The following is a 144,179-nucleotide window of genomic DNA, read 5'->3' as shown; positions in this document are numbered from 1 at the left end:
AAAAGAGAATTTTCCTGAAATATGTATTTCGGAACATTCCATTCTTCTTTTTTACGTATTGGACGAGTTTATAAAAAATAGTATTGTAACGACATTTGGAGATATTTTAGAAAGAAAGTAAATTGATTGCCTATTTCAGAACTTTTCGAATTCGATTTAATCTTTTTTTTTATGTTCTTATATATTTTGTCGCGAAAGTCACTGTTAGATATACACAAACATTTTTTTGGGAACATGGAATGCGGCAAATTTTGATGGAAACACATTTAAATCAAAATTAATCGCAATGTCATATATATAGCGAGATTACAAAATCCTATTTTTATTCCTGATATACAACTATTAAAGGATTTGATATCGGGAAAATTGTTTTAAATTATATATTTTTTTTATCTAAAAAGTGTATAATAGTAGGTTATTATTAAATTTCTTTTTCCGCCACTGTTGGTGGCAAATTATGATATTTTTTTTTCCAACATAAAGATTTTATTTCCTGCAAAACCTAGAGTAATAAAATGCACCAATAAAAATCAATTGCGCTTAATTCATCAAAAATTTGATTTATTTTTTTTTCTTTTCATTAAATAATAAACTATAAAAGGCTAAACTAAAGCCGTATTTCAATGAAATGAAATATTTTTTTGCATTTCCATGAATCTATCTTCGCATTTATTTGCATTGATTGTACAAAAACAATATATTTTGAAATTGTCAATGGGAAAAGAGAAGACCCATAAAAATTAGTTAGAAAAATTAAGTCTTGGTCTTAATTAAATAATAATTTATCACTACATTGGAAGTCTTTCTGTTATAGATAGATAAAACATAAAGCGCATTTAAAGCCATCTTAGTTTCAGAAAAGATTTTTAACAAAGGCTTTAAAAGAATATTTCATTTAAGAGCTGTAACACTTATGTTACAATTCTGCATCATGATTGTTGATATCATAAATTTATTTCATTTTAATGATTTTAATGATATTAGACCTCATTATAATGATTAATAGAGTCGACCTCAATATCAGAGAGCATGCGGGAGAGTTTCTAGAAAGGCAGATACTGCTGTTTATTTCTACAAAAATTATTGAAAAAGGTAAAAATATAAAAATATATGTTAGCTAAGCTCAAAGATGAGTATACAATGAGGAAAATCTAACATATAAGAAGACTCTCGCAAGGTATTAATTTCACTGTGAAATGCATTTCTTTGGCAGGCATTATTCATAACCATATGAAGGAAAAAAAAAATAACTCTCCATACAGTTCATTTTAAACAAAACTTATTCATTAATTGATGCATATGTTAAAAAATGAGGATTTAAAGTTTGATTAGGCTAGTAAAATGCAATAGATTGCGCAGCAGAAGTAATATCCTCAAAAAAAAAAAAAAAAAAAAAAAAAAATAGGAAAAGCATTTAGTGGATGGATGTAAAGACGTTCACTTTTGTGTCTACCACCGACAAGTAAAGTTACAGAATAACGATTAAAGTAATTTTTATAATTGTCGATATTACTGTGTATATACTTTGTCATTTCTATCTTGGTGGCAGAAAAGCATATGCTGTCTTCGGTAAATATAAACAATCATAATAGCTAATGAATTCGTTATTTATTCGTTCAACAGAGCAAAATAATATTTTTCTACAAATTTCTTTGGCAATTTTCTTTTGATATTTTAAATTTACTTCGTGCTGGACTGTATCACTCACATTCTAAAACGCCTTAAATAGACAAAATAATATATTGCAGCGTGAATTACAGCCTTTGTGAAATTGACATAATGATTTTAGTTAAAAAAGACCTTATCACTTAAGAAAATGAGAATACTGAAAGATGAAAATTCTTTCTTTTGCATGACCATTTCATCATTTTCTGCAGATATCTAGAAAGCATTTAAGGATTAACTAACTTCGTTTTTCTATTTATTTTCCATTAAAATAACCAAACCCTATTACTTCACAGAAAACGATTTAAAGTCATTTACTCTTCATCCAACATAATGATTAAATGATTGCAGATTAAAAGAAAAGAATAACGAAACACCTAAAAAAATTCCTTAATGTATATTTATTTTTAGTTTCGTTCTCTGTTTGCCAAACCATTAACAACCTCAGAATGTCCTCGTCCAATCATCGACCTTCCTCAATCCTCATGTGACGTCATCAATCCATTCCTCTAATGATCATCAGTGGGGCTCTACGGAAATGGAAAATCCATAAATCCTGCCCTTTTAGTTCTCGCTCTGGCATGGCCTTTTTTCTTTCTTGCCATTTATGTTTTTCTCTTATTCCCCCCTTTTGTTTCACTACTTCTCAGCAAGAGGATGCATTGACCTATTACTCACTTCCGGTTACTACAGTGTGGTTAGGGAACCAACGGACGCTTGTGTTGATTAGCGATTATCACGAGGCTGAAATATCGGCAGTTAGATTGTACTGGCGTTAAGCGCTGGTGCGGAAAGAATGCATAAAAAAGTTTACCTAGATAGAAGTACTTAGGATGGGTAATTACAGAAGTTTCGCAAAGAAACTTGAGAATCGGATTCTCCAAGGTTGACCAAGAAAAATTACGCACTGTCCCATCACCTTTACTTTTGTAAGAGAGTCGAATGAATTATACCTGTAGACCAAGAGAAATTGTGTATCTTATGGATCTACTTACTTTGTTAAAGATGCTCTTGATAAACCAGTAAAAGCGTCACAAATATGTATTAGTAATATTATGAGGTATTTCAGTCTCAATCCTAGTATTTAATTCCGATAAGCATCCTACGAAAATTAATGTTATTGTTATACCTTCTTAATTCTGCTTTTTCCCTGTCAGGAAAACTTTAATTAAATCAGCGAGTTATAGTACTTTTAATTTTATACATTGTTCATACTATTTCCTATTGATGGGTTCAATTCAGTTGTATTAATGCCCCGTTTTAAAACAACACGAGTGCTATTTTGGGACGGATCGCGGTCAGAGGACGAGGACGGTACCTGAGCTGGTAGCCCCCATACGACTTTCCGCGCCGCACCCGTTGGGGAGACGTTTGGCTCCGGCGGATTTAGCGTGCACCAGACTCGCTTACAACATGGTTCTTCAGCGGAATCGAGTTTCGAACCTGAAACCCTTCAGTTCCGAAGTCCAGATCTTTTCACCAAACCACACGGCCCCCTCCTACTGATGAGAAACTCAGATATGGAGACGAGAAGTTGCCGTCTGAAGAAATAAGTTCTTGCTACTTTGATGAATATAGACATGACAGTATTCCTCTCAGGACCCACCATAGATGACGAATTGCATTTCTGTGCTAGCGGAGGGTGTGTCGTTCATGACGAGGGATATGTTGACCATTATGTCCGATCTTATTTACCACTGTGTTTCTGTCTTCTAGTCAAGCTGGATTCACGCCAAAAGTTTCCTTTAGCATTATCCTTTTTAGCATGGGTACTGAATTGTCTAAGATATAATAAATTTTCTTTCTATACATGAAAAATAGAAAGTAATATTGTAATTGTACTTGTAATATTGATCTGATGGTACCGTTATGATTATACAAGGCGTTTTTGATTGGTTGCGCTGCCACGCAGTTCTATTTTACTAAAAATTTTTCTGCGAGTTTCCTCACATTATGTCAGCAGAGAATAACACAAAATTACATAAATTGAAATCTAAGGATTTTAAAAAATTGTGAGCCTTTATTTGCATGCATGCTTATGCATACTAAAATAAATAACGAATTTTCAAACATTATATAAACATTGTATAAATACGACTAACATTTCATGATTAAAATTTTCTCTTACTGTCATATTTTGGAATAAAAATGTAAAACTATATTAATTATTTTTTTCTTTAAATGAGATTGATTCTTAGCAGCAGTACCTTCATTCTACCTAAAAATCCTTTTTCCTTTCTATTATTAAGTTTTTCAATTAGTGCAAATCTAGAGTCGATTGATAAAATATCTTGCTTTTGACGAACGTTTAACTCCAAAAAAACTAAGGCAAAATGGTATTGAATCTTCAGAAGTGGCATTAATATTTCAAATATTGAATAAATTTATTTCTTAATAATGAAATTAGGAAACAATGAAAACCTGAGGGAAATCTGCAAACAGACGAGGGCGTTGTATCAACAAGTTTCCTAACAAAGAGATTTTATTGTTTTGATAATGAAACCTCTTGTACTAGGTAAAATATTTTATTTATACAATAAAATTTTGATTCGTCTGTTTATGAACAATTATTCTTAACAGGAGAACAGTCAGAAATCACCACACCGTTTCTCACTGTCTTTTTCCATAAATGATTTAAATATTTTTTATACCTTTCATATATTTCTTAATATCTTTCATATATATTTCTTAATATCTTTCATATATATTTCTTAATATCTGTCACATGTATTTTATAATGCATTTTATATACATTTTATAACACCTTTCATTACATGTTATATTCGTGAGCTTATTGACCTAGTTGTGGTGTCATCTAGGCTAGAAAGCTGCAGATTCGAATGCCCAGTGCATAAAGATCTATCATAATTGGATGCATGGAAAATCTGCAAAACCCCTACTCAAAGACATAGTGTGGAAGGTTAGAGACGATGCCCAGTATCGTCCTTGCCACCTGATAGATATTTTGGTTTAAGTGATCTATCTCTAAATATCAATAGCACAACTTTCAACTGAAACGTTAATTATAACTAAACTCGAGATCATATACTTTATTTTAAGAACGGTTATTAATTTTCATTTTCCAATTATTTTTAAATGTTCGAGGCGTTAAGTAATTTTAGTTTGTCAGATGTGATTTATAAGATTCTTTTTAAATGCCCACAACATCGTGTAAAAATCGCAAATCCTAAATTTGACATTGACGTTGAATTTGCATTTTTCTAATATTTTTCAAACAGCATTGATCATTCTTGTTACGATGATATTTCGTATGCTATATTTAACAACATAATTAATATTTTATTTCTTAATTATTTCACTTGAAATGACTGAACAACTTAAGATACTTTTTTTATAAATCCAGGATTTTTTATCCACGTTTTAAAATGTATTTGCGTTTTAAGCAAAATTTAGTTTATTTATTTGAATTGAAATGAATCATTTTTAATTTAAAATAAATTTCGTAAGTCACAGATATAAAAAAAAATCCTTTTATAGGTATAGAAAGAAAAAAAAATACAGTATAAGACATAGGAAAAATGTATTCTATTCAAGAAAACTATCAAGATCTTTGATGAGCAAATCATGTATTACTATTATTTCGAGACTCTTAATAATACAACGTTTGAAATTTAAATGAAGTTTTTGAATGAATACGTTAGAAATTTTAAAAATATTTCAGAAAAAAATGTACTGCGTTGAAACTACTGTTATTGAAAATTGCGAAGGTTAAATTTTCTACTGAATTACTTTTCTTATAAAAGCGAGGAAAGACCTATAAACATTTTTATCTGGAAATTTAAAAAGCTATTTTTATGTGGTAGATTTATAAATGCTTTCTATGTATTAACTCTTAAACTCTTACTTAATATTACTGTTATTATATTCTAGAATGATTTTTTTTGTAATTGAATCGGTAATTAGAAGAAACAGAATTCAGACGGTTTAACGTTTAATCGGATTTACTTATGATGGTAATAATAACTTAAAGAATTCTAATAAGCACTTACACATTCAGTATAATATTTTTTCTTATTAATTACTTTAAAAAAATTGAATTTTAAAGTCACATTAATTATTTTTACTATGGGTATTAATCTCTGGTAATGGAAAATCGATAAAAACTTTTTTTTTAAAAAAAAAGTGTTTATTAAGACTTAAATTTTCGATTTTTACCTTAAAAAAATACTTAAAATTTTTAAATAGAAAAAAACTGTTTTTTCATATTCTTTTAAGAGGGACGAAAATCAATTTTTTAAATTAATATTTAAAACAAAGCTAGTGATCGATTTTGATTATAAAATTTTGGATTGTGGAGATGCGAAAAATTTAAAAATTCTTAATATAAATTTAAAATTACTATATTTAAAAGGAAGTATATAAAATACTTTAAATACAAAAACTCTAATAATCATTTATAATTGCAATTTCCGGAAAATAAATACAAACACATCTCAAAATTCAAATTTAAACTTTTTAAATGAATATTATCTGCAGCGTAAGATTGAAAAATGTAAATTATCAAAGGTTTTGCTCAGATTTTTCCAACATGTGGATTTTGGAAGAAAATGTAACGAATGAATAAAAAAATCATACTATGGGCATTTTTATACTGTAAATATTTTCAGCATTCTAATATAATTTATTCGTACACTTTTTATGATATTGGAAACAAAATTGAGCAATATTTCTACGAGAAAAATCTGTTTTCATGAAAAATTTTACATTACGGAATATTTTATTGAAATATGTGATGTTCCGCTGTATAGCTATAAAATAAGGTTTTCATTTTTATCTTGCATTCACAGCAAACGCTGTTATTTATATATGTATGAATGATGTTTCGCCTTTTCTATTTTCTCATACGAAGAACAGAGGACATATTGTGATAGTCAAATAATTCGAACTTGAGATTTTGACAAAATCTTAGTTTGAGACCTCCCTCAGTCAGAAAAAAACACATTTTGGTCTTGGTTTTTGGTTTTGTCTGTTCAACAGTCTGTCTGTAACCCCGATAAATCAAAATTGATTTGAGCTAGAGGGATGGAATTTAATTATTGGAATATGGAGTTTAGCCGAAATATGCCAAATTAATATATTTAAAAAAAATCCATTTTCAGGAAGTCTGCATGATTGACTGTTCCTGTTCTTGCAAACTCAATATCTATAAGACACACAGAAATGGGTAGATATAATTTTTTTTATACAGGCTTAGCGTTAAAAATTTATATTCGCATCAAAATTTGAACCAAATCTGTCAAATAACCGTTTATTTGTCTATAATTTTGCATTATGTAATTGCAATTATTCATAAATGCAGTGATGTAATCAATGAAATTCTATATGTTATCTTGAGATTACAACAAAGTTCCCTATCAAATTTTGATGGCAGTAAATTGGGAAAGGCATCTAAAATGTATATTGTAATGATAGATTCTAAAAAATATTAAATTTACGCAAAAATATGTAACTATAATTACGTTATATATTGTAACTATTGTTCACCAATGAGATGCAAGGTATTCGTAGTCTTAACTAAGGCCAAATTTTTATGCATGCTGAGACAGATAAGAAAAATCACTAAGAGTATGGGCAACTAATTATTTATTACTCTAAGGCGTTTGAATATATCATATTTTAGGTGCACTATTTGGCTATACTTATAGCTTTTCAGAAAAGAGAAGCAGATTTTAATACCTTTGTTTCTAATGAACATCTATTCAATATTCAGTGTATATTGAATAGATGTATAGGAGATTTAGAAAATCTATAGGGATGCATATGATGCATCAATGGATAGGTAAAAGCTCAAAGTTTTATTCTGTGCACTAAGTATGAGTTTCATTTACTCATGACAAACGACAAGTCGAGAATCTTTTTCTTGTCATACATGGTCCATAATTATTGAACTATTTGCAGATCTTGAAGAATAGCAGACATATGTTTTAAGCACACGCGATGCTACTAGATGATAAAACCCAATCTCGCTGATTGCAGACTTCCTATGATTTTGTAATTCAGAAGTAATTCAAGTAATTCAGAAAAGCTTCACATTTTCGTTTGACATAAGAGGAAACACTTTGCATCTAGAATTATATTCGCCTTTGCATCTACAATTGTCTTCTATTGGTTTTTTATGAACTGTAAATTTTCTATTACATATCAGCTTTTTGATGAGCTTACAACGAAATGAACGTTGCAAAGCAAAAATGGTTTTTATTTGTTATTTGTTATGCATACTTTACTTTACTATTACTTATTAATTACTTTATTTGTTATGTATAGAACAATGTTTGCATTTTTCACAAAAAAAAAATGCAAAACTCTGGAATGTAAAACAATTTTAATTTAATATCTCGAAAGTAGGACATAATTATTTAATAAATATACAAACAAATAAAGACAATTACAATAAATTACAATATGTCTGGCATTAGTGAATCATTTTCATGAAAACGATATATTATGCTTTATACATTTCATAGATCATATTTTTCAATATGAAGCTAACGAAACTACTTCAAAAGTTTAGTACATAATTTTTCAAAACATCATCAATTTAAATACAAAGAATTACTTCTACAGCCGATTATAGCTTCAAATGTTAATTAATTCGTCACAAACGATTCTTAAAAATACTTTTGTTTATTTCGCTAATTAATTTCACTAAAACTTCAAGACATTTAAGGAAAAAGAATAATATGTATTAAAGTTCAAAGTTTGTTATGCATTTTTTTTTAAAATGATTAAACATTTTAAATACCATATTATAGTATTACTTTAAATAGATAAATTAAAATTGCAAACTTATTGTTAAACAAATATTCGAAGTATTTTTAACTCAAAACTGATTTCAAACTCTTCTTATATAAAATCTTTCGCTATATAATTAAGAAATTTATAATTAATGTCAGTATCAAAGAATTCGATATTTTCTTCCTGATTGAGGTAGAATGAGGTTTATGAAAAATAAGTAATGTTTTTATTTCTTGAAACGTTTGCTCCAATCTGATGGAAAATTAGTTTGGTTTCACAAGATTTACATTTTTCAATTGCTTGAATCAATATAATAAGTTACAGCTCCTCCATAATTAACACAAATATGTTATACAATACCTCCAAACGTGACAAAAGAAAGATTAACTAATTAAATAATGTTAAAATGAACACTGCCATTCCATTCTTGGGCGCGGAAACGGGTATAAAAATGGCACGCAGAAGAATTATTCTTCACCTTGTGCAAAAGTGTTTCAATTCAAAAAGTAAATACATCAGATCGTTAGGGAAAACAAATGATCTTAAGCCTTTTAATCAAAAATATTTAATTAGATAAATTCAGATCTATCACAGAGCTTTAATTTTTCTTGGAAATGTTTATTTTATTTACGGACTCCTTGGGAATTCTAAAATTAATTTTAGGGAGTAGAGAAAATAATTCATCAGTAGAGAAAAGAGAAGCGGAGGGAGAAAAAAAAATCATGATTTTTATCTTTTATTTTTCTTTACATCGTTCTTGTAAGACACGTTTGTCATTAATTCCGTCTCTGACGAGTAGTCTAATTAAAACGAGCAGATATTTAATTTTAAACAGCCCGTTTGAAGACGAAACTGTGCATTCATTTAATAAAAGAAGCAGTTGCTGAAGGAATAATAATTTATTTCACTTTTTCCATTTTCAAATTTTAATTGAAAAGTTTTCTTTTAGCTATGCCACAATTCTTCTCAAATTAACTTGCAGTTATTAAGTAAACTCAGAAAAAAAAAGAATACATTTGCAATGTTTTTATGTTCCAAAACATTGCAAAAAACCCTTTTATTTTCATTATTTGAATAGAGAAGAAAACAATTAATACAATTCTTAGGAATCGAAACACATTGTGATACATATTAAATTAAAAATGAGTTCTAACCGACGGATATAATTATACAGAATAATTGAAATTGTAAAGCAAAATACATTTAAGATTAATTGGAAAAATAATTTTCTATTTAGAGATAATTACTATACATTTCATTTCTCTTAAAAAGTGATTTCAAATTTTAGAATGAAAAAACAGTTCGAAAAAAATATTTATCACAGACATTTTAATTATATAAATTATAATATTAAAGATATTACGTATTTTCGTGAAATTAATAAAATGTTTCAGTTAAAATATAGACATTTTTATACAAGTTATTCCTTATTTCTAACAAATTAATTTATTTGAAATAAATTCTAATTTTTCTGCTTTAATAATTCATAGCAGTTAAGTAAGAAATGAGCTCTAAATTTTTTCATAGTAGTCTTTTGGAGTATATATTTTTCATCATTCAATTCTACGAAATATGTTTTACAGTCTGTAGATTATGTTCTTTATAAATATTTTTAACAAACATTATTCTCTGCTTTCTACTATGTTAATGAAAACATGTTTTATTAGATTTGAAACATTTTTTGCTTATTTCCTCATGCATGAGAATTCCTACAGAATATCAAGGAAATTACGGGCATTCAATATTTAGAATAATGATAATTAAACTAAAGATGAAGAGAAGAGTACTTGGCAGTAGCACACATTAATAATTTCCGTATTTTTTTTCCGAACCACTGTAATATCATCGTAAAGTCGAGGATGCCTTGTTTACAAAACCTCGAATTTTATCTTACTGAAATTTCCTTTATATAAGAGTCTGCTACTCATTGAAATCACTGAGCGTCCCTCTGTATTGTATTAAAAATTTGGAAAGATAGATTTTTCCTCTGGTATCTTTTTACAGTCAGGTCAATTCAAGGTAACAGATTCCATTTGGTAATAGAATCATGTAGCTTTAAAATATCCCATAATTAGAGCTTTAGAAACTATAAGTAATGTTGCTGCTTAACTACCTATTTATCATGCATGGTGATATGCACACACCATGACACTTTTTATAGACTTGAATGTACTTATATAGACTGTCTACTTATATATGTAAATCCATATATAAGTAGAGTTCCTATTATGAAATAAGCAAGTATTATTTTAAATTTTCAATACTTAGCAACATTTCTACAAACAGAATTATAACTACATCTCGCATTTATGAACGTGGCTGGTTATGATCCTTTGGATCCTATTCTCGTCTTATTGTCTCTTGCCATCTCGATGACGCCTATTTAGATTATTTCGGGTATTTTCGCGGCGCAGGGTAAATTGTTTTTATAATTAACATCAGAGAATAAACTAATGTAAATAAATAAAACTCTTAGACAAAAATACCATTGATACAAAGAAATTACTGACTTACGGTGACAAATACTTCTATCTAAGGCTCAAATTAGAATGGTTATCAAATTTTCAAAAATCTAATAAGCCTCCCGCTGATGAGATATGGGAATTTGGAGAAAGGGTGCCAACTCACATCTGATCGTGGTTCAGAATTACTAGATCCGCCCCAAAATAACCCTAGTGTTGTTTGAAAATGAAAGTTAGAATAATTAAACTCATCTAAACAATCTAAACTAATAAGTCTTCACGTTTTGTAAAAACAACTGTGATTGGTTTTGAAAACCTGTGCAATTAAAACTTCAGATTATCAAAATCAGAAACTATGCCATTTCATATAAAGCCAAATGTATATTACTTTTATTTCTGTCAACTATTAAAGAATTAATTTAAAGACAGAGCAAATCAATAAGTAAATCAAAAATATTTTCATACAGAGCCTTTGAAATATTTTCTTTTTTTGCACTCATCCTGATACTTACCCAAAAGTCTATTATAGTAGCCTATTCTAGTAGTAACTTATTTCTAGCTGCTATGCTGGCACTTAAACTAAGCTGGAACTTTTTTATTTAATACCTTCATTTGCTTTATGAATTTATATATGTTAATTTATAAATATTCCATCTGCTCTTAATATCAAAATATTATAGAAAATGTCTTCATATCTCGAAAAAATGCTGACATTTATGCTTAACGAATAGACAAATTTAATTTATTTGGCAGTAAACTTCCAAGTTTAAAATGAGAGAAGATAATAGACATTTTTTAAGACAATCAGAATGAAATCGCAAGTTGCACTAGACTGAAATAGATATTATCAAAAAAATGTATAAATAAGTAATAAAAATTATTTTTTATTTATTAGATGAATGCATTCAAAGATATCAGAAGTCAAAATACCTAAGATACGACAATTCTCGTACTGTCTTTTGTTTCAAGCAAGTTATCGAAATTCATCGTAAATTCGGAAAAAAAATTTTCATAGTGCTTTTATTTAACTGAAGATGGCTCAACCTTCCTTATGTGCCCAGGATGTTCGACCACCATGAGAACATTGGAACTTTAATACCATAGTAGACATTTTTTCAAATAATGAAAGATAATTTATAAATCCCGTCTTAACCTGTAACTCGCCTGGAAATTAGCCTGAGGTCAAATTTTCAGAAAGAAATCCCTGATACGGGGAAGATTGGTACGGAACAAAGGCTTCTTGACAGCTGTGAAGTATGAAGAAGACATCTTGGCAAAAATGTTCATCTTTTCAAACTACAATTGTCTCTAGTATCAATTTTATTAACAACTAATCTCATTAATATTATCTAAAAATTCCTAGAATTTTAGGAGATATTTGGATTAACAACCAGATTTATAGGATTTAAGACTATATAGCCTGTTTGGGTACTTGGGTAAGTAATTGAAACTCATCTTTTTCATTTACAGAGCCAAATAAAACCTGCAAGCCTTCGGAAAAGTATCGACTGTTAGACTGATAAACTTCATCATGTTCAGTATGAATTTATATTGTGAGAATCTTTCAACTGTAAAAGTAGAACTCGAACTGGGATGAAGATTTTATTGTTTTGATATCATTAAAAGGATAAAATCATCGGAAAAAGGATTTTCCATTCGCAGGTATGTTAAGTGACTTCATTGAATATGTTAAGTCACTTCATTGTTTAAATTCTCATTGAAAATCCTAGAAATTGAGGGATATTTGGATTAATATGACAAATATTTAGATTTTAAGTCTATATATTCTGATGGTACTTGGGTAAGTAATTGTAATTCATCTTCATCACTTACAGAGCCATGCAAAACCAATAAAAGTTTTCAGGAGGAAAAGCAGCAATTCTTACAGAGGCTGATAAACTTTATCATTTACAGTATAAATTCACTTCATGAGAATCTTTCAGCTATAAAATTAGAATTCTAACTGGATCAAGCTATTTTTCTTGTGATGTCATTCATAAGAATTTTCCATTCGCTGGCATGCTTATCAATTAAACTATCAAAGTAAAATATCATATTTTAAAATATGCGATGAAAAACTTTTGTAAGATAAAAAATTTCCTGAATGAACTCTTGTGTATTAATTATGAATGAGTAATTTTTAATAAGACTATAAGGGTAGAAATTTGAAGGTAGAATACTCCATTTTAATAATCGCATATCGGTATCCATTAAAATTTCCAAAATATTGCAATTAAAAACTGTAAACATTAGTTGAAATAAAATAAATTTCCTTTATAAATTAATTTGTAAATGCTGTGCTTTAAATAGCTTTGGCATGCTTTAATCAAAAGCATAGAATATGTTTAGTGACTTCTTTGTTTAAAAGTGCTTTAATATAATTTCCTTTAGAAGCATGAAACATTTTTTGACAGTTTTGAAAGATGGATTTCAGAAGATAAATTTGGACGTTGATACATTATTATAGGTAAGCACTTTTGACAGATTTTCTTAAGAATACTTGATAAAATTTTTCACGGATTTCAATTTAGGAAGAACTCTGCTTATTTTCACGTTCTTTAATGCAACTTCTGAAATATGTCGTGATCAATGAAGGTATAATGCATTGTGCTCGTCTCTTCTCCATCACTAACAAATCCAGAAAAGCATAGAAATTTTAAAGCAGATGTCATTTTCTTTTCATAGCTTCTTTCGGGAGTTGAAAACAGTTTTATTATGCAAGGAATAAATTTTCGAAATCCATCCATGTAAAGATAAATAATCGCAGTTATATATCAAAATAAATATTTTTTAAATTTTCTGTCATTCATCGTAATTTTGTTGTTTATAAATACGAAATCGATTTATATTATATAAAAAGAATACCCTTCAATTGATGCTTTAATAGAAATATTCAAATATTTATAATAAAGTATGAAAATTCACAAAGATTGCATTTTTTTTATTGATTCTCTATAAATTATCATACGCAAATGGAATAGTTGAAATAGTTTTGATATATGTTTTATTTTGAAATGCATATAAATTAGATCTTATAAAATATAGATACGTTTTCAAGTTGTTTTTCCTATTAAAACCATTTGAAAATCCTGTTGCGTAAAACGCAAGATAAAAATTGGGACTGCAAATTGCATTTAAACGTATAAAAGCAATATATATATATATATATATATATATATATATATATATATATATATATATATATATATATAAAGATAAAAGGGATGATTTCAACTTTAAAATAACAAAACTATGTAACTACCATTCCAATCTAAACTCTAAAATTTTCAAAAATCTAATTTTCTCACAAGTTAACCGGATCAAAAATGTTTGCAATAATAAAAATTCCTATATTGAAGCATCAAACAACCTCCTTAAAAATTTAATTAAAAATGAATTTCCTAGAAATTACTGTAATGTCTATTTTTTAATTAAACAAGGTATGGTTTGGGATTAATCATTTGGCTTAAATAAAAATAGAACTTTCCTTGCATATTAGATCACTCAATAGATGGCGCTGGGAGCCTACATTTATTTACATAATTTACCGTTAGTTTTTTAGAAAGCCCGAATCGCAATCGATAGCTTAAAATTTCCTTGACTGTTGATGGTATGTTCTGGCCTTTTCGTTTTTTCCTTTAGTGCTAATTTTTGTTTTTATTGTTATTTTTTTTATTGTATTTTTACTTTGTAATGGTTATTTTCTTCTAATTTGTTGTTTTGTATTTTCCTTTCTGTTAAAATGGTATATCTCTTGGGCATAATTTCAGGGGATTTTCGGGTCACGAGGAATCATTATTAGACAAATGTCTGCATTTCCTCACAGAAAAAATCCCTTTCTTTGAATCCCTGCCTGAGGGTGACCCTTGAAAAAAGTCTTCAGGCCGGATTCTTTTTTATATTTTTTATAATTTTTTTGGTTTAATTTTTGATTTTTTTGATTTTCCTATTAACTTGATTCTAATACTTTTGTATATATATATCTATATATATATAATATGTATTTGATAATAATATATATAAAAGGAAAGTATTATACAAATATATTAAAAAATGAAATTGCCGCTGTCAAACGATATGGTAGAAAAAAATATTTTTTTAGCTTATTATCATTTCTATATAATTTATATTATTTTAGCATTTGTAGTGCAAATATTTTCCTTTATAACTGGAAGATTAATGTATGCATTTTTTTATGTAGCATATTTTTACAGTTTTAGACTATGTGACATGAAACTGCACTTAATAAATTGAATTTATAATATGCTTTAAAGAAGCAAATTTCATATATTATTAAAACATTTATTTTCTACTCTAATATTAATTAAATTGTTCAAGCAGAATAAGGAGATACATTTATTTTAAATTTCAGTTTTAAATAATTTAATAAAATAAATAAATTTAGCTTCTTCGAAAAATTTATATTCCATACAGTGAAGGTAAAGAATTATTTCTCCAATTAGCGACTAAAAATTATGCTTGCACTAAAGAAGTAAACATTTTTTTTTGTCTCGTTAAAAACAACTTTGTTTTCTACTTGTTTATGGAAACATGTTATTATGTTTATTGTGCTGTTAAAGTTGTCAAAAATTAAAAATTTTCTACTAAAGCTACGTCGAAATGTAATCATAAATAAATATTTGTTTGTCAGTTCAAATAATGAATGGTATTTTAAAAATATACTTAAAAATGAATAATTGTTCTCTGTTAACAATAATTGAATGTCATCCAGTGGTTGAACATAAGAAAGTACACTATGCAGTTTTTAGGCGTAGAATATATTCTTTCATTCGCTATTTTAGGGTTTTAGAATTGTAACAAAACAACATAAGAAATGCAGTGATTTTATTTTTGCTTAATGCTCACTAAAAACGTCGTCTATTTAGTTTCAATTTATCCTATAATTTTTGTATCAATTTTCCAGACTCAACTGTTATCTTCTTGAAATCTCAACTCGAATTCAATTAATTCTGCATTATTAAAATCAATTAACATTAAAGTAATTCCATCTTTAAGTTTTCTTAAAATACCACATACCTCAATAAATATCGTTGACGTAAATATTTTGAAAACAATCAACTGAATGAAAGATAAAAATATCTAAAGCAACCAACGTCTACATTTTATTCTGAGAATCGATCAATTACTATGAACCGTTTTTGGATTTTATAAACGAGCCATGCCATTCCAATTTTCTTCCGCACGGAAGCCCTTTTTCCAAGTATTCCGAAAATACATTAAAAGTCAATACCGCCAAACCGAATATCCTATGAGATCTGATATTCATAATTCAATTCTCATCCTCAGAACTACCTGAAGACATAAGTACGTCTCTAAATGCTTGGCAGGGGCTACTTCTTTTATTCATGCGATCAGGAAGCAGATAGAAAGACGAAAGCAAAGATATACTCAAGGTCTTTGCAAGTAAAGCAGCTGAATATTTTCCTTGCATGCGTGACCTGGAGTTGGTGAAAGAGATACGCCCTTTGTTTATTTTTTCAGTCCCCTTTTTCACGAATTTATCCATCCATGGCGGTAGAAGATTAATATTTATTGCCCTGGGTTCTCCTCAACCCTGCGATTTAAGGAGACAGAGTAGTGAAAAGTAACTCGACAGTTTCACATTCCTGGCTCCCATTCTGAGAGCCGGGATTGTTTTTCCAGTTCTTTTGTTCAAACAAATTTACGTTATACTCTATTCCTGCGCCAAGGGCGAGACTAGAAAGAACAATATAAATGTATTCAAGCTAGTTTGCTACAGTAACTTTTCAGCTACTGCTATGCTTTATGATTGCAGAATGCTGCTGGTTTTCAATTGAATGCTTGCTAACTTATAACATTTAAAAAGAATCTGTTATTTTAAAGCTATAATATAGATGGAGAAACAAATATTTTCCAAGACTCAAACATTGAAAAACTCCATTAATTGTTTATCAAGTGATCCTAAAAATATTAGAATAAAAAGCACTACAGTTTTTTTTTCTTTTAAATTGCACGTCTAATTTAAAATATCATACATAAGTGTATAAATCAGATACCCACAATGAACATTAACCACAATTTAAAAATTAATAGAATATTTGTATAAGAAAGCTAATAATTTTATACAAAAATAGAATATAACGTTTTTAAATCGAACTAAAAAATATAAAATTACTTCTCTTAGCTGCAAACAAATTCATTATTGGTATACAAATTCTGAATACATTGTCCTGAAAATCTGTAATAGCTATTTTTAAAAATTCAAAATCGCAATCGGCCCTTATTTAAATCATTATTTTTTGCTATTTATGCTTGTGGGTGTGAAATTTTGCAATCGATTTTAAACTATATTCCAATGAGCTAACGACGTGACATGGCGCCATCTGATGGGAATGAAAGTTTTTAATCTATTTCAAAATTGGTTTCCAATCAGGTGAAAAAGAAAGCGAATTAATTTTTCATTATTATCCAGTGCTGAATTATGTTTAAAGTTTTAAATATTTATTTCAACGGGACGTTAGTGTTAAATCGGTTGAAAAATTATCACCTGACAAATAGAAAAGCAGAAAGCAAGTTAAAAAGAACATGTTAAAATAATAAAATTCTGAATGCGATGAAATGTTGAAATGAGATTTTGACATAAGAAGTTATTTTTTCAGAGTATTCATCTTTGTTATGGTAAAACTACAACCAAAATCGACATGACATATATTCATAACACATATAGATAAGAAAAAATTCCAACGATTGAACCAAAAGCTTCAACGAATTTAGTTATTAAATTCATTGAAAAAAATCTCCATACTTTTGAGAATGAGAAAACACATGTAGGGAGGCTAAAATCATTGCTAGTTTTAAATTCATTAGCATAAATTTTGTTATCGGTTGTTATAATAACAAATATTGAATATTTGCATAAATATTACTCAGAAAATATTATAAATTTATTTTCTGGAACATTATTTACTTTAGATAGAATTATATATTGTACAATAAATGAAAATAAATGCACATAAAGAATTCTGTTATTAAAAAAATCTATACTATTATATTCTAATCTATACTATTTAAAAACGGTCTTCCTAAAGCTTTCAAATAAAATAAAATCGCATTAGAACCTTTCGCCATTTCTTGCTGCTATAATATAACTAATACTAATGGAATGCACTTTAAAAATATATTGATTTTTAACTGTTAAGCCTCATGTTATGGAATTGTCTAAATGTTATAAGCAAATTAAACTCTTGTTTTTCTTTTCAAATAATCTTTCACTTAGCTTTACATTAACTGTGCTGCCTAGATTTGATTTTACAAAGCGGAACATTTGAGACGATTAAGGATTACCGATTTCTTTTTATTTTACATTATTTAAAGAAATTTCTTTTATGAAATAAAATCTGCTTTCTGAAATATCAGACTTATACTATTAACAAAATGTATCCGTATTGTTGAGTTTTGTAATGTATTATAAACATTATTTAATTTATAAGTTATTTTGATTTGCATGAAATTGAATATAATCTTATATTTTAAATTATAATATGAAAATTCAACGTGAAATCCTTATGAAAGATTAAAAGATTGTTTCGTCATTTGGTTTGAGGCTATAAACTATTTAAATAATATACTTCTATAATTAGTTAAGCATTTTCAGAATATTTCTGATTAACTTTTAACAAATTCAATTTAAAGTTACAGCTTTGCTATTCACTTTATTTTCTTTGAAAGCAAAACACTCTTTCATCCAATTTCGTTTGTATTTTTCGTTATTAAAGATTTTGCAATGTACCACTATAGTATAAGTAATATTTCCCAAGCTTTTTTTCGTCTGTCTATCATTTTATTGTTTTTATTCCCAAAAGAAACCAAGAAGCAAGATTTTAACATTTGCTTACAATAAAAACATATAATTAAACATCTAAAATTTATGATATAACTGGAATATATTTGGTAGACATGTCTACTACCTTAATATATCTAAATTCTTTAAAAATTTATAATTTTATTAAGTTCAACTAATTCTTTATATTTAATATCTAAAAAAAAAGTATTTATTTTTCAGAAGATGGAAAAGAAATATGTAAATTTTCGAATGAGTAATATGTTTTGTAACAATGCATGATAGGAACCTAAATTCAATTTAACTTACTATGATGTAATAATCAATTGATTTCGAATTCATTTTTTTGTGAATATTATATTTTGAACTCCATAATATTAGTAACACTTTCCAAGAGCATGTATACAAAATTTCTGTTTTGTAAATGCATTCAATAAATAAAATTTCACCCTTCCTTAAACTTTTAAATATATATAAAATATTTTCATATTTTGTGTACATAGAAACATTAAATAAATATCACTATATCCTCGTTAATTTTCAATTATTCGCGCACTTTATGAATGCTAATGAATGTTTTAATGAATGCTAAGCATTATTAACATTTACTCAGCTAAGCTTAGATAAAACGAAGAAGTACTAAATTTATTGCTTTTTATTACGAATCGTAAACTGAATATAATGGTACAATTCCGGCTTAGAAATGGAATTATTGCTTTGCAAAATACATGTAAATCGTATATTATTTTCACTGCCTATGCTAATGGAAAACATAAAATTGCTCTGATTTACTTCAGTTTTTTGACTTTCATTTCTTATAAATTTCCTATTCTATTGCGAAGACATTTGTTTATTAAATTAGATAAAAATTACTTGCATAGTTTTAAATAATTAATATATTGAAGTAGTTTGGCGATTTGGTTATAAAGACGAAATCCGTCTGTAAGCTGTTCATAAATATCATTCAATATTGTTTTTAATAAAATAAAGTCTTTTTTATTTTTCTTTCTAAACTTGGTTTCTCTATTTGTAAGTATTATAAATTATATGCAAAGATTTGCATCAGAAGTTTTCTTAATTAATAGGAAATAAGTATCAGAAAAAGTTTATCAACATAATATTTAAAATTTATAATGTTATAATACCATTACAAAAAAGCATGGTATTGCCCAAGAAACTTTTTTTTCAGAGTGTCATATGCTGTATGTAAACTAGGACAATTTTTTGAATTCATTTTTTTAATTTATAAACTTAGCAATATATAAAAATATTTCAAGACCGTCATAAATCATTAATATTGATTGATTACTTTGCATTCTTCAGAAATATGAAAATTTAAAGTAATATTAATGTATTAATATATTTAAAATTTATTAAAATTCATATATATAAATATTTAAAATATGAAAATGTTAATAAATATTCACATGTTAAAATATTGAAAGAATCAAAGTCGAAAAAATTACTCTGGGAAAAAAAAAAGACATATTTGCCAATTGTCGAAATATCTAAAAAAAATTATATTTTAAGCTCTAATACCACTTTATATATTAGCATTAATTCTTCGCTAATAAAATCATGCAACATTATTAAAAATAAAAAAAAATAAAAATTCTAGTGCTTAAAATTCGTAAAACCTCAAAATCTAAAAAAAGTGTTTGTAATTTAATTAGGGAAGACAAATATAGGTTTCTTTAATTGTATTGAGATATATTTATGCGCACGATTATTTGTACATTCCGTAAAGCTTTATTACACAGGTTTGGGGAGTAAACGGTTTTTCTTCTGTTATTAATACAAATATATTAAACCTCAAACTAACTGTCTTCATGCAATTGAGCGAATTTTTCAGCAAAATGCTTGACATTCTTTATTTTTCGAATAACATTACGACAAAAACATTCAAATCATTAATTTTAAAAAAGAATCATACCATCGTATTAGTAAGAAATGTCATTTAAAGAAAATACATTATCAAAATCCTTAAATTAACTTCAAGAATGCTTATATGATTACGAAACTACTTTCGGTCCTTTTTACATTAGAAGTTTTTTAAAAAAAAATTCGCTTACATTTGTAAATAAATATGCAGAAATGTAAATTCGTAACATTCGTAATGTAATTATGCTGATTTATATGGTATAAATTAATTTGATGCATACTATGAGAAATGCATTGAATACGTTCAATACAGGCCTATACATGCTATCGAAAATATTTTGACGCATATAATTTTTGTTGATTATCGTATTATAGAGGAGAAAATTCAGTCTCCAATTTGAAGAAAAAAAATATTTCCTTTATAATTTTCTGCTCAAAATAAGATAAAGGAAGTGCATTTTGATATGTAAGCACATCTGAAATTTTATTTTTATAAATTTGTTCTTGTTCAAAATATCATATTCAAAAAATGCATACAGTTCGGTAGATTATCAGTCAATACATACAATTCAAAATGCGATAATCTAAAATTTTAATATTATAAATAAGAAAATATTTCTACCTATTTTCATAAGTTTTGAATTCATTAAAAATAGGAAGGATACATTTTTTGCTGTTGTATTTGATATCAATATCTAAGCATCTTTGACATAAATCAAAGTTGGATATTTTTATTATTGTCTAAACGTGGAAGCAGACTTTGTTCCAAAAATTTTAATATTTATGAATTTATTATTTTATAATGAATTCATTTTATTTATGAATTTTTCATTTTATTTATGAATTTATTATTTTATAATGAATTCAATATTTTATAATGATTTCATTTTATTTATGAATTTTTCATTTTATTTATGAATTTATTATTTTATAATGAATTCATTTTATTTATGAATTTTTCGTTTTATTTATGAATTTATTATTTTATAATGAATTCATTTTATTTATGAATTTTTCGTTTTATTTATGAATTTATTATTTTATAATGAATTCATTTTATTTATGAATTTTTCATTTTATTTATGAATTTATTATTTTATAATGAATTCATTTTATTTATGAATTTATTATTTTATAATGAAATCATTTTATTTATGAATTTATTATTTTATAATGAATTCATTTTATTTATGAATTTTTCATTTTATTTATGAATTTATTATTTTATAATGAATTCATTTTATTGATGAATTTATTATTTTATATTTAGTCTGAAATTTGTAAATTAACAAAAGTCAAAAATTTTTGATAGTTGCTATACGTTTATTATATATTAAATGTATTTCAATGTCTCTAAACATTCAGTCGATAAAAATGGTGAAATGGAATGAAATTTAACAAGACAAAAAAGATAAGGATTGTTTATTTTTTTAAATAAAAAAATAAAAAAAAACATTATGCTGATGCATGCAGTTCTAAAATTATTTATATATAACACATTTATTAACCAACTGGGGATTGTTACACACATAAAATATTGAACGGAAATTTGTTTCAATAAATCACGCACATTCAAGAAGCACGCATGTACATTCAATTAAAAGTATAGCAGGTAAAAAAGAAAAAAATTGAAAGAAAATTAGAGAAAAGAAAAAAAGTGTCTAAAACACATGACAAGAAAAAAACCCCTGCTGATTGCGTAAAAAGGACAATTCAAAGAACGATTTGAAAATAAATCGTAAATCAATAATAAAAGTGGAGATAAAATGTAGAAAAGAGTGTGAAATAGGTCGTCCATCAATTAGACGCCGATCAAGAGATGGAAATAATGTGGACCACGAAGCATTTCCCGCAAAAAATATTGAACAATTAATTCTTCACAAACGCACGCCAAAGTCTAGTTATATGATACCACTTAAACACGCCATTGAAGCAGGCGGAAAAAAATGGCATATATTCATAACCCTCTTGTCATTCGTGATTTACTTTTCTTTCTTTTTTATCTCCAGCATGTTCCCAATTTTTCATTTATCTTGACATTCTACGCAATTTTATTTTATTTACTTTGTATATGAGACGTTACGCTTTACGTTTTCTTTTTTTTAAATCTTTCTATATTTTTCAATAATATCATTTAGAGTTTACAATAAGATTTACAACTCCTTTTGCGCTTCACATTAATTTCATCACCTGATGAACATTTACTGCGTCGATCGCTCTTTTCACACTGTGCTTTTCTTTTTTTCTGTCTTAATATTACTTTACCATTAATCTCTATATATATATATAATGTGTGTGTGTGTGTGTGTGTAAATATATATAAAAGAAAAAATAAGGAGTATTTTTGATTACATCATATATGTATAATATAAATGAATTATATATCATTATAATATATAATTTGTTTTGTAAGTATATTAACCATTCATTTAAGAATATTACTTTCTTTATAAAATTTTGAAAAGAGAAAAAGTTTTAATAAAAAGTAGTTTATTAAAAAAACTTTCAAGCAACTAAAATCAAATTTTTTCAAAATGTCTGATTTACGAGTTTTCATATATGCCCTCCATTTATAATGCAGAAAAAATGTTTTTGAAGTATACAAATATATACCTTACTTATCTTGCTTTGTTTACATTTTGATGCTGTAATTCGATGAAGCAGCGTCTTAAAAATTAAATATTGACATTTTAAATTCTTTTCGTGTAAAATATTATTTTTAAAAAGTCAAGATTTATTATTTCAAAATTATTTATTATTTAAGTTTTATTATTTAATTTTTATTTTATTTAAAAGTCAATTTTATTTTAAATTAACTTATGTAGCTGCTAATTAAAACTATATTTCACTAATTCTCTATATGTAATTAAATACCCATTTAGTTTCAATTTTTACTTTCAGTACATTTCATTTATATTCTTTTTAGACTTATATTCAAAATGTTTGGATGGTAGATATAATTGAAGTTGTATAAAATTAATTAGTTTTAAATCAGTGATGCAATTGTTGACGAAGTAATTTAAATTTAATCTATATCGCTCAGTTTTGCTTTTATATTTCTGATTTGTAGAATTTTGAATACATCTTTTGTAAATGTTTCTTTGAATAGATTAACTGTGCATTTTAGAAAAAAAAAGCATTTATAATAATTGAAAGTAAATACGCATTTTAAATCCATTCTTAAAAGTCTAGTATCTATTTTGAAGTTCATTTGTGAATAATTAAGTGTTTTTCATACATTCTCGCTGAGAGAGTATTTGTGCTTCTGAATTAAATCTTATCCAATGATTTAGTGCACAACCACAAACGTTTTAGCGCATTCATACTTAAATGCCAGATAAAGTAATTATTTAGCATTTGTGATATATATATATTCAGATGATAAAATTTATGATCAGTAATAAGAAAAACTCCATGAATGTCTTAGTAGTTAAATAAATGTATAAGGAATAATAGATGACATCATGCATTTCAAATGGGTCAATAAAACTGAAACCTCTACAAAAAGCAAAAGAGAAAAACTATTCTTATTATCCTTTCTAACTGCATAGATTTTAAATAATTTACAATGTCTCTAAGCTTAAATATATTTAACTAAGCGAACTGTGTAATGTTCTCATGTTTCGTTTTATTATTTGTTCATAGAACGAATTTATATTAATATTTTAAGGTATCAATTATGATAATTTACAGAAATCTCCCTCTCTCTCTCTGTATATATATATATATAATACTCTCATGATATCTATTACTTATTCGCACAATATATTAATTTATATAATTTTTATGAGAATATGTATTCATTTAGATTGCAATTATAAGTTTAATATATCGTATTTGGAGAGCTAAAAAAGGATTTCCATTTCGTAAATTGACTTGCAAAGATAAATATTTAAAATATCCCATCGATAGAATATTTAAAATAAAAACACGTTTTTCATCGTCCGTTTAATATATTGTATTGTTAAAACTTTTATCAGGGGCGTTAAAATACTAATACTGTATATGTAATCCAGATAAACGCGTTATTTCATAAAAAAAAAACCTGCCATCATTTCTTAATAATGCTATATATGTATCATTCAAACATTGATAGTTCTGAAAGATTTTAAATGTCATAACCTGTTAATTACTGAATTCAGAATTCATGGGAAGAAAAATAATCTATTCAATAAAATCCTTCATGTATAATCTTATAGCATCATGCTCGAATTTTATTTATTATTTCCATTTATCGATAAATCTGGAACAATTTACAAATATTATGAAACACCAGCTTGTCACAAAACAATTTTATTTGCTCAATGTATATATTTATTATATTAATTCATTTATTATACATTATTTTGTTATTTTTTTATTTAGTATCTAAAGTAATTAAGTTGTTTAAACTTTTATAAATAGTGTCTATAGTTAAATATTTCGACTTATTTTAAATTCTGTTCTTATAACAGATAAAATAATTTATTTAATAGAGAAAGATTTTTTTGGGTAATATACAGATGCAGCATTTTTCATCGAATGTGACTCATAAATCCGCTGGCAGAAATAGAGCCACTTGCGCAGTATATAAATATAAGCTATGATCAATACGTCATAATGAATTTAGAAGTATTCGCCGAGAAGAGTTTCTATAAAATGATAAATTCTATTTATGCTTGAAATCCAGTCTAGGAAAATAAGGGTAGAAATATTTTGGAAAAATGGAAATTGGCCGATTGTAAAACCCATTTGTATATTTGAGGATTGGAAAATCTTTCATAAAAAAGATTATCAGAATTATATATTTCTATATAGCGAAGTTCACTGAACTCATGAGTGTCTTGTAGTACCGAATCCAGAGCAGTTTGTAGACTGAAAGTTGGTACGTAATTACTGTCATCGAAATATGGAGTTCTGTTATCGAAGTGACTTTTTTCTACTAGCCAATTAGAAACTAAACATTCTAAAAGTAAAAAATAAAGTTATATTTTTCCTGAAAATTAACGATTCCGTTTCAGACATTTTTATATATAGGAAGATATAATTTAACAAAAATAATTATTTTATTTATTTAAATTATTTTAATACATAATTTGGCGTTTAAAAGTCTATTACAGATTATTATACATGTAAAATTTGAACTGCATGGAGTCATCTAGTATTCAGATCCTACAACCTTATATATTCTTTGAAAGATGTAAAACGCTTTAAACATGATTTAATTATTGAAAATGAAGATACATTCAGTAAATAAAGAAAAAAAAATTATTTAAATATGACAGCCAGATGTGTATGTTACGTAAAAACCTGTAGTAGAAGTTGTAGTGAATATCTTATAAGCCAGTTAACAGCTACGCTACCCGAGCAATTGCTTTTATATTGTGGTCATGTTAGCTGGCTGCGAATCATAAGGTCCCAGGTTCTATATTCGTTCATCGCAAACCGCCACAAAGCTGTTAAAATGTCTGCAAAAAGTTGAAGACTACTGCACATGTTACGGACACTACTGCTGGTTTGAGGATTCGAGATGTATTGAAATGGATACTTGCTCTGCTACTTCTACAGAAATGAATTTTGTTTTCCCTCCGAATACGATTAAGGTTCTATTTTAGTGTTTTAGCTTTCAATAGTGACTGAATGCTATAAAAAATGTTGGGCAGTGTGGAGCAAACTTGTGAATACCTAGGAATACTAATGCATAACATGAATATTGATACATATTTAAAATTAATGAAGCCTTGTAGAAATTTTTTTAAAAAAATAATAAAGTAAAAGTTTTGCACAAAAATATTAGTTTAAAATTTATTTAGATTTCAGTTCCTATTAGGTGAAACAGATATGAATGCGTACTGGAAATACAAAGTGAAAAAACTATATATATGTTACGGCCAAAGCCCGAAATCGGCCAGATCGCGAATTGGCCTGCCAATTCGCGAACTGGCCAACATTGCTGTAAACTTACCGGCCAATGTCCGATCTTTTCTTGATTTCGGCTTTGGCCGGCCAATTCGCGAAGTGGTTTGGGACGATTGGCCAAAGTAGGAAGAAAGGAATCAAGAGCAGATTGTTTTGCACACTGTTAAAAATGAGTACTTCTGTGTGCTGTTTTTTAAGTACAATTGTTTCAAAACGAGTTCAAATATAAGTGATACCTCTGAGTTAAAAATAAGCTTGTAATATATAAAAATATGATCTCGTGTAATTCAGTTCTCATATTAAAGCCATAATAGAAATTATTCAATTATCGTATATGCTGTAACAACGTGATAGCGTGAAAATTAGATTTGCACCCGTCAAAATGAACGAATTATATCTTGAGCAAAGGCGTTGCGTATCGTGTATGAATACAAAGGCAAATTGAGTACTCAGTTTTCAATTAGCTTTAAGGGTGATCCGTAGTCTATTTTCGGCTCCATGGACCTAATGTTAGAGATCCCAGAACACATTGTCTCCCGAAATATCGCTTCAAAAATATGAAATTTTTTGCAAAGACAAATAGCAAATATAAGGGCCAAATAAAACAAATATGAAGGAAATATAGTTTTGTTATTAATATCATTTAAAGATATTTCTTTGTTGGCCCCATCTGTCGAATTTCATCTACAACATGACCTTATTTATATTTTATACATAAATGTCATTTTATTTATTTACCACTAACCGCCTTTGGCGACCAGCCAGTATTAATGATCGCTAAAATTCTCAATTTATGTAATTTGTTCTCTTAGTAGCTTTTTCTGCAAAATATTTTTGAGCTTCATATTTTAGTAGTTGTCTGATCCAGTCATACTTTTATGTAGGCCTTAATCAGTTCTGTTCATTGTACTACTTTCTCTAATGTTCTGTCAGTATCCATAAAATGTCTACTTTAAATTAAAGTGGAACTGTTAATCTGCAATCAATATAAAAGCTTTTTATATTGAAGCTAACCATGTCTTTTTTTAAATATGAAAATTGAAATCAGAGTCGTTTGGGAGTGAAATTATATGTGCGCTTTAGAATAATTTATATAATATCACAAAGAATTATTCAACAAAAATTTCTCTGATTCATCGTAAAATAAATTTTTTACTTTCAAAAGATTTAAATGATGCAAATAAAAATATTTTATTTCAGTCAATAAATAAACTTATGAAAAAATTACGAATTTTAAATTTTATATAATCTTTTGGTCCCAAGGAATCATATTCTGCGAAATACTCTTGACACTTCAACGTTTAAATAAATAAACGTCCCTATCTTCTGCGATGAATCTGACCGATTTATGAAGTTTTTATGCATCAATTTTAGAACAATCAACAGTTTCATAATCACAGGCCAATCACTGTCGAGAAATCCTGGCAGAAGATAAGCGTATCTTCATTGAGACATTCGGTGAAGTAGTCTAAAATCGCCAGTTTTTATAGAAGAGTGACATTGAAATTTCATAAATCAGTCAATTTTAGTGATCGATTTAGTTGGTTGGATTTCAACAATTTTTATTTAAAATACTGGTATCTCAAGAATATTTTGTTAAATATGATTCAAAGGACAGAGAGCCTATGTAAAAATTTAAAATTTCTGATTCATCGGAGCATTTATTGACTAAAGTTATATTAAATATAATTATTTAGTTCCTTTAGACCATTTTGTTTCAAATATATGTCCCAAATTCGCTGATAGTCGCTAATTAGAATGATTATAAGTATATTAAACTATGTTTGCCTTAAATTAAATTGTTTTATTGAATTAATAATATAGGTATTGTCAAAGCTCATAGAAAACTTTTCCTCCTTTTACTTTTAAGAAAATACCTTATTTCATTTTTTTTTTCATTTTATACAGACACCTGCAAAAATTACAATTTTATTTATTAAATTTGCAGTAATAGTTGATTTATTTTTTAATTTAAACTTCTATCAATGTGATGGCAACACGTTGATAAAAGCTTTTTTTTTTTAATTTGGTGTGCTTGTGCAGATTTAATTTTATTTTTATTTTGAGCGAAATATATTATTGAAAAATATGGTTAAAATATTTCTTTAAAAATTCATTAAAAATCTAAGCATAATTTATAAATAAAAACATTGGTATCATTAAAAAGATAATTTTTTGAGCTTTAATTTGATGCAAAGATCGATTTTGTGCTGTATTATTTTCTGGTTATAGCGACAAAACGCCGAAATTACGCTTAGTTTTTAATTAAAGTTCTAATTAAAAATTTTAAAACATCGCTCCACGGTAAACATTCCCGACCTCCAAGGAATATATATGCCAAATTTGATAACTATATGTCAAACTGTTTGGACTGCAGAGCCTCTACAAACACATATTGAACTTTATTTATAAGTATAGATTATCACATCGGGCTTTGGCCAAGGATTCCTGGCCACTTCTCGAAATGGCCAGCTAAAGTAGAAAATGCAATATTAATTGCAAGTATTTCGGACTTTAGCCAAACCTCTTGGCCAGTTCGCGAATTGGCCAGCCAATTCGCGAACTGGCCGTACTTCCGGCTTTGGCCATAACATATATAAATCCCCAAAGAAAAGAACAATGAACTGCAAGAAATGCATACCTCTTGTCATGAAATTTTACAATGTAACAAGAATTTAATGCCTGTTTGTGAGTGTCGCCAGGTGAAAGTAAAAATCTTCTGAATGTATGCGAAAAAGACAAATTGCATTTGAAATGGAAATACATAAAATAAAAAAAATAAAAATTAAAGCAACCAAAAACATGTTAAATAAAAGGTGGCTGTAAAAATTAATGAAGAAAAAAATATTAATATTTAAGAACTCTTAATTCTAATCAAAAGATGTACTTTCAGATTTGAATAATATATTTTGTCGCCTTAGGCGAGCTTTCTGCAATTTCGTCAACATCGATCTAATAATGTGCATTACATTCTTTACATATTAAAGCTATTAATTAAAAGCTCAAATCTAGAGGTGATATTATTGATAATAAGTTTATTCCTGAAGTTTTTGATTTGTTTTACGAATAAGTTTGTATCTCTGATTATTTCCATCTTTCTTATGATTTGATTTCTAATAACGTTTTCGTAAATTATGTAGGACATTTTAAAATTCCAAAATATATATATCTATGAATGTTAAATTTGAATTCGTTCATCGTTTATTTTGTCACATACAGACCTTTTTTTCACAAATAACACTAATAAACATATATAATGACCATATTTTTTGATATTTCAATACAGATTATCGTGTTGTCAAATAGCGATCGCAGCCCATTCAAAGTCAGAAATTATCTTTCCAAGTATTATGTGGAATCGACATTTAATACTGTTATACTATATACAGGAGTTACTATCAAGTATTCAAAAGAACTAATAGCGTGCTGATTTAATGGTGATATCCATATTGTGAGCAAATCTAAAAGCAATTTTTTTTAATTCACTGAATATTTTTCAGATAGGTTCATTATTCAATCTAATAAGTTTTACATTTTTTTTTTTTAATTCTAGGCAACAGCTAAGAACATCTTTGAATAGGAGAACCTTTCTTATGGACGTTCTGCATATTATAACATTTACCGTTATTCAAAATAAGCTACTTATTATGTAAAATATAAATCTTTCTTTAGAATCTGATTATAAAATGAAAATCGATATTCAAAGAATTAAAAATCTTTTTTAAGAAATTTCAAAAAAAAAAAAAAAAACACTGATGTCTAAAGATATCTATACATTTTTCACAGAAGCATTTTTAAGCTCACACAAGTATTTTTATATTACGCTTATGTTATTTCATTTTAATTTAACTTATCGAATGAAAATCATGGCAACTTTTAAAATTCGCAGAATTATGCTAATAAGATTTTATAAAATGTTCTTTATGTAAAAATATATAAACCGGATTTCGAATGCAAATATTTGCCTAGGAAGATGATTTTTACCAAAAATATTATTCTCGGTAGAAGAAACTTTTAATTCGTTATGTTGTTTCTTTAATCTGTGACTTCAGGTTATCTTTTTCTTCAATCAAAGCTGCAGGCAAGGAAAGAGATAAAAGATTAAAATATTTTATCAAAACGTAGGCGATTTTTCCTTTTTTAAATTAAAGATTCAAAAAGTTTCATATTACTGAAACATTTCGAATTTCAAATTAATGTACTTTGTTTTTCTGTCTAGACATATTGAGAAATTAATTATTCATATAAACTAATCGGTCTTTAATTATTATCCACGAAAGATTAAGAGCAAAAGATAAAATTCCAATCAGTTTCAAAAATGTTGATTTTTTAAGAGGACAAATATTTCTTTTGTTTTTCTCAAATGCAATGATATAAAATTATTGTTTTAGTAATTTAATTCTGAATATTATAATATATCTAAATTAAAAACTTTACTTCATTAAAATTTTGATTTTTGAATATTGAAAATTCAATTTTCATTTCTTTTGTAAGGATGTTTGATATTTTTCCATTAATTAAGAAAAATATCCTTAACTTGATGTTTTTAAAACAGTTTAATAGGACATAAGTTGATGATGTATTTCAGGCATAGATAAGAAAACTTTTTTCAAAGTGGAACAATGAGTAATAAAGTGAACAAGAAAATATTTTCCTCATTGACAGTAATTTGTTTTCATTTTGTATGCATGATTTATCGATTTACTAAATACACACAAGCGTTTTAAAATATTTCATAAATGTCTCAATAAAGTTTATAAATTTATTATCGAACTTGAAAGATACAATTCATTTAATGAACTAAGCAATTCATCATAATTCATTCATATACTAATCATTGTGCAGTAAAATATTAAAGCTCAGATAAAAGAAAATTAAAAAAAAATTACTTTTTAACTATGGTATTTTTTTATTATATTCATCGTAGTTTAGGAAGTTAATATTGTAATTATTACATAATTAATTAGCTTATTGCTTTGAATTGAAATAATTTGATTATATTTACTAATTTAAAATTTCTTACTATGCATATTATGCAAAAGGAATTCAATGGATAATATAATTAGATTGAGATCTTTCATGTAAAATGAAATATGACAGCCTAGTACAGCGATTCTCAACCTGTGGGGCGCGCCCCCCTAGGGGGGCGCGAGCACACTAAAGGGGGGGGGCGCAAGAATATTCAAAAGAAAATATTATTTAAAAAAAATTAACTGACTGAAAGGAAAGCACACATACACATAGAAAACAAAATACATTTCGAAATATTTAATAACTTATTAAAGTAAAACAACTTACTTAATCAAAACATACTAAATTAAAAACAAATTTAATAATTATTAGTGACTTCCTTGGGCCTGTTTTGCAGAGCAAAGTTTTTTGAAGGAAGGCTTAATACTGGAAATAGCCATTCTCAGTTCTGTTTCTATATTTTGTCTTCAAAGAAGCCACGGCAGAAAATCCAGTTTCACAAAGGTAGGGTGTTGAATTGTAATAGAATGTGAAATGTCCTTGTTTTTAGTTCAGAAAAATCAACTTTACTCCTGCCCAAAATTTAAATAATGATTTATTACAAAATTGCCTTTTAGTTTCGGCACTTGTCGTGATGTCTATCAATATTTCTTCCTCATCAATTGAGAGTCCTTCGGGAGTATTATGAAATGGATCCCTAATCCACTCGTAACTTGCTATCAATCTGTCGTCAGCATGAAATACTTTTTTTAAAATTCTTTGTCAGCATGGCTAAATGATTTTCAATGGTTACAAAAAAACTTTTACATGTTTTTCTTCAGCCTTGTAAGTTTTAGTACAATCATCCGCATTTACAAACATTGTTAGGGTTTTTGCTTTAAATTTCTGCTCCACAATTCCAATTTTCTACAAAAAGAATTAAATTTATCACTCGCATCCAACATATGTGTATTTGCTCCTTGGAGTTGAAGATTCAAGTTATTTAATTTCACGAATACCTCGCCCAAGTACCTCAATTTCATCACAAATAAACTATCGCGAAAATTCTCGGCCTCCTGTCTGTTTTCTTTTTCTAGGAAAATGGCGATTTCTTCTCTTAATTCATAAACAAGTTGCAAAAATTTCCCAAGTGATGACCATCTTGCCTCGCAATAAAATAGTAACGCTGAATGTACTGAACCCATGTCTTTACAAAGTGAGGAAAAGATTCTCGATTTCAGGGATCTCATTTTTATATAATTTACTACGGTTACTACAGTAGTTAACACAATATTCAAACCAGGACTCATTTCTTTCGAAGCCAAAGTTTCTCTGTGGATTATGCAATGTTGCACTGAGGCGATTTTTGTTTTACAAGTGCTTGTATACCTTGGAATCTTCCGGACATTGAACGAGCACCATCGGCTCATATTCCGATGCTATTTTTCCATTCTATGTTTGGCTCGTTCATAAAATCATTTAAAATTGCAAATAATGCGAGTGCTGATGTTTTGAGTTCTATTGGCTTGCAGAAAAGTAGTTCTACTACTGACATATTATCACAAATTCGAACATAGGCAATTAAACGAACATCTTTATTACTATCTGTTGCTTCGTCAATCTTTATTGAAAGCAATTTGTCACGAAACTTCGAGAAAAGTTGACGCTGTACATCTTCAATTATATCGCCAATTCAACGGGCAACAGTATCATTTGAAAGAGGTATGGACTGCAATTTTTTTGAAAAATTATCTACAAACATAGTTTCCACAATCTCAATTGCTGCTGGCAACATAAGCTCTTCACCAATGATGTGAGGATTTCTGCAATTATATGAACTTTTTAAGATGCAATTAAAGCTTTTTTTATTTACAAAGTTTCTTTAAAAAATGATTTTTGCTTTTTATATGATTTTAATTTTAATTCGAAGATTTATCTGGGTTTGTTGATGTACTCAATATGAAGCGTTTCCGAATGTCTATTAAGTTTATTAGGTTTCATGCTGCCTGCGGCCAACAATTTTGAGCAAATGATACACAGGGGCCTTTCTTCTTCATTTACTTCAGTACTGGTAAACCCAAAATTTAAGTATTCTTGAGAATATTTCCTTGATTTTATTTTCAGAACCACGCTCGTCTGTGTACTTGTTGATGCTTGAATATCGTGTAATGCTTGCTTACTTCCGTTTAAAAATTTATTCATGAGCCTGCATAAATCTGCTGTCGTGAATATTTAATATGGTGCAGTTAACACGAAATCATATATAACATATAAATTCACGATAGATTCGATAGTGATAAAAGGACATACTCGAATGAGACTGGCTGGGATTGAAACTTGAGTTATCGAATATTTTACTTCTTCCTATGAGAAAACATTTGCTACGCGCATGCTCGAGACTGCATCGGTCGTGTGTATTCCCTTCCACAAACATTGCTATTTTTTTCACTTTTGTTTTGTCATGCTTCTGTTTTATTTCTTTTATTTTTCGAAAAAATGTATTCCCAGTTTCTAAACTTAGCTCACCTCGTCTAGGTTAACTTTCATTGATGAATTTTTCTACTTTCATATTCTTTTAACGTTATCTTCCTGTTTGGCTTTCATTTCAAATATAATATTTAAATTTTCTGCACTTTCATTCACTTCATCTGTTCACCGCACTCTTATACAAAATACAAGATGTGGTTTCTCGCCAACGTTGGTTCTCTTTTACTATTGTTTTGGCAGTTAGTTAAAAATAGTTTAAAAACAGAATCCAAAATACTCAATATACATTATTGTTGTATACATTTTATTGTAAGAGGGGGGCGCGATGAAAATTATGATTGAAAACTGGGTCACGAATACTGAAAGGTTGAGAAACGCTGGCCTAGTAAACAATCGTACTTAATAGGAGAACATAAAATCAACTTATCCTCCTTTCGAAAATATCTTAAACGTAACAAATATTTTAAGATTTTCTATCAGATATTTCAGACATATTCTTTTTCTGTAGAAAGATTAAATCAAATTTTTAATGTTTAAATTTGTTTTCGGAGAAAAAAATGTTGTATTTTTGCCACAAAAAAATTAAAGATAAATATATGATATTTAGTCGAAGTTTCCAAAGACATATAAACATGAATATACATTTCTTACTTGCCATATCTCTCATTGTTCTTAGTAGTAGAAACATCGAGTGAAGGTTTATTAAGTTATTAGAATAGAATTTTTATATTAATTAAAACGCACTCTATAAGTCGAAGAGCAGTTTCATTTTGAAATAAATGGAAACACCCAAAATGTCTAACCCTTAATTTCCAAATTCTGGAGTTTAATAATGCCTTGGTTCTGCCACATGTGAATTTTCAACACTAAAATAATTTTCTAGAATTCCATTAAGTACCTTCTAAATAATTCACTCTTTAATGATTAAGTGCATTTATGAATATGCATAACATTTTAATTTAACAATAAAATAACCTGCATATGTCACGCTTTTCATCTCTTGGCTCCAAATTTGCAATTTTAATAATTCATTCGGAATAAATAATCAAAATACTGAATATGCGTTGGACCTCTGTGTATTCCATGTTTATTCTTATTTTGTTCCACTGATATCTTTACAAATTTTTATTAAATATTTTTAATTTTAATTTATTTTTGCTACGCTCCATATTGTAACCTCCTGCAATTTCTTTCCAATCTGATGCATAATAACAAAAAATTTATGCATTTTTGTTTTCTTTTTCTGTTATTCTACGCACATATCTGATTTCATTAAACACAATTCATTTTTCTGCAGATAATGAAATTCCTTTAATTTTAAACTTGAATGTGCAGTAAGTAGCACTTCAACAGTGAAATTATGGAGTGCTTTGATAAAAGTTATGAAAATCACACTAAATATTATTCACTGATAAAAAATTAAATAGATCTTTAAGAATACGATAGGTAATTTAATGGAAAATGTCGCCATCAAATAAGGACATTTAGTGAAATTACTTTATTCACTATGTGCTCGAATCATTTGCGATGTTGTAAATTTCATATTTACGTCCATACCATTAGAACTTGTAAATACGCTTTAGTTGGAATTTGAAAGTTTATAAATTTATATATAATCTATTTAATTTACTATCGAACTTGAAAGATACAGCTCATTTAATGAATTTATTAAATTCATGAGTGCTTTAATATAAGTTATGAAAAGCAGACTAATTACTGTTCACTGATAAAGAATTAAATATGTCTTTAAGAATGCATTATGTAATTTAATGGAGACTGTCACTATCAAATAAAGACATTTAGTAAAGTTACTTCTTCCACTATGTGCTCGAATGATTTGCGATGCCATAAATTTGATATTTACCTTAATACTTGTAAATACCGTTAGGCGAGTTCATTATCTATGCACTGCAACAATTTAAGTATATTTATAAAAAAATAAGAAAAATGAATTTCAAATTTATGTTGCAAATGAATTTAAAAAAAAAATCAACTCTGGGTATTCGCATGCAGGCATTGTCGTCAAAACGTCATGCCATCTGTGGCCATGCTAGTAAAAATTCTGAAAATTATATGTCATGTATTCTTTATTTATAAACGAATTCATTTTTTAAACAATTGCATTGGCGTGAACGTTTTCATAATTTGCCTGAATACCAACTGTCAGTACTAAAAAAATATTCTGATCTTTTGACTGCAAGTGTTATCTTCAGTGCTTAAAGGATGTTATTTTATAAAACTCCGAAAACTGGAAGCAAATTATGAGAGAATTTAGCATATCATTTGTTCCCTTGCATGGTGCATACGGCTCAATGCGAAACAAGAAAAGTAAAAAAGAAAGAGAAAACCAAAGATATTTCTAAACAAATAAACTGTTTAAGTAATTGGATTATCGTAAACTTTTCCACACTTTGCCCAAATAGCCTGTATTAAAAATATATATTCGAATCTTTTCACTGCATGCGTTACCTACCATGTATAAAAGCTGGTATTTTGTAAAATACCGAAAACTGGAATCAATGTATGAAACGGTTTACCATATCACATGTCTCCTTGCATGGTATCGAATGCCTAATGTCAAACGGACAACGCAGACAAGAAAAAGAACCAACTAATATAATTATGGCATGGTTTCCAAAAAGATTTCTTTTTTCCTATCTGTACCGCATGTTTAAAGGAAACCAGAGATGTATATGCATGCTAAAAGTACCTTAGGGCTTCATGCTTATAAGATGTGTATAAAGATGATGAAAATATTATTTTGGACATTTTTTTGTTTAAATTAATAAACTATGTAATAGTATTATCATGACCTTAGTGCATTTGTCATTCTATAGAATGCCTAGAAATTATATACAATGCTTATGAGAATTGAATCCTAGTCATACTTTGCCTAAAATCCTCCTAAATTCTGTTTAAAAAAAGTAGGCGTTTTAAATAACCTAATGAATGGCAGAGCTGTATATCCTTTCTCGCGGCAAAATCCACGCTATAGTAAATTATATTCACAAATACCAAGAGTTCTTCAAGACCACTCAATAGCTAAGACCAAATGCCACTTGTTAAAATCGGTTTAAATTATTCTCTCTCAATTGTAATACCCTACAGAATCAACCAAACTCTCATAAAGGAAAACAAATCGAAACCACTGGAGCCAGAGAGAAGCTACAGATGTCTGATCCTACACTGTTTATTTATACATGTATTACGGATGTTTACAATGTTATTTATCAATTTTTCCCTGCTCTCTTTTTTTCTCTTCAAATAGTATCTCTATATTGTTTACTCACAGCTAACGGCTTAAAAATGTAAATAGATGCATCTGTAAATATCAACATTTCTCTGTAAGTCCAACACATCGTCACCATTTATTATTAGGTATTCTTGTTCCTTCATTTAATTATTACTTCGTCAAAGCATTAAATGCAGCTGTGCAGGATTTGACGCCAATGGGATTCTCTTGTCGTGTCTTTCTTTTTATCATCTTCTTTTCTATCTTATGATCATACAACTGGTTAGATAACTTAGTTTTATAGGCACAGGTTCCGCAGGATGCTGTTAAGTTATGTATACATTGCAGGTAACATATAAATCTTATTACTATAAAGAGATAATTATTATAACGAGATAATTACATTACTCTTTATAACGAATTATTATAAAGAGATAATTACATTTTTTGCAAGAAGAATTTTATCTGTATAATAAGCTAGGTCAATTTTTTTCCATTTTCTTTTCAAACATTTTCTTGAAAGTTTTCGTTAATGATATATCCCATATATCTCCAACTAAATCTTTTATTAAAATTTATCAAAATTACCTTAAAACCAAAATGGAAAAATATTCTTTGCTGTCTAACAGAACTCTTCGGCTGCCAATTGGCAAAGGAAGAGAGAATTCTGCGTTGACAGGTCTAAAGAAATTACTATCGCGAAATGACCGATAAATTTGCTTCGTCCACTAACTCTAATCACCGAATTCAATACAATTGGGAAATTGCAGGGAGACAGCACGCATTTCTGATTAAGCAATCAATTTAAGAGAGCTGAGTGATGTCCGTTGCTCACGAAACCACTTAGGAAATAAACTGTGAACAGTTTCATTCAAACCAACGAAAATACATGCATTATAGATTCCTTAAAGCCGGTCTAAAACCTTTGATTTTAAGCTAATGGCTGTTCCGATAAAAGCAGCGTCACGATACGGATTTCAACAAATTACACGAGGTGAACTAATAGTTGAATTTGAAATTAAACTTTGTGAAAGTAACAATAAACTATTACCACCCAAACTGTATGCTTTGAACTTCTAATAGTGCGTCGATGTTGCGACAAATTGTTGATGTATAATTTATTTCCTGTTTGCGATTAAAATATTTTGAGCTAAATTAGTTAGCGCTGAATACATTTTTTATAATTTTTGCTGTGTTATGCAATGAAAATATTTTTGTAATTTGTTCACTGATAATAAGTAAAATAATAAGAAGAAGAAAAACACAAAATTTATTATAAAGATACCGTTTTTTATTTGAAATGATTATCAGTGACCTTGCAGATAAATCACTTGTTATTTACTGTAATAATATAGATAATTTTTTATAGATTTACTAGGACTCATCATACCGTGTCATTGAATGAAATAAGATGTTATTATCATATTATGGTTTGATAAAAAGCTATTTAGAGAAAAAAAGAAATTTATTTTGCTTATAATCGAGTAATAATAACTTCCAATAATACTATATGAAATTTTCTATATTAGCATTCCAGAATAAGATTATGTTAGCATTTAAGAAACCTTATATAATATTTAATTCTGGAAGTTTTTCCTTATTTTTTTATCGCATTTCTTGATAAAAATCTTGCTTGCATTATATATCTATATATACAAATTAAAATTAAAGTTAATAGAAGATTTAAAAACCTTTTCATAGATGGCATATGGAATGAACAGATCATTTTTAAAATACAGAGTAAATACACTAAAATTTGACATCGAAAGTGGTTGATAAATAACCCAATTCAATCCATTTTTAAATAAATAAAACAGTCATTGTGAAAAATAATGTAATATTTTGAAGAGCTGATGAGAATGTTAGGTTTGATTAAATAAAGACTATATTTTGCGGCGCTGCGCCATTATATGTTTTGAATAAATTTAATAAATTTGGGAAATAAATCAATTTGATGCTGTGACTGCAGTCCTTTGTGTACTAGATTTGGTGGGTACATTTTATTAATTAGTAACGCAAAGATATTATATAACATGTTTTAGATATTTGTTGAAATGTAGAATGTTGATAAACATCATAATAACATTGTATGATGTCTGGCACAGGATGAAAATCATGATATAACTTGATAATCGATCTTTTGGAAAATCAATGGCCTACATTTTATGATTATTTTTCATAGAATTTAGTATTACATCAATAAAAAAATATATTCATATTTATCCTTTCCAGATCGACGTAAATTTGTATCAAAGATGATACTTTCAAGCTATCTGCTTATAGATCTAATTCTTTTAATTATTTGCATTATTTGCAAATTAATTCATTTTGTTAATTCTCATAAATTGCTTGGTTTTTTTTCTGTATTTTCTTTCTTCATAAAATTTCTTAAATATATAAATACATATTTAAAAGCATAAAGCAAATCAACATTCTTAGTATATATCGATAAAATTATGTATTGTATATTCAGAGAAAACAAAAGAGGAATATAAAAATTCAATTTAAAAAGAAAAACACATTCCATAAATACATTCAAAAACATATCAAAGCAATGAACCAAAGCGTTTTTACTTTCTTTCTTTCCATTTCAAGAAATGAGGTATTTTGCTTTTTAATACGACGGTCTATTTTAATTTATTAATTGCAATGAATATTTAGAAAGTATCATATTTTAGGACAAGAAAATGAAAATGTTTTATTTTAAATGTCTAATCACTTGATATTTTAGTAAATTGCAGTTTTGAAAAAGAACGTTCTTATCAAAATTTTCATCATATCCTTAAACATGTGGTTTCATTCTGAGATAAATACTATAGATAAAAATTTCTAAAAAGTTAATATAGCTTTCAAATTTGCATTCGGATGTTTCATCTTTCCACCTATTTAAATCTGAATTTTGCTTTTATTTGCTCTAAATGTTCTTGCATTTAAAGCGGAGAAACCGTAATAATTTACTTTATTTTCCTCAAATTTGTTAAATTAATAACATACTCTGTTCTGTAGTAAAAATACTCCCTATCTGATTTTTGTTGTATATTTTCTAGATAATAGAATAAATGCGGAACTATTCTGTACTTTTTTGCTATTTTATTGTATTTTGAAAAAATCCTTTCAGAATGCAAATATAAAGGTATCTTCTAAAATAATTTTTTTTCTGAATTTCCGATATTTTTTAAATAAAAACTTTTAAACATCTCTAAAATATTTTTTATAATCAAATTTTATATAACAATAATCTCAATTCCTTCACTAAAGTCATGAATTTATTATAAATATAATGAAATCCATGCTTTATATTCAATTAAATGTTCATGGGTTAAAGTTTTCTTCGCATTTCAGATACTATAGACGAAATACATCCCGACATACAGAAATTTCTGATCTTTAATCCCATTTGTTTGAATATATATAATTAAAAACATGATAAATCATTGCTGTGAATGATGATGGTTTGTATCATAATCGAAAAATATCAGCATTACATGGTCATCATAGCCTAGGACCAGCATCCTTAAAGCGCACGAAATGCTGTCCTCTTTCGCAAAATCAATGTTTGTCCAGTACACGCAATTTAATATTGTAGAAACTGACATCAAAATCGGTTATGTCGGATTATTTGCTTTAATCAAACATTCGCCATTGGGGGATATGAGAATGGTGCACAGATCGAAACTCACCCGATGTCAAACACGCACTCATATTCTTGCACAAATATCGGGACCTTACTCGGAACCCAAAGAAATCACTTGGGATACCCATGGATTCTAAAATTCATGGTGGTGCGCTTTATATCGACTCGGTTATGGAAAGATCAAAGCCCTAAGTGCATTTCGCTTAGCGGCTAAAGGATGCTTTCAAAATGTCTCTCTTGCAACTTGAATGGTGAAAGAGTTTTCTTGCTGTCTGGCACACTTCAATTCTGTTCAATTGTTTATTCAATTTTTTAATCTTTTTGTAAAATAGCTCTTACGAAGCATATTATTTCTTTTACAGTATAATGATGTATAATGTTTTTAGAAAATGCTCAAACAATATGTGATATATTTTATAATTTCAGTTTATAAATTTAGTATTATATTTCTTCCACATTCAGTTTAAAAGTATATTTGTAATTTCATATACATATTTTCATGAAAGATATATAAGGGAATAGTGAAACTAATACAAAAGATTGTTCTGTTAGTTTTTTTTATAACTCAATTGATTGAAAATAGCCTTTTTTTATAATTAAAAAATAATTAACTTTTATAAATGATGGAATAAGAATTTTGTTTTCGAAAATATTATTTTATTGCAAAGAATTGAAGTATATAAATGATGTTATAGAAATAAGGGAAAAGATATGCTGCTCTTTGATAAAAAATAATGCGAAAGCTAAAGGATTTTTTTTTTTGGAAATTATAATATTATTTTATTCAATATCAGGAAATAAATATTTATAAAGAAGGGTGCTTTTCTTTTGAAGTTCCAAAGGTGTTGTTGCTCATTTTTTAATTTATAATTTAATTTCATATAGATTTTTCTAAGTCAGATATATATTTTTATTTAGGTAATTTAAAATTATGGCAATATATATATAACAAAAAGTACTGTAACAAAGAATAAATTGCTTTCGTCTTTTTGCAATCCGAGTAACACCGAAGTATTATCTGAAATGTGGCAATCAAAAACAGAAAAGACAGTACAAATATCCGTAATAAAGGATTGAGCTAAATGAAGAACAAGCAATGTTAATAGAATGGAAACTGGGAAATCTAAGAAAATTGTATTAAAATGTTGATCGTAGTGTCAAAAACGAATTTCATTTTGAAAAGAATTAAAAATTGATGTGCAGAAAGCATTGCAGAAGTTGGATTATACACTGATCCATTTCTTCAAAAAAAAAAAATGCAATATTTTTATTTCTTTATTTTACATAATAAGCACCCATGTTGTCATAGATTGAAAATATTCAACTTGGAGGATTTTTTTTTAAATTCTTTATTCTGTTGTTGCGACTTATGGCACTTTACAAGCCCGTTGACTGTTATCTGACCGATTTAAGCCACGTGAGCGTTTCCTGTTTTTTCAGTAAGCCAACTGGGGCCAAGAGTACCACTTAGCACCTTCATGCTTCACATTTGCTTGCACAACCCCTTTTTACAGGGGGACACATTCACACACCTCACAGATAGAACACATAAGAACAACCATGCCCGACCGGGACTAGAACCCGGCACACCCAGAATGGGGACCCCTATGCCAGTATGCCGGCCTTCTTTATTCTTCTCCCTTGCATGTCTTACAATAAGATAATTTATAATATATATTTAGGCAATAATACGTTTCATTGTTTAAAGTATTTAGCTTAATTGTATCAACGTCACATTCAGATATAACAGGATTCCTAAATTGTAGCAGATTTCATGTTTAACTGACAATGAGAACTTAAGCTTGCAGACTATTTTTGCAGGATACCAAAGAGGAAACTCAAGATGCAAGATCATCGTATGGAGGGAAACAAATACGTATTTTAGATTTTTCTCATTTGACAGATTGGGTTAAGCAAATCCTCAATTCTGATCTATGATTATAAAATTGAGATCAAGAATATTATTTATTTGTTTTATTTGTTATATTTTTGATTTATCGTATTCTCACACACTGAGGAAGATAAATGAATATCAGCATAAAAATCTATAAAGATAAAAGAACTGTATTTTCTTTAACGGATTTAATTCGTTTTTAATAACAATGAAATTATAATTTATTAACATTTACTTGCCTGTTAATAGACAAATAAATAAACATTCACTCCACTGGTAATCAAGATTCAGATTTTGATGTAATTATACTATTCAAATAATTAAATCATGAAAAAAATTCCATCTATCCAATTGAGCCCTTCATTTATCATATTGATGCACACTGAGAAAGGCAAATTTGTCCTAGAATTAGAATAAATGTGCATAATTTTTATCAAGATCATGTAACTAGCAAATAAGTTGTACTTTTGAGTTATGTTCATATATATATATATATATATATATATATATATATATATATATATATATATATATATATATAATGATACCATAAAATGGTTTTTCATTTCACTAGAATATCTTTAAAATATAAAAATACTTTAAAGTACAGAATACTAATTTTTTTGTTATATTTTCTATTTATTTATTTCGATAAAAAAAAGTGAAAATTGTAGAAAGTTACAATTTTATGCATTTTCTAATATCCGAGAATAAAAACATGAAATAAATGTAAGCAAACTACTTGTATTTAAAAAAATAATAATAGAGAAAATTATGTTTGCATGTGAGTAAATAAAAATATTACTGAAAATGAAAAACCAAATTCGCAATATAAGGATTTGAAATTTTATCAGGTTCTTAAAAATAATATTGTATTCATAATCTATATACATATATATAATATATAATTAAAAAATGTTGCTTATTTGTGTTAAAGTAGTGTTTCCTTTTATTATATAACATTCTAGATCATTATATTTTGCTTTCTCACGTTTGATATCATTATTTGAAAGTTTGCATTAGCACATTTTGAAATACAGGAAGAAAAGCGCATTATTTAATATTTTCCCTTCGAGCACCAACACTCTCATCAAAATGTGATTTCCTTCCATCTTCTGACAAGAGACGTTTGTTTGACACTGAAATTCGAACTTCGATCTTTTCAGTCAGCACGCCGAATTTTTGACCATCCATCCAATCTCACATAGAGAAGAAGCCGGAGTAAAATTACGTTAGATGACTAAACAGACTAAGAAACATAACTTGTGCTGCCATCTTTAGATTTTTAAAGGAACTATCTTAAATATTTTAAAAATAAAGTTTAATAGCATTCTTCGCTTTGCTTTCTCGAAAATGTTTCTTTTCCAGAATGGTAGAATTATATTTTTAGACACAGAATATGCGATACGTTTTATTTACTATTTTGTAAGGTTTTTTTTCTTATTTAATTTGGCATTTATCATTTTATTGAAATTTTTTTTCAATAATTTATTTAAGATCTTTGGGATAAGATATGTTCAAAATTAAAAATTAATAAACTATAAAAAAATCTAAAATCAATAAAATCATTAAAGAAAATACATTTTAGTATGTTGGAAATTTTATTCTCGCAACCATTTTACACTCACGTTCATTAATTAAGGATAATGAGTGTGTAAGTGAATAGAACTGAAAACTTACAAGATAATAAGCATAAAAATATAGTCTGTTACATGCAAATTATTTTCCATAAATTTCCATTTATACTGTACAGGGGGAAAAATTTGGTGATTTTGCCAATGTATGCAATATGCCGACTCTCTGTAGAGTACACTGGGTAATATGTAAATGGGAGCAAGCGTATCCTATTTGGAAATCACTTTTCTATAATCAAAATGGCAAATGCAATCATTCTCTTATCAGCTTGATTGTAAAATTTTATCACGGGACATGGGAGGGGGCTAAGAGAATGTGCGTGTGGTAAAAGAAATGGTTTCTAATCTTTAACTCTTGACATAGGTTTAGTGCATCTACTTGCATTGCAGGAGCTTACGTTTCAAACGTTAACGGGGCCTTCTTCTAATCAACATATGGTCATCAGTGATACAAAGGCAAAACCGGACAGTCTCACTCCTCATTACACACCCGGAGGTCACCTCGAAAAGAGGATTAGATGCTTCCGGTATGGTGATTCGATCTCGCCACCCTGGTGAGTACATAAATAGGTGGGGGATCTGGCTCTTATCGATAACGGAACGTACTTCCTACGGGAAGAGTTGTACCGTGGCCGGTGATGGCCCTTAGGACTCAACCACAGTTCCCGCCAATTTTGCTATTGTGGTGGTCCGGTTATTCAATTTTATTTATCTGTGTGCCTTCGAGCGGGTCAGAGAGTCAGTGACATGACTTCACTGCACATTGAAAAAATAGTTCACTTATCCTTTCTCGAAGCTTCTCTCTTTACTCCACGTTTCAAGTAAACTAGGATGCAGATAATGATAATTTGAAGTTGGTGACATAAATGCTGCAGAGAGATACAGAAGTTTGAAACTGTCCATCAAGTAATGGATTCGTTATTTTTTTATGTCACTTTGGTGCCATAACAAATTCGAATATTTGTTGCAAATACAGTTCGAAGCACTACAGAATTAAGCCGAATACGGAAATTTGGTTATCTATAGTTTTCTTTGTGCTGCTGCAATTTAGTCTTCTAAACATGGAAATTGCCCGCGACTATCGCTTCCAACAATCTGGATGAATGGAGGCTTCTGAATTCAGGACATTTTTTGCATTATTTCGAATAGAAAATCTACCTCCTCAAATCCTTTTTGCAAAAATTGTTTAATGACATTAGGCTGCTGATACTAAATTCTTCGTCTCTTTAAAGATATTTTAAACTCAAATCTAAATTTCAATGCTCAAAACCGAAAGTTAGACAGTTTTAATGGATTTTATATTGCATATTTATAGAAACATGATTTGCATCTTCATATTGACGCCACTAAAGTCACTCCTATTCGTCCACGTGAAATTTGAATAGATATCATCTTCCAAGTGTATAAACATGCCTTCTAAATTCCGTTTATATAGGTGAATTCTCTTTTGATGTTAGAATATTATTTTCTATCAGTGTATTTGCATTTATTACTCCATCCTCTTGGGACCTTTATAACAGAATAAATATAATTCAGTTAATGCTATCCCCAGTTTCGGTGAACTTTATCATTTTGCTGTTATATTTCTATTAATTGCCTTTTATGAAATGGAGAGAAAATTTCATAGTGATATCCAAGCGTTTCAGGTATTCGTCTTAGTTTATTAAACAGACACGCGACCCTTTCAATATTGATAGAGTTAAGAAAAGACATACAAGGAACAGCATAAGTAACATATGTTAAGTAAAACATAAATAATGGCCCAGAGATTAAGTGATCATTACAGATTTAAAATGATATTCATTGATGGCTAACTTAATTATATGACCTGAAATGGATTTTTATCAGCATCCTATCATAATAATAACTATCACATATGAGTGAAGAAATCTAATATTTTATGACTGTTACAAATTAGATAAAACAACTAACACTGAAACTAACATTTCAATAATGAATTGGCATAGCAGCCAATTCTTCACTATAAAAATCATAAATTAAAATAAGCCATAATTTAAGTCAGTATTAAAGTAATTCTGACTTTTACTTTATTACATATTAGAGAATTTTCAAGTTGGCATGATGTCTGTAAAATTCTCCATACACAAAATCCTTTAAGTGATTTAATAAAACTTGAAGAATCAAAATATTATCATGTAATGGTGTTTCAGTCTGGAAGTTCAAATCTTTATGCAATTGCTGGATAATTCTACTCATATAATTAAATTATGTATTCCTTAAGATATCCGATAACATGATCAAGGCTTTAAAAATATTTTAATAATATATTATTACCTTGAAATCTATTAATGTCAATTATTAATACTTTGCAATCTTTTAATTGGAAATACATGAAAAATAATTAAAATAGCAGAAAATCCGACCTGTGGTCTTGTTTGGAACAATTTTTACATTGTTTATTGAAAATCAATTTACATTTATGAAAGAAACCATTAAATATAACATGGTATAACCTTTATAATATATAATACCTTTATAATAATATATAAGAACTTCCGCTGAAATTTTTACCCACTATTACAATTTTTCTCAGAAAAACCTTCAATATAAAGTTGCTCCTGCAAAAAAACTGTTTATTCAGCTTGAATTCTTCGAAAACAGTGGATTACTCCTTATACGAGAAATTGATTATTTTTATCCATTTTTCAAAGCATAACATGATTTCCTAATGATTTTATCGGAAAAAAATACATTTTAAGTGTAAAAGAGCTTTCAAAAGTTTCTTGAGCAAATGTACATAAGATTAAGTAATCCGATTAAGTTAAAAAATACAAGTTGTAAAGAAGAAGATAAGTGTACATTAGATTACGACGCATTAAAGATGATGAAAATGTTGAAATAATGTTTCGCCTTATCTTATCTTTAACATCAAACAAATTATTTTTCAATTGCCCCAGGCAAGCGAGGTATGTGTTCCTGTTAAAAATGTAGAAGAGTTGAAAAGAAAAAACTCTCATTGTCTATCTAATGAGAAATTTATCGTTTGTCAAAGTACAATGAAATCGAAGAACCTTTTTTTTCTTGGTTCATGGAATTTTTCTTGTTATTTATTTTAGATTTATGACCTTTTCAGTAAAAAAAAATAATCTGATGGATGGTCTCTGCTTAAAATTCATAACAAAGATTGCAGATTTAAAAGATTTATACGGAAATTTGTTTCTTCTATGATTAATTCAATTTAATTCCGCTAAAGAGGAAATTAATCATAGAAAATTACTCCTTATAACTTTGTTCACTTATTCTGGGATATGCATTAAATTAATCGCTGTTATATATTGTTTAATATCCCCAAATTGTCCTTTAATTTGTTTTAAACTAAGTAGTGTCGGTTGGAACTAATTTGTAAAGTCGAAGAAGAGATACTTTTTTCCAAATATTTGCGTTTTATTTTATATTGTTACACTACTCAGTATTAAAAGAATTAAAAGTAAATAAATAAATTTAGATTTAATGTGTTTGGAAAAAAAGTTTCTAAAACTGAATTAATCAAATTAATCTTAACTTTTCAAAGCATTTCACTTTTTTATTTCATAATCACTTTTTATCAAAAAAAGCTTATTCGGGAACAATTTTAAATTATTTTATGTTTTTACGTTTAGATTTTTTTTTATATTTACAATCAAATTCACAAATTACAATTTTTTTATGCATCAAACACGTTGGCTGCTATGTTCAATAAATTCTTATAATTAAAATTTTAATGGAAACCTCACTCTATTAATAAAAGTTATTTTTATTTCCTCTTAAACTTCCACGTGAAAAGCCTACAATAAAAACTATCATCTTTTAATGGAATGGTTATTAAGAATAATTTGACTTTCAGTTATTGATTTATGAATTGTCAAAAACATATAATCCGATTAGATTTTTTTTTCTTAAAAAATGTGTAAATTGTAAAGAAATAATGTTTACATTTTTTTAAATGGTGCATTAGTTAAATAATTGGAAGTGCTATTTTTTCACAGCGTATGCTTAATTTGTTTTAACGTTTCTAATTGATTTGTTCTAAGTTAATTAATCTTTTAGTAAGAAATAAAATAAATTTAAAAATATTTTTGAAGAGTTTATCCTATCTTAATATTACAGAAATTGGCAGAAGACAAAAATCCTCGCATTTTAAAAAATCTTAGATTTACAGAATTTGTTTAGAATTCCATAATTTTCCATTAATATTGTAAAATATTAGACTATAAATTGAATATAATAAAATAACATATATGCTTTCGTAGTACTGTGATGTAAAATATTTTATACCGTTCTGAAATAATTAGAATACTAAGCTACATTAAATGCCGTATCAGTGATATTAACAACATTAAAGAGGTACAATACCTATAAAAGTACAACTAACGTAAAATTTCTTTCAGATTAATTGTAAATTTTATTTACAATTTTTCCGGAAGAATTTTTTATTGAGAAGCTGAAAACTGTATAATATTGCTCATTAATGTGAACAACATTACAAATTTTACATTCAACAATGTTGAATTAAATTTCAGTTCTGTTTTTAACATTATCACGCAACGTTCTATTATAAATAAGTATTTATTTTACTTCAAGTGACCAACAATTCAGACTTGTCTGTGTATATCCTGGTTATGATTGTTTATTCTGGTTAATATACATTATTTAATAAATGTTCCATATTACTCTTATTTATTTAAAACCAAACAAAATGTTGATAATTTAACGAGGAACAAACAATGTATGTAAGGAAAAAAGACCCATCATTTGAAAAATTTTCCATGCCAACTTTTATTAGATATAAAATATACTAAAATCTTTCTGTTAACAAAAGTATCAGGAGATTTGATGACTGCGAGTTTCCTAGAAAACTATTTTTTACAGAATTTAAATGTTCATTAAATCATAGGTAAAAATTTTGAAATCTTTCATTCTTGAAATTATTCGGCTTCAGGTACCTCAGTATATTAAAGCATCCGATTTTCTCTTTGAAAATTAAGAAAAAAAATCACTTCTCCCCTCAACGCCATAATAGAAATACGTGTAATTAAGGGACTGATATACTAGTCATGAACCTGTTTATTCGAAAATTCTCATAAAACCTATCTGTTTCCCTAACCCATATGGGTGACAATCACAGTTGATGAAGGGCTTAAGAAAATGTGCTTTGAGTATTCAAGCGTTTCGGGCGCCTCAATAGATTCTATAAATGGATATTTGTGACCTTTCAGTATTGATAGTGTTAAAATGCTCAAAAAATAATAAAATATCTACTCATTCAAAAGCAACTGCACTTGTACAGTATATCCGTAATTTACTTAATAGCAAATGCTGTCGAAAGCTCTTTCTTTGACGTCAAAATATACTCATAATTCGAAACGCGTACAAAGGCTATTTGATTAAGAGGGCTGTTAGAAAAAAGGTCTTATAGAGCTTAACATTTTTTACTATAATGTATCCATATCATTAATGTTTCATTACTCCAGAGGATAAGATGCGGTTAGCTAACTTGCACAGCCCAGGTACGAGTGTCAAGGTCATTTATAAGTGGAATTTAATGAGTGAATATAATTCAAAAAATCCTACATCAAAACAAATGAAATCATTTTTTTCCACTCTCCAATAAGTAATTAAGCTTATTTTTAGGAATATTTATAATATTGTGCATTTTACTGAAAGTATGTTTATTGACACTGAGGAATTACATTTTTTACTATTGGAACTGTATTGTACAACATTGGAACTCAGGCCGAGATAGCCTGGTTGGTAGGACGTTTGATTCGCATCCCTTGGATTGGGAGTTCGAACCCCGCCGGCCGTAGACTTTTCGTGTACTTGGCAGCTGGTTCACGTATAAATCTGTCGTAGCTACAAATTCCTTCAAGTCGGGACAATACCACTGGCAATATTGGATCAGAGACGAACGTTCTACGATCTGTGGATGAGTGAATGAAATGTATGAATGAAGTCCGATCTTTGAAAAGTGCTGTGACGCATGAGTAGCTAAGAAATATTCTTGGCCCTAAATGACATTACTGAAACAATAGACGCTAAAACCCAGCTTAAAATCGCTGACTTTGTCAGCGGGTTTGTCTATGACAAGTGCCATAAGCAGAAGGAAAAAAAAATATTGAGACTTAGTATAAACAATGAAGCGGATGTCTTATAATTTATTTAATAATATAAGCTATTAAATAATAATATAAACTCTTAATAATAATATAAACTGTTAATAATTATAATATATAATAATATAAATTTTTTTATTAATATAAACTAAAACGATGACGCACTATTTTTTTAAAATTTATAACATTTTAAAACATATTATGGTATTTAGATAGACGAAATCTGTTTGGAACCCATCTCGGTTGATTATAACCCCAAGTTGAGTAAAAGAATATCTTAAATATTATATATATCTGGCTACATAGGATGATTATGTTGTATTTGTAAGTGGGTATATTAAAAATTAAGAAATCGATCAATGTTGTAAATTTCCAGTCATCAACATGAAAATATGAAAGGATATATAATATTTGTAATTAGTGGTGAATATTTCAAAGTAGAGATAGATATTTATATTCCACAGTCACTTGAGAATGGCAAAGCTCGCAAGAATTTTAATATTCTCTTAGTCTTTTAAAACGTAATTCCATTAACAAATTTCTATGAAATTTATTTTCGTCACACGTTTATTACATAAATAATTAGATTTTTCTTTCAATTTCGAAAATAAAATGAGCTGAAAATGCATTATACGCAGTCATTTCATATTCCTTATATTGCAAATTACTTTCACATTTAATTTTGTTGAATGATGCCGTCATATTTCAATTTCAATTAAGAAAATTAACTGTGTGAAACTGCAATGCCATTTTTCATGTAAGAATTTTTTTTCTTCCTCATTTTAATGTTTCTAGAATTCCGAAATATCCCAGCTAATTACAGGATTTTAGAATAATTGCATACTAATAGCATATCTTATTAGCGAGATCACTTTATTTTATTTATACAATTCATTTTTATTTGAAAAAAAAAGATTAAAGTTATTTTGGGTGGGATATCTCCAATTTTGAATAATATTAAAAGATAATTACAATTACAAAATATAAATAAATTTAGTAATTATTTAGTTTGCTTAAAATACTACAATAATGAAACATTTATGATACGTTTTTGTGATATTAAAGGCACACAGTGAAAGTAACAGAACATGTTCTTTAATTAAGTAACTAATCAATCGACAATATGAAGCATTGTTAAGGAGCTAATCATCTACTATAAAAGGCTCCATTTACATTGTCTCATTGAATGCACTCTTTCTGAGAGGGAAAAAAGTGTTTTATTTTTCTTTCAATTAATATAATTCAATTTAAAAATAAACTGTCATTTCAAGCAGAAATCTCCACGCTTCGACCTTGCAATCCATGAAGGAGGTAATAAAAACAGAGATAAAGAAAATTTAAAGGAATGTTTTTAAGATTAATCATGTTTAATCATATTGGGCTAATAGGCCTTTTTTTAGCTTTTTTTAGCAGTAGTAAAATTAGATGAATAATTTTACTACTGATCAACTGAATCAGTTTAACAATATAAAATTATAATAATAAATAAAATATTATAGTAGTTAACATTTAAAAAAAGTTTAAATGAAATTATCTATAATATTAAATTTTTATTCTAATATACACAATAAACTTTATAATTTATGATATAAATTTAAACTTTATAAATTAATATAAACTTTATAATTTATGATATAAATTTAAAACAATATTAAATTAACAAGACGTAGATTAATAATTAATTAAACAAAAAAAAGTTGGAGTTCTTAGTAAAAAAACTTTAGATTTTTAGAAATATCCAGAAAGATAAATTTATTTTTAACGAAGGAAAAACTTTTTAATGCAGAGGATTGCTTTTTATCGTAATAAGAGTAGCAACATGATGAAAAGGGAAATCAAAATTTAAATTATCTTATAAATATAAATAGAATCCATCATGATTAATATAAACTTTATAAATTAATTTAAACAAACATGCAAACAGTGCTTCGAACAAAGCTGATCCGTTCCCATCAGAATTATTATTTGCAGATATTCTTTCAATAAATATCAAGTATTTAGAATATGTGCTTTTTTTTTATCAAAATCATAATCGCACAGATGTTTTTTGAAAAAGTTAGTTCCATTTTGTCTGGCTGTTCACCTATTTGAAGGAAAATGGAATGTTCAAATTTTGATAGCTTCAAACAATTTTGAACATATTTCGAAATGCGTAATTTGAGATTAAAAAAATAAATTTCAAAAGCATAGATGTTCATTTCTAATGCAAGAAGAGATGATCCATTTTCTATCCAAAAGCAGAGGTGATCCCATTTCATTTTTTAAAATCAAATTCCTTGTCGATGATCTATTATAGATTCTTCAGGATCATATCTTCATTTTTATGTCGTCAATATGAAGAAAGTTGTCCCATTTAGAAGCTTTTCTCATAAACATTTTATTTTATCAGGGGAGAAAAATCTAATAAAAATGGTTTATTATTTATAATTTAAATGAACTAACGAGTTATCGAACAATCTTTTTGTTCCGTAAATTTCATTGTTTGTTCAGAATTTGTTGGGTTTAATATTCTTTACAATTTCATGTGCGATACATTCTGAAAATTGAAGCAATATGAAGAAAAATAAAGATTGGAGGTATCTTATCTTAGATTTCAAAATTTTTTCTGATTAGTAAGTTTTTAATGTTGTCATACTTTATTTTCTTGATAGAAAGATTCGCAAATTAATAAAGATGAAAAAATAATAAGATAATACAAACATTTTTTAGTTTAATAAGCAATGTATATATTTTATAATTATTTGGAGTGTTGCATCTAATTTATATAAATAATAAGAACAAATAATGTATTTTCACAAAATATTCTATTCACTTTTGTGGATGATGAAATAGATGATATTATTTTAAACAATTTGTACAACCTGTATCTACTTGAACTAATTCAAATACAATAATATAATCTAAAGATAATTTTAAACGACATTATTTAATAATATTTTTAAGTTTGAATAAATTTAAATGTTGTTTTTTTTTAAATCTATTGTATTTGGGCATTCATTTGTTGATAGTAAATCTATATACAAAAAACTAACAATTTTTAAGTACACGTTATCACTGATCTATAATTAAATTTTAAAAAAATGAATAATATGAGACGAATTAAGTCTAAAACTAATTCAATATTTCCAAGTTCAATATTTCGGTTTCAAGAATTGAATTTTCTATATATGTATTTTATTTATTTTTAATCTATCCTTTAATCATAATTTCCTTAATGTTTCTGAAAAAAATGCATATTACTTAAAATCTTAAAGTTTCCAAGTATTTTTCAAAATTATTATCATGGATTTTCTTCCCGTAAATAAGTTTTTGTGATAAATAAATAGGTACTAAACAATTTTTTGAATTATTTATATCAAGTAAGTAATTTCTCCTTTAAATAAAATAGTATATATAGACGAATAATTATATGGAATCAGAAAGCACAGCTTTGATAGTTTATAATTATCAAAATGCAAAAGTTAAAAGTAGATATGTTGTTATATGCATTTTTATTTCAGGTTAATTATAAATTTTCCATTTTTAACGTGCGCATAGATTAAATAGAGGAATAATAAAAGTATAATTATTATAATTTACAGAAGTGAAAAAATTAAAAGTATGAATAAAATTCTAACGAATATGAATTTGGAATTCATTTGAATTATTTTGTTTTAAAGAAAAATACTAACAAAAAGAGATGGTAGTTTTTCTCTTACTTTTTCCGATTATTTCAGATGATTGAAATAACTGACGAAAGCGTATGCATTTGCAAACCCGATCTTCAACTATTTGTTTATTTCTTGCATGCTCCGATTAATCAATTACCTCCTGATAATTACATTAGTATATGGTTAGAGAACATGACACATGTAAGCATGTTTACGATGCTATATCTAAATTCTTAAAACGTTTACTTTCAATTCATCAATAAAATTTGAAATCAAAAGTATATAAATGTTTATAATATGTAAAATATCTAAAGCTTTGGAGAAACATAAGTACGTCGAAGCAATTTAATGAATACTAAATAAAAAAAAAGAAAAACATGATCAGGATGAAACAAATTTTAAAATAAACTCAATTATGCTCAAAGTGTAGTAAAAATAAGTGTTTACGTTTTTAACCTAAAAAAAGCCACTTTATTTTATCTCAATGTATTCTTACTTTAACATGCGCTCACTATTTATTTAATTTATACGCTTTTAAGGTGTTAAAAATAAATTTTGCCGCACATGATTGCTCTCAATGTATTCATTGTTCTTATACAGATAATCCATGCATCCACGTAATGCTATTAATCAAGCCAAGCGAAAGGAACTCAAATATATAAATGTATGAACAGAAACTTAAAAAATGAAACCAAATTAATAAGAATAATTCTCAGAGCGGGAAACAAAGCGGATGTTTTATGTCAGATTTTAATTTGAATCGAACAAAGACAAATAAGGCTCATAAAAAATAATAATTGCGTTATGCACGCTCTCGCGCGTTTGTTAAATAAAAATTCTGGTTTTTGTAACTCCCATGAAGATTAATCATGGAAAATGGGGAGAAAGTCTGAATCTCTTCGCCACAATTGTTTCTTAGCATCATTCGAGTAGCAGTTTTTCTGCAACAGACAGGAAGTGATGTTATTTTTTTTTAATGAAACGACTATATTATTTATTATGTTTGGTATAATTGAATCATATTTTATTAGAAGATAGTAAATTATTAGGTGACGGCCTTTTTTAATTCTAGTAATGTAAACTTTCCTTACTTTTTTTAAATACGAGATACACCTTTATTAGATTCACTTACAGTGTTGTTACGATACCCCCAATAAATGTAAACTTTTGTTGGAGTTACTTTATTTCAATGAATAGGGGAAATCCGTTCTTCCTATAATTTCTTTGCTCGTAAAAGAATAAGATCCCAATATTATCCTAAGATATTGCACGATGTTTTTAGGATTTCTTTCGATGTTTTGAAAGCGATAAAACATCATTTATTTATCGAAACAATATTGTAAAACCTTTTATGTTTCTAGGGGTGGATAATATATTTATAAATTTTACTTCTTTTAAATATGATGTTCTTAAATTTATAATTTAATTTAGTATTATAGTTCATCTATATACTTTAATATTGGATAGTTATAATGTACTGTCATTTTCTTAGTTCTGTTACATGAACATGAATATTTGAATCATGATGGTATTACATTTTCTAACTAAAATTGAACTACTTCTTCCATGGAAAATAAAAAAAAGAAAGATCGATTTTAGTGATACAGAAATAGGTAATGATTTTCAATATTCATGCTGTATAAATATTAAAATGCATTGATCACTTCCATCAGTACTGTAGATAATATGAAATTTTCTCTCAACAGAATGGAGATAATTCGGCCACAAACCATTTATACACTTCCAGGAGTACAGTACACTTCTTTACTTACTTGCAGTTTAATCTTATGCTAGAGAACCTACCGCATCTTCCATAAGTGAGAGTTTTGTTTAATCTAGGTTAATGCTAAATTATATATAAAACTAGTTGAGTCCACTGCCATTGTATGACCTTATTATCTTAGTATTTTTAGATGTAAAGTTTTATTCTTTTTGTCAAAATAGTATCTGAAAATACTGTAGGAAACGATAACTATTAGAAATACAGGGTGTTTATAAAGTCCCGGACCCATTTTGATGTTTAATAACTCATAAAATAATAAAGATAGATTTAAATTAATAACATAAATGGTTAAATAGACTCAAAAAATTTCATGACCCTTGTCAATGAACTTCCACGTGTGCCCACTTCGTCGCACGGAGAATATCAAGTCGATAGTAAATTTCATGCCAGGTAGCGACAAGCATGCCGGCATCCACAGAGCCATTTGCACACATTATGGCGATTAACAATGCCAGAAACATGAAATGATGCTTCATCGGAGAACATTATGCTCTTCAGAAAATCAGCAGCATCTTCTATCCTCCTTAGCATATCTGTTGCAAAGGCCATCCTCCTAGGCCTATCGTTCGGTTCCAAAACTTGAACAATTTGAACTTTGTATGCATGCAGTCTTAATTTTTTCTTAATAACCTTGTACACCGTCGAAATTGGCATATCCAATTCTGTTGCCGCTGATCTCACAGATATTCTAGGATTGTGTAAAAATGTCTCTCTGACACGCTCAACATCAAAATCACTTGTGCAAGGACGTCTGGAACGTTTATCTTCGATACTTCCAATTTCTAGAAAATTCTTTTTCCACCGCAAGATGCTGTTTTTGGATGGAGGATCATTTTGGTAGATTCTTCTGAAATGTCTCTGTGCTTGCACTATCGATTTCATTTCTATGAACCACCATAAAATCTGTGCTTTCTCTTGTGGTGTATGCATTCTCCTTAATATCCGCTCGAATAAAACATCACATACAAAAGTACTACATAGAACAAACACATCAAAAGTAAACATAATATTGCAATAGTTGCCAAAAACAAAAGAGAGAAAAATGCAATTAATAAGCAGACAATATTTAGAAAAGTACAGATATTTAGACTGGAAAATGAAATTATCTGAAATTAACCACACGTGCAGACGATATTTACAAAAGTAAAAATATTCAAACCTGAAAAGGAAAATATATGAGTTATTCCATCAATAAATGCCATAAGTTTGTTTATATCTTTATTATTTTACGAGTTATTAAACATCAAAATGGGTCCGGGACTTTATAAACACCCTGTATATAAAGCCACAGAATGTACTCATTCAGACCAGAAGTTTTTCTAACTAAACTTGGTGATACGACAGCCCATGTGGGCAAAGATCTATAGTGCCCATATCTAGTTTCTTGACCGAGGGCCCTGGGGTACAAGGCATAAGTCCCGGTTAGGTGGTCAGCATAACGCGGATAGTGTACCTGTAATGAGTAACTCTTCTCCAATATGCATTTCCTAGAATTATGTTTATTCAACATCAATAAATTATGCACTTTATATATGGTTACTAAAATTTGCAGTGCTGGAATTTTCAGAACAGCAGTTTTTATACCGCAATCATTGTTTTTTAAAGATTATTTGGTACAGGAGAGATGCTAACTGGAAATTAACTTTTTCACTTTCTGTTTGTAAACCTCTCACAGACTTGATCGAGGTTCCCTAGAAAACAATAGATAATATTAAATACATATATAACAAGGGGTTGTGCAAGCGAATGAGTGATGCGTGAGTGGCAAAGTCCTACTCTTGGCCCTAGTTGGCGCTGCTATAAAAAATAAGAGACGTTCCCCTCAGGCTTAAATCGCTGTCTTCGTAACAGTGGGCTTGTCAGTGGCAAGTGCCATAAGAAACAAACAAACAACAAACAACAACAAACAAACATATATAACTCCATTGCCAAATTAAAATTTTGATATATTAAAGAAGGTTCGAAGATATAAAATATTACTATAAAAATATCAAGAAATGTTTTGACTTGCAGCGATAATAATTGCATAGATTTGCGGAAGCAACTTTTGGGGCATATCCTTTATTAAAGATAAAGTTTTCTCAGTTAATTTATATATTATTTTTATATATGTCTTACAGATGGAAATTCGGTCCACTTGTTTATATATACTGATGAAATATTTTCAAAATTGTGCCATGCTGTTTAATAAGAACTGCCATTTCTGATACCCTACTTGTGTAACATTAAATCAAGATTAATGATTCAAAACATTGCATTTGAGCAAAATGACACAATTATCTGGTATGAACGGAATAAAAACAACTTAATGATTCGCAAACCAATTATTTGATTGAGTATTGTCAGATTGCTCTAAAATGTGATCTGAAAATTCAAGAAAATTTTAAGTGAACATATACATTTTTCATTTTTTTTTCCCAGGAATTAGAATTATTTTCCAATCTACAAAAAACTTGAAATATTTTCAGCTCTGATTTAGCTCTAGGTGATTAGAGCACAGTAGTGATTAGTGTACATATACATTTAAGGACACTGAATTTCTATTATACAAATTATTTCTTAAAACAGCCGCTGTAAAAGAATGTGCAATGCTTTAATTGACAACAATTTATAGAAAGAAGATAATTATTTTTGGTCCCTCGATATTAAAAAATAATAATAATAATAAAGAAAAGAAACTTACCCAAATGCTTCTATTGAGTAGACAAAATTCCTATCACTGTAATACAAGATAATACTTTTTACTTTCAATTACTTTTCCTTTTTGAAATTTCTCAAAAATTATATAAGCAATTGGTCTGTACTTATATAATAAACTAGTGACAACTTGTACAATTCTGATACCAGCATTTCAACCCTAATCTGTCTTGTTCATTATTCTTAAACTGAAATGTATTTTTAGAAACAATACTTTAAGAAAGAAAACTTTTAATGATTGAGCTGGTGTGTGCGTGTAATTGAGATTTAAAAGATGAAAAAACTGTCAATCTAAGATTTCACTGTTAATGAATAGCCTATGGGAACGAAAGGCTCCAATCAAAACTTTCCAGAAAGTATGCGAAGGATAAATAAGCTGAAGTAACAAAAGTCATTGTAATGCGATTGGAAAGGCATTTAAAATGCCACCGAAGTCTCGTAAAGGAAGGTCGAATTCTCATCATTAAAATTAACTACATAGATTGAGTTGGCCGCGGGATTGAAGTTCGATAATAAACCGGTAATGCGTACGGTAACTAGAAATTAATTGTAGAGAAAACTTTTCATTGAAGACAATTATCGGAATATCCAAATTTAAGTTATGATTAACTGTAAAGAATTCGAATAAAGAGTATTTGAATGATGAATTGGTTTCTAGATTTTCTTTTCTTGTTTATATATTTTCTGCAAGGAAGCCGCCTTACGTCTTTTGGATATATTTCTTTGATATTTAAGCAACATTTTTACTATGAAATTTCTTATGTTCCACTGGCAAAGAATAATATAAAATAAAACATTTAAATGTGTAACAGCAAAATGTATTTCTTTATAAACATATTTCTCAGAATAAATGTAATGAAGAATTTTATTTTAAATTTATTTTTAATATTTTTGATGCTTGCTAGTAAACTTTTTAATTAAAAAAAAACTAGAGCTAACAATATAACTTTAAATATTCTTTTATTTTTCACGAAATAAGTAGAGTATTGGTAAAATGAAATAAGTATTTTTCAACATCATGTGTACGCTTTTGCAAAAGTATGATAATAGAATATATGATATGAAGTATATGATAATAGAATAATGCTAATAGCATATGAAATAAGTTAATTGAATGTATATTTTTAATATTTAACTTATAATGAATTAAATAGTTATCCATTCGTTTCATGAAACATTTATTTATTTCAAAATGATGCTAAATGGAAAAAATATATATATATATATATATTATTTTGAAAATTTGGATATAGAGCATTTTTCCCTATTTCTATATGATTTTACCATGCATAATTATTTTTGTCTGCCTACGCTTGGATTTATGTAAATTATTTATATCATTTTCAATTAATTGAAAGCTTAGTCAAAAAGTTTAAATCAGTTATAATTGATTTTTTTTCTCTTCGATAGTTTCTTTGTTTTGAGAACCATTTTAATTATTTTCTGCCTCATGTTTTATGATGAGCACCTGAATGATCTAAATCAACAGAACTGTTATTATAAAGTAAGCGTATTTAAACTGGATTTCAAGTATAAATAATGATTTTCTCACAATTTATACCTGAAATGCTTAAGAACTTTTTTTTTTAATTTCATTTACTTGATACATATATTTTTTTTGAGATAACCTTTGATTCTCCTTTATTCAAACTGAAATTTCCAGTAGTAAATTTGAAGCCTTATTAATTATAATATTTTATAAATGTACTGCATTAAATATTATTTTAGAAGAATTCATACAAAAACTGTACATAGTAATGGCTATTTTATCAAATTTTTATTTCGAATTGTCTGAACCCTTGCAATACAAAAATATGAAAAAACTTATTGAAACATAATCTAAGAAAATTAAAATAAAATTTCTCAGTATTAGTTTAAGAATGGGAATATGAAATATAAAAGTATCATTGTCTTAAATCAAATTATTATAACGATTTTCATAATTTTAGAGAAATTCATTAACTTATCTGATTGCCTTCGATGCGGTTTGAAAACAGTAATCTTAGCAGTCGTGTGTTACATTATTTTATAAAGTTTATTATATAGGTATATTCTGGCATTTTGGGCTTACATTATTTGTCATAAAAACAGTAAAAGCAGAGAAAGTATTTGTTTTCTTATGATCATTACTATTAGAGAATAATACTGTAATTTATAAAATAAATAAACGGTACCGTATAGGGTTCATGATTTAATCAAGCAATTTTATCTGAAATGAAAAAATGCAGGTAAAAGAATTTAATATCAATTAAACCCTCAGAAATATGTGGTTTTATCTCATTAATGTTGTATTTATAACAATTTCGGAACAAAAAGTGTAGAAATACTGCTCTTATAAGTTTTACTACATGCGTTCATTCTCTGAGAAACCAAAAAAGCACCATAATAAGATTACATAAAGATATCCTGAACATTTCTATTATATAAATCCTATTTCATGTTATATTTTTTTCTCTTTGTAAGGGAAGAGTAACTATCAATTTCCTGCGAACTTCAAAAATTAGTTTAAAAAAGCTTTTAGCAGCAGAAAATAGATATAATTATTGACAAAAAAAATCAAACCGATAGAAAATGTCATACGGTCTGAAAAGAAATATTCCCACAGGTAGTCTGTCCGATTTTGTAGTTCCAATATTTTTTACTTATGCTTTCCTAAAAAAAGTTCCAATTTCTTTACTGTAAATAGAATCATAGTTTTAATAAGAGTAAGCATTTTCTGCAATCCATCTGTGCATGAGGGAAAATGACAAATATAACATTTCTGAAAACAGTCAAATATATAAGGCTATCATTGGAACCTTAGTTAGCGTTTTCCTTACAGTAGTTCTCTAGGAATTTCTCAATTTACAGACAATAGAAGAAATGATTGAGGAATTCCTCCTGAGAGGTTTCAGATCTGAATCAGTTGAATTTGTACTAGCAAAAGAAATTATGCATCTTCTTTTAGCTTACATAGATTTCAAACTGTATTTATCATTTATTCATGAGATTTTATATTTTATAATATTTGGAAGAAATGATATTTTTCTTACAGAATTAGAGTACCTAGAAATAAAAAGAAAATGCATACCACATGCATATAAAATTATTTAAGAAATGGTTTTGAAAAAGTGTAAAAGTCATAATAATTTTTCTAGTCGGATGCATTTTCTGTAAATTTTATTATGGGTTATCAATATTCGACCAAAGTGGCTCACAATTCATTATTGTTTATTCTAGAATCAGGCATGAAGATAATTCTTTCTCAATATACTTTCACTAAGAAAGCGATCTTATAAATTTATATCGGTATTTACTCATTTAATTTTTTGTAGCGTATTATCCCTAAAACATTAATTTAACACTGTTTTAACATTTCCAAAATTAAATTGTTAATAAATCTAATTTTATTCAATTGCATAGTTCCGTTTTTTATTTTAATGAATTATTTTTTTAAACAATTTGGAATGGTGAATGCTATTGTTGTAATAAAATGCAATAAATTTTTTTCATCAAATTTTTTTAACGATTTGTCTATCATGGGGGAGGGGCTATTGGTGACTTTAAGTAACCAACAAAAATAAAAACTCAAACAAGTAAACATCTACAAAAGGTTTTAAACTTTAAAAAATATAGAAAAACGTTTGATGCGTGTTACGGCCGCCCTGTAGAAGTTTCACTTGAAAGCGCTAGACGTGTTACGGAAGATGAAGAGGTTAATATTGTCACGTCCCTAAGGCAATGGTTAATGGTAAGCCAGATGAAGACAGGACAGATGGATTAAACCTTAAACCATTATCAGGTCATGATGTCTCAAACTTGAGTTTCAAATATCTTTTGATTTCTTTTCTTAATGGTTATTCGGATTCCTTGAAATGTTTGCAATATTTTCTTCAAAAGTTTGAATAATTTTCTTTTTTTAAAATCTTTTTTGGGAAGCAGGAAAACAACAATGAATATAAAATCATTGCTAATTTACTAAATTTTAAACGAAATGAAATTTTCATAGATTTAAAATAAAAGTTCATTTAGTGTAATATCTTCATAATATACAGCAAGCAAGACATTTTTAGGCCCCTTTCCTAAATACAATCATCGATGAATCATTTATAACAAATGTCTTAAGAATGTAATCCATCTTTAGAATTTTGTAAAAAATATATATTTGCAATTTTGCTCTTTTTATCCAATTAAATTATTTGTAATGACTATTTTAGTGCTCAGTTTAACTTTTACAAATATTTCAATTCTCCCTTAATTTGTTTGGTAAAACTGCTAATTAGTATAATGGTGATTTAATATAAGTCAATTGATATTTAATGTAAGTCATATCAATTTAATATCATATAAGAGGTAGAAAAATGAAAGATTTAACTGAATGATTCCATATTAGTTCGATTTGTTACATGGCTGGCAAATATGATGACACATAACAACGCGGTAAATAGACAAACAATTAAAAAAGATATGTGAATGCCTTCTCAAAATATCGGAAACCAATTGTAAGGTGTAGGACATCAATTTTTGTAATCTGTACGGTGCTCGAAAATTAGTTTTTACAGGTCATCATTTTATACTGCAGAATACGTCATTACACTTATAGAGAAACTTAAAACTTTTACTTATAGTGAATAGTTATAATTATAGTTATTGCTGTAAACTTCCAAGCAAATTTAATATTCTTTCTTTTTTTCACAAATTTCGAATTTTTTTATAGATTTTATTTTTAATGAAGCCTTTTTTCTACCTAATGTATAATTCAAATGCTGTCTCTCACCCAGCAAATTAATTAATTTATAAAAACTCCGTAATACTATCCTTTTTCACTATAATATTATCATAATACTTATAGAGAAAAATTTCTGTAAACTTTCTAGTACATTTAATGTTTTTTTTTTACAAATTTTGATTTTTAAGAGATTTTTTTTTAAATGTAGCCTCTTCTGTAACCAAACTATAATTTAAATGGCCTCTCAGCCAGTAAATTAATTAATTTATAAATACAATGCACTTGCGTTGGTATTGAATAGTCAATTAATATTGCCGGCATGCATGATATATATCGGTGCTAAACTCCAGCAAACTTTATATTTACACTTATTTGAATTTGGCAAGTAGCAAGAAAGTCCAACTCCCAAGTGTATTTTTTTAATCATATTTATTTAATTAATTAATTAAATGATATTAACATTTAAAACCGTGGATATAACAAAAATTCGCATAATTTCCATAATATGAGAACATTTATGGTAAAAATTACCACTGAACTTTATAACATTTCATCAATTGCAATTAGACAAGCATAGTAGTTTTTATATTTTAAAATAATGCATTTAATCTCATAATTAATATGATATTTAAGACTTCAAAATTTCTTTTAATTCAATGAAATCATTTTTCATTTCTGTAAAGAATCAACTTGCTCTGAATTCAAGTACCTTTTTCTTCATCCTGCATTTAACTTTTAGTTTACGGTACTTGAATAAACTTTGCTATCTTTTATCTTCCACTAGGACAGTTTCAAAAAGTTAGAGCTTAGAAACAATGAAATCTAATTAACAAACTAGGCCATCTTTTTTTTCTTCTTTATGATGAAGATACATGGCTTTTGTTATATAACATTTTGTGAACATTTTACTATGCAGAGATACGGAAGGCTTGACTTAGAAGAAGCATGCGTAAAATGATATTAAAGGATTTAAGGAGCATGACGAGTATTTTTTGCTCACTGAGTAGTTTCAGCTTAGAATTAAGTAAATAAGTATGTATCTTGACCTTATGTGGAGAAAAGGAAATTCAACAAGAAAAAAATATTTTAAACTAAGAGAGAAACTACAGTTTTTCTCTTATTTCATTGAGATAAGGACTGTAAAACAGTTCTTTTGAATGGGAAAGACAACACTGAAATTTAGAAATACAACCTGGTACGTAGCAATCCTAAAAGGAAAGATTATTAGAAAAAAGTTATAATTAACTTCTAAGTTATAATTATTTTCTATTAAAATAACATATGAATGATTGCATCTTAAAAAATTATATTTTTATAACTTTTCCTCATAATATAAACGTGAAAATAAAGTAAAACGTGTCAAACTATTTAACACTGCTTAATAGATGTACATATTGTAAATATGATTAATTACGAAACTATAGATGTAAGAACAAACAGTCTTTCAAAAAGATAGTACCGTATTAAATCAGAGTTTGGGTGCTAATAGTCTTCTTATATGAATAGCTCTTACAATGCTGGATTTCAAGTGCAAATAAAACTGTTTTACTCATCGTTTCTTGGCCACCAGGGTCTCGGTATCCTAATTATCTTCAATTTATGGGGTAAAGAAAAAGTATCATGACGAAAACAATTGGAGAATTTAAACAACACATCTACGTTGTATTAAACACCATTGACAGAATCAAATTTCTAAAAACGGAGAATGAACTTAATTATAAATTCGGTCGGACGTTTAAAGAAAGATTCGCTATCGGAAATTTGGAACTGAAAAAAATTAGAATATTTTTTTTTAATTTTTTATGTTTTCCTGATTATATTATGTGTAATGGGATTAAAAATAGAGATATTTAATATCCAATTATTCATTAATACTAACAATTAAATTTATTACAATTGAGTGGATGATTGGTTGTGTCATATGTTGATAAAAAAGATTGAAATTGTTATTTCATGTGTTTTTAATATATTCGAAACTTCTCACAAAAAAGGAAAATAATTGTTTTTAAGTAATATAAAATGATTGCTCCGATATGAACTTTTCCCTTGTTCAAATTGTATTTGTGTCAGAATTGACGATTATAGATCAATCAGTCTTCCCTGGAATATGCCAACATATGCACAAATTCATACACATTAATTTTATGTGCATTTTTAATTAGTTGAGATTAAATTTATGTATGTTTAGTAGAACATATGTTTATAAACGTTTATTATTCCTTTTGAAATTGAGTTAAATTATTTACATTCATTTTTAAAACTAAATGATAAAAATTAAATTCATTTTAGGATCCTCAAGCTCAAGGATTTATTATAAAATATAATTAATTTTTATTTGTAAATAGGAATTTGAAAATGTCGATAATATTGAAATCGCAAAATATGTATATGAAAAATATTCATTTCATTAAATGAACATATATAGTCACTTTTCCAAAATGAAGTTATGAAAAGCAATATTAAATTTGTAAATATGGTGAAGCAAAAGAAAAAAAATCTATAAATATATATATATATTGCTAAGTTTTTTATTGGAATTTTATTAATTTTTAAATATTTTCGAGAAGTATGAAAATAGAAATAGAAATTAATATTCCAAATTGAAAAGTATGTTTTTCCCCTAGAAAAAATTTCAAAATAGCTGAAATCGTTGACATATAATAATTGAAATCTGCTTCGAAATTTGTTTGTGAGAAAAATATCACTGCATTGACAGTCCTTCCAACTTTGAAATTTTAAGTTTTTTTAAATATTTTTTCAAATTAATTGATCTAACTAATATCTATTATTTATAGAAGTATATCCTCCTTGTCCGTAACTGAAGTCGATAGTTTTTTCGTTGATTCAAAATTAGTTGTTTTTTCGTTAATTTTAAATAATAAATTTTTATGACAAAAGATTAAAATAAATAATAATAAATAAAATTTTTAATTGAAGAATTAACTATATTCAAATATTAAATTACTATATGTAGAAATTTTTTTTATCTGTTCCGATTTAATTGAATACTATAATAGTGTGTTGTGGTTTTGTGTGTTGTCTATAGTGTGTGTTGTTTTTTAAGGAACTGCCCTATTTTAACTACACTATTTTTAATCTTCACAAACACAGCTACACTAGAAAATTCACAAACACTTAATACTACAGACACACATAGAAAATTAGGTTAAAGAACATTATGCTGGAGGGATTCCATTGTTTGCAGCCTAAAACATTCGGCGTTAGCGAAAGGTTTGCGCTGGAGTAAAAAGTCAACCTCAGGTTGCAGGTGTGCCGTTCAACTGGTTGTCTTCTGCAAAATGCCACATGGGAACGCTCTCAAGGGGAAAAAGGGGTGCTACAATACTAGTTTATGAAGAATAACTTCTTCATGTCAAAACTACATCGTATAAGATTCGTGAGAAATTCAAAAGAACAAAAAAAATGTCAATATATAATTAAATAAATAGATAATAATAAAAAATAAATAGAGAATAAATCAATATAAAATATCTAAATTGAATATTAGTATAATAATAAAAAGATTTCTATTAGAAATTACTTCGCTTTTGACAAATCGAAACATATTTATGATTTATGAAATAAATTAAGCTATTGATAATGGAATTTATAGGAAAGTTTACTGCGATGTTTAATATACAGAAACATATTAACCTTGACTTGAAAAATATTTTTGTAAAAAATAATATCTATAAGAATTGAATGTTAATAATATTCTGTTTTAGATTCTTAAATACATGTTTCTGGATCATTTATGATTGCAATTACAATTATTTTTCATAATTTAGTTACTGTTTTATATTATCGTGAAAATAACATTTTAGATGAAATAAAATAAATTATTTATTATTCGTGGAAGTTAAATTGATTTGACTCCCAACCGTCACCGTAATTAAAATAATCTCCAAAATGTCATTAAACTTTTTTAATGGTGATGGATGGTTTCAAAAATAATAAATATCTGAAATATTAGTTAAAAATTATTAAAGATTATCTATCAAAAATTATTCCCATATGTAAAAGCAAAAATCAGAAAATATAAATGAAGATACCTTGTAAAAAATTGTAAAGAAATATATTTTATACCTACAATAGTATCAAAAAGAGACACAAGATAATTTAAGTTATTTAAAGGAAAATTTCAAATAATGACACTCCATGAAACTAACCAAGATGAGAATATTAACGTTTGAATGATGATCTAAATTTTATATGACACCTGAATGTTTTTAAAACAATAGGTTACTTTATTAGAATTGTATTCATTGAATTGGAAACTACATTCAACAGAAAATCAAAAGAGAGGCAATCAAATTTGATGTCTAATGTTTGGCATTTAACAGTACAGTGATGATAATCAGTTTAATAACGAATTTTTAACACTATGTTTACCACGAGTTGGTATATATCTAAGGGATATATCTAAAGGGATCAAAATGAACCCTTTCGGTATTTAAATGGAAAAAATATAAATTCATCTATCTATTATGAAGTTAAAGTAGAAAAAGCTTTTATATTTTCAATGTATTTGTTGAGGTATAAACTAGCAAAACATTGATGCACACGTCTTCTTACTAATAACTTATAATAAATTCTATCTGATTGACTTTCAGCTTCGTCTTCTTGTTTCTTATATAAACTTATTTTACTAGCACACACTTATTTCTATATTTATACTGTTACAAAATTTCCGGGGTTCGTTTGGATAGTGGGAGTTATATGGTGTGAAGAACGCTCAATCAGCAGGCGGCAGTAGAAAATAAAACAACGACGTTTATTTACACGAAGACACACAGGACAGCACAAATACCACAACTATTGATTTGGCAACTAAGTAATAGCGGATTTTTTTTCAGAAAATAAAAGACAATTTTTTAATGGAACTAAATAATTTTATTCTGTAATGTATTGCCCATTTTGATCAATTCCCTTTTGCCATCTTTCAGGCAGCATCATAATCCCACGTTTATAAAACTTCTGGTTTTTATTAGCAAAAAACTGAATCAAGTACGATTTGACATCATCATCATTATTGAAATTTTTACCATTCAAGGAGTTTGTAAAGATCGAAACAAAAAGTAATCAGATGGTGCAAGGTCAGGACTATATGGTGGATGTGGCAAAACATCCCAGCCAAGCTCCAATAATTTTTGCCGAGTGACCAAAGATGTGTGTGGCCTTGCATTGTCATGATGGAATACAACACCTTTTCGATTTGTCGATTCGGGCCGCTTTTCTTCAACTGCATTGTTTAATTTCGTTAGTTGTTCAATGTAGACATCAGAATTGATCGTTCGGTTGGGTGGTAAGAGTTTAAAGTAAACAATTCCTTTATAATCCCACCAAACTGATAACAAAACCTACTTTTGATGAATATCAGCTTTTGATGTTGTTTGAGTTAGTTCACCTGGCCTGCTCCACGATCTTTTCCGCTTGATATTGTTGTAAACAACCCATTTTTCATCGCCAGTTATCAGTCTTTTTAAAAATGTATCATTTTCATTACGTTTCTTTAGCAAATCGCAGCTGTTAATGCGTTGCGTTAAATGCGTTTCTTTCAGTTCGTGAGGAGCCCATGTATCGAGTTTTTGAACATAGCCAAGTTGTTTTAAGTGATTTTCAATGCATGTATGTGATACATGAAGCTTCTCTGCAATCTCACGTGTTGTACTGTGACGATCCGAATCGATTATTGCTTTGATTAGGTCGTCATCAACTTCAACTGGATGACCAGAGCGTTTTTCACCTTTGAGTAAAAAATCACCAGAACGAAATTTGGCAAACCAATTTTGACACTGCCGTTCTTTTAAGGATTCGTCACCATAAACAGCACATAACTTTTTAACTGCGATGCGTTTTTCCCTTTGCGGAAATAAAAAAGCAAAATATGACGAAAATGTTCCTTTTGATTTTCCATTTTTCAACGAACGCCAAACGAAAACTACGCAACTGATCAAAAACCCTTTTTTACTGATTGACAGCTGAATTGCCAACTATCAAATAACAAAATGTGTTTTACATTTGTACTACGTCTCCAAACCTACCGCCATCTATGAGTGAAATCCGCAATTACTTAGTTGCCAACCCAATATATACAGCAGAGAGAAGACAATTATCTTCAGTCGCGAGACGTGCAAACAACAGGACTCTACTGCAGACTGTAGCGCACAGCTTAGTTCAGAACTAGCTTGACTCCGTCTCTGCTCTGCTAATCCTTAGAAGACCAGTTCTTCGTCGTTGCTTCCGATGATTCTTCTCTGTCTCTTCCGACTACTCCACTCTGGCAGCTGCGGCTGCCTCCTTTTATAAGTCTCAGGAGGCAGGGCTAGAAGCTTCTCAACCAATCAGGAACGTTCGAGGCGTATCTCGGTTCCTAATGAACGGATTGGGAAAATTCCCGATGTTTTGGGTATAATCTATTTTAACGCCAAAGTCGCCAAATCCATCGCCAAGTCGCCAAATGGTCGCCAAGTTTGTCACTAAGCTCCTAGATCTCCGACGCGACATCCGGACTCCGTCTAATACAGATGACTGTAAAACTGTCTTTCTGATGATGGAACCAACTATGCTGGGAAGCCGCATCACAGATTCGTAACAATACATATATCTCTGTGCGTTTCTATCAAGCCGTTACATAATTAAATATAAATCTATGTATTCTCAACGATATTTATTCGAAAGGTCAAATGAACCCCCTCTGTAAAAGTATACTATATACATTTCTATGAAATTAAAAAAAAAAAAGAAAAATAATATTTGTGAATATATATCTCATAAATTTAAGTAAAAATTAATTAAAATATTCTTATAAAATACGGCAATAATTTCCATGAAGAAAATAAACGAAAAGTTTTCTCAGAGGGTTAAGAATGACCCCTTTGTAAACCTAGTGTGTGTTAAGAAATAGTATTTCTTGTTTTCAGTACTTGATTTACAGTTTGGAAAAATTGGTCAATATTATGAAAAAGACTATTTTATCTATGAAGTAGTCAATCTCATTCTTCAATAAACGAAATCATTGACAAAATAGAGTAAACAAAAGTATTTCTGTAATACTGTGTTAACAAAATGTCTTTTACTGAAAATTTTAGAAAAAGTTTCCTTTTCTCAACAATTTTATGTTTTAATATATCATAATGTAATAAAGCATTCTTGAACTGTTCGAATTCAGAAGACAAAAAGTGGAAATGAAAATTTTAGATTCTTAGTTAATTATTTTCAGGATTATTTCGCATTTAAAATTATCCTGATTACGAAGAAGATAAAACTACTAAGCAAAGTAAATTTAAATCAAGTTCAATGGTTTAAATAGCAAGAAAATATTTATATTTCAATAAAAATAAACTAATGATTAAAACAGTCCTTTTGAAACTTCTATAGAATTAGAAATTAATTTAAAGGAAGATGTAAGGAGCAAACAGGTTCAAAGGCTGTTATAGTTAGAACAGCCGTTAAGATTGAATTTAACCGTAAACATAAAATAACATCAGATTCGAATGGAACAGATACAAAGGAATATTCCTGCCAAAAATCCCAGACTCCAAAGGAAATCCGAATTCCGACTAACTCCAGTTGCAAAAGTAATGTACTACAAACTACTATGGGTTTAAATGATGTTTATTCTTCCAAGTCACAGTGATATTTGATTTGAAAGAAATCAACTTTTAGGACCCTAGTCACGTATTGTTGGTACTTGTAGCAATGGAAGTTCTCATTGGATTTTAGCTTCAGTGTTCAAATTAGAGTAAAGAGATCTCTATTTCTCCTTGCATGCAGGTTCAATCTAAATAAGAAAAGAATAGCGATATTTCTTAATGAATTTTACCAGAGAAAATAAAAGAGGAAAAGAGAATGTTTTAAAACAACTGCATTAAAGAAATGGAGTAATAGAAGTGCTGATTGCTAGACATTTCAAAATATATTTTTAAATATTTGGAAAAGCAAAGTCTTGCATAGAATTACTGTTAATAAAGTTAAATTATCATTGTTAATAAAATGTAAAATAATTATAATTAAAAAACGATCGATTTATATTTTGATAAGCTTAAATAAAGCTTAAAATATTATTCTTCATGAACAATATTACATTAGAAATCTGTCGAAAAGATAAAGTTGGAATTCTTTTTTATCTACAGAGAAAGGAAGAAGAATTTTAACTTTCGATTATCGAATTATATAATAATTAACTATAATCGATTATATTTAACTTTCGATGCATTCGAACGATACGGATATGAAATAAAACATATAATAATCGTTAAAAATTAAAAAAAAATGTTTAAATTGAAAAAAAATCTTCCTGTTAAAGATTTTTGTTTCTGAAAGCATTATAGAAAAAGAACGAAAGAAATTAAAAAAAAAAGAAGAAATGAAATGTTATAAAGAAGGTATTATATACAACAATCAATTGTAAAACGTTATTAAAATAAAGCAAAAAAAAGCCATGGTATTAGTTACACTTTTGAATTTTTTGAAAAAGATGAACGGAAAAATACAATAAATCCAATAACTGTAATTCGTGTACCACTAAATTCACCCTATTATTACTTTTAGCCTGATTATAAGATGCATTTGGATGCACTAGAATTAAATGAGTTGGATACATTTTTAAACCAAGCGATATCATTTGTGGAGCTTTGTACCTGTGATCCATCAGATTCAAATCATTTGATAGGGTACTAAAACCAGTTAGGCTGATGTTGTTGTGACTTATGGCACTTTACAAGCCCGCTGGCAGTTATCTGCCAGCAATTTAAGCAGAGTGAGCTTCTCTTGCTTTTTCAGTAGCGCCAACTAGTGCCAAGAGTACATACGACTTAGCTACTTCATGAGTCACATTCCCTTGCACAACTCCTTTTTAGAAGGGGAGGGGGGCATATTCACACACCTTACAGATAGAACACAGAAGAACAACCATGCCCAAACCGGGACTCGAACCCGGGATGGCCAGATCTTGGGGAAGACGCTCTATCCCAATGCCAGGACCCCGGTATAAAGGCTGTAAAATGTACTAAACAATTGTTTTACATATTAAAAACTTATAATTGTGACCATTAAGCTTTTGAATTATTATTAGGAACTCAATCGAATGATTATCTAACAGTAAATGTATGGATGATCTCTATGCATTTTATAAATGAGGATGCATTTTACAGATTACATACAATTTATACGTATTGGCAATGAAGGGACTTTTTTTAATATTAATTCTTTACATATATATTCAATTTTATTCCATATTTAAAACATAGAAGTTTATTAAATTTTTCTTTCTATAAGGATTCAGTTGTGAAAAGAATTTAAAACTATTTTTTATGGCTTCAATATTAAGTAGTTTGTTGCATCACTTTTATTTTATTAACCATTGATTCCTCCCATGCATTTCAAGTTGAAAAATATCAAATATTTTTCAACTTAATTATTTCTTTACATGACTAAATAGTTTTTAGTTTTTATTTTTGAAAACAAACAAAAAATACTAAATATTGATACATGTTATAAAATAAGGCTATTTAGACAATTTTATTTAAAAGTTTTCATGAACATATGTTTTTTCCAAGAAACTTATATAAATGAATTATTATATTATATATATTACACACTTATATAAAAGTCAGAACAGGCTTTTGCAGGAACGAAATAAATTAAATTTTTCCTGTAGGTTGATGTACCAAAAAGTAATATTCTAAATTGTATTATCGACACAAAATAATCGAAGGGAAGATGTATTAGAGAGGGGTTCTTTTATTATATAGCTTTCAATTTTATTTTACAAACGTGACAATGACTTGAAAATTACCTCTAAACTGCTGAAAGTTATGACGTTTCTATTTCCGTTCGGTCACGTTTCTGCCATTAGAAGCTTTTTGTTCTTTCATTTGTTTTCCAACTGAAGAAAACTAGAAATAAAGGAAATTATATTATCTCTTAAAGGAGATGGAATTGAAAGTGTTTTTTGAATATTTAATTCATGCATTCTAATTTAATTGCTAACGAATTCTCTTGGGAAGATACAAATTCAGATATGATTTTATAGAGAAAATGATTTCTAGAAATATTTCTCTTTTTTGAACGCTTCTGAAGAATCTTTAATATGACTTTTATTTTTAAGATTTCTTTTTGCAATTAAACTGTATATTTAAATATTTTCTTTTATATTTTGATTACCTTAGATTTTCAACCGATATTGTCAGCTGGTAACTTCTACAACATACACATTAAAATGGTTGACCTTTTACTTATTTATCTCTTCTCTTACCATTGGCTATCAGAAAAATTTAATATGTCATGATATTCTTCCCCAGTAATTAAACGCGATAGAAAGATCATTTGATTTTATAGGATTTCTATAATTATATAGAGTATAGAAAGAAAATCGAACGCTAAAAAAATCAATGAAACCGATGGACGGTTCGAAATATTTCCAGCGTCTCTGTTTCTAATATTAAACTATTCTTATAATAATAAACGATTTGGATAAATGTAATGAATACTTAATAGGCGATTACTATGCTTGATATGTTATAAAATTTTATAAATAAGAAGAAAAAAAAAGTTTGAAAACATTCAGAAATTCTTTTTTTATATATAATCCCTAAGTGATAAATATAGCCTTAACAAAAAGTCAATATGTGAAGCATATATTTAGAAACCTGAAAAATTAGAACATGAAATTTGTATTAGTAGATCAAATTAGCAAATTGGGTGTAAGGAAACACTTAAATATTTTCAAATTTTAAAATGAAAATCCTAAATATAGGCATGTGGTCATGTTATTGGCGAAACAACTTGAAGCATCTAGAAAGAAAAAAAAAATTGCAAATATCTAATTAAGTTTGGAAATTTCAGCACTAATGTATCACAGTTCACGCGAATGTGATTCACCTGGCCCAAAATTTATACGAGATATAAAATAATTAAAAAGGATTATTCCATATTATTTATAAGAACCAGCTTCTCTTAACATGATAAAACAACTCATCTAAGCTTCTTAAAATTAGAATATGATTTGTTTTGTTCTGGCACATTAATCATAAAATCATTCCCTGTTTAAATATTAATTTCTACACCATGCGGCTGAAAAGTCGTAGATTTTAAAGCTAAAGCTTAAGAATATCATATTATCCATATTAGTGTTACTGGAACTTTGGAAGTCTGAAATTTTATACGAGATATAAAGGTAAAAAAGAATAGATGTATAAACTTAGAGTATCAATCTGGACTTTTTTCCTAATCTGGGGAATCATTTTAAATGTTGTGAATTGTTTAACCTCTAAATATAAATACATAATTTCACAAAGAAAAGCCATCGGAATTAATATTAATTTGGTTTCAGAAACAATTTTTTACGTATTACTAATTTATCAAACAAAATGGACCACATCTAGAACAAAGAATTGGCATTCTATATCCAAATGGAATTTTTATATTGTAGTTTACCATCCCTTCGAGATATATTAGTGGTATTGCACTCAAAAATTCAACAGATGTCACACATATAGAACACAGTCTGATAATTTAAAAAAAAGGCTGACCATAAAGATATTGATAATTTTTAAATAGAAATTGCATATTAAATATGATGAAAGAAGAGGATAAGTTACGATTATTCTCTTATGTTTAGTATTTTAATATCAAGCAGTAGATTTCGATGTATTAGGGTTAATGAAAATGTTAAAATAATGGTTTATCTAATGTATGGTTTCGATACAAAAACCTTATTTTTGGATTACTAAAGGAAAAACTTGCTTTGTTTGTACTGAAATAGGAATATAATTTTAAAAGGAAATGTTCCATTTTCTCCCTAATGAGAATTTTTATCACGCATTAAAATATAATACACGTTTTTTTAGAAGAAGAATATTTTCCTGTTCTGTCTTCTAGAGATTTCTGGGTTAAAAAAAGAGAAAGAAAATTAATACATGATCATCACTTAAAACTCAATAATGATGTTGATTTCAAAGCCAAATAAGATAATTAGACTTTTCCACGAATAATTTCATTTATTTTTCCGAACGAAATAATTCATCATGCAAAATTACGAAGTATAGCTTTATTCATTTAGTCTGGGAAATAAATTAATTGACATTGTTTATGGTTTTATATTCCAAAATTATCCTTTAATTTATTTTCAACAAAACGATTTTTTTTATCGAAATAATTAATAAAACTCCCGAGGAAAAGTTTTTCCAAGTAGTTTTCTTTATTTTAATTTTGTTATTGTGATTAGAATTCTAGGAAAGCAAACAAAAATAATTCAAAATTAACACAGTTTGATGAGTTTTTTTTTAATTGAATTCTTCGAACTATTTATATTTTTTCAATTATCTTATTTTAAATTGCAATTATTATTATCATATTTGTAATAGGCTTTTCCATTCAAAGTCAACTTCATCTCTCAAAATAGTATTTTAATGAGTTAGATTCTTTATTTTTTATTGTAGAAAATGTGTAGTTTTTGTTGAAATTATTTTTTTAACCTTAAATTATTTCTTTCACTAAACAAGTGCATAAACGCTATCGGAAATTAAACGATATCTCCATTAAAAATAATTATATTTTCAAAGTATGTTAAAATATCTTTTCAGGAAAATTTCCCATTTGATTTGTATGAAGTTTGTTTGATTATCGAAATATAATTTATTAGAACAATACACATTTATCATTAAGAATCTTTTAAACTTATTAATCTCTCGCTAATAAATGTTCCATTAATGATTTTCTAAATGAAAACTAAAAGTCCCCCTCCCCCTTTAAGGAATTCATGAAACCTTTGAACATAAGGAATCTTTCGGGAAAATGGAAGTTAGAATATCACCATAATTGTTATAATTTTGTAATAAATTCTTCAATATATTATGTTACGGGGATTTAATATTTTATTTTACAATATATTTTACGAGTATTTGATGGCTTTAATTCTTTTTTATTCTCTATATTTATGAAAACTTATCTTGAAACTCCTCTATTTATGATTATTTAAGGCACTAAGGCATATTAACTTTCAAATATAATTTATGCTTCAAAGCGTTATAATAAAAAGTTTCTAAGATCTCATAAAAGATTCATATTTATTCTATTCAATATTATTCGCATATAGAAAGCAGATATTTGAGAGTATTTGTGATCATTTATAAATAATATGCATTATATATACATATTTACCGTTCACTTTAGAATGATATTCTCTAAACTTTGGATTATCCTGTGCTGTGAATAAGCATTCATTTCCTTTTGCATATTAATAAATCGGGTTTTATTAATCAGCGTATTATTCAGTTATTCAAACTTATTTTCTTTTCATTTTTAATGCAAACAGAACTGAATTTATTATATTTTGTCTTGGATACACTCAAGCGTTTTGAAGCAATTCTTGTTTTTATAGCATAATTATTTTAGCTTTAAATACCTGTCTCAAACATCTATTGAATAAAGAATTCGTATCAGGGATACGAGATTAAATTAAATTTGAAATAATAATTTAAATTTCTGCGATAGAATTTCACATAGAATGCGTGTTAGTCACTTGTTCAAAACTATATCTGAAGTAAAAATATTTATTTAGTTTAAAGGTAATGATGTAATTTTTAAGATTAGAACTTTTAAGTTATATTCTTACTTTCATTGACATTGTTAAAGCATTTGTTCCACCTCAGGATTTACCATATACTTATTTTATTACTCTTTAAATGTAAATTTCAGATTTTTGTATAAACAAATGCATTTTCTGTGGTTCAAATGGCTTTACGCAGAAGCAGAAGATCCCAAACAAATATGTTATTGCTAATATATAAGTCTAGAATCAGCATAAATATAATAATGTTTGAGAATATAAAACATCAGTTCTTATGATAGCAGATCATATGAGAAATAAAATTATGTGTTTTATACAAGCATTCAATTAACTTTTGTATTGTAAGTGATGTAATGCATAAGTAGTTGTCAACAATATTGTATATTGAGCATTCATCGCTTACATTTTGTGCACTACAGCTACTTTGAATAGCAAAATCTAAATGCTTTCGCTTTTTTTATAATTCAAATCAGCTTTCTTAAATTTCCGTTTAATATAACTATGTCATTAAAAACATAAATTATACAATAGTTAATGATATGAAACTGCCTTATACTGTGAATTATAAGCATTTTTTTGTAAAGATTTTGTTTCTCAATAATTTGCAGAATTAATAATTTTTAAAAGATGAGGACAAACTAATAAATAATTTCAACTTAAAATGGATAATTATTTTCTAAAAATATTCATATTAATTATATTATTTATATATAAAATAAATAATATTTAAAAAATAGATGTAGTTTAAGAACCAGCAACTCACTGATCCCAATAAAAGAAAAAAAATATTCTTTTATGATCTTATGTTAGAGCTGCAATTAATTTGTCAAACAAAATACAATTTAAAATATAAACAATTCATATAGTAATCGAAATAACTGCTCTTACCATTATGAATAACAATTAGATAATGCAAAGTAAGTTCATATTTGAAATTTGAGTTAATTGAAAATGATTAAGTTCCAATAAATTCATCGTATACGATTTTTCTATTGAAATTCCAATAACTTTCTAAAACTGTTAAAATTTATATTTGCTTTTCAGTGAGAAAAAACTTTTTGTTCAGTTTTCATTATCGGATTACGCTGAGAATAAATTTGGAGCAATAGCATATTATATTGGCTTTCCATCTGTCATTTCTTTTTCTCTTTTTGGTATGGATAGTGATAAATTCGGCAAACTTAATTCTCAGAAAATGAAGATTAGTTAATTTTTATCAACAGATAAAAATTGAATTTATCAGATAAAATAAATTTAAAAAGCTATGTTGATTCATTTTCCTTTATTCAAATCAAATGTTAGTGTTGAGGATGTGCTATAAGTGATCAAGGATGAATTCCTGATTTTTTTTAAAGACATAAATATAAAATATTTTTGAAGACATAATTATGAAATGATATCAGCATTTTTATTTCAAATTTTAATAAGGCGTTTCATCTTTCCTTTATTTTGAAGCAATACCAAGTGGCTAAATTTTTATTTTACTTCAGGAAAGATAAAAAAATTGATAACTTTAAACACTTTTGGACAGATTTTTAATTTGTACACTTTGAATATTATAAATAAAACAGGCTTAAAATGAATTTAAATGAGTATATAAATAGTAAACATACTTAATAAAATTATTAAAACTAAATATACGTTTAGAAAACAAAGACAATGATTTAGTTTTAATCAAACAAAAGAAAAATAATAAAAGACAATAAATCCAGTATGCATGCTCAAACGCGTTTATTAAATAAAAATTCTTGTTTTTGTAATTTCCTTAGGAGATTAATCATGAAAAATAGGGAAATTGAAAATGTATTTAAAGATTTTTTTTTCTTAGTTTAGTTCGTGTAACAGTTTATCTCCTACTTATGTCTATATACAAAGATTGGTGATTGATGTTATCTATTGATGAAATGCTTATTTGATTTATTATACTTATTATAAACGAATTACTTTTATTATAATGTAGAACATATGACAGTATATTTTCTTCCTTTTATTGATTAACACTATTAATTAATAAAATTGTAGGAATTTTTTTATAAAAAATAATTCTTGCTTGATAGATTTATTTTGCATGAAATTTTCTTTATTGATTTTTACACAAGAAAAAAACTTTCTCTTTATAATTTCTATAAATATTTCAAAACATGAATAGCCATTTATAAAGTATTAATTTTTAATTAATTTCTTAATGATAAATATTAAATAAAAAAATTCTGTTGTTTCTGCAAGTTTGCAGATTTAATAGTGAGAAGCGTGTCATGAAATACTATTGAGTTACATTCCTAAAGTAAATCTGATTTCATTAATGGATATTTAAAACTTAATATATCAATCCAGTATAATTTTATTATGCTGAAACTATTTTGATGTAGTAAATGTCTAAATAATTGATGCATATATTTTATTTTAACAAATGAAACATAAACGCATTTTCTAATTTATTCGACTGCTTGAATTTTTATAATTTCTTCATAAGGGATGTATTATTTTTGTCTCAATTGTATGTCAATATAATGAGACCATTCCTTATACTTAAGTACTACATGCTTTTCCTTATATTTCAAATTTATAAAGTAATATATTATCTGAAATGATAATGGAATTACGAAATTGGGGAAAAAGTAAAATACATTGCTTTTGCTTAAATATTTGTGTAGATTTTATTAAATTAAAAATTATTATATTGTAGTATTTCATTACAAATATTTAGTGAATTTTAAAAGAACATATGCACATATATGTTCGTTTAAAATTTTATGTATTATATGTATTATTAATTTATGTATTATATATATTAAATGCATTAATTTATTAATGTATTTTATACATTAATAAATTCGCAGAGCGTTGCAGAAGAAAATGAAATTATATTGTAAAGTTTGTATTAAATTCTATGTATTTCAAAAGAAGAAATATACAACTCTGAAACATAGTATTCATCCTTAATCTCTCCTACTAAATTTGAATAAAGTAACATGAATTGGGAAAGATAAAACTTTCGGAACAAGAATATTAATGAATACTTCAGATATAATAGTGCAATGGAAGTTGCAAAAATAAAAACTACTAAGGTAGATTTGCATTGTTAAAATAGCCTTAGGAAGAAAGAACTATCGGTTCAGAATTTTCTAGGAAATGGGTTCAGTATAAATAAGCTCCAGTAACAAAAATCATTGTAATGCGATTGAAAAGATATTTAAAATCGTCACGAATACCCGTAAGGAGCAGCCGAATTTCCGTCATTAAAATCAACTACGTAGATTGAATTAGTACCGGCACCGAAGTTAAAGAATAAATCAGTAATACTTATTGTAACTACAAATTAATGACAGAAAACCCTTTTCACTAAGGAATAATTATTGGAAGACTGAAATTTAAACTGTGATTAACATTAAAGAGCATTTCAATAGAAAGAAATTGGAGAAGGAATTGGAAAATTTTATTACTTTTTGATTTCCAGATAACGTTTGAAGGATTATTTTAATATCCTTAGAGGATTCTCATAAGAATTACAATCGAATCTTTTTTCAAAGAAATTGTTTTATTCTTCAATCAAAAAAACAATATAAATTCACATTACTTATATTTTTCCAATTCGTTTTTGTATAAATTCAGAAAATATAACCTATATATAACCTAACCTATATTTATACCTATCTATTATACTAACAATTCAGTAAAAGAAATTGTTCTTAATTAATCATTATTTTCGCAATATTATTTTCATTTTAATTCCTTTTCTACAATTTTTTTTAAAAATCCAGAAATAATGCAAAATATTCTTTTGTCTTTGTCACAAAATTTAAAGTAATTAATTTTAATCACAAAATTAATAACGATAGGAATTCACATTCTTTGGAAGGTAGTGGAATTATCAAAAAGTATTTGGGATAATATATTGTGCAACTTGGATGAAAAAAAAAACATCATATTGTTTAAGTTATGAGTGAATCTTTATATTTTACTTTCAATAAATCATACAGTTTTTAATTTTAAAAAAAACTATCTTATAAAATTAACCATAAATTTTGACACTTTCAAATAATTTTGAAGCTTAAAATATATAAAAAATAAAGCAGTGAATTTATATCTGTGAAACATTAGATTTTCTCAGGCATACGCAATTATTTAAAATACATAATATTTCTATCAGATTAAAACAACATTTTTCGTATCTAAAAATCGAAAATTGGATGAAATTGTTTAGTACGGAACAATAAACGGAATTACTTTAATTTTTTTATCCATGTTTCACACACACACGACAGCGTGCACTAACTCTGCTTATTCGATGGATATTCAAAGAAATCTGATTTCAAACTAAGAACACTACGACCTGAAATCTAAAACATTAAAAACAAGTCAATTTTGAGAAAAAAAATGTGTTCAATGCTTAATTTGAAAAATATGGGTACAAAATTTGTGCTATAAGGAAACACATTATGTTGCTTGCTTTGATGGCATTTCTGATGCAGATAGACTTTTGCATTGATTGGTTAAATAATTATATTTTTTTATTCCTCTGGGAACTGCTTTATATAATTTATTATCATTATACTAAGCGATAATAATTACCAAATGCCTTTTATGCTTTAGTTACTAAAAGAATGGTCAAATAAAATTAATTTTAAATATTTTGTATGCATACTTTCAACCTATCTTACGTTTTTTACAACTTGCACCATATCAGGCATGAACTGTAACAACCAACCAGATTTGAAAAATTATTTCTTGTGCTAAAATACACGAAATTGTTTAATGTGTTTTATGTATATAATAAATGACTAGTTAAGCTATAAAGATAAGTAATTTTAACTCTGCAATAGCAAATACATTAATAAATTTAAGATTATAGGTTATAACATATTATAAGATTATAGATTATTGTATTATATTATTATATATATTGTATTATTTTGTATCTTATTATATTATAAGATTATAGATTATTGCAACTTATCCCTGTCATTCCTATATACGTTTTAATTAACATTTTTATAAAATGTGAAAGGTGGTCGTTTTTTGATATTAGACTGAAAGTCATTTAGTCTGAAAGTAGGATATGTAATATTTTATGGATTACAAATTAAATTTAATTTATTAGTTCGAATATATATGTATGGGCTGTTTAAAATTATTAAATTTGCAGTGAATATATGACAAATTATTTTAAAGAAATGAAATTATATATAAAAAAATGTCTGTATATTTTTATGATCTAATTTTGTCCGATTAAATTTTAATTTAATCTAATTAATTATATTTTCAATAATTTACCATCTACATATTTATTCTTGATAAAATTCAGCAATGAATTTAATATTACTGTAATGATAATACAATCTGTGTATTCTTATTATATGAATTAATAAATCAAAATGTTTGAAGATTGTATGTATGTTTTGACGATAAAAGAGTTATCAAATCTCTACCAGCGAATACACATTTCAAAAAGAACTTTTAGCAGGTATTTAATAGCAGAAAATAAAATAAAATCAACCTGCAAAATAAAAAAAAAATCAGGGCAAATATCGCATGATTTTCAAGAAATACTCTGCAGAAACATATTGTCTGAATAGTTGGCTGTTTGAATTTTCCCATTGCATATTTTTTCTGTCAACAACAATTAAATTTTTCATCTTGAAGCTGAAGTTATCAAATATTTGCTGTTAGCTTTCCCATTTTCCATTCAATGTTCAAGAATAAAATTCTGGAAATAAATGTAACTTTTCTTGGCGACTAAGTGAAATAAATAAGATTATCTTTTGAAGTTTCAATAATTCTTCCTTTATAGTAACTGCTTCGGAGTGTCTCAGTTTACGATAAACAGACGAAGTGCTTACTGAATTACTTATGAAAGAACCCTGATCTGAATCAGATAAATCTACTAGGGAAAAGAAAGTATTACTTTCTTAAGCTTATTTAAAATTCAAATATTATTTATCATTTAGGAGTTTGTGAGATTTCTATTTGAAATTTTGTTTAGCTTAGAAGAAACAGCTATCTATATTATATTAAATATTCTAAAGAAAGAAATATATGCTTATTATAAGTATATAAAAGGTGATAAAATATTTTAACTAAGTTTTTATATCCAACACCTTTCACAATATTCTTTAAATCATAAGATGTTTTTTAAATGTTAATTTAAATGAAACTATTCTTATTCTTAAGGCAATTAATACTTTTAAGGTTATAAGAGCAGTAACAATACCCACAAGAATTTGTCTTTCTTCTAGATTTCGTTTTATTTTCAAGTTGGTTTATTTATTCATTTTTTTTTACTTTCATAGTCCTGTGAAGGAATTCAATACATAGTTTGGACAATTTTTTGTACGGACATTTTCCAAAATTTGATATTTGTATAAAATGTTTGTTATCCAAAGGCGATCTATGTTCCAAAAGGTTTTTAGCTTCGTCCTTAAGTTTCTTATTTAATCAAATATATTTCAATGAAATAGAGAAAGGGAGATTTTATCAAGATATAATTCAATTCCAATGAAATAAAATGTCAATAAATCTCTATTTTAACAAATATACCTAAAAATTATATCTCAAATTGAAGGAGTGTAAGAATTATGTATCGTAATTCATGCATTCTTGCTATTGTGTTTTTGAATCGTCACGTTCTCATATGCAGACCGATCAACAGACAATCAAACTTTAAGCTTGACCTGTCTTTGATATATTACAAAAGTTATATTATCATTTCTACAAATAATATACAATATATTACAAATATATATATAATATATTACAAAATTACATATAATATATTACAAAGATGATAATTACAAAATCACAGTGATTTATTTTTCAATCTAACTTATAATTAAGAAATCATAGATAAAATGATTACAAATTTATATATATTATATATATAATGGGTCACCTCCCCTCTCTCGTTGTAGGAAATAACATTTACCAACATCATTGTGATATTATCATATTACTTCCTATTACATAAACAATTTGGATATATAGGATTATCTGACTGTAAATTTGGTTCGCATCATTTGGTTATTTAGAATATTATAAATTTATATAATATGCTAATTCATGACTTGTTTTATTGAATACTTAATTTAAATTTCCAAATTACAACAGATTTCATATATGATTATTTTGCATATGAAATTAATTGAACAGTCGAAATTCACACTTAGTAATTTTAATAAAAATAATTAAAATAAGCTAATATTAATCATACTGAATCTTTTTTAAATATTAAGAAAATATAATCTTAATTAATTTAACACCTTCTTATGATCTTAATTTCCAAATCTTCAAATGGATTGTAAAAATTAATTCTGTGAAAGTACCTTCTAACTCCTTTGGCGTTCAAGTATCTCTTTCTTAATGAAATATTTAAGTTTTATTTTACGGTACTTCAATAAACTTCTTCATCCTTTATCTTACACTGCGACAATTTCAAAAAGTTAAAGTTTAGAAACAACGAAATTTAATTAACAAACTAAAGCATCGTTTTCCCTCCGTTCTTGACGATCCATGGCTTTTGTTGTGTAACCTTTTAGCTGAAATTTTACAATGCAGAGTTACAGGAAGGCTTGACTCAAACAAAGTATGAGCGAACCGACACTACAGGATTTAAAGAACATGAAAAATATTTTATGCATAGAGATTATCGTTTTTTAATTTGAATTAAATAATAAAAAAAAATCAAACCATATAAGGGGAAAAAGGTGAAGTTATGAAATGGAAAAAGTATTTAAAAGGTTAAAAAGGGGGTTATTTTTTAATCGCTAAACTGATTATTCAAAACATTTATTATATTTGTATTATAAAAGATTTATTTCCTTGTCTAAGATCATGTTAATAAGCTAAAAAGTAAATAATTATTATAATATGATTATAACTGAAATGCTACTGATATATATAAATAGAATACTTGTTACTAATTAAAAAATATCAATATATTATTGTTTATTACATGTCCACTATCATAATAAAATCTTTTAAAAAGGACAGTTAAAACTATAAATTACTAATGAAATTAGTATTCTTTTTTTTTTGTAAAAAAGCTTTGTTATTATTCTTTCTAATAATTTATATTAATGTTTACTGTTTTTTCGCTTCAAAATCAACTCATATTGATTAAGTTTCCTAGAATTTGAAGTAACATCTTGCTTGAGGTAACTATATTATTAGTTAAAAATTCCATCTTAGGGCAAAATTTTTACAAGTTAGTTCGGCTCTTTCCGGCAAGCTGGATTTGATTTAATCCGTTTCTATAATATCCAATCTCTAAACTTTACAGTGCATTTCTGCAGATATATATAAATATAATAATATCTGCAGAAATATATAAATTATTAATTTTTTTTTATTTATGCTTTTGTCATAGAAAAATAATTTTCTGTTTTCCGTATTAAAATGTTCTTATTCTTAATGAGGTTTAAACAATTATATTTTTATTGACTTAAAATATGAACTAAATTCATTTTATTGGGATGAATAAGTAGAAACATTTTTTTGAACATAAGATTGAATCACCATTTATAATGTAATCAGAATTAGATTATTATTTAAAATATTTTACTAGAATTCATTAAATACTATAGGCAATTGTTATATTTTGCCAGTAATTAAGTTTTAATTATTACTGAGTTTCTAATTTTATTTCCATTTCTACATTCAATGCTTATTTATATAGATTTAAATATATAGTTTTTTAAACATTTAATGAGAAATAATTAAATAAAATTTTCTCAATGATTAAGGTGATATGGTACAATTTAAACATTTGTTTGATTCAATTATTTGAATTATATTTAAATTGTATGCCATTTAAAATAGTTCCCAGTGGCTATCCCCCAGACAATTTTCGAAATTATTACTAAAATTTTAATAATTTTTTTTCATAAAATGTTAACATTAAAAAAAATTTCAACGCTTTTTTTAACTATTCAGATTTTTCACAAATTTTTTCAAGGTAGTGACTAATGTATAAAACTTGCTGTGGATTTCCTTCTGGTAGCATTTTTTAAATTTTAAATTCACATAAAATTTTGAGGATGCATCAATTTTAAATTTGATGATTCGAAAAAAAAATAAAATGCAACGCATGCTATTGCAAATCTCACTAAAACATATTTCGAAACACACATATTTCGAAACATTTGTAAAAATGAATTTGATTATTCTATTCAACATCACTATGATATAAAATTTATTCAATTTTTGATAACTTTCATAAAATGTCAATTTACTTATTCTAAGTTATTTAAAATAAAAAAAAAATCTTAAAAAGGTATTGAAGCAAAATATTATTTCTATGTAATAAATGCTCAACTAAAAACAAAATAATGATAAATATCACAAATCTTAACTGTAAACACTTAAAAAAATAAATACATACTTCAGAATTAATTTAATGTATATTTCTGTTGCAAACACAAACTTATGAACTTATAAAAATAGAAATAACTTTATATTTATGGTTTTAAAGGACTTAGAGTGTGGATAATTACAAGCGAACAAATACAAAAATAAAAAAAAAGAAGACTGTAATTTAAAAGTTTCATTCAGATAAAGAAAATCTCACTAAAACTCTCTTACTTAGTTTCAGTTTAATTATACATTCGCAAGTAGTAGAAAAAAATAATTATTTAATATTTTTTTCCGTCTCTGTTCTTGCAGAAGACCTGAAAAATTGGCTTGACAATCTCCTATAACGCATAAAAATGATTTATTAACTTAATAAAAAAAAGATACAGTTTTAAAATTTTACGGTCATGGTTAGAAAGACTCACCTTATTATATGAGCCAATAAAAAATTTCGATTTTTTTAATGATTTTTTGGTTAATGAGTCGCTTTAAATTTAAAAAAAATCATTCATTCATATAAAAATATTTTGTTATTTTTCTATTACTACAGTTTTATAAATATTTATTAATAAAAATTTGACATTTTTTATATTTTCTACTTTTTAGTTACTTTTATGTCGGATAATGGATTTTCTTTTTTCTTTATTAATTATTTCTAACTCTTTTGTTTAATGCGTTAATAAAATACAAAAAAATATTGCTAGAGCTCTTTATTTTATCCTGAAGGACATAAGATCAAAATAACTCGGAGGGAGTAAAACTAAATTTTATACAGAACAGTTAGAGAAAATATGCTTTTATATATATATTTTTAAAACTTATTGTTCAAAATTATTAAAAAAAATGCAGAAGAATTAACTTGAAAATTCAATAAAAGTGATATTCTTTATTTATAACAATAAAAATTTTTTTAATTATATATTATTAAAAATATTGTTTTTAGGGAATGTGACCAGTTTATTATTTCAAATATGAAAACAAAAATCTTAAGATCAGGAGAATCTGGTTGATGCATATATAGTTTGTTTTTCCACTATGCCAGATAATTTATTAAAATTGTTTAATTTTTAAATATTTTTTTTAAAAGATGCATTTTGAAAATTCATTTATTATAAAATGTCCAGAAATAATTCAAGAAATTATCATATTAATTAAATTCTAGAAATGAAATTCAAATATAAAATGAATGCGCCACATCATATATTAGAGATAAAATTTACAGGAAATATTGTAAAAAAATAAAAATAAAAATACCTTAAAAAATACAGGTAAAATTTGCGGAAACCACATGTTTATGGAAACTAGTTTCCTCCGACCAAGATATAACCAAAATCATCACGTTAAAAAGTAGAATTGAGTTTTTCCGGAACTAAGATTCCGTATTAAGTCGATGGCTCCAATGTTAATTGCATGGTATGCCATAGCCTTCTTTGCAATCGGCAAAAAGCTAAGAAGAGATAGCAAGACACACATTATCTTATTTGAAAGCCTAATTATATGTTTGATTTTGGCGTTATTATATTATTACAATTATCAATACTTCATCTCAAGCCAGATCGAAGTACTGGGAAAAAAATCTAGAAATGTAGAAAACAATAACTGTTTAGTAAAAAATTCTGAAGTTTCGCAATAATCACTAATTTTTCACTTGCAACATTTTGGAAACATTTTTAATGCTCCTTCCTTGAATATTCTAGCAATAATAGCCGCAGCTATCTGAAAACATAATTCCTTTATGTCATATGAATCCCATATTTCATGAATTTTTCATGACTTCAGCACTTCTAAATAGCTTAGTACCAATTATTCCTTGCATTATCTATTAAGTTAGCAGCAATTATTTCAACTAAAATAATGAAATGAATCATAAAAAAATCTTTACTTTTAATTTTTTCAGTACGTTTATTAAAAAGTCTTGCAATATTTTATATTATATAAGCAAATTAAAATATAGTCAATTCCATACTGTGATGAAAGATCATTCTTATAAAAAATGAATCAGAAATATTTTTTCTACTTGAAAATCATGAATTAACTTTAAAAAATGAATCAACGTTTGAAACATACATTAGTTTAATTTTTTCTATAGAAATGCGACAAACTTTATGATTTCTCTTTTTTTTTTTTTCATCACATTTCAAAAAGAATATGGAGCCAGAAAAGTTGCTAACAGTAGAAATATGCCTAAGTAAAAACAAATTGCTTAAAAAATTCAGTAATTTCTCTCTGAGTTTCACGGCATTGTTAAGTTCTCAAAATAAAACTCAAAGAGAAAATAGTAAGAAATGTTATAATGTTTTTTTTTCCCTTATGTATATTTTTTTTTACACATTGTTTTTTTACACAATGTATATATTTTTTTTACACATAATGCAATTTAGAACATTATTTTTTGAAACGTAAGAATGCCATCTAAAATAAGTTTCTTTGGTTCTTTTAGAACAAAACAATCTTTTTTAAAATTGTTCTGAATATATATCGTCTCTTTTCAAGAAAGTGCTTTTATGAATACTCTTATATAAAATTTGTGAAAGAAGCATTATTTTATAACAAGTAAGATGACATTTCACTATGAAAACCTAAAAATGAATTATCTGTAAGAAAATATAAAGCTTTGCAGAAATTTTAGCAATTTGTTTCTGGTAACTAATAATTCCGCTAATAAAGATATAATAATTTTGTAACTTACTTAAAATTGGAATCATAATATAATGCCTGGGAAATTTGTTTTAATGATATGAAAATGGTTTTGAAGAATAATATTATATTTATTTTTTAAAGCATGTGAGAAAATTTAATGAATCTAAGAACTTTCAATTTTCTAAAAAGGCAGGAAATTTCCTAACAAAATGAAATGCCTGGAATTTTTTGAGCAAACAATCTAAATGAAAAATTAAATTATGCTTTTGCTATTGTGTTTCAAAGAGTTTTGAAATTAGTTTGTCAGTTTTATATCTGATTAAGTTTTATTGGAAATTTAATTGACACTAACATTGATTGCAACATTATATCAGACTGCATTTTAATGTTTTTCAAAATAAAATTTTATTATCAATATAGTTTTTTCCCCCCGGGATTATGCCGTTTCATGCAATCAAAGTATGAAAGAAAAATTTTTTCTCAGATAATTTTGCCAGAATATAACATTGTTTCGATTTTGTTTTAGGTTGATGTACATCTACTTTCTAGAACTTGAGAAAAATATTCACCTATTTATGTTTAGAAAATGCTAGTCTTGGAGCCCTTGATACTTCTCAATTATCTGATACCCTCAAGTGTGGATACTTCTCAATTTAAATAAGATTTGAAGTTACTGATAAGAAGAGCCAAGTTTCAATTTTATTATCAAGAAAATATTTTAACTTATCAATAATTTGTAATTTTGTTTAAATAATGAATATCTTTAAATTTTCTTAGATTTTTTGTTCATCTGCAATAGAAGATGTCTGCTATCTACCTAATAGCCATCGAATTTTATTTTCCGGACGGTCTATATTACTAACTCCAAATTTTCCTTCTAAATAAAAACAAATGTTAAAGGAATATCTCATAAAAATGACAAAATAAATAATCATTTATTAAATATATTATTGAATTTATTTATTTTAATCAGTAATGTTAAATGAATACATAGAAAAAAGAAACTATGCCTTACAGATACCTAATTTGCATATTATATATATATAGAGTAAAGTGCAATTATTTAAAAATTTGAAAGTGTAAGATTTTTTGGATGGTATCATATTTTAACAGACCTAAGTGTAATTTCTCTTTAAAATAATTTGTCTTGAACAATGCATCATAAAATGAAAAATATATGGTCTATTGTTAAACAAAATGTAACATCTAATAAAAAAACATGATTTGCAAAATCAATAACCCTTCCTTTCAAAATATAAAGACAATTTTCTCAATACGTTATATAATAATTTAATAAATTTTAAAATGAAAAAAAAATATTTGATGTTATTTTGGAATATATATATCCTATTTTAATGAAATACCCTAATTAACTTGGACTGATTCATAAACTTTAATAAAGTATATCATACGAAGTTTCCATATAGAGTGATTAATATATTCCTTTATCTGTAATGATATGTAGATATTCCAAATAAATTTATTTCCTTAATAGCTAATAAGTATTACTTCACCTGATTTTTTTTAAAAGATTGTTGTTTCTTCCAATATGAATAAGATTTAACAAACCAATTTGATTCACTTCAAGGTCGCAGCAAAAGTAAATGGAATCATTCAATAATATTTTGATTATAGATAATGATAATTTAAATATCTTCTATTACCATAATTGCAAATGATTAAATACAATATGCCTTAAAACATAAATACATTATTTATTCTCTTTATTCTCACCATTGAAGCCAATGTTTATATAATACCTGAAAGTATATATATTCCATGCATAATTCATTTTTCTTCCATTTCTGAGGAACCTTATAAGAAATAAACGTTTTTTGTAGGAATATTTGCAGAATTCTCATCTACAGAAATGTGGATTTTGATTTGCTATATTTCATTGTAGGCTTGCTTAATATTTATATATTTTATTAGTCTAGAAAAGAGACTGCTTTAGCTGCGGGGAATTGGGCGATCCACTTCATTATGAAGCCACCTACCACATCATTTCATCTCAACAGAATCTCCCCATAACAGGAATCAGTCTATTGGAACATCTTGATGAAAAACAAATCGCCCAAGATAAAAAGAAAAAGAAACCTAGTACATTTTATCCATGAACGCAAAAATCTCTCTTTTTCGGACTTAGATTCTGAATAATTTCTTTATTCCTACTCAAATTCAGTCCACCTACATGAAGTCTTTATTGCTATTCCCATTCAAATACTAAACTACATTAAATCAAAGGTACTCGTTATTCATCAACAGACATATTTTATATTGTATAACGTATATTGTGATGTATTATGAATTTTGGTGAATTGTTAGCTTATATTATTAATAGGATGCTAATGGGATTACTAATAGGGTGCCCTAGGAAATCCGAGTTGAGATGTATATTGCGGTGAAAAGAAAAAAGAAATAAAAATTGAGATTTTGTATTTAAGCGCATTGATCTTCTTATATTGAATTACCTCTAATATAAAAATATGTAATTATATAGAAAACAAGCCATGTTCAATAAAATTTTTCGATTACATTTATATACCGAAAGAAAAATTTTATGTTCAATCATTGTAAAGAAGTAGTTTCCCGATTAAATCACAGCAACCATTTAAAGTAGTACAATATTTTTAACATGTCTTTTAAGAAAAAGAAATTAAAGACATTTATTGTGTTAGACTATTTCCCAATAAATGAAACCGATGTTTGTCTTTCGTTCGTTGTCTCCGAGATTTTCAACTGCGAACAAAAAGAAGATCACTTAAGTGACTTAGGATGGAAAGCATCGAAGGAAATGGCCTTTGAATTTTTTTTCTTTGTCCATCTATCTCCCAGTCTTTACTCTTACAATCATTAATCAGGCAGTTGTACAGGATGTCGTGTCAACCGTCTCTACCAATCAGGTAGAAATGAATGACCATTAGTCTCTATAGGATTTCTATTATAGATCGTGGCACTGAAACAGCCAGCTTATGTCACTGTACGCGACAACTTTACTGAAATTGAAAGAAGACATGCGAACCACTTGACATTTCTATTACAAACTATCTTCAATTTCTTCTATTAATCCATAACTGGTATTTTCCGGTATTTTTTAATGTGATGATAGATCAGAATTTCTCTTAGAAAGAGAATTCGTGATACTATATACTGAGGATAAACTCGATTTTTTTAATATATGTATGTGATAAAGTAATCCTCGAAAGACCAGTTGTACTTTTGTAATATTCGCATTTTTGGGAGGATATATTATCGTAGATATAGGCAATAAAAAACGGGAATAAAATTGATTTTTGTATTTTTTTTTTCTAATTGTAATAAAAAAATGATGAAATTCCCTCTTACAACAGTTAACTTCTAACATGCATAGATTCAATCATAAAAAGCAGAACATTGCTGGAAATTAGTCCGATGTATACTAAAATTACAAAAAAAAAAAAAAAAAAAAAAAAAAAAAATCAGAAAATGCATCACTGAAATTTAATATTGCGCAAAATAGTAAACACTGCTTCATTATTGTAAAGCAATTTATAAGTTTCTTTTTAATTTTACAAGATTATATAATAGAATGTACTTCTTCTGAGTTTACATTACAGATATTTGCTCTAAGACCAAGTTGATTTCCGATATTGATGATTTTGTGGAAGATATAATTATTGGTAGATGTGAAAACTGGTATAATGTTATGAGTGCAGCAAGATAGTTTAATTTGAATCTAAATATTGCTCTACTCATACTTTTTATATTCCTTATTTCATTGTAATTTACTTAGAATAAGTTCTTTGGAATAATACGTCAATTGAATAGTATTTTAATCAAAATTCTTTGATAGATCTTAGAAAGAAGCGAATCTAAAATAACTTTTCATAAAAATACTATATATGATGGATTCAACACATTAAATTATATCTTAAATTGAAATTTAAAAGCACGAATAGCTCTTAAAAACTTTGCTTCATAAAGAGGTTGGTTTTCTGATTAATTTTATTTGTCCAGTAAAGGGTATCTAGCACACTGCAAAAATTACGAAGGGTGAACGAGAGCAATCTCTAGATTTTCCCATCGATAAACCTGTTCTTGACGGCCGAAATGTATGGCGGCCATTTTCCCGCAAATCCAAAAATGCCCATCTAAATATTTGTTTCTCGCCCAATCATTTTGGATATAATAAAAGTCATCGCTGATGCTGAAAATCGAATAGTTCTTTTGAGTTTAGGTATACAATGGATGCCAAACGCTATATATAGCCAATCAGAGAAAAAGATCGCTCAATACATAATTGTTTTAAATGAAAATTATTTACATTTTATTTGAAACCCATTTTTAGCGACAAAGTCTGTGCCATTCTTTTGCATTAATTTCTAACAGTTTTTAATTTATTAAATTTCAGTTATCAATTACTTTTTAGATATTTACAATTTGAGTCTAAAATTGAATTTTCATCATATATAACAAGTTTTTGTTTGTGTACAATTAGGTATTATTGCATGTATATTCATATCTTAAATAATGGAGAAAGTCCCAAATAAATTTAAAAGGTAATGATTTTTTGTGACTATGAAAATTTGTAATACAATAAATAAATAAAGTGTGCGTGTAAAACTTATATTTGCAGTTTAATCGATTTGTAATGGGTGCTCCAAAATTGATTTTTTTTTTTAAATAACAATTTACAAAATGAAATATTTAAAGCTCATTTTGATAGTATACATATGAAAATAACTCGGTGTATATCATCATAATATTCTTGTTTTAAATCTCCATTCTATAACGCTAAGAAATCACTCATATTTGTATTATGAACCATTTATGTTAATTATATAAAAATAAGCACATTTTTAAGATGGCTCATTTGAAAATAACTAGTTTATTTGGTCATTTATAGATGTAGATCTTTGAATTATTTATTTAAACAGTTTCTTTCATACCTAAATTTTCACTTTGTTTATTTATAAAAAAAAAATATCTGAGATAAAGGCATCGGAGCTTAATTTCTTAGAGACTGGATCATATTTTTTTTATTTCAAACTTAAAATGTGAATTTTCGTTTCTTCAAAATATATTTTAAATTATTAATAAAAACTATTTAAATCTATACAAATTCTTAAACGCATAATTAAGGTTGCAAAAATGGGTCTTAGATTACATACTTTATTAAAGTACTTTACTAAAGTATGTGTATGTATAAAGTTTACATACTTTATTAAAGTATGTAAAAGATTACATACTTTAATCTTTTATTATTATTTTTATTATGCCAATTTAAATTAGAAAATGTGATTTGGTAAATAAATCTGTAATTGAATTTCTCAATGATTCTAAGTTTTAATTGGGCTTCTAAAGCATCTTGAAAAAAGTATTGATTTCTAGCATTTAAAGACATTTACCCTATATTCCCTTTCAAACTGCTTAAATGTCTATATTTGTAATCTGTGTTTATTCAGGAATTCTCATCACGGAAGAAAAAAAGAAAGAAAGAAAAAAGAAGGGTGGGGCATGATTAGAAACAATTTCTTCAAAGAAAAATATGGCTCACATGTGATATGTATTATTACGTGATGTTCCGATTCGCGTTTCTATGCAGCTCACATATATGACTTATGGTTAACTAATGAATAGAGGGGAAGGAGGATTATCACGGCCGATAGAGCTAAATCTCGCAGATTGACTCTCCTATAAAAGACAGAGTGTCAAATTATTGAACATGTGGCAGTGCATCCTGATGGAGTTATATTTAAGTTACAGGATAATGTAAAATCTGATTTCTTTTATTCAGTGGTATTTATGAATTATTTGTTTCCTGTAATAGTCTTAATGACGTTATTTCATTCACTTCAATACCATTTTTTATGGCAGTAAATTAGCAGAAAAATTACATTAAAATAAAACAACTTTTTAGGGTAACATTATCCTTGTGATTTGGTATGTCAATTGAAAAGTAATTTCATGAAAACTTAATGTATTATAAATTACAAATTGACTTTTAAGAAATATTGTCAGCAGTTCTTTAAAATTTCATAGAAAAAAAGAAGCGAATCTAAAATGTTAGTAAATCGATAAAAATAAAATCGATAACAAACAATCTTGAAGTAGAAGGTTTGGCATGACATAATACAGAATAAGCGATAAAATATTTTCTTTAAAAAACAATTGCTCTCGTTTGTTAAGCAATTTTATATTTAAAAGCTAAGTTTTACACGTGTGATTTTCTTTGAGTCCATTTTCTTAAGATGTTAAAGTTTACACAGAATTAGAAAAAAACAATTAACATTTTTTTTTCTGCAGATAATAAAAATGAACTGTATTGACTTATAAGAATTTAAAATGACAATTTTTTAGGAAAATTTTCTGAAATTCTTAAAAGATAAAATAGTCAAGATTAAAATAAATTTTTGTAAAATTTATCATAAAATATATCCAAACAATTTAATGATAAATTGTGTATTATTATAGAGTCTAAAAATAGTATTCTAATAATTTGTATTCAAGATAATTTGTTTGAATTTCAAGTAATTAAGCATTATTTAGAGTATTTTATTATTTGTAATTCAAATTAAAATAACTAAAAAAAATACACTACCTTGTATGATTTTAATCCTTATTAAAAAGAATATAATTATCATATAATTTAATTTTTATAAAAATCATATATTTAAATTTTTAAATATATGATCAAATATTTATTAAATTAAATAATATTAGGTTATTTTAAATATTGTATTGCATTTTAAGAGTCACAATACATATCAAAGGGTTTATATCATAGTAATTGGGAGACTCTCATTTAATATTTAAAAACATTCACTTTCGACATTAATACTTTGCAAAATTGTTAATTCAATCAATTTTACTTTTTCTTATTTATAAGATATATCAATATTTTTTAGAAATTATTCTGATATTATTAACCTTTGATAAACTGTAAAATTTGATAATCAAATTCCTTTTTTAAATTCAAAACTGATATTTCTTATCAAAAATAAAACATATTTTTACATTTCTTTTAAGAAAAATTAAGATAAGAAAATCCATTTTAATACAACAAAGAACTAAATATCAGTTATATAACTATAATATCGGTTTCATCAAAATTGATAAAGAATGGTGGTTTTTTAATTATTATTTGACTATTTTTGAATTTGCTTATAAAAAAGAAAAATATGAATTCAAAATATATTTCTAAGATATCAACTATTCCAATTAGTAATCGAATAGTGTGGGATCAAAATTTTCGAATATCTTTGACAAACATAGCTTAATAAAACAGCATGAAAAGGAAGCCGTACCGACAAAGCATATATCTTAATCATGCACGATCTATAAATAACTATTTGACAGTTGAAAGCTAGAATTTAATTTTATATTACACATTATTCCTGGAACTTCAAGAAATTATTATCCAAAAAAGTATCTGAAAGATTTTGATGATAAGAATTTAGCCCAAATTATTGCGCTTTGGCATGCATTCACCCTAATGAATAAAATTTCGCAAAAATTTTCTAGACTTATTGTTGGAAAAATAAATGCATGGAAATTGTATTGAAAAAACAGGCATAGTATGATATAATGCAATCTACCTATTTGAGGTTTCAAAGGAATGTCTCAATGATTCAATTCAGCTTCCTTTTTTCTCCCTTCTCGCTTTAAAACATTTACAACAATATATTATATTATAAAGGCTAAGAAAAAACTTTCTCCCTTTATGTAATAATATTTCAGAATATTACTAATGAACACGAATTTGAAAGATGTAAAAAAAGCGTAAGATATAAATGTGTAATTGTACTATTTAAAATTTGTATTGATAGGGTAAAAGAATAAATGAAAAATATCTCAACAAGAAGACATCTGAAATGGCATTAAATATGGCATAGCCTTCCTCTTACTAAAATGTATTTTAAGCATTGTTTTTTCATATTCAGAAATACGTGCTGTTTATTCTTTAGAGAAAGATAAGAGTATATCGGTAATAGACACTCTTGGAGCTTGAAAAAAAATGAAAATTTCCCTTTTTCTAAAATGACACTGATTGTAATAATTTTAAATAAATTATTGATTTTGCACCCTTACTGTAGCTCTTGACTCTTGATTATTTTAACCTCTTTATTAAAATGATTAGGAAAAATGACCTATCTAAATGTTGATGCCAAATTATGCGTGAAATTCTTAAATAAGTATACATAATTGAAATGTAGAGTCATTTAGGGTAACTATAATATTACAAAACAATAATATAACAAAAAATATAGCAGATTTGTTATTTCTTCGATTTAAAATTATCATTTCAGAAAGAAAGGCTTATAATTCAAGTGAGTGCCTAATCATTTTTAGGAGGTGTCATTCCCTTTGCTTTATGTGTAAACGAAATGATTATTCACACCTTTGCGCTGCCATTAATAAAAAATTATGACCATATAAACTATATTCTCTTTTATTTTCTCAGTTCACTATTTTGAACTCAAATTACCACACGTGAGAAGTCCGAACTCAACGGACAGACGAACTTTAATGCATTGGTTTGAAATTACAAATTCCAATAGAACAGAAGTGGTTCTTACTAGGGAATAAGACTTTTTACTAGGGCAAAAAATAATTAAAAAAAAAAGGAAAAATCTATTACTTTTCCTGAACACATTTACGGAAATTATATGTATGACCGTAAACAATCCATCTAACTTTATGAATATTTTTTAAGGCAAATAATGCTTAAATGTTTAGTTTATATAAAAAATTAAATGTCATAGGTTTCGTTTATATTTATATGGCATCTTTATATGCACATGCATGTGCATTTACTTATTTAGTGAAGCTTTCTTTAACATTTAGAAGAAGTTGAAATCAGTTTTACTATAATGCTTTTCCTTTACAAGAATAAAAGAGAAACGCAGAAACTACTAACGCCTTTCCTTTCTCTATTTCAGTCAGAGAATCTGCGAAGGTGCAGAACATCAGCGATACCATTTTTATGCTACTACTTTTTCATGCTTCCCGATTTTTTTCTTTCTTGTATACAGCACTTGCAATCTTTATTTTTTTTGTTCCAGCTGGAATTTTTTTCTTTCACTTCGAGGAGAATTAGGCTATCTTTCTGGCGTGATTCTTAGCGACGTCATCCAGATCCGCCCTTGTCTTCATTTCTTTATTTATTTATTATATCAAGAAGCAGTCGCGATTCGCCTTGTTTGTTTTATAGCAGCACTGATACAAAAAAAATCACTCACGAAAAATCCTATCGACAAAATTATCTGATTTGGATATAAAAAACATTATCCAACTTGTTCAAAACTTTCTTTTATTTTATTGATTTTTTTCTTCAAAGGCATCAAGTTAATTTTAATGATGTCTAAAATTTAATATGTTTAAAATTAATAGAATTTTGTGGAAATTTTAACATGAAAAAGTAATATATTATAAAACAAATAATACAGCAACATTAAAATTTATTGTAGAAAAAGTAGAGTAAACACATGTTTCAAAAATATTGTTGTATCGACTATAAAAGTGCCAAATATAATCAGAGTTGAAATCTTAATTATCAGTATCCACATATTTTCATGATCATTGATAAGAATTTATAAAACCGTTCAGCATTTTCAATGCAAAATATTCAATTTAGAAGAGTATTTTTTTATTGTTAATTTTAAAGGTAAAATCCAAATTCGACAGATCTCCATTGAGGAAAAACAAATCACACTGCTTTTAATTTCATTATTAAATTCTTGGAAAAAATGAAACCAATGGTCACAAGCCAGAGTCAAGAGGAAAAATACTGAATTTCTTGGAAAATGTTTTTGTTTTGGAATTAAAATGTTTAATAATAAATAAAAGCAAAACCAATAAAAAGATGTATTAAAAGATCAATGAATTTATGAAACAAAAACTTATTTAAATTATATACTCGCAGTTAAAAGAATAAGTTAAATTTTATGTAGTTAAGATAAATTGACTGTTAATATAAAATAAATGTATTTTATACCCAGAAAAAATCGCTAATTGATTCCTGGTTTAAAATTTTGTAACTAAGTAAATTTCTTAGGCTATAAAAACACAGCTGAATCAGCTTGAAATCTTTTTCCGAATTCACAATAAATGTTTAATAAATTCAATATTAAGTATTTTCTTATTTCACTTCCATTTTATTAGTCAATGATTCGATGAACACATTTCAAATGGAAAATATATGTCCTTATTTCTTCCAGCATGCGATTAATTTTTAGTTTCCTTTCTCGAAGGTTAAATAATAAATAAATATCTTCTGCTACAAGTTACAAAATAGGTTATCAGCCATTTAAACTGTTAAAAAGCGGAAACCTTCTTCACTACAAACAGTAAAATCTTAAATTTGCCTGTAGGATCATGCAAAAAGTGCTATTTTAAATTGTATTATTTACAAGAAAGTTACAATGTATTACAGAGTTATAATTTATTCGTGCATGTGCTTTCAATTTAAATTTATAAACACTAGAATGACCTAAACTATTGAAATATATGCAGCTTTGTGCCAATTCTGTCACGTTTTTTTCCATTAGCGGTTTTTTTAGTGTGTATACTTTGTTTTCAAAACGTTATCTGTTAAGAGCAAGAATCGGAAAATATTGTAAAATAGGTAATTTATTATTTCTTACAAATTAACTTATTATTTTTCTTTGAGAGACCGAAATTATGATTCGATTTCATGGAACAAAAAAAGTACCTAATAATATTTTTGTTTTGTCGAGCTCTTCTACAGTATTTTTAATTATGGTTTTTTAATTTTTCTCGATTTTCCTTGCTGTAAACTATCTAGTTAAAAGAAATTGTGATGGCTATCCTTTCAGTCGAGATTAGAGGAAACATCTGCGACAGGAAGCATAAAATATCAATGATATTACGATTTTTTTTCTTCTTCTTTTATCTTTAAATTTCCATGCTGAAGACTACTTTATTATCGAACTGGAAAAAAAATGAGAAAATATATGTATTATAAAGGACGGATACAGCTATATGTATCGCACAGGTGCATAATATGATTAAGGATCTTAAAAAAAGTGGTATAATCGCATTATCGAAAGAATAATACCTTTGGCAACCCAGTTGACGATTCAGTTAATAAAATTTGCTGAATCAACGAATAATTCTTCTCGTGTTGAGTATCGTTTATCATTGAAAAGGTTTCTGCCCTACATATAGTATAAAGTGGGTGGGACACATTATTTATTAACAATTTCGAAATTTCATTAGTAAAAAAAAAAAATCAAAATTTTGAGATTTCCATGTTTAGTCATTTAGTCAATTGTAACTATTCAAAGTAACGAGAAGACTTGATGGCACCAGTTAAAAATGTGTTCTTTTCTTTTAAAAACTAAGATTAATCATTTAAAAAATTCATTCATCTTAAATTTCTAATGTATTTCGCCATCGATGATTTCTTTTTTGTACAAATGCCATGAATTAGATATTTGGCCATTGGATTATCTGTAGTAAAAGAGTTTGATCCAGTCATGAAAGTTTTCATTCATAGTCATGAAAGTTTTCATTTATTGGAAAGGTTGTATTATCAATCATTATATAGAAAGAATAATTTCAAATATTTTCAATGTCTGAAAATGATTAGCGTATTAAAACTATAATTCTCATATCAACCAATTTGATTGTAATCCGGACAGTAATTTATCATCTATTATATTTTTGATAACAATGAATTGTCAATATTTCGAATCATTTACTGCAAAATAATTACACGAAAATTATGTTATAAAATATTTTTCTAGAATAATTTAAATTAAACGAAAATTTAAATTGAATTATGAAATGTAACAAATTTAGAGTTGTTAATTGAGAATCCTATGAGGCACATTAAAAATTTCCTTTCATTTATTGCATCTAATTCTTAGGACGTTCTAATACATAGTTTGCGACGTCTGTAGCATATGATGTAATATTTTAAGAAATCAATGTGACGGCATTTGAAACCTATCCATTAGTGGGAACTGTCTTCAAGATTTGGTGCTTCTGTGGCCTGAAGTAGAATATTAAAATATATTAATCATACATCTACTCCGCTTTAAATGTTTCTCCGAAATATTTCCTTTAAAATTGCTTATATCTGGAAAAAGTCCTAATAAAAGATCATATTCTATTTTCTTTTTCTTTTTGATATATTTCCCATAAAATAAATTATAAATTTCTCACTTCCATGGAAATACCATTTAATGAAATTCATATTTCATTTTCTCAGCTTCAAACTAATTTACTTGGAATGAAAACTAATTTGTAAAGTTGAACAAGTGATTTCGTTTATGTCTGAAACAGCAATAGAATTTATTAATCATTTCCAAAAGTTTCGCGAAAATTTCTGAAAATAAATATTTGTGTTCTGCATATTTATACTGTGACTACCATTTATAATAAATTTGAACTTCACCTTTATGTTTCAGAAACGTAAACATGAAAAAATTAACAATCTGTTGGAAAATCTACATGATGATTTAAAAATAATTAAAGAAAGTTTAAAAATGAATAAGTGGTAAAAATTGAAATAAATTTTTGCTTGACGTCAGGACATAATCCTTTTCTTCATACCATTACATTTCAGATTTATTTTTATTGCTGCAGATCAATCATTAAGTAATAAAATACTGCAATCTTATTCACTACAATGTTTTATACAGACGTATAGGATTGAAAAGCTATAAGAATACCAAATTAATCATAAGAGTGATGGTGTTAATCTTTATCAGCTAGATATTTAGAGTAAACCTTATTGATCATCTTATATATTACTATTGTATGAGTGAATACGAATGTGTGTGTGAATGTGTATTGTATGCATACTACGAATAAGAGAATGTTTGAAAGATAAATAGGCAATAATAGAAAAACATTTATGTTGAACAAAATAGCCATTCTTTTGAAACTAATCGCTTAAAGTGGTTTCAGATATTGACAACAAAATAGTGATTCCCAAATTACAAAGTTAAAGATTCATTTCAGGATAAAGAGATGGTTATAAAAGCTATAGTATTGCATTTTCTTGTAAAAATTTTGTCATAAATTTTGATGAAAGTATAAACATTTGTAAATTCGGGTTCATATATTTAAAGTTTTATTTTGCATTTTTTGTGTGAAAATTTTTATAAGAACATTAAAAAGCTCAATGCTTTTGAGTGAACATACGAAATGCGGCATTAAAAAAACTTATTTTTTGTTTTCAAATTCAATTTTGTATTGTCGGAGTTATACAGATATAACGTCAGAAATGTTCAAAAGTTTCCTCAAACAACATTAAAAGTATACCCACAAAATGGTCTGCATTGCAGCAGGCTCGTTTACATCAATTGATAATTCTTATAAACTAGCATTATAAGCAATCTAGAAATTTTATGAGTGCAGATTAATTTAATTGTTAAATGTTTTTAACTTCTTCTTTGTCTTTGTATCATGAAACAACCCTTAAATCCCTTTTCTAATAAATTTAAAGCTATGAAAATTATAAATTTATATGATTTTATATTCTCAGTGTTTTCATTCTTTATGGGTTTTGTTGCTTTGAAGAAGAAATAACAAATACTATTAGAGATTTTAAACAGTTACTATCAAATTGTGGCAAGAATACTAATCTTACAATATCACAGATTCTGAGATTAAATGTTTCAGTTAGCAATAACTTCCCTCACACATACAATAGGAATATATAAGGATGATGAATAGGTTTTTACTCTTTAAATTCTTGTATGAAACTTTAAAAAAAATATTATTTGTTTTAATTAATAACTTATTAAATATTTATAATGTAGTATTAGATTTCTATTCTCCATCTCACTGAAAAAAATTAAACCCGTTTATTTTACAAAACCATTGATAGTTTAATATGAAAGAAAATATAATAAATTGTATTAAATTACGTTTAAATGTTATTTTCATGATTAAAAAATTAAAGAAAAGAAGAGGTTTTTTTTGTAGAAATTGTAGGTGACAATGAAATTATACTCCACTTATGTCGTAGATTTAGATTGTCTTAAAATCTTTCAAATATCTTATGGTCAGACAGCATGTAATCTCGTATAATTATTTTTAGATGCATGCAAATAAGTATCTAGATATGAGTGAATGAAGCTTAGAATAGAATATTTTTGATAATGACTTTATAAGGACAAGGTTTACTAAGAAAACTAAAATTTATATATCACACTATTTTCAAAGACCACAAGCAAAATTAGTCATTCCGCAAGTAAGTCAAACTTCTTAAAAATGTTAATATATATTTTTAAAAAATACGTTTTATTTATACTGATATGCACAAGGGAAAACTGAATTTGGCTTGTTACAGCTTGAAAATATTATGATTGCTGCTAAAAAAATGATGTATTATAGCATAAACGTAACGTAATGCTAAATGCCAATGATTTAGCGATACAGAACAGAGCTAGATTATTTTACAGATGTTAAGTAGGTGCAGTATGGGGGGGGGCATTTGTATGTATGTATTTGTATGTCTATAAAGACATGAATTAAAAAAAAACATTATAATAATTGTAAATCATAAATATAACATTTATTTAACTTTCAATTTTTCCTAATTTCTTGGAAAAAGGATAATCTCCTGAATCATCTTATAAATGGAAAATCATCATAGAAATCCATTTTTTGACCTCTTTCAACATATTTTATTCATAAAATTGCAATCAACGTTTAATTTTATCTGTAGAATTAAAAAAAAATCCTTGATATTTCTATTCTTATTTAAAGCCAATGTATAGTCGCTTCAGTAATTGTTTTCAGCTCCTTTCTTCTATTTTGAGGCCGGCACATTTATGGAGTGAACCCTTATTTAAATAAATATTTTTTTTTATCTAAACACGGATCATTCGTTCATATATAAATAGTAATTTTTTTTATCGTATTATTATTAACTAAAAGTAATATATATTCATTTCCCTAATAATAATTCCAACAAATTTGTTTGAGCAGTGTGGATACTCGATTTCCATTACATTTATGATAAGAAAATAAAACTTCTTGTTAGAAAATAAAAATGAAAAGTTTTATCTTTATTCTCATACGAAGTATTTCAAAAGTTTAAATATACAGTGCATGATTATCTGTTTTTAATTACGTTTTTATAAATGCTTAATCTTTATTTTTAATGCAGGTAATTAAAATTATTTTCTTTTCTTTACTGCCTTTATTATCTAATAAATTTAAGTAAAATTCTAATGGGTTCTAATAACAGCAATTTTTTTCCTGGCCGTCCAACGCAGGAAGCACTCGTTACATGTCTTCGATATGTTTAACATGAATCTTAAACATGAATGCTTAAACTATGAGTATCATCGTTATTATATTCAGAGAATTTGAATGCATTTTTTTTTCAATTTCAGTTTTTTTTATTCCATATCCTTTTTTTTTTCAAAAATATTCTAAGCCCAATTATATTGTTCCAAGTCTTTCCCAATCTGTTTTCATTTTCTTCTTGTTTTTTCTTAATAATGTAGTTTAGCCCAACAAATTTTTACATGTTGCTGTATGTGTGTGTGTGGGGGGGGGGTATAAATATCTATTTATAATTATCTGATCTTGAGAGGATATTTCTTGAAACTTTGGTCTCTAGGAATTTTGCCGATCTCACCATCCTTTTATTTAGCTATTTAAATATTATTGATCAATGATGTTATTATGATAATGAAAATCAAATAATTGCAAAAGCTTATTTAGACATAAAAGACAAATGTTATTTACATAGAAAGTTCGGAATGCCTCCGTACTCAGTCTTCTAAATTTGTCTTCGAAGCAAGGTCACTGTTCCACAACCTCTTTGAATACAGCTTATTTAATACCGAGCAAAAGAAAAACTGTCATAAAAGGGTAATTGAAGTTATTTTATATATAATCTTTGAAATGACTTGTTCTTTTTATTATAATAATAATCTTAATTTTTCTAAACTAATTTGAAATATTTAAGTTACGAGCAGAATTTTTTTTCAATTCCTTGAACAACCAGTGTTTTTCAAATGCTCTAACCCGACACTTTCAAAATGTGACACTCTGGGTGATGCGACCAGCTTAAGTATTTTTCGTCTATTTTATTACAAGGTGAAAATATGCCCACAATTCTACATTCTTTCATTCAAATGGTGTTTTAATACCATCATATATTCGTTCTTTGAAAGAAGAGCTACTTAGGACGAAAGTATTCTACTATGCAGGATTTTCTTTATATACAGCTATGAATAATATATATATATATATATATATATATAAATTCTGTGCAAGTTGAAATGGATTTTATTTGGACAATATCAAACTGCCATTAGTATGAAAAGTAACTACTTTCTACGAAATAGTATCCAAGACCGCTAATTGCAATTATTTTCGTTGAATCTCGTGCATTTGATGTTTTACCTAGTTCTGAATGTCAAATATTTCATTTAGAGCGGCACCAGAATAAAGTGGATGTAATGAAATCTCAGAATCCTCACCCACATAGATTTCGTTGAGTTTGCACATTTTATATTACTTTCTTCATTCTAATCGTTTAGAATTAGATTTCGCATATACAACTAATGCATCTTCACTAAGAAAAAACATATTTACTGATATAAACATTAATACCAAAATTAATCGTTTATCAAATTTGGATTTGTCTAAAAAGATGGATTACATCTGCTACAAAGAATAGACTTTTATTTCACACGCATTGCCCTGAATAATATAATTTACCTTCACTTTCTGATATTTCCTTGATAATGTATGAAAATTATCTTCACAAATTATGAAACACAATATGTATAACTTGCAATACGATTAAATTTACTAAAAACAGATTATATAGAAAACGATAAATATATAGTAAATTATAACGCATTGAATATAGTGAAAATGTTAAAGGAATGTTTTGTGCAATCAAATCTTTTAATAATAAAGGCAATAGTTTACAAAACATAGAAGATAAAGAAAATGTTAAAATAATGTTATATCTAATACAATCTTTTAATAAGAGATGCTTTATATTTCTGTTACTAAAAGGGAAAAAAGATGCACTACTGCTAAAATGGAATAGAATTTTAAAAGAAAAATTCACATTCTCTTACTAATGACAAACTTATCGTTCATTAAAATGCATTAAATGAGAAATTCACAATTTTTTTTGTGAAAGATGGGTATTTCATGCTACGTCTACAAATGATTTTTTATCTTCAAGAAAATTAGATAGGTAATCATCCTTTAAAAGGTATTGCAAAGATTTTTTTTTTAATTTCTAAGTCAAATATTGAAATTATCTTTATCCAAGAATAATTAAATTTATTTTTCCTATACAGAAGATTAAGCATACAGAATTTCTTTTTAAAAAATGTTTTCAATTATTCTAGGAAATAAGTTAAATTAATAGATGCTATTTATAGTTTTATATTTCCAAATAATCTTACAATTTTTTTCAACTAGACTGCTTCATATGGAATTAATTAGTGAAGTTTCAAAGGGAAGGATTTTCTAAATATGTTTATTTTATTTTATACTATTATATGTTTGAATTTTGGGAAATCAATATAAAATAATTAAAAGAGAAATTTGAGAAATGCAGGTGAAATAAATTAATTGAATTCTTCAAATTAATCTGCGGTTTTCTCGGTATTTTTCAAATGGATATTTTGTTTTTGTTTTGAATAGTCTTCTCTAATAAAACCACATTTACCAAAAAAAAAACAATTTTTCATTTGTTTGGTGATGAATTAATTTAAATTGTCATTCTAATTTGAAAATTGTTACTTTTACCAAATATAAAATGTAAATCACAGATGTTAAAGACAGTTTTTGAGCACAAATGTTCCATGAAGAACTAGAAAATGCAGAATATCTTGTATTGTTAAAATATTTATGGAAAAAGTAAATTTAAAAAAAAACCCTCTAAAATATTTATTTATTTATTTTTCTTATGATAATAATTCTTTAAATGATGTTTAAAATTATAAGGAAATACAATATTTCTTTAAAAAATCACGAAAACTCTGAACTAGCGAATATATCAGATATTGTAAGTTCAATTATAAAAGTATAATTGTTTTAGCACCACTTAAAAATATTTGAAATGTAATATGTCCAGTCTTCCTATTCATGATTTACAAAATTATTAACAAAGCTAAATCGGGTACATTATATATTTTTGTATAATTTTTTGGATATAACTTAACAATTTTTTCAAATAATATTAAAAATAGGGAACAGAAATAATTAAAAAGAATTACTCAATATGAAAATGCATTGTCTTTCATTTATTCAGTGTTAAAATTATATACATCAGCAAATGAAGAAAGATAGCGGGTTTTTTTTATAGAAAACATCAATTAATATTAAAATCATTCATCCCCCTATACTTATATCAATCATAAGCATCCAAACACTTATAATATTTGTGGGTTTTTTTTTGCATTTGTCTTTTAACAAAATACTTGAAAACCATTCATTTCTCATTAGGAAACTATATGCTTATGGGCTAAATAAAGATATATTTCTTGCGTTCCATTAATGTTGAATGAATTCCATTAGAAATTATCTATCAAAATATTGCAATAATCATCTATAAAGAATAAATATGTTATCAACAAATCTTCAGTAAGCAATAAAAGATTTAGATCCGCTCCTATCTAACACTTGTGCACAGTCGTCCACTCCATTATTATTGAAAAAAGTAGTATCAACAGGATTTGTTGCGACGGATTGTTAGTCACATTCTCCTTCCAGCAACCAATACTCCAGGCATGAAGAATATCTTTGGAAAGTTCTGATATCTCTCCTTTTTTTTCTATAGGCACACTATGTCGAAACATCCGTATGCCGAAATCAGCATCCCTTGCTAGTCCCTATCTTGTTCACAACGATTGGCCTCCAGCCATTATCGTCAACGAAGCCTGACCACCACATTTTACTATAACCTGACATCCTGGAAAACCAAGACTCCCCCCTACCTAAATACTTTTACTAACTACCTTTCCAGATGATACGCAACAGTTACAACTCTCTAAACAGATGTTCCTCAATTTAAAAATTATCAAGCACTTTCATACCACCAAACTAAGCTCTAATAATATTCTCCAGAAAATGCATGTTAAAATTCATCTACATTACCAGACTCATGTAAACTTCTACTTCTAATCGTAATGTACAAACCTACCAAATCGCAGGTAGCTTTTTATTTCGAAATTTTTCCACTCACATTACTTCCACACATTCTTATGCTGGAGAGTCACGCCAAAAGAAGAAACAAAATTTACATTTCAGTCCATATACGTAACAACATTTTCCATTCCTATCTTTAGGGAATTGTGTGACCATTCTTGAGGGTAGATCAGTCCAGTAAACCACTATAATCAAAGCATACAAGACGTTATAAACACCTTAAGTTTCAATTCTCCAATTCGGGCCTTGACACCTCTCTGACACCTTATATACCACAAATTTAAACGACTTTAAAAAAGATACTTAAATGGCGGAATTAAAAATTTTAGATTATAAAAATATTAATGACAAAAATTACAGGTGAAAAAAGGCAAATTTTCATAATAATTTTAATTATATTATGTAAGATAAGGGTTAGAATTTTAGAATAAATTAAATTAAATATATTTGTAACACTGATATTTTAACAACCTCAAAAATTTCTCTTTTTACTTATTATAATTCAGTAATCTCACTGTGGCATATTAATTCAACTGCTCTTCGTTCATAGACATCTAGTGTGAAAAAAAATAACATTTTCTTCACATGACTGCATAAGATGGGTTTAATATGCTCTGATAGGGGAAATATGTATTCATCTAATGTCCTTTATTATATCAATTGAATGAAATTTAGATGCATATTCAAACATAGTACAAAATTCGTAATCAATTAATAAAAGTGAACATTTGTTCAGAAAAGAAAGAGGTTGTTTAATGTCAAATTTTAATTTCAATAGAACAAAACTAAATAAGCTTCATAAAAAAAAACAATAATTATATTATGCATGCTTCTACGCGTTTGTTAAACAAATAAAAAAAAGTTTTTGTAACTTCTTCAGAAGGTTAATCAAGAGAAAAGGGGATGAACTTAAATGAGTTCTATCTAAATGATTATTTCTATAATTCGAGTAACAGTTTTTTCTTCTTTTATAGTGTATGTTTTTATAAACGAAAAGGTAAACGATGTTACTGATAAATTTAATATCTGTGTCATTCATTGTGGTTGCTAAAATTGCATTGATTTCATAATTAAGTAGTAAATTCAAAGGAGTGAGTTTCTTGATGTTTTTTGAATAAGTTTGTAAATATTTGCAAATATCAAGTGACTTAAATGGAAGAAGATGGTTGATAACAACTTCAATTTCTTAATATTACTTTGCCTTAACTTTTTGAGAAAAATGTATGTCCTGTTTATAATTTCTATAAATATAATAATAAGTGAGATTATGATTAAAAATGAATAAAACAATATCTGCAGACATTCTTTTAAAAAATATCTGCATTAAATTATTTTAAAAATTTCTAAACATATGCATTCTTAATGTTTAATGTCGTGTCACAACTTACGACTGGTTTATTTGTCTAGAATAACTTAATTATATAGTAACATATTTAAAACCAGAAACAAATTCCGTTTCTATTATTACAAAATATTTCAAAGTAGTAGACTCGAATTAAAATTAAAGAAGACCAAAAATTTAAAAAAAAGTATTTGGCTTCACCATATTTTACAGAAGGAAGTTATGAACATAAAACTTCAAATATTGGTTCATATGTTGTGGACAAGACTTAATGCATTATTATAGAAATTTAGGATCATATAAATATGTTTATAAAAAAGTCACAAATTTTCCTCACCTTTCTTTATGAAATGTATAACTTACAGCTAAATCGTATGAAAAATACTGAATATACGAAAAGATATTATTAAAGTATTATACTAATATGAAGTTTACATATATTCTACGAAATATGAGATTTCAGCAAATATATTTTAATTGGACATGAGCAATATATGTCTCAAAATTCTTTTAGAGCTTCAATGCATGATTTATCGGATAAAAAAAATTCGAGTCCAACGCATTTAAGCTTCAGGGAGATATTGACATTGCAGCGAGATGGACTTCAAGTATTTCTGAAGAGAAACAAATTAAGAGAGGTTTTTTTTTTTCTTATTATTATAATTAATATTCATTAAATTTAGATCTTCGAGTACTTGGAACTAATTTTATAAATGATTGGAAGCATAAAAAACACCTCTTCTATTTATAAATTTATTACATACCATAAATGAAAGGAAGCTAATAATAACAAATTCTAGCATTACATAATTTGTTTTTTAAAATAATTAAAAGCATCCGGACACTAATATGCTTCATATTATATGTGTCCGTTATTATATCATATGTGTCCATTGCATAAGTGCATGTGTGCCCATTGCTAACATGCTAGACGACTGCTACAATATGAGAAAGGAGTTTTTCCATTTAAACTCTCAGGCAATTCACGGAATTGAGATCCGGTCTTTAGTCAGACATTTCGATATAAAAGTGGGATGAACTGAAACTTCGCATTCAGCCTAAATCACCGCCTCTCACTTCACTGACATGGTTTTAAATTTTTTTACATCAGTTTGTAAGAAAACCCCTTGCAATTTCTTCTTTTCGTACTAGAAATTCAGTTTACTGCAAAGTCGATATCCTACCGAATATTAATGGTATTCAATTTGAATTTTCGTATAAGTTACCCACAAGAATACCTTTTGATCTGAGAAAGAAAAAAGGGTGCTATATTTTGTGCATGTGCATTTAAAATTTAATTGCTAAAATGCTTGTTTTTCTTCGTATATTTATAAAATTTGCTTTACATATCATAATATTTTGATAATATTTTTTCACATATTTATTAGGTTCCGTGAGATTTTACTAAAAATTCTGCATTTACATACAAAATTTTAGATTTGTTTTCTTAAATATGAATGTTATATTTATAAAAATAGAATTTTCTATCAGTAAATAAAAACTATTACTGAAAGCCAACACTTATCTGCAATCAGTAAAACAGGGGAGCGGAGATGAGGTAAAACCACTTCTTCAACAAATACTTCTCGTTCCACTAAACGATTTCATTAATTAATTTTACTTTCATACATGGGTTCAAGTATTTTTGCATGACTGAAGTACAAACACAATTCTGAAAACATGCATGCAAGTGCTGTTCCCTGCAGATAAAAATCTTGTTTGAAGTTCCATTTTCATACTTTTTTTTGTGAACCGAAGTCCTTATTATTATCAATTATTTATATGATTCCAATATCTCCCGTGAAAGAATCCTCACTTTAAAATTCGACACCAAATATTTATTTTTTTATTTTGTCAATTCAAAGACCATTTGTCCCAATTTTTTAGTATTTTATTGCATTTTATGCCATAATTATTTCATTATGTAATTATTTTTGCCATTTTACTTACGTTTTGAGGGTTTTTTTTCTTTATGTCCAATTTTTGCGTAGATTTTGATGTTCTGCATTCAGCATTACAGTTCATAGCATTCAGTAAAAGAATAAAGTGACATTCTTTTATAAAATGGCTATTATGATATTAAGAAATTAGATAATATTATGCTGCAATGTCATAAAATCTTTAAGCGCATTTCCATAAACATTTAAATGCACAGTAGATACACTTTTTTTCAGCATTGAAAGATAGAATTGATAATAAAATTATATTACATTTACACATTTGAATGTGGGAATTCTGCCGTGATAAGTAGAATGCATCTTTAATCTCTACGGCTCAATTTAGCTAAAGTAACAAGTGTTAGAAAAGAGATAAATTTCTCGGAACAAGAATGTTAATGAATGCTGAAAAATGTGCAAATTAGAAGATTGAAAAAAACAAGTATAGAATAAGGTTGTTAAAGAATAATCTTAAGTCGAAAGAATTTCGATCAATCTTTCAAGGAAAAATACGAAGGATAAATAGATTCATGTAACAAAAACAATTTTAATGTGATTGAAAAAGTATTTAAAATAGTTACAAAATCCCAGAAGGAGAATTCTGAGTTTTTGCCATTAAAATTAACTGCATAGATTGAGTTGTCTCAGAACCGGAGCTCAAGAATAAATCGGAACACTTATTGTAACTGCAAATTCATGGTTAAAAAATCTTCCATTGAAAAATAATTATTTGAAGAATCAAATGTAAGCCATGATTAACAATAAAGCGCATTTCAATAGAAAAATATTCAGGAAATAATTGTTAAACTAAATATTTTTTTTCTCTATAGTTGATGCTTGGAGGACTGTTTTATTATTCTTATATTCTTTTCCTCGCTATTAATAACAAGAATAGTTTTATAAAAGAATGGTTTTAATTCTTCCATCAAAAATAATAAAAGTTTGCATTATTTAACATCCTATGCAGTACCGAAATAAATAATTTTATAACATTTTGTTTTTTACTCTCAGTGTGTTGAAATAAATTTTTATTTGTTTCTTTTTTTCTATATTTTTTTTCCTGTTCTTTAGAGATTCTTTTCTCAAGGAATTTAAATCAAACACCTTGCTTTCAGTAATATTTGATTTTGTTAGAAATTATAAAATATATATATATATATATATTAATTTTATATTGCACAACTTCGTGTGGCAATTCGTGATTTTCCATTGTGTGGTTCATTTTGTCTTCAAGAAAATGAAACTATGTATTTTGTGATGTGGAGGAAAAGCTAATTTTATGTTATGTTCGTTATGAGAAATTATTATATTTCATATGCAATAAATCTTATAAGTATTTATTTAAAAACGAAAATTTATCAGCAGGTATATAGTAAAGCTAATATTTATTTAAAATCGTATATTTATTTTTATCAGTTTCAAATATGCGTATCGTTCAAAATGTGAAAAAGAAATATAATCTTCTTATATTGATGTAACATTATATCATATTTCCCATACATATTTGCCTAAAAGACTCCCGAGTGGCTCCACGCCTTTCCAACTAAAATTTAAATTCACTTTTAAATAACTAAAAACCACGAATCAGACAATTTTGCGCTGTGTCTATAAGCATAATTACTTTCCAATTAATGCTCTTCTGAATATTGAATTAATAAAGAAGCAGAATTGTCTTAAGTTTTATTTTCTATTAACGTTTATTATTTTCCTCTTGGTTTTCAATGAAGGCGTCTGTTAGTTTTGTGATGTTATCTGTATAAATTTTATTATTTGATTTAATTAATTTAAAGATATTCATTTTCATGTTTTAAGGGTAACCTTTTGTTTAATTACATTTCAAACTTTATATTATTTTAAAAACTGTTTAAGCAGTTTTAAACTATGTAATTTATTTATTAAAGGAAGAAACATAAAAAATTACGAAATTTATACAATTAAGATTGTTGAATTTTCATTTAGTTTAAAACAATTTTTAGCGATTAGAAGTAAACATAGAGCCACGAAAGCATTGGAAACAAACTCTCTCGGCAGATTTATTCGAATGTTTTATATTATATTATATATTATGCTATAACTTCAGAATATTACAATTTTGCTGAACATTTGGTTCCTTTATCAAAAAATTTACGCTACAAGTCCACTCCTATCAATGTCGGTTAGCGATATAATTTACAGAATAACAATGGGAAAACATAATTAGTGGCGTTATTCCTGCGATAATAGTAAATATTAACCAGTAACAAACTGATTTGAAGAGAATAGGTATGAAATAACATGGAATTATTGTTTATTCACTTGGAAATTTTTCCCAGGTATCAAAGTAGTGTTCTTTTGTAGCTTTTCACAAAAATACAGTCTTTTTCATGAAATAACACCTAACTGTCAGATCCTATTAATATCCCCGATTTGGAGTAATTTATAACGATTATATATGTATTTCGTATATTATATTGTATTGTTTACGTCAGGGAACAAACTTTTATAAAACTGATAAAAATTTAAGAAAATTAATTAAGAAATTTTATGAGGCACGAAATGTAAATATCTAAGATTCAGAAATGCACCTTAAAATAAGTAAAAGACTAGTAGTTGAAATTAAGTCGTAGAAGTTTCCCTTCATACCGAATTTTCTGTTTTAATAATGTCGCTCTGAAATATCAAATTATCATTAACCACCAAAAAATTTGATAATCAAATTGATGTTTTTCAAATGTGTGTCATTGAACTGACCGCCATCGATTTCAAGAAATTCCCGAATTTTTCCTTCAACATAATCAATCTAAATACAAAATTTACTGAAAAACTAATATTGAGGATTCGAGACAAGTTATTTTCGCCATTTTCATTTTCTTACAGAAAATAAACAAATCATCAACTTTGAATGCTTCTCCCAGCATCTTATTTTCTTATCCCTCAACACCAATTTTCTTATTTTTTTTACCATATTTGACATCGGCCAGCATCAGATTATTATGAATATCCAATTCCTATATATAAATGGTTATACTGTGTAGATAACTTTTGAGAAAATTTATAATAGTATCAATTTGACATAAATAATGGATATTATCAGCAGAATAAGATGCAGCTGTGTTCCTAAATTTAGAATCACTTCCTGTTATATAACCTATTATTTCAGATATATGGAAAATACAGGTTGCATTAATATAGAATACAATTCTTAATTACACCAAGATGAGGAAAAATTGAAAACGCTATCCCATTACTCAGAAAAATTTTCAAAAATGAAAATGTAACCTTACTTCCAATCTTTATATACACACATCCAAGAAATTCGTATAAGTTTGCAATTTACCTTTCAAATTAATAAATAAAAGTAGAGAATGAAAAATAACAATTAGTAAAACATTGTTTTCCCTTTTTTAAACATGCGTATTCTTAAAATAAACATATATTAGAAAACAGCATTGGAATAATGAAAACGTGCTCTAGAACATTTTGAAGAAACGTCATGATTTTTTGTTCTCTAAGTCTTCATAAATGCATATTGTAGTCACAGTTCTGAATTATCTTTCCTGAACCTTAATGAATGTATGAATTTTTATGCTTTGAATTCCATGCTTTGATTTCCATGCTTAAATATTTTTTTTTTTTTTTTTGAAATCTAGCATTTATGTTTCGAATTGGGTTAGTAACATTCATTTTCCTTTAAGATAACAGTACAACAATCATATTTCAACAAAAACATATCTAGGATGTATCTTTTATAGGACTTCAATTTAATATTACAGAAGTTGCTCATTGGGAAAAAAAAGAAGCTATTAAATTTCCAAGTGAAACTCCAAATTTCATTTAGTAGTTTTAAAAAGCTTTTAGTTGCTGAAAATAAAATTAAAGTAAGCCAATACCATTCGAAATATTTTACAATTTAGCTCAAAATACTCTGCAGAGGGAGTCGTACGACTGGTTGGTTATTTGAACCTTTTTCTCCTAACAGCTTTTTGTAGCTTTTCAGTTCCCTTATAAAAATAAAATCTTATTTGTTGCAAGAGTAAACATTTTTCATATCCCATTCATTCACAAGAGACAAATTCTTAAAATAAATATAAATTTTTTGTTCACTAAGTGAAATATATAAGACTCTCATATAAAGTGTCGTTGATGTTTTGCTTTACAAAAGACTTCTTCGGAGTGTCTCAGTTTACAATAAAGATACTAAGTGCTTAGGAAAATACTTCTGAGAGACAACCAGACCTAAATTCCCTAAATCGACTAGGGTCCAAAAAGTACTCTTCTTTAGTATTGTTTGAATTTGAGTATTATTTATTATCAACATTATTTGCAAGTTTCTACTCTTGCGTTATGTTTTATTTTTATAATATTGAGAAAATAACAGCAATTTAACTCAAAATAATCGAGAAAAAAATAGAATGAAATGCTGACTACTGGCATAAAAAAAGAATTCAACATACTTTATTATATATATTTTTTTAATTTATGATTCTGAATTCCAGTACTTTAGCAGATATTTTACTTACAATAATCGTAAAAAAGAATGAAATACTTGCTATTAGTATTAAAAAAACTCATTTAGCATATAATTGTATTTATTTTTTAATTTTTTTTTAATTTTTTTTTTTTTTTTTTTGATAGCTCTGTTTTTTTTTTCTTTTTCTTTTTCTTTTTTGTTTTTCTTCCCAAGTACCTAAATATATTTTCGCAGATGTAAGTAGTTGATACTTCGGAAAAAATCATCTTATTTCCTTGTAAATCACGTAAAATTTTAATATTTTAAATTATTAAGATACTTAATAACATTGCAGAAATTTTAATTTCATCTTTCCTCTGGACTTAACATTACAGTGCATCTTAAATTAACTTTCTTATATCTAAATTAGTGTTCGTTTCATTAAATTAGCATTCCATTTCATCAAATTGTATTTAAAATTTGATTCATGTTTGTTTTGTAACAAACTTACATGTTTGTTACAAAAATTTTATACTGAGAAATGTTTTTCTATTTTATTATAATTGTATTCTATATTTTTGTATTTCGTTTCCTATTTTGAACATTCAAACAGAAATACAATATCCATGAACATTTAATACGTATTTAAAATATTAATTTGGAGATCATAGTTGTAATTTATACAGGTCTTTGTTGTGTTCTTGTATTTTATTTTTAATGTACTCACATACGTATAGACAGACAACTCGTGAAAAGATTTACTAAGATTTGATAACTGTACAAACTTTGATGATCAAAGCATTAACAATGTTCCTCCTTATTTTTTTATTTATTGGGTATAATCGCATCTGATACATCACATTGGTAAGCGACATTAATTAATGTTTCATGCTACAGAGATACATCATTGTCAGATTATCATATAGATTTCGTTGAATATATGGAATCATCCGATAGTTGGTGTGAGAAAAATGACCGCATTACAATTGGCATCGTTGATAAATGTCATTCAATTTTAAGCTACCACAATTCCATATTTCATTTCTATTTAGAATTTCAAATTTATATTTTGCAATTACAATTTGTAGCTGGTTTGTTACATTTATTTTCTAATTATAGGAAAATGAGCTGTCAAATGCAACTATCTTTTTTATATATTATCAAAACAAGAAATGCATAATTAACCTAGAATATCCATTTAAATATTAAAGAAATATGAGAACAGTTAATTTAACCCATTCTTACCACGCCATTTTAAAAGTGCTTCTTTACCGTTTCGAGATAGCATTTTAAACTCATTTTGAGTTCCAGAATTTTCTTCGTGAAGAATTTAAATTTCATCTTGCTTTATACGGTAAACTTGTTTTGCATTTATTTTCCACCACATCAATTCTAAAGCACTGTAGCTTAGAAAAAAATCTAATTAAGAAGGTAGAGTACATTTCTTTCTTCATCCTTGAAGATCCATGGTTTTTGTTGCGAAAATTTCCCAATGAAGAGTTACGGAAGGCTTGGCTCATATGAAACGTGTAAGAACAAATTTAAGGAACATGAAGAATATTTCATACTCACTGATGAGCTTTATTCAATTTGATATTAAGTATATTAAAATAAATTACATTTACTGAGTGAAAATAATTTTATAAAAGTAAAAAGTTCCTCTTAACTGTAAATGCGATTTTTTTGATATAGTTATTGTATTTATTATGAGAACTTTCTTATCTCTCTCAGCAATTGGCTGGGGAAAAAATTTGATTTGAATTAATTAGATGTATGAGATCGTGTAGATATACCTTAAATATTTAGTATAATATGTTAACACTTGAATTGTTTTCAATTTTATTTCAATGAAATGTGTATGATTAATTTAAAAACAGGGAGTGATTTCAGATATTCTTTGAATCAGAAGCATTGGAAATTAATTTTACTATATTTTCTCAAAATCAATTCACTTAGATGAATTTTTCATGTGATTGAAATAATGTTTTATTTGAAGTTAGTGAACAGTAGCGGCCAAAAGTGAGGACAATTTTTTGCAAAAATCCAATTTTTAAAATTTGATGGCTCATAATCCATTTCATCATTTCCATTTATTTTTAAAGTTATGGAATAGAATGGAAAGGATGGAAAGTTATAAAGTATTTTTAAGATAATTAAGCAAATAATTTAATAAAAATATTTTTGTAACAGATATTGGTATTGTAACACATTTATGATAAAAAAAAACGAATCATAGTAATAAAGAAGTACACAAAAGTTTGTACTTCGGTTAATTAATAGTTGAGTAACCACTAATATTAATTAAGGTTTTATAACACCATGTCGTTAAATTTATCAAATGTTTTGGTTTCTTAGGTGTTATAACGTTATACCATAACTGAATTATTACTTAGTTTAATTGGAATTGGTTGCTTTTGTATTGATTTGCTTTTTTAAACAAATTTCTTTAGTCGATTCCATAGATTTTCGATTGGGTTAAATTCAGGGTTATTCAAATTGTGAAATATAATGGTCTTGAAACTAACTTTTAAATATTATGGTAACATAACATTAAATTAAATCCTAATGAAATATAAGTTCTTGATTACTTCGCAAATAATCAGAGGCGGAAAGCAGAACCTTAGGAATGAATATTTTATCTATGAGTTTTCTTTTGGTCTTTTATATTCCATTAATTAATCTAATTTGCTTATTAATTTTTGCTAGCATACATATACATTTCTTAACACTACCTGGGAGTTTAAAAGCAGTTATAATGCAATTAGGATGGACATTTTCTTCTCTTCGAGTATTTGTACCACCATTACCAAATACTGAAATTCTGGTTTCATCAGTCTACATCACAATGTCCCATTTCTGTATTGTTCATTCAATGTGGGAATTTTGCTTAATTTAATCATTTTAACTTTGGTTTCAGATTTAAAAATGAGTCTTTTTCATAGAATTCTGGCATTTCCACTACACTCCTGCAATTTGAGTCGAATGCCCCTCACACCCAACATTATATTGCATTGTGTCATTTCACTTTGTATACACTTCAATGGATTTCTTTTAATTATTTTATTAATAATTGGTATTCTGCTTTTTCCTACATTTACCAATTTCTTTTCTAATCATTGAGTTTTCTTATAAAATTAAGAAATGACTATTAGAATGAATTTATTTCAACGTTATCACGAACAATCACTCCTTATATTGTTCATCATAAACATATTTCCACCAATATTTCCAGCCTTTTTGAATGATAATAAATTTTATATCATTTCTCGAATGACCAGACCATTTTGTGCAATTCATTAGTAAATAAAAGGAAACATTCCATAAAAATATTTGAAAACGTTGTGATGATGATAGACATAATATCTAGATCATAAAATACAGGGCGCGGCAAAAAAACACTGACAAAGCTTATTGCATCATAGAATAGAAGTTAATCAATTTCTTTTTAATTTTGTTCATTTTTTTGTCTATCACATCAATTATAAAATATTTTATAATATATTTCTTGTTTTACGTATTGTTTTTTGACTCTTTTGCAATATCAAGCAAAAGAATGCAATTTTAGAGTTGCTAAAGCAAGGAAAACAACAGTTTGCAATCGTTCGTCTGCCTTGGTAAATGATGTATGATCCAATCTGCCTTTTCTAGGAGATTGGCAATGATAGTCGACATCCAAGAAGTGAGCAAAAACCTACGTTGAACACTTTCAATAGCAGCAAACGCCTTCAAAAAGCTAGTTCAACGAAATCCGAGGGTTTCCATCAGAAAGATCGCTTGTGAAATCGGAATAAGAAACCGATTAATGCGACAAATGGCAAAAACAGAGCTTGGACTAAAGCTTTACAAGTTCCAAAAAGTACAGCTTCTCAGTGAAGAAAACCAACTCATGCGGTACCAAAGACGCCAAAAACTTTTGAGACGGTCCGCAAGTCAGCGTTGGGAGAGATTCTTTTTCACTAATAAGAAGCTCTTTTCTGTCCAAAAAGCTCATAACTTCCAGAACGTTAGGATCTAGTCTGTAGACGTTCTAATCACCTCAGCAATTGTTGAACCTCGCCAACATTCAAAATCGGTTATGATATGGGGTGGAATTTGCTGAAACCGTAAAATACCTGTGGTTTTAGCGGATGAGGGCGTTAAAATAAATCAAAATTGTACCAACAGGACATTCTAGAAGCTGTTGTACTTCGGTGGGCTAAAACGCATTTCGCCAATGTAAAGCGGACATTTTAAAAAGATTCCGCACCAACTCACAAGTCCAAAAAAAAAAAAAAATTAGTGGGAGGCGCATTTTCCGTGATATCATCTGGAGAATGAGCACAGTATTCAGCGAATATTAAACCTATGGATTACATTGTGCGATCCAATTGGAATAAAGAGCTTGCTCTAAACTAGACAAAAGTCTTGATTCCCTAAAGCAATCGATTTGTTGGGAATGGGATATATAACAGGTAGGTGCGGCTCATTGCTGAAAATTTCAATAAGCGTTTGCCCTTTTGCATCGTTTCAAAAGTTGCCCACTTTGAAACCAATTAAATTTATTTATTAGTAAAAGTCCACTCTTATAATTATTGTAATATTTTGTTAGTTTATTCATTTTTAATAAAGTTATATAAAAAATTGCTTGTCCGGGTTTTTCTGTCGCACCTTGTATATATATTCAAGAAAAATAGAAAATAATTAAGCTAGAAAATGTGAATCACACACTGAAACAAGTATTTGATTTCTTCTCTAGACAGATTTAATAATCTCTATAATAATACCTTTACTTTTTGACAATTTGAAAACAAAAGAACCATAAAATTTTTAATGGTGAAGAAAAGTAAAATGATTGAAGAAAAACAAAATGTCACACCTTTCACGAGTTTCAGTGCTATTTTCGAGACATTGTCACTTTCACAAAATGAAACTAAAATTACAAATAGAAAAAAACCTCATAATAAGTTTTTTTTCACATCCTCCTTGCAGGAAATATAATTGAAAGCATTACTTTTTTTACACAATAGCGAAATTAAATTCATTCTATTCTTTGAAAAGAATATCTCGGCTTTTAAGAAAAGCTATCGTCTTTTTTTTCATGGAAATGCATTTATAAAGGTCATAAATATATATGGTTGAAGAAGTATTACAAGGCTTTATATAAGATATATTCTAATTTAACGTTAGAGAATAAAAGTAAAGATAAATATTATAAACATTCAATAATATGACTGCAAGAGCGACTTGTGTGCAATGATACTTTAGAAAGTTATTGCTGACAAACGGCTAATTTTCTCTTAAATTCTTAATTAATAAAATTGTATGGAATATTTGAAAGATTTCAAAACAGCGATCTTAATTACAAGATTCAGCCCTCTTAATCATGTTTGTAATAAATTTGATCGTTGTAAGTCTATCCCAATTAGCACATTGTTGCACATTGTTTAATATTCAAATTATTGGATAATATCGTGAAGATATATTGAGACATCATTGATTACATTTTGTGATAAAGGGTAATTGTTTGTATTACAGAATACAGGCGAGTAACATAAGCATTTCAGTTTTAATTTTATTAATTAATGCATTTCAGCTTAATAAAGATTGAGATTTTAATTGCCTTCAATTAAAATCTTCCCCATTTCTATTCATAGGATTTTTTTCTTTGTTTTGTAGAATTACTGAAAATGTATTTTCTTTTTCTCCTCGGGAGCGGTCGGGGACAATAAGAGGAATAAATCACAATTATCAACCAAATGCAATTTGGATATTGGAAGCAAAAAACACTTCTTTCAAATCAAATATTACTGTGTAGAGAAAAATAGGCATTATTCCAAGTTATTGTAAATTCAATTGCAGTAGTCTCGCAACTGAAATCCATAGGAATTTGGATTTTTCTCAAATAATTTAGATGGGATAGTTTTTAGTTTCCACTTTGTTTTAGTTTGAAGCTTTTCTGTATTTCAAAGTTAAATGATTTATTCATTTCTTATTGTTTACCTAAGTCAAACTCTAAGCTCATGTATTTTGTTTCGATACTTTTGAATTTAAAGTAGTTTCGAAATTGTTGGATAGAAGTAGAGAGATGAAAATTTAAACATACATCGCATCGTGTTGAAATATAGCTTTCATAAAAGTTAAATTTATCCAGTGGTGTTAATATATTATTTCGTATTAAGTTTAATTCCATTCGAAATTAGAAATATTTTAACAGAGGAAAGTTAAATATTTAAAATAAAGGATTTTGTAGATTTACCTCCTTGAAATTTGCTTTCTAAAGTTAACTTTATAAAGTCTTAGCTTCAAATCATATTTTTGAATTAGATATATATTAAAAATGATACTTTTGATTTTGAATAAAATTGTTACATTAGTAACAATGTATTATATAGCATTGTTACGCAATACATTGTAACATAGGTATTATAAAACAATGTTACGTATTATAAAACATTGTATGTATTATAAAGCAACGCATTATAAAACATTGTTACGTAATACATTACAACTGTTTTATCTGAAGTAATAGTTTTATTGCGTATTTTGTAAAAAGTGTTTATTTATTCATTAAAAGATATTCTATTGATATAAGAGTGTGGTCTTATTTAAAGTTCCGATGAAATAAGAAAAAGGAAGAATGCAGAGATTAAAATGCATTTATATCAACATTAAAATATATTCCAGTGATATAAGAGTATGGCCTTATTTCAAACTCCGAAGGACCACAAAACAGGATAAATGTAGAGAATAAAATGCATTTATAACAACATTATACGATATTCAAGTGATAAGAGTATGACCTTGTTTATAGTCCCGAAAGACTACGAAAAAGGAAAAATGCCGTGAATAAAATGCATTTATAACAACATTAAAACGATATTCTAATGATATAAGAAAGTGGCCTTAATTCAAGTTTCAAAGGACCACGAAAAAGTAAAAAAAAAAAAAAAAATTAGAGAATAGAAAGCATTTATAAAAAGCATTTAAAATATAGAGAATATAAAGCATTTATAAAAAGAATTTAAAATGTAGAGAATATAAAGCATTTATAAAAAACATTAAAAATGTAGAGAATAAAAAACATTTATATCAACATTGAAAGATGTTTTGGTAATATAAGAGTGTGACGTTATTTCGAGTTCCGATGAAAAATGCGAGAAAAAGGAAGAATGTAGACATTAAAATGCATTTGTATTATCATTAAAATATATTCTAGTGATATAATATAGATATGGTTACGTTTTCACATAATCATTATGAAGATTCAGATATTTATCATCACAATGGGTTAGGTTTCTGATCCTCTTTTTCAAATAATGTTTTTTTCCGGAGACGTAAGATGATTCTTAACAATCATTGGTCTCCTTACTACTCGGTTCTGAGCAGCGATTTCAATGAAATAGGGCGAGGATACTACTTTGGAGAAATATTTCTCCAACATTTCTGCTCAATATTCTATTCTTAAAAGAAAACAAAGAATTTCCATGCTGATGAGGAACTTCATTGGAGAATTAAAAGTTAACTCGCATCTTTAGTGGCAACCTTTTACGAAAAAGGAATTAAAAACCTCATCTAATGAATGATAATTGTCTTAATGATGTTCAGATGATTACATAGAAAATAACCACGTTTGAACATAATTTTTCATAATAAAATCATCTTGTATTCCAAAAACGTTTTCCCGAATATATCACATCAACCAGAAACAAATAGCACGTTAAATTTTATCAAGATGGGCTTCCTTTCAGAGATGAAACAATTTATATACTCTATTTTTCGCCTCACAGATGAACTGGAAACATAGTATCTAATGTATTTAAGAAAATGACGTTTCCTTTTTCCTTGCTCATATATCTTTCAGCTTCTTTTCCCAACATCATTAATCATGAAGTTGTAAAACTTGTCTTCTCAACAATCTCCACCAATCAGAAAGAAATAACCACCAGTATCTATAGCTTTTCTATAATTGGTGACAGATCGGAAACAATTAGCTAATGTCCCTAAAAATTCATTATAATTGAGGGGAAACACGGTAGCTTTTTGATATCTATATTATACAATTCCTCTTATAATAATAATTTCAGTTTCTTAAGTAAATGATATTAATCATTATTTGGTGTATCCCTTTTTACCAAGATTATGATGGATTATACATCTTCTGATAAATAATCCATACTTTAAATAACATTTCTGATAAATAATCCATACTTTAAATAACATTTCTGATAAATAATCCATACTTTAAATAATATTTCTGATAAATAATCCATAGTTATTCTTCCAGAATTATTCATATGTTTATTCATTAAATACTCTAGCCAAAGTATTCTTAAGTAATGAATAAATCGAAATGATGGCATCTATCAGGAAATATATTCTTCATAAATGTAGTAAATATTGTCATTCTCTAAATATTGCTGAAGAGCTAACTTCATATGAAATAGTTTCTTCAATGAACATTTCTGAAATTAACTTACGGAATATATTTGTGCTTGAGAAATGGATAGTTTCATTGTTATAAGTAAAATAATTTAAAAATGTTAATGATTATCACAAATTTACGATAATTACATTGAAAATAATGATTTTTACTAAAATTTTATCTTTTTACTATTTTTAATGTTGAGGGGTTTTGTCGATTTAATATTAATCAAATAATATTTTGGCATTGTTTTAATTTAAAATGTCATAATACGACAGCAATTAATCTATGAATTATTTAGAATTTAATGCTTGATTTTATTCGGTACAAAAGACCAATCAATTCATTTTAGACAATTACTGGTATTTTTATAACACATTCATTTTATTTGTATTTAATTTATCTTGGCTATAGCATATAAATAAGATGTTAGTTGGTATTTTTCTCTTTGAAGAATATGTACAGATATTCTTGTTCTTTAAACATGATTATTTTTCTTCTGTTTTATAGATAATTATTTTGAATGCTGTGCTGAAAATGAATAACTCTGCTGAAAGAAATTTGCAGTCTGAAATTTAATTTCCAGCGACTTCACTAAAAATGACATCAGATCTACAGGTTTTATTTTAAATAAAACTGTTATTTACAAGATTTAAAAGTAAGATATTATTATTATGTTTTATTATATTGTATAAAAACAATACAATCCAAGTTTTGATGTTAAAAGTAGTGCCGTGGTGTTTGAGAGTTTAGAAATAACTTTATGTATAATATAACTATAATTATAGTATAACTTTTATATACATAGACAAATAAAAGAGATTGAGTATAAATTTATATTTATCACATGCAATACAAAAAATATAAAAAATATATTTTCGAATTAACTTTATGAATAAAAGTATTTACCCTGCATTTTCACTTAAACAGTTTAGTTGTATGTTTTCTAGTGCTAAATTTATTCCGAAATCCCAACACGGAAGAAAAAAAATAAAGAGAACGCCAGAGCAAAAATAGAAACAAAGTATTAGCTATCTTCAAAGAGAAATATACTATTGCTCACATGTTGTACGTGTCATTATGTGATGTTGCGGTCACATTCATATGCAGCTCACATACTTGACTTACGGTCAACTAATGAATAGAGAGGTAAAAAGGCTTTTCTCGAACGAGGGCGCTAAATCTCGCGGACCGACCTTTCCAAAAGAGACAAAGTGTCAAATTATTGAGGATGTGACAATACATTTTGATGCAGTTACGTAAGTTATGGTATGAGGTAAAATTTGTTTTCTTCTTTTAGTGATATTTATGTATTATTATTTTCCTGTATTAATTTTAATGCCATTATTTTATTCATTTCAGAAACATTTTTTAATGGTGGAATATATTAGTATTATATTTTCTTTAAAAGAAATAATTTGTTTAAAGAAAATTGAGTTTTGAACGTCCAATTTAGGAAAAAAGTTTACACGAAATTAACTGATCAGACAGTGAAATATGATTACCATCAATGCAAAGCAATGTTAGAAAAAATGATTGACGAGAACATTTTAAGAAATCAATGAAAAAAGAGCTTATTAATCATGAACAGACATAAAAGATAATATAGAATAAAATTGAAACTAATTTAAAGCTTATGATAATCTTAGAATGTAACCCACCAATTTATAATATTATATATTTTTAAAAACTTACATTTTATTAATGAGATTTTCCTTTAATTATATCCATAATTCAAAAATTTTTCAAAGTAATAATTTATAAATTATTCTCAGAAAAATAAGCCCCTTATTGGCTCATAAGAATTTTAAAAAAAGCATTTGTTTATTAAGCGCTCGGGATTTTGAATAGGGTCTGCAGTTACGCAAAAAACATTCATAAAATATCCTCGTTTCACTAAATAATAAACATATATTCTGACTGGCTTTTACGAATATATTTAAGATTAATATTTAAATTTTAATTTAAATTATTATAATTAAAAATTTCTTTATGTACTACAAAACATTATTTAAAAAAAAGACATTAAAATTTTAAATATTTCGTATCTAATCTAATAAGTTCATTACATTATTATTACATTATTTTAAATATTTTATATAATTGAGGAATACATTATACATTACACATTAAAAAGTCAATATGTATTTATTCATTGTGAATTCACAGCACCGTCATTGGAGTGATAAATGAATAAATTAATCAAATAGTTTAAAATATTCAATCAAATTTTTTAGAATCTTTTTTTGGATTTCGTTATAGAAGTGATGAAATTTAATTCAAAATCTCTTGTAAAGAATTTAATGAATCGCATCAGTAATCAGAATTAATAGAATAAAAAATTAATATTCCAATTCTTTCGCAGAGTGACCAAGTATCATTAAACATTTTTTTTTAAATAAGATTTGGAATTATATTTTGATTGTAAGTTTTTTCAAAGTAATATTATAAAAGTCTCCTCGCAAAAATCCCCCAGATATTTCTAAACTATCTGTAAAGTTTATTTTTTTTAAAATTAACATTTTTAAATTCTAAAAATACTTAAAAATACAGATATTTTTCACAGTATTTTTTTTTCTGGTAGCTATTAATATACTACAAAGAAGTTCCTATAAATTTCCTCCTTTTAATTATATTTAATTTTTTATTGTGAAACACAAAGATTTTAGAAAAAGACATTAATTTTGACTTGGAGCCTTTTAAAAAATTACTTCCCACCTTCGTGTTATTTCCATAGTAACTTTCACAAAACGTGTATTTCAGAGCATTCGCAAAAATTACTCATCCCTAATTCAATTTTTAAAAATGTTTTAGAAATTTGAAAAATAATTTATGAACCATTCCATAATACATGGAATAAAATGAATTTGAAATTTTAATTCATCAAAACATGATATAAAATCTATACCATTTGCTTGTAAATTTTACAAACTATTAATTAACTTTTTCCAAATTGATTAAAATAAAAATGTCGCTAAAATAAAATGTTATACTTCTATAACAATATTTTAATTAAAACCAACGGATTATTAATTTTTCACAAATGTTATTCATAACAATTTAAAAAAAATAATAAAAACACATCTTAAAGTTGATTAGATGCATACTTCTGTTGCAACATAAAATTACAACATATATAAAAATATAAGCACTTTTACTTTTCATTATTTCAACAATCTTAATTTGTTGAAATTTGTAAAACAATAAAAACAAAACTAGGAAAATTCTAAATTGCAAATTTTCATTCTTTTAAGGAAAGTCACATGTAAAAACAATTCAGCAGATTATTTAATTTCATTTTAATTATACATTTGGGAGAGGTTGAAAAGTGCTAATTAGTTTCTTATAGATATCTGCTTTAGCAGACAATCATTGTTTAATTTCTTCCTATGTGCCAAAACTCATCAATAATTTAATAAAAGATACAGATATAGCTCAAAAATTTCATGAGCACATTTAGAAAGGTTCAATTTATAACATATAAACCAAAACATTATACTTTTTTTGATTCGCCTTAAATTTGAATGAGAATATCACACTAATTAACACTTTGCAACTAAGTCTGAAACTGATTGAGACTGAACATATATATTTTAATAAGCGAGGTCCCCAAATAGGAACGTAATAGTTGATTGGTAGAAATGAATTTTGGAGGACAAAAATTATTGAGAATTATAGTTCTTAAAGACTATAATTCACTCCACACACATTTAGGTTTAGTATAAAGATTGTGTCTAAAAGATTATTCTTACAAATTTACTACTCAAGGAAAACGTTATTTCTTCGTGCTACGAATTTCCTCTGTTAGAAATAATATTACACATATATAATTAAAGATTGTTAGAATTACCACAGAAAAAAAAATAAGAACAAAAATTGTAAAGAGTCTAAGATATATCACACATTTTTTTTCCCCATTTTGTTGCAATTTTTTCTCCATATGCCTAATATTTACCGATATCTATATATATATTCTCTAATAAAAATTATTGAACAATATTTTTTTCTGTAACTAAATATGAAAGAGATTAAGTTATATTTGAAAAATTCTTTAGCATTTTAGGGAACTCACTTTTTAATTTTGTAAATGTGACATAGGTGGCAAATTTGTGACTGACTGCATTATTTCAATAAACTCTCTTAATATATTCGATCTTGAAACAGAAATTTTCATAGCAATTGGAATTCTAAAATTATATCTAATACGACGTATGCCTTCCTGTTGCTAATATACATTATATTTTCATGCTAAGAATCAAGGGAAAAAGTCACCTATAGGAGAACATTAAATTATTTTGATGCTCAAAATCATGTTATATATCACCTTTAGTTGAAGAAAAAAGTTTGTTGATTGGTTAGATGCCAGTTTTAATGGCGGAAGAACCCACCTTGACTAAACTGCGCCAGTAAGAGAAGAGTAATTTCATGCTCAGAATCATTTATCACATTTAGTAGAAGCGAGATTACTCAGCAAATCTTTTTGAGGCCCAAGCACAGTTTTCCAAGATGAGAACTTTATGCAGATAATTGCCTTTTTAGCTGTCCTACGGTTGTGTTTTGGCGATCAAATTGGCTGGTCCATTCTTTACAAATTGACAATTTTGATATTAGTGGAGAAATATGCCATTGAAGACGACCACTCTCATCCATTAGCAGAGATAAATCATTAAAATTACTAGCATACAGTCTTGGATCAGGTTATGGTTACCTTACGCAGCAAGTATCTAATTACGATTTCTCCTTCAAATCACAGTTCTCTAATGGAAATTTAGGAGTTCATTACGAACATTCAAAGAGAATCCTGCATAAATAATAATTCAATCACCTATTTCATTGTTTCTTTATTTAAAATTATACTTATAAATATTAATTTTATTTTTTGTATCTTGCTTATTTATTTTATTATTTGAATTTTCGGGATTGTAAAATCATTAAGAAGTTGGTTTGCCTAAATTTTAATACAGATAATAAATAAATATTTCAAAAATTCTATTTACGAAATTTTATATTCTATACCAGGGGTGGCTAACAATTAAGAATCAAAGTGCCATTTTTTCTAAAGAAATGTTTAATGAAGTATAGACGCGCCCTTTTTTCTAAAAAAATGTTTAATGAAGTATAGACGTGCCATTTTTTTCTAAAGAAATGTTTAATCAAGTATAGACCTGCCTCAAATAATTTTGACTTATGATTATTGGGAAAAATAATAAAACTAAATATTAACAACTCAAAACTTTATTTACTACGAAAAAGATACATTTTGCACAATATAGTAGTAAAGGTTTTAGTTGTAGGTGTAAATCAAATTAAAGTAACTTTAATGTGATTTCATTTTTTGGAGATTAGATGAAAACTTATATTAGGGTTGTAAGTTGATATTTTTAATAGAGTGCATGCTGAATTTGAGTCATCTGCCAAACGGTTTCTAAGAGAGTCTTTAATGTTATTCATCTCTGAAAATAATGACTCGCACTAATAAGAGATGAAAATATGTTTAAAATAGCATGAGTGATCTTCTCCAAACCATTAAATGTATCTGGAATCGAATTCCGTGTTTCCAAAATTTCGTTTCTTGTATTTTTACTTATATTGCTTGTTAATCTTTTTATTTCAATCAATTCCAACTTTTTCCTTGTTTCAATATATTTTTGAATTCATACTCAACTGAATGAACTCAAATGAAGTCACATCAGGCAGGGTACATAATAAATTTGAGCTTTTCCAATGAATTTTTAAACTGAAAAAATTTGGCTGAAAATTCCTTGATTGACGAATCATTTACGGAAATAAATTCTTCAATAATTTTTTCTTCACTTGGTTTCTTATGTATATCTAAATCTTTGATATATATATATATATTTTCAAATTTAGGAGGTACTTGAAGTTTTTTATTTTTTTTAATAATAATTTTCCTAAAACATACAATACAGTGTCAAAAGCGCAAATGAGATCCTTCATGGCAATTGCTTTATTTTTACCTTGAAGCTTTACATTCAATTCATTGAAATATTGGCATATGTCTGTAAAAACATCAATTTTGAGAGCCACATAACATCCAACAACTGTGGATATTATTCAATTTCCCACTCCTTTAGCAGAAGTAGTCTGATTTCTTCCAAGCAGTCAACAAATCCCGCAGCTCAACCAGCGAACATTAGTATACATTAGTAAGCCATTATACACCGAGCCGAGTTGACTTCATCCAACAAAGCATCAAACTTTCGCTTATTTAAAGCCTGCGACAATATGATGTTGCCTATTTTGTGACTAACACCATTACATTATGAAGCGATGTTAAACCACTCTTAGAACAAAAGGCTTATTGGTGAATAATGCAGAGGAGTTCAAGAATCGAATGTTCTACTTCTATTTGAAATAAACTAATGCAGCGATTCTCAACCTGTGGGGCTCACCCCCCCAAGGGGGGCGTGAGCACAATTAAGGGGGGCGCAAGAATATCCAAGAGAAAATATTTATTTTAAAAAAATTGATTAACTGACTGAAAGGAAAGCACACATAAACATAGAAAATAAAATGCATTTCGACATATTTAATAACTTATTAAAGTAAAACAATTTACTAAATCAAAACATACTAAATTAAAAATGAATTTAATAATTATTAGTGATTTTCTTGAGCCTGTCTTGCAAAGCAAAGTTTTTCGAAAGACAGCTTAATATTAGAAATAGCTACTCTCATTTCTGTTCCTATATTTTGTCTTCAAAGAAGCCACAGCAGAAAATCCAGTTTCACAAAAGTTGGATATTGAAAATGGTAATAGAATGTGAAATGCCCTTGTTTTTAGTGCAGAAAAATCATCCTTACTCCTGCCCAAAATTCAAATAGCGATTTATTCCTAATTGTTCTTTTAGTTTCGCCACTTATTGTGAAGTCTATGAATTTTTCTCCCTCATCAATTCAGAGTCCTTCGGGAGTCTTATGAAATGGATCCCTAATTCACTCGTAACTTGCTATCAGTTTGTCGTCAGCAAGAAAATACTTTTTAAAATTCTTTACCAGCATAGCTAAAAGATTTTCACTGATTACAAAACAACCTTTACATGTTCTTCTTCAGCCTTGTAAGTTATAGTATAATCATCCATATTTGCAAACATTGTTAGGTTTTTTGCTTCACATTTCTGCTCGACAATTCTAATTTTCTACAAAAAGCATTAACTTTATCACTCGTATCAAACATACTATGTGTATTTTCTCCTTAGAATTGAAGTTTCAAGTTATTTTATTTCTCGAATATGTCGACCAAGTACCTCAATTTCATCACTAATAAACCATCGCGAAAATTCTCGGTCTCCGGTCTGTTTTCTTCTGCTAAGAAATTGGCGATTTCTTCTCTTTATTCATAAACACGTTGCAAAAATTTCCCATGTGATGACCCTCTTGCCTCGCAGTAAAATAGTAATGCTGAATGTACTGAAACCCATGTCTTTACAAAGTGCGGAAAAGATTCTCAATTTCAGGAGTCTCATTTTTATATAATTTACTACGGTTACAACCGTAGTCCGTATTCATACCAGGACTCATTGCTTTCGAAGCCAAATCTTCTCTGTGTCCCGCAACTTCGAGAAAAGCTGACACTGTACATCTTCGGCTATATCGCAAATTCGACGGGCGACAGTATCATTTGAAAGATGTATGGACTGCAATAGTTTTGAAAAATTATCTCCAAACATGGTTTCTACAATCTCAATTGCTGCTGGCAAAATAAGCTCTTCACCAATGGTGTGAGGTTTTTTTTACATCTGACTATTTTATATGAACTTTGTAAGATGCAATTAAAGCTTTTTTATTCACAGACAAAGTTTCTTTAAAAATGATTTTTGCTTTTTGTATGATTTTAATTTTAATTCGAAGAATTCTCTGGGTTTGTTGGCGTACTCACTATGAAACGTTTCCAAATGTCGTTTAAGTTTATTAGGTTTCATGCTGTCTGCGGCCAACATTTTTAAGCAAATGATAAACAGGGGTCTTTCCTCTTCATTTTCTTCAGCATTGGCAAACCCAAAAATTTAAGTATTCTTGAGAATATTTTCTTGATTTTATTTTCGGAACCACGCTCGTCTGTGTACTTGTTGATGCTTGACTATCGTCTAATGCTTGCTTACTTCCGCTTAAAAATTTATCCATGAGTCTGCATAAATCTACTGCCGTGAATATTTAATATGGTGAATTGCAATTAGCACGAAAACATATATAACATACACATTCATTATAGATTCGATAGCGATAAGAGGATCAACTCGAATGAGACTGGTTGGAATTGAAACTTGCGTTATTGAACATTTTCCTTCTTCCTATTAGAAAACATTTGCTCGCGCATGCTCGAGACGGCATAGGTCGTGTGGATTCCCTTCCACAAACATTGCTTATTTTTTTCACTTTTGTTTAGTCATGCTTCTGTTTTATTTCTTTAATTATTCGAAAAAATTATTCCCCGTTTCTAAATTTAGCTCATCCCTTCTAGGTTAACTTTCATTAACGATTTTTTTACTTTTATATTCTTTTAACGTTATCTCCCTATTTGGCTTTCATTTCAAATATAATATTGACATTTTCCTCGCTTTTATTCGCTTCATCTGTTTACCGCCGGCTTGTCCAAAATGCAAAATATGGTTTCTCGCCAACGTTGGCTCGCTTTTACTCTTGTTTTGGCAGTTAATTAAAAATAATTTAAAAGCAGAATCCAAAATACTCAATATACATTATTGTTGTATACATTTTATTGTAAGCGGGGGGCGCGATGAAAATTATGATTGAAAACTGGGCCGCAAATACTGAAAGGTTTAGAAACGCTGAACTAATGAAACTTTCTTTTGCCCACCTCCAGTTACTGAAACAATTCTTTTCAAATCAATTTCTTTCTCAGTAAGCGAATTTTCCACAGCCGTACAAATATCTGTGCCCTTTTTAAAATGGAATGGGGACATTCGCGTTTGTTCATAATACTTCGTAGTGAAAACTTTGTTATTTTGAACCAAAATGCAAATCGTTTTGATCGGCGGCGTGACCAAAATATTGGGACGCGTGTATTTCATGGAAACGAGTGCCAATGGTTAAATGGTTCTAAGCTATTCATATAATTTTAAAATATCATGTATGTTAGAATTGAAAGAAAAATCCCTGGAATGATAGTTATATTATAAATATTTTTTACATATTCTTAATTAAATACAATATAAACATTTAAGTTAAGATAGAAAGACAAAATGTTGGTATTTAATAGTTTTAAGGCATTTTTAAAGGAATAGTTCTAAAGTATTCTGAACTAAAGATTTTTCCTTCCATTATAACTGTGATCAGAAATTACAAGAAGAAATATATTTTTTTTACATAAAACATATTGGATGAAAATAAATTTTTATTCATTCATATATTTCAGCCGAATTAACATTAAACTAATATATATATATATATATATATATATATATATATATATATATTATTTTGACTCATTTGACTCAATATTTATTACATTAAAATGGTAATAATTGTATATATAATTTAAAAATGAAAACACTTTTGGTTTATCTTGATAAAGAAATAAAGATGTTTATCACTTAATTCCTAATAAAGTTCTGTAAATAAGAATTTACTTATCAATAAGAATTACAAATCAGATAATCAAATCTGAATTTAACAAACAGAGAAAATTTAAATTGACATTTTGAAGTCGTTGGACATACATCAAATATGATAAGGCTATAAAACAAAGTGAAATTCGGAAAATATTTTAAATATCTTTTCACTTTTATCTCAAACACCCTTACACTTTATAGACACTATGTTTGTTATGACCTGCATCAAACAACTAAAATTTTTTCGATATTTACGTTTGAGCTTGTTTATTATCTGTAGTAGCAATTTCAGAAAATATTTGGGAGGGAAAACTGTGTTATGTGTACATTAATAAAAATCTTTTGAAATAACAGAAGAATTGAAAATATTTACTCTTCATTACGTTGTGTAACTTGCGCTCTTTGTCGAATACCTTTATCTCTCTTCAGTACTTTGTTTTTGCATTAATTTTGCGTAAAATATTTTTTTAGTACAGAAAAGATATGAATAGTCTATAAACTTCAAAAACTGAAATTGAAATAATATTAAGTAAAAGTCTAAAATAATCAAAAATCTGAAATTCGAAAAAAATAATGTGTATTTTTTCTTTTGTATAGTTTTCTAAATTAAAGCTCTTCTGCAATTTCAATATATATGCGACTTGTTTATAAGCTCTTAGCAAGAATTCCTCCTCTCATTTAAATAGACAAACGGAGTGTTTTATTAGTTTTTCACCTCTGGCACTTCTTCCTTATTGCGTAAAAGTAACATTCTTTTTCTAGTGATATTTATATAAGTGCATCAAAACGAAATATTTGGATTCGTTTTTTAATGAATGTAAGATTTTTTTTTTAAATTAAGAAATTTCATGGAAATTGCCTGTTTTGATGAGTAACAGATAAATAGTAAAGAGTATAATACAGATGGTTATCATGTTATTTTGTTCTGTGACTATATTTAACATGGTTTTAAAAATATAGTAGATATAGCTTGAGACGAGTACAGGAAATTATATTTCAGAAAGTCTGACACCAAAAATAAAATTAATTTTAAACTAGTTTCTTAAAAAAAATTTTAGAAATATATTTTAATGTTACTAATTTTGTAAATGCTATAAAGATTCATATGTTCTTTGATTTTCGAATATCAATTCGAAATTTTATATACATCTTTGCGTTATGCTTGCTTGTATTGAAATTTTAGAGTATTCACTAAAGGCGTATCAAGTTATTTTATTTTATTTTTATTCTATTTCCATATTCTAAATTATGGTACGGGTGATGACTTCACACTTGTTATTGTTGATAAAATATTTATTTGTGAGCAATATTACCCAGCTTACAGAAAACGTTGGTTATGATCAATTACTCTCTTTATGATTTACCAATATTATGAATAATAATTGATTTCTGTGATAAACCGAAGTTTGCAATGAATGGTTAATATGAATAGTAATTAACCAATATAAATATCAGAATGATTATTAGAAATTGACGAAAGCCGATTATTATTTACGATTATAAAATGTAAAACATTATAACACTATTGAAGACACACTGTTGAAGAAAAGATAATAAAAAATTAATTTCGACAAAAATGTCTGTATGAAACTTAATTTAAAATGCAGATATTTTTAGTTATTAAATAATAAAAATATTATATTTTGATTTTTAAAATAAAATTAAGGTTAAAACATTTGGTGAAATTGCACTTTATAGTTAATTCTGGTTACAATTGAATTAATGTAACATTTTGCACACAGTTAAAAATGGCTTTCATAAAAATTATTAAATTCTTATATGTTTCTAAATAACCCAATTTCAGAGAAATTGAAAAGATAATTTAAACTAGGAATTACGCCATTACAATAAATATTACTGACCCCTTTAATATAAAAGAAATATTGCTTTCAGTATTATATGATTGTACTTTGTACGCTGAAGTATTCATAAATGTTATTTCCATGTTAGTACAAATACACACATATACGAACACTTATCAATGGAAAGCCAAGTATCAATTTTTTGCCCCGTAAATGCAAATACAAATGTACCTTAATTTGACTTGGATTCATGCACTAAATTGCCAAAAGTAAATAGCAACAACATCAGTAGTAACAATAAGGCACTTAGTGAATATATATTTTTGCATCTCAGCAATTACTTATGCACCTGGGGAATTACCACCAGTGGGAACTGATCCAATTATTTCCCATCTACATTTCCTGAAATGGGACTTACTGTTATTAAATGCAGCTACCAAGATGTTTTCGTCTGTTCCTTGCGAGGGCCAAACGTTATTTTGAGTTAATGTCACTCTTATGAGTAAATTGGATAAGATAAATAATCTCACATGCTTATGTTTATTTTGTGTTTAGATTGCTATTTAGTAATTGAATACATTGATTAAATATTTGGAAAATCATTGATTCAAACTTCGAAACATAACAGAGCACGTGCTGACATTACGAACCTGGTTCGCTGTTAAAATAATTTTCTTCGTCATAAATATTTCCTAATCTTACAACCGTTCCTAAATCTTTGCCTTTTTATAGGGTAAGAAGATTTTTGAGTGATGCTTGATTGCAGAGTGAGTGTGGACTTAGAAGAACAGGATTAAGATATATTATAAAGTGTCAATCATTTCATTGCTATTTATCGCGTAGTAACAACGCCATTAATAGAACACAGCTAATAATCATCATTTAGCATGTCGATGTTATTTAAAAGATATGCTTTAAAATTATCTTTAATAGTCATTACCCGGCCAACAAAAGATATATTATTATTATTCGCAAAATTGGGTAAATGAGCCAAATGTTTTGGGAAAGACATTGCCACATTGGACATTTAACGAGTACAAATATCGCTGCATTTGACTAACTAAATTTATTCAATGTCAAAATAAAGGTAGAGTTGGTGTGTGACACATTTGTGGGATCAAGAGTGAAAATCTCTTTCACAGTGCAAACCTTCTTTCTCAAATCAATCTTATTGCATTTCTTTAATACATTTTCATGACATTTCTCTTTAACTGCTTCAATAATCAATAAAGAACATGTTTGACAAAATGTTGTTTGTTATCATAGAAAGAAGCTGAAAACACTACTAGTTCTGAGTAGTAACTGATTTTAAAATTTTTCACAATGTATATTTATACATTAAACTAAAGTAAGGAAACCACTAGAGGCATAAACAATTCAGTAAAGTATTTTACCTTATTAATAATAATGGTCAGTTTTAATGCTCCAATACGATGGATTTATTAAATCAATTCGTACCAAGAAGATTAAAAAAAAACATGAAATTTTGGAGAAAGAAATATACATTTATATTATGTTTTTGTACATACATTTATTTTTTTCTATAATAATATGATAAATATTGATCCTCCTCTGGTTTATAATAATGGTAACAAAAGTGCTTGGTTAAAATTAATTTCATTGAATATCATCGGATCCTAGAAATTGGAATGTTTTTTTTTTCTTTCTGGCTTATTATTTAATATTAAACCTTATACTTAGTTAATTGAAAAAATAAAGTTGACACAATATATTTATTGGATGCAGCATTTACTCTTTATAAAAATGTGAAATATACTCATTGTTTCAAGAAATATAATCCTCAGAAACCCTTATAAGTAATATTAAGTTAATTTAAAATTCAAAGAAAATATTTTTTTGGGGTTTTCTTTATATATATATATATATTTTTTACTCATATATCAAAGAATTCTGAAAACTTTGATCGTATTTTTTGCATTTCCTCATTTCAAGAAATTCAATTATATTCCAGAATTCGTTTTCTCCTTATTTTGCTTACTTTATTTATATTTTTAATAATACATTTTAAGTTGTGCTTCGGATAAAGGCATTTTAAAGGCAAAGAATTTTTCATATCGTTTATTTAAAATTCATTCGTATGGATTCGATTACCTTTTATTGAAGGTTTTTATCAAACATTCTTAAAAGAGAAATCATACTATTTATAACTTTGAGTATTCTTTTAAATAAAGCCAATTCCAACATCATTTATTTGTATGCAGTGCTAAAATGTTTATTGAATTCAGGAATTTTGAAATAATGCTTTTATTTTTACATTAATTTCAAATCTCAAAATCCATATTATATTTATATCGAACGTAAAAAGGTATATTTCCTAAAATAATCTTTAAATAAAACTTTATTTGGTTCTGAACTTTTATGAGCTGGATGCATGTCAGATTTTTTTTATCTGAATTAGTCAGTGAACAGAATTTCATTATTGAGATAATACTTAAGAATTTTGATGAGTAAATTCTATATATTTGCATTCAATGATGGTATTATAATAATAAATACAGCTTTTCATATTTCCTTGCTGAAAGTAATCCGCAAACAAATGCAAAATTGATGATAAATTAGAAATTTTTTCCGTCGTTCTTCAAAATTTCTTTGACATTCAGAGAAATCAAAATGGCCACACCCTCGACAAAATCTGTGAGCGTATAACTAGGGTCATCAAGCCCAATGTATAACCCCTCAAGTAGAAGGTATGCTTCTCAATTTGTACAGAAATTCACTTCGTTGTGGAGGTAGAATACTCATAAAAATCTATATTCAAATTTCATAGAATATTTTCATGTTTTAAAGATTTTATAAGAATATATGTTATGCGAACTTCATATTTAATCGTAACGAAATATTCTGTTAATGAAAAATATTGTAAATTTTTATTCTCGAAAAATTTGCATTGTGAAATCATTTCAATTAAAAAAAATTGAATTTCGAAATATTTCTGTAAAAATTGTATGGGCATGCACTTTATGGAAAGCAAAATGGGATATTTTCATGTTTTACATTTATTCATTTCAGAAGCACAAATCTACGTTGTTTGCTCTAGTTATTCTTCTCAAAAGGTTTCAATCGTAATGGTTTTTTCGTTTCATGTTAATGTTTCTAAGCCATCGCTATTGCTTCTTCAATAATTGAGAATTTCCTTCCAATTTCGTTTAAGACATAATTTCCGATTTTGTAGTTTGCTAGTTCCGTTTCCAATTCTGCAAAAAACATGGAAAAACAGTTCTTTTTCTAATAGAAGTAATTTGCTGACAATTTAAAATTACACAACAGGATCATAGTCGATCATTCTTTAACAATTGATAATCGTCGATTCTTTAATTTTATAAGAAAACAAAGCTATTATTGCATTTAGGCAAGATTCTAAAACCATCATCATGTAACAGATATTCCATCCAATCTCATCAGTTCTTTTATTTGAGTATGAATTAGCATTACAGAGAAAAATAACTAAAATTTAAATTCAATGGACATTTCACGAATATCACTCTTTGAAATATTGGATTGAAATTATACAGGAGAATGTTTACAGTTTTCTATATACGATAACTGTTTTTGTTAGAAAACTGAAATATTTAACAAGGATAATATTTAATAAGAAATAAGAATTTCCATTACTTTTCAGTGATATAATACCTCAAATAACGTGCATGGCATCCAAATGTCTATCTCAAATCATTTACATGCATACTGTTTAGCTACTGAAGTTATAAAAAATTCCAATTTTTTTCCACAGATGTCTTAAGTATTGTTTCTTATACACATCTCTATAAATGTATATACATTTATTTATTTATTGAAGTTTCTTTGAAGCTGAGAATATGAGAGCATCAGATTTTCTGTAGCGCTTTTCCATCATAAAAAGAAAATGGTTTATACCTTTGCCTTGTTTGCTTCTTAGAGAATCTATGAAGGTTCAGAAAAACGAAGATATTCTTTTTATGATATTATTTTTTTATACTTCCAGATTTTTTGTATGCGACGTTTGCGGTCAGACACTTATTTTTTGCGTTCCGCTCGAGTTTCTTTTCTTTCACTTCTGAAAGAATTACGTAATCTGTACAACACGATTCTCAGCGGGGACGTCAAGACCCAGATTTGATGTTTTCGTTTGTTTATTTATTTAACACATTAAAAACCAGCTGAGATTCGTCTTGCTTATTTTATAGTCATATTAAAATATCAAATTTCTACCAAGTAAATCCCTGCGACAAAATTATTTGCTTTGAAAACATTGCAATTTATATTTTTCTTTTATGATCAATTTGCTTGAAGTTTTATCTCTTTTACAGTTTTTTCTTAAAAGATTATATATTCATTCTTAGTCTTATATTTTAAATGGGTAAAAATCAACAAAATTTTGTAGAAATTATTGCATGAAGAAATATATATATGTTTAATGGCAAATATAACAGGATTTTGCTGAAGATTTTACACAAAAAATATATTTTTATAAATATTATAAATATTTATTATATTTATAAATATAAATTATAAATATATATTTATAAATATAAATTATATTTTATAAATATTTTTTAGAAAGCAAATATTGCTTAAACATTAAAATCTATTATGCAAAATAAAGAGTAAGCATGTTTCAATTATTTCACTGTGTTGATTATAAAAATATCAAATAAAGTCAGAGATAAATTCCTCGATTGTAAAAATCGACACATTTTCATGTCATTGGGTAAGAATTTAAAATATTCTATAGCATCTTGGAAAGAAAAAAAATAATTCAAGGAAATATTTTTTATTAGTCTTTAACGGAAATTACATACATCCGGTAATCATAGGATCTCCTTAAGAAATATAAGAAAATGCACTTTCAGTTCCACTATTTAATTCTTGGAAAACATGAAACATGAATAAATATCTCGATACCTTCCTTTCCTAATATTCCCTTTAATTTATTGGATACCTCATTGGGGTTATTTAACTAAACAACCTTAATCATTAAAAGAACAATATTTAAGGCAATAGAATTTAATTGAAAAAATTACAACTTTTATTAAATACTATCATTATTAAAATTAAAGTTTTGAATTATAATCAACAGCACGGTGAATTAAAATGTTTGATAAAACACGCTCATTGCCAGATATAAATGCAATGCAATTGAATAATGCAAACTATACAATATGCAAAAATGAACGAAATGAGAATACAAGCATTTATAATAATTGCATTTCATTTGCCAAAAAATGTGTTCCGGTTTTTTTTGTGTTTTTTTTTGTGTATCAAATTTAGAAATTATGAAGTTTTTTGCTCCAAAATTGCAATTTTTCGAATTCATAGGATACATTTTACGACTTCAGTATTAATGAAGTGTGTCACGACTTTTCTGTTTTATTAACTATTGACTAGATGTGATAAAATTAAATGGGAAACACTCTAAAACTAGTTCAATAATAATAATAATTACTATTATTTTTTAGTTTTTCTTCTAAGAGGTAAAAATAGTAACAATAGTTGTTTCATATCACAAAATAATATTCTTTAAGTCAATTCATTTAAAAGTGTTCATGAACTTATTTTCTTCAGATAAAAAAAACTTTTTATAAATGCAAAAACGTTCCTCTCTAGAATGGGAGTAAGCTTAATTCTGTTAGTGGGATTACGTGTCAAAATGTAATACTTGAAATTGCATTATTACTAGGGAAGATAAAGATAAATGATGTATTACAAAGTTTCATATTTTTAATTTACAAATGTGACAATGACTCGAAAATTATCTCGAATTGTTGAAAGTTGTTGCATTCAGTCTATTTGGCCACGTTTCCGCCATTAGTAGCTTTTCTTTACTTCATTTCTTTTCGAAATGCGCAAAAGAAGTAATAAGCGAAATTGAAAATACTGTCTCATCTCTCAAAGGAAATAAATCAAAAAATATTTTTCAATAGATACTTCAAGATTTTTTACTCGCAATTTCTCTTGGTGAGACATGAATTATGATTCAAATTTTCGGTGTAAATTATATCTAATAATATTTATCTTTTTTCGATCATTTGTACAGTTTATTTATTATTATTTCTGTTCATATTCTACGACTTTTCTTGCCAATAATTGCCTAGTTCCCAAGATAATTTATTTTTTTCCATTCATTGCTATTTAAGATAAAGATGTTCGGGAGAGTTTAGAAGTAGGCAGCTCCTGCGACATAAAGAACAAAACAATAAGATTTTTTTCCCTTTCTGATTTATTTTTTAGTATTCTACGTTTGTCATTTTATTATCATTATATTTTGATTTTATAGGACTGTTTCAAATATATAAAGCAAAGAAATTATCAGTTTATTCTACCGAAATGCGAAAAGTTTGAGGAAGTCGATGATATACGCAACAAATAATATAAGTAAAGGGAGATTTTTTAAGTTAATTTTTGTGAGTAATTAATATATTTTTTTCGATATATTACAGACAATAGTAAATTCCAAATTATGTGGGAAAGGTTCTGAATAACATTTAATATTGAAATTTTCTCATCTATATGTGATCCTAAAGTAATAAAATAGCGTCACTAATGAAGCCGTTAGAAATATAATAAGTGTGCTGAAAATCAGGAAATAAAATATATAATGTAAGACTTAATAATATGTAAATTTATTGGATAAAATAAAGCAACTACTTAAAATTGTAAATAGGTCTCATAAAATCGTGCAAGGTCCATTTTTCTGGTAAAAAATGAATTTTTTACAAGTATATACTATGGAAGATTTAATACAAAATTATAGCAGTTCAAATCGCTTTCTGAATTCTATACGGTGCTCTGGAAATAATTAAAACAGGATTGTTGTATTTTGATAAAATTATTAACTATGAGATATATATTTAATTGTGATATTGATAGAAAAATTGACTATACGTTAATGGCAGATTCAAAAGATCATGATGTAATGAATGAAACATCATGAACATTACAAATGAACGAAAACTGCAAAGCATTGCGCAACTATTGGAAACTCCAGGTGACATTTATGGTGAAACTCATTTAAAAGTAAGAATTACATTATTTGTAAATACATGAATGGAAAATAACATATAAAGCCCCTCCTATAGGTATAGGCATGATATAATCGAATGTATATCTTAAAATACGGTTACCCAGGATTTTCATTAAAGTACCAAACTAAGACTTGAACAGATGTACACTTTTAGTGCTTCCATTTCGCGAAGCATTGACAGTGGAGAGAGTGGACAGTAAAGAGCTTGGAGATATGATATAAGAACAAAGTCCTTTCAACTGCTGAATATCATTTACATGACAATGGATTTTGTGTGGCAAATAGTATGGAATGAACTATGTTCATAATGAACTCAAGAATTTCTTGGTGTTGTCATGACCAACCTTTCTAAAAGAACTATTAAAATTTGAAACTGTTTTTATTTTATTAGGCTATATAACAAGAAATTTCGCATTGCGTTTTATTCATAATCAAATTGATAATTGATCGATTTTTCTCATGTTCGTATACATAATGAGCATGGGAATTAATTGTTAAATAATTAACTAATTAATGAGATGCAGACCTTCACATGCGTAAGTAGATTCTAATATGTCATGAAATTTGATCAAAAATGAAATTAATAACTGAATGTCTATTAATTCAAAAATATTGACTGAATATCTTAATCAAGATACAATGTTCTACACAAAAATATTTAGAAAATTTGTCTTTGGAGCATTTAAAGAAATGATATATTGCAGTGAATTATACCTAATAAAATGCCTTGTATCTCAGACAAAGAATATACTTTTTTCATTTATTGTTCTGTAATATAATTTCTCATGTGTAATTTTCCATTTTGTATGGAAGAGTTTTTTTCTAAGATGTATTAAACGATGAATACTTAGCATCAAATTCAATTACCATTAACTACAGCACCGATTTCAAAAATATGATAAGTATAATGGATTATAGCTTATTAGAGATAATGAAAATTTTATAATAATATTTTATCTCATAATGTCTTTTAATACTCAAGAAAGAATGATGAAATAAATGATGAATTAAAAATAATGAAAATGCTAAAATAATGTCTTGTCTAACCCAGTCTTTTAACATCAGAGACTTTATTTTTCAATCACTGAAAATAAAAAAGAAGAATATGGAAAAAAATAAAGTAGAATATTGAAAGAAAAATTCGCTTTCCCTATCTAATGATAAATTTATAGTTCATTAAAACGCAATAGATGTGAAGCACAATTTTATATTAGTGAAGGAATTTCACTCGTCACATGTTTAAGAGATCCTTGACCTTCTTAAAAAAGGAGAGACATTATCATAGCGTGTAACAAAGACCCTTGCTTTCAAAGATAAATAAAGAAATTATTTCTCCCACGAATAAATCAATTTCTTTCTTCAAAAGTGGAATATAATCATACAAAGTAAAGCGGCGTAATTCTATTCTGAAAATTATGGCATTTATTTTGGGAAATAAATTAAAGTAATTACCGTTAATTTCCCCTTTCAATTATCAAATTATCCTATTTTCAACTAATCTATTTTATCAGGAACTAATTAGTAAAGTGACAAAGGGCAGTGTTTTCTAAATATGTTTGTTTATTTTATATTATTTGATTTTGAGCTCTCTTAAAGGAAAATAATAAATTAAAGGATAACTTTAAAAAAATAGATGATATTCATTAATTGAGTACTTAAAATTAATCATCAATTTTCT

The sequence above is a fragment of the Argiope bruennichi genome, chromosome 1, assembly GCF_947563725.1.
Source record: "Argiope bruennichi chromosome 1, qqArgBrue1.1, whole genome shotgun sequence".
Taxonomy (NCBI): domain Eukaryota; kingdom Metazoa; phylum Arthropoda; class Arachnida; order Araneae; family Araneidae; genus Argiope; species Argiope bruennichi.
This window is presented reverse-complemented; position numbering follows the sequence as displayed.